The sequence below is a fragment of the Oryza glaberrima genome, chromosome 6 (assembly GCF_000147395.1).
Source record: "Oryza glaberrima chromosome 6, OglaRS2, whole genome shotgun sequence".
In the NCBI taxonomy this organism is placed as follows: domain Eukaryota; kingdom Viridiplantae; phylum Streptophyta; class Magnoliopsida; order Poales; family Poaceae; genus Oryza; species Oryza glaberrima.
Genome location: NC_068331.1, coordinates 23,520,251 through 23,662,287, shown reverse-complemented (window position 1 = coordinate 23,662,287; position 142,037 = coordinate 23,520,251). Strand labels below are relative to the sequence as shown.

Here is a 142,037-nt window from a genome sequence, read left to right as displayed (position 1 = left end):
GAAGGTACATCTCACCACTCCAGTTGTCTATTGAAAATGTTAAATGTTAGACGTGTTACTATTTTGAGTACAATTCTAGGCTACCTGTTGATCATCATGTGTCTAAGCCTTTTTTTTTTTTAATCAACTGTGTCCAGTGGTATCAATAATCGTGTTCTCAGTGTTACATTGAAGGAGGTATTTCACTTGCCGTTTATCCGTACCTAGGGCTAGATGCCATATTTTGGTTGAAGATTTGGTCAGCGTGATAAAAATTTTGCTTTGGTGGTAGTGCAGAAACATTTTTGACCTGCTGTTGTTTCAATTGACACTGGATTTGCCATTATTTCAGTAGACTATGGATATGCAAATCCACGTTGGTTCTCCAAAAGCATTTGCTAGTTTTGTTTTATTTTATGGCAATGGCACTTGGTGAAGGTTATAGTACTATGCTAATTTCCCCTTATTCAAGTATATGTTTATGATACATCTTCTCCTCAGCATATCATGCTCAGTTGGTAGCTTGAATATGTCTATCTAATGGATAGGACATTAGTAATTGGTTCCTCAGCATGTTATTTTCCGTTTGTTTCTGAGAGCCACCGTAGGGGATATTTGTTAAGGTTGTAGACATAAGACGTTTGAGCTGACCTGAACATTGATGCATTATTTTTTGAGTCTTTTTTTAGTTCGTTTTTGTTTATGCAGTTAGCATGGCAGCGATGAACAATGATCTGGGAGGACTGGGAGGCAGACCTGCTACTTCACAAGCTAATCCTTTTGAAAGTGCTTTATATGGAGCTGGACCTGGACTCATCCGAAGTGGGTTAGGAGCATACGGCGAGAAGTTTTTAGGTTCAAGCTCTGAGTTTATGCAAAGCAATGTAAGTCATTGGTAAAATTTCATCAAGGCAAATGTATGCTTTCTATATTTTGTGTACCACGTTGTCATCAACACACGTGTTTTCCCCGGAGACATTGAATCTTAACTTTGCTTCATCACATGGACAGATCACTCAGTATCTGTCCAATCCTCAGTACTACTTTCAAGTCAACAGTCAGTATGTGAGAAACAAGTTGAAGGTGATCTTGTTCCCTTTCCTGCACCGGGTAAGATTTATCCACCTTTTTGTAGGTATTATATGCTTATTGTGAAATTTCTTACAAGCCATTTACCAATTTACTTCCTTCAGGGGCACTGGACAAGGATAACTGAACCGGTGGGAGGAAGGTTGTCATACAAACCTCCAATTCAAGATATCAATGCTCCAGATCTTTACATTCCTCTGATGGCTTTTGGGACGTATGTTGTAATTGCTGGATATGCTTTGGGTGTTCTTGGGAGGTAACGACATATTTAGTCTCATTCAAATTTGTAGTGCTGACTTGCTGCTTCTTTAGTAGTAAAGAAAGAACGCTATGCATAGTGTGTTGAGTGACGGTAAGAACAGTAGTTATGTTGAGAATTTGAGAAGAGAAGGATGTGTGGAGAATGGACAAATGCTAAAGCGTAGGAGTATCTAGAAATTAACTTCTGTGGTGCACTGTTTTTCTTGAATGATGAATTCTTGAAACATATTTCTAGTTCAACCAAGTGCCCAAGTGTTAAATAATATTCATTTACTCATGATATTCTTGATTCAGTGATGCATGCCTGAAACACATTTTTGCTGATTGCAGGTTTACCCCAGAGGCACTCACTCTACAGTTCACAAAAGGATTACTTGGCTGGTTTCTGCAAGTAATCCTGATCAGAGTTCTACTGTACACGCTGGGAAGTGGTGAAGCACCATTGCTGGACATTGTGGCCTATGCTGGGTACGGATTTGCTGGTACATCACTTGCAATGCTTGTCCGCGTCTTCTGGAGCCCGTCATATTATTTTGTACTGCCATGGTTCTCAATCTGCACCGGAGTTTTCCTTGTCAAGACGATGAAGAGGGTTCTTCTGGGCGCACCAAGGAGCTATGAGAGACACCCCAGCCGGAATCACTACTTTCTTCTTTTCCTCGCGGTTGTGCAATTTCCCATGCTCTTCTGGCTAGGCAACATCAGCGGGTGATATTTCAGCCTTATTTTAGAACTACATAACTCGATTTATTCGGTATTACTGGAATAGGTTTGAGATTTAGGCATATATGTCGTTCATATTCTTGTGGAAGTGGTAAATTGCTGGACAAGAAGTTGCATACCAAATGTCTGTCCTTCGCCCTTGTCTGTCCGGCATTAACTGAAGACCAATGGATACACGAATGTTCTTATCGTACATCATCGCTATTTTGCCTTCTGTATCTCATTTTTGTTACTTAGTCACCGCGATCGCCTTCAAGCTGTCTTACGACCTGAGACATGTCTGTATAAAATCAGATGATAATGTTCCTTGTCGTGCACTTCAATTGCTTCTGAAATGTGATTCTTCAGTGGACTGGGGATATGGGAGTACATAGGACCAAGAGAGTGATGTGTAATTCCTTACAAACTCCGTCTGAAATTTTCCTACTTACAAGTCAATACATAATCTATAACTAGCAAATCTAACTTTTTGTTCGCTTTTGTTTATGCTTTCATGGGTTCGTCCAAATGGGGTTTTATGCTTCTCCAGGCTGTATCTCTATTCATATTGGTGGAGGTTTTAAATATTTCTAGACATGTATTTGAGTTGAAACATATTTGTCTCACATTAAGAACAAAAACTGAAAATGCACGATGATATATGGATTGAAAAATGTGATTGATACAAAAGAAATTAAACAAAAACAATCACTTGATGTATGGTGGTCTGAAACTCTGAATAACAATCAAACCCTGTTATTTCCCGCCACCACTCATCTTCCCCACCCGTGGACCTATCCTCCTCGATCGCCGGCGACGACGGGGCAGCCAATCACGAGCACCGCGGCGTCGCCTGCGCGGCGGCGAACTCCAGCGGCTGCTTCCACGCGTAGACGAACGTCACCGGCGAGCCCTTCGCCACCGGCATCCCGTCGTTGACGAGGCAGAGCCCGACTTCGTCGGCGCGGATCTTGCTCTCGTCCACCGGCTCGACGCTCGGCACGCCGCCGCCGCCGCCGCCGGGGCAGCTCACCCTGACGCCGTTCTGCGGGCACGCGCACCCGTTGGCCACGGCCACCTCGTACTCCGGCTGCCCCTCCACCACCTTCCCCGTCCTCGCCGCCGTGACGGTGATGTCCGACAGCTTGCAGTCGCCGGCGGCGGCGGCGGTGGCGGTGGAGTTGCCCGCGCGTGCTGCGTGACAGCTAATGACGGCGGCGGCGGCGAGGAAGAAGAAGACGACGGTGGCGTTGGCCATGCATGCCATTTCTGTTTTGCTGATTCTGTGCTGTGATTATATTCTGATTTGATTTTCGTTTGATTTGGAGTGGAAGAAGGGGATTATATGTACAGCGGATTGATCATTGATGTGGTAAAGAGTCAAATTTGGTGTGTGATGATCCGGAGGAGAAATGTATCAGAATGCACTGATTTTCTGCCGATCGCTACTGCTGCTAGTTTTCTCGAATTATTGCCTTCCTAAAGTGAAAAAGTTCCTGTATTACTTGAAAACTTGAAACCAGATTCATTCGTCTTAATTTTAGAGGAGAGCTGAACCTATTCCAAAATATAAATCGAACTTAATTCAGCAGTAAACTGGGAGCAGCTGCAAGCAAGCGATACCGACTTACAAAAATCGCTATCGCCAGGCTGCAATATGATGATGTGGAATAGTTTTGCAGCTCGCCAAGTCAAGTTATTGTACCTGCTCCTTAGGGCACTCACAATGCGTCCTGAAAATTACTACGCCTGGACTACCAACTGGACTAAGGAACACCAAAAGACACTTGAACCACAATACATGGGACTTAAATTCGCACCTACAAAGTCTGAAGACACAGATGGAGGCTACTCGGCCCACAGTGGGCATGGCACAGCGCACGTTGCCCAAATAGCCAGGAGGGTGTGAAATTTCAGTTTTACCCCCCCCCCCCCCACCACCGGATGCGAGCCCACGACTCATCTGCTCTGCCTCGCCTCCATCGCGTGCCGTCTCGCCTCCATCCCTCCTCTCGCGTCTCCTCTGCTTTCCATCCTTCGCTCGCTCTCCTCCGTGTGACGGCGAGGATGAAGCTCCGCAGTGGCTTTCAGTACCCTTGCCCTAGCCCATGGCCATGGGCAACCATATCGGCGGCGGCACAAAACATCACTTCAAAAAAAAGATCTTTCCCAAGAAAACATATAGGAGTTAGATCTATATTCATCACATTATACATATGTACATCACTCATAAGTACTATATTTGAGCATACCAATATGCACTCAACTCCTAAAACACAAAATTCACTTAATACATTGAATAATTATCGCTTATACACCATTTATGTAAGAATAACACCTATACATCACATATACACACAAAATTCATTCAATTCCAAGAGTAATCATTATTTATAATGTTGTAATCATTAAGGACAAAAATTGAACATCACTTCAAAAAATTTGATCTTTCCCAAATAACATATAGGGATTAGAAGTTTGTAAATTAAAATATATTGTCCAGCAGCTCCAGTCAATTCCATCGACAACGAACGACATCGATCTGACTCGTGCCTATAACAATATAGAACTTGTAGATTGTACGCCGTTGTTGTAGCCATCCATCGTGCACCACCTTGTCGTCAACACATCTCCATCAGTACCAAGGATCCGCCCGCTCCGACTTCCGATTGAACGCCATCAATCTTGTCGAGAGCCGAAGCCGACAAGTCGCATGCCGTCTTCCCAGCCGCCGAACGACCCGAGCGTCACGTCTAGCCATCTCCCCATCGAACGCAGCTCATTGAAAGGCCTGGGCCACCCCGCCTAGAGTATTCGAATCCATCGACCGAGAACACCGATCGCCTCCAGCTTCAATCAATCCCGAGCGTGAGGCCTCATGTCTCCCTGTTGAAAGTGGCTCACCGGGAAGTTCAAGACACCCGCCCGAAGTGTCCGACCTACCGATTGGATCGCCAATCGCTTCCGCCGCCATCAACCTGAGCACCACGTCTGGTCATCTCTCTGTTGAAAGCAGCAATCGAACGGTTCAGACCGCTGCCTGAAGTGTCTGATTCCACCGATCAAATTCCCTTGACCGCTGTCATGCTCTACCTTGCGTCCTTGTCCATCCCTGGACATCCTGTGTAGTTTTCGTGGCGTGGAGCACCTCCCTCGCACCTCTACCATGGATCTCCCGCAAGCTCTGATACCACTTGTTAAAAAACTAGTCTTGAAATCACATTGGAAACCAAACTCGGAAGAAAACGTCATAAGAGATTCAAACACGGTGACGACACCGAGGCATGATATTTGATAATGGAGTTCAACCGAGGCCTACATCTCCGGGGGACTGATTACGGGTGCTCCTCCCCGATCCAGCATATTACAGCGTATCAGAGTTACAATGACTCACGGCTGGTCGCCGCTGGCAGCCGCTCCCTCTCGCTATGCTAAGTCGCAATACGGTTACAACAGGTACACCCCTCTATTTATGAGAGATTCTAGGATAGAGTCTGACTCTTACTCTAATCCTATACCTAGTACAACTCCAAGTCCTAAACTGTAACCGACTACGTTTACATATTCAACACAAACTCTATCAGCATCATCCTGTGCTGCCACTTTTCTATGAAACCCAAAATAACCTTGCTTGGCGTGAGGGTCTTCACTCACAAGGAACTCTCCAAAGCAACAAACGGGTTTAGAGAGCTGCTGGGGCATGGTGGTTTTGGCAAAGTGTTCAAAGGGATTGTGCATTCACTGGGACCTCCTGAAATTGCAGTGAAGGTACTCGACCAGTGACCACCCTGGTGAGTTTAAGGAAGAGGAGTTCATAAACGAACTACAATCCATCGGTCCAATCCACCACCGAAACCTAGTTCGAATGATTGGGTACTGCAAGGAGGGAAATCATAGAATATTGGTGTTTGAGTTCATCCCAGGAGGCTCCCTTGGCAGCTTCATATTCGACCAGCCGGAGATGCCTCCATGGAGGTGGCGAGCGGAGACAGCAATAGGAATTGCCAAGGGGCTAGAGTACCTACACTATGGGTGCACCTTCCCGATCATCCACTGTGACATCAAGCCCGACAACATACTCATGGATCACATGGAGAATCCGAAGATCACTGACTTTGGGAATCGCCAAGCTCCTTAACAACCAGCAGGTGCACTACACCATCACCAAGATCATGGGCACCAAGGGCTACGCAGCGCCTGAGTGGTTCGTGGAGATAATATGCTGCGGCAGGCTTCCTCCCGATAATCAAAGGATCGGCACAATGGTGCCGCTGCTAAACTGGGTTGAGAGCCTTATCGAGGACGGGAGAATGTCTGAAGTCTCAACTCGTGGGGGAAGAAGAGAGAGGGCCGGGGCACCCATGGTGTTAGGGTCGAGCATGGCTGATAGCGCGGAGAGGTACGCACGTGTGGCGTATATGGTGCATACAGGTGGACCCATCTATGAGGCCAACAATACGCGAGGTGGTGCACATGCTCATGGATGTTGCCCCTCTGCCAGCCTTATCTAGGCCTCCTGACTTTTCGGCATTACTCCACCTCCACGGCGGTAGCGGAACCTATCACAAGTTCACAACAACACCACGGGTCTTGGTCTCCAGATCGAGTGAGTGAATGAGTCTGAAGTTTACTATAGTCTGTTGTATTTCTTGTTTGCTACTATGTTTATGTTCCTTATAAGATGTGGAGAACAGACCTTATAGGGTTCTTTGTGTCAACTGTTAGGAAGTTTCCATTGCTACAATTATTACTTCCATGTTCCATTCTGTTTAGATGCCTGTGTATGTTTATATATGAGACAACTGTCCTAGTTAGCATTAATTACGTTGTGTTTGTGTCTAATGACCCAGAAGTTTTCTTTAGCCTACGCAAGTATAACAATGGAAGCAAGGCGTCCCTTTCCAGGTTCAGAGTTAGTTGGAGCATCAACAATATCTTAAATCATCCTGATAAGGCTACTATTATACTCCCTCCATCCCAAAATAAGCGCAACCATGAGTTTCCTTATTCAACTTTAATTGTCCGTCTTATTTAAAATTATTTTGAAAAACTAAAAAGACATTAGTCACGCATAAAGTACTATTCATGTTTTGTAATCTAATAACAATAAAAACACTAATCATAAATCAAATAAGATAGACGATCAAAGTTGGACACGGAAACTCATGGATACGCTTATTTTTGGGACTGAGGGACTACTTTTACTATATGCTCCCGCGAAATTAAAAGTACTACCTACTATATACGATTGCCAGTAGACCACATATTAGAAGTCCCGTGACCCCCGCGTCGCCCACGCGCAGGCGACACAGGGGGCGAAACCTAGCGCCGCCCCCCTCCTCCCCCCTTCCCCCACCAGCCGCCACCGGAGCTCACCGCCGGAAAGCCTGCCGGCGAGCTAGGAGGGCGGCGGCGGGGCCTTCTCCTGCGGTGGCATCTCCTCTTGGCGCGGGGGAGGCGGTGAACACCGGCGGCGGGGAGTGGTGGCGGCGAGCTCTCCGAGCAAAACGGCAACGGATCCACAGCTGCCGTCGCCGGATCTGGCCTGGTCCAGGCCGGATCTGGCTGAAGCGGCAGCGCGATTGGAGGCGGCATGGTTGGCGGCGGAGACGGCTCACGAGGCCGATGCGCGCACCGGCGCACGCAAGCGGCGCGCGAGGCGTCGCCCGACATGTAGCCGTGCTGTCGTTGGCGGGGGGCGTCGGCGACTCTACAGTGCAACGGTGGATAGGGCGACACTGTCCTGGCCGCAGTGCCGTCCGCCCCCTCCGTCCTGCCCCCCCTACTTGAGTTGGCAGCAGGGTCGGCTGGTCGGGCGGATCTGTGGGCGGTGGCCTAGGGCTGATTGATGAAGGGTTGATGTGGCTTGCGACGTTCCTTCTTGTGCGGGTTGTGTGGATTTGAATGGGGAATCACTGGCGAAAGCTTTGCCGGGCCGTTGGCCGGCTTGACGACGGCGGCGCCTTTCAGCGTCGTTCCTCTCCTTGGAAACGTTGTTATAGCGTTGACCCTGTGTTAATATATCTTCTCATTTTTTTCATAACCACTTGAGTGACATGATGTAAACAATGAGGGAACATCCTCTCAAGTCATCAGAGTAATCAAAATAGTTTCCTACAAAGGGAGTCGAGGAGTGCACAGTAAAATTGCATTGCAAGTTTGCATTATACCATCATCTCTATTTTTTAATATATGATATCATTAACTTTTTAACGTACATTTAATCATTGTGTAAACAGTATTTAGTGATAAATCAAGTTACAACAAAATAAATAATAATTACATAATTTACTTTAAATGAGACGAATAGCTAAACATATGTTAAAAAATGAACGACATCCTGTATTAGAAAACAGAGGAAATAGCAATAGCCAATTAAGCCTATATTTATGTCTATACTTTGGCTCTCTTTATTTACGCTTAGATTTATTGGCTTAGCATTTTAAATTAGCTTGTTGGCTTATATGATTTATAAGCCGGTGGATTTAATGTCGTAAGTTTAATGGTAGAGTCATGCATATATCTCACATAAGTCAAAAAAAAAAGCTTCTCAACCTAGCTTTTGGCTTAATAGTGTTAGAGTGGCTTATAGCTTCAAAATAGCCAAACAAAAAAGTCGCTTGTTTGTTTAGACTTAGATTTTTCAACTTATAAGTTGGCTTATAAGTCTAAACAAAGAGGGCCTTTATACCACCTCTATTTTTAATAGGTGACACTGTTGACTTCTAGACACATATTTGATCATTTTATCTTATAAAAAAATTTATGTAATTATCTTCTATTTTATTGTGAGTTGTTTTTTACTAAATATAATTTAGGCATGATTTATATTTGATGCATTTGTATAAAATTTTTGAATATGACGAATAGTTAAACGTGCGATCAAATTAAAAAGTAATTATTTTAAAAAACAGAGGGAGTCCAAGGGTGTGAATTGTGATGCTTGACCTTGACAACCACATGAGACCACGTATACAAACGACGAAACCGCCGTCCGATGCAAATTTTTTTTATCAGCAAACGTATATATTGAACAAATGAACTATCACGCGCATCCGATTTTATTGAAACATTATTTTATAATAAAACTATCTAGATTAATAATCTTAGAATATGTCACTTCCATTCAAAATTCTTTATATTTTGAGATAGAGAGTACGTACTACTCCCTCCATCCACAAAAGTTACACCTATTTCACATTTGAGTTTTTCTAAATAAGTCGTTTCTTTTTTTAGTCTTTATGCATTCAAGACTTAAATGAAGAGATAAATTAAATATTTTATTAGAACTGAAGGAGTCATCTAAATACTTATTGGTTGCATGCTTGCATTCGTTCTTTAATTTTGTAACATCTAAGGTGATTTAATTCCTCTCTTGTCTTGGTGTTAAAAGTAATATGTGTAACTTTTGTGAATGAAGGAAGTAACATTTTTTTTTTAAGTACGATGAAACAGGACGTCCGGAGATGTAAAATTCGGCCAATCAATGCAAGTTTCTACTACATGACTATGAAGAAAGCTGGCACTGGCACCACTATAATCACAATCACAAAATTGGTGTGACCAGCTGCAATAGCAGCTTATTGAGCAGAAATGAAGTCATTCTCGTTCGTCCCGCTGCTTCTGATCGCACTGCTGCTGCATCAATCATCCTGTCTGCTTCAAGTTGAAGCAGAAAATCTGACGGCAGGATCGACTCTGAGGCCTCCTCACTACATCACCAGCCCGTCCGGCGACTTCGCCTTCGGCTTCCGCGCCCTCGGCTCCGGCCGCCCGGATGGCCGGTTTCTCCTCGCCGTTTGGTTCAACGACGCCGTACAGGAGAAGGCGGTGGTATGGTACGCGAGGGACCCGGGCTCCGGGTCGGCGGTGACGGCCACGGCGCAGTCTGTGTTCAGCGTCACCCTCGCCGGCCAGCTGTCGCTCGCCGGCACCGCCGGCAGCAACGTCTGGACGAACGCGAACCCGGGCCAGCAGTAGGGCTCCGTGCTCGTGCTGCTCGACTCTGGCAACCTCCAGTTCCTCGCCGCCGGTGGCCGCGCCGTGGTGTGGGAGAGCTTCAGGGACCCAGCCGACACGCTCCTCCCTGGCCAGTCCATGGCCACCGGAGCCGGAGCTACGCGTGTGTCCAAGCGCTCCGATGCCGACTTCTCGGCTGGCCGCTTCAGCCTGTACGTGCAGGCCGACGGCAACGTCGTCCTGTACCTCAACCTCGCCGCCGGCAACGTCGACCCGTACAACGCGTACTGGGCGACCGGCACCAACCAGCCCGGCAACACCCAGGACGGCAACACCACTCTCTTCTTCGCCTCGCCGGGACGCGTCTATTACCAGGTCAAGGACGGGACGGTGCACGACCTGACAACTCCCATGGCGAAGGCGAACTACTACCAGCGCGCGACGCTCGACCCGGACGGCGTCGTCCGCGTGTACGTCCGGCGAAGGAGCCCGACGAGCTCCACTTCCACCACCACCGCCAACGCGTCGTGGGCCGTCGCCGGCATGTTCCCCGGCGACGGCTGTAGCATGGGGACCCGTGGCCTGGACGGTTTCTGCGGCCCCAACTCGTACTGCGTCGTGTCCGACGACGGCCGGCTCGACTGTGCATGCCCGAGCGGATACTCCTTCGTCGACGCGCAGCTACGGTACCGCGGCTGCTCGCCGGCGTTCGCGCCGCCGAGGTGCGACTTCGTCGGGGACGATGTCGCCAACCGCTCCGGCGAATTCGTGATCGCCAAGCTGCCCAACACCACCTGGACGGCCTCGCCGTACAAGGTATACTCCTACACGGCGGAGGAGCAGTGCGGCGACTTGTGCCTGAACGACTGCTTCTGTGTGGCGGCGCTGTTCGACGGAACCCGCTGCACCAAGATGGCGTCCCTCACGGGCGCCGGACGGCAGGGGAGTAACGTCACGGCGAAGGCGCTGATCAAGGTTCGGACGCGCAGTACCCCTCCGGCGGCGGCGGTGGCGCGGAGGAGGGTGCCACCGCTGCGGTACATACTCCTCCTCGGTTTCTCGGCGTTTCTCCTGCTCGCCGCTACGACCAGCCTCGTGCTCCTGCACCGCCGCATTAGAAGAAGAAGCTCCAGCGACCATGACATGGTGATGAGACTCTTCACCAGGAAGGAGCTTTACGATGCCACCAATGGTTTCCAGAGGTTGCTAGGAAGAGGTGGCTTCGGCGAGGTCTACCATGGCGTGGCGAATTCGCTGCATCTGCTGCACTCACCTGACACTGACATCGCGGTGAAGAAGCTCATCGTCTCCAACGAGTACACCGAGAGGGAGTTCGCGAACGAGGTGCAGTCCATCGGGAGGATCCACCACCGGAGCCTTGTCCGCATGATCGGCTACTGCAAGGAGCGGGAGCAGCGGATGCTCGTCTTCGAGTTCATGCCGGGGGGCTCGCTCCGGAGCTTCCTCTTCCACCAGCAGCCTCGACGACGGCCGCCGCCGCCGCCATGGACCTGGCGCGCCGAGGCGGCGCTCGCCATAGCTAAGGGCATCGAGTACCTGCACGAAGGGTGCGCTTCGCCGATCATCCACTGCGACATCAAGCCGGACAACATACTTCTGGATGACAAGAACAACCCAAAGATAGCCGACTTCGGGATCTCCAGGCTCCTCGGCGATGAGCAGCTGCACACCACGGTGACCAACGTGAGGGGAACCAGAGGGTACATCGCGCCCGAGTGGCTGCACGGGGACAGGCGCATCGACACCAAGGTGGACGTGTACAGCTTCGGCGTCGTGCTGCTGGAGATGATTTGCTGCAGGAGATGCCAGGACCCGATCACCAGCCAGCTTCATCAGGATGACAATGGCGATTGCGATGATGACACCGTCACTCTGTTCGGGTGGGCAGCCGGGCTGGTCAGCCATGGTAGGGTGGAGGTCCTCCTGCGCAGCGACGATGATGCGGCGGAGGATCTGGAGAGAGTGGAGCGGTTCGCTCGTGTGGCTTTCTGGTGTATCGTGCACAATCCGTCGCTCCGGCCGACGATCCATCAAGTGGTGCAGATGCTGGAGGGTGTGGTCGAGGTCCACGCGCCGCCTCATCTTCTGAGCTATACGGATTCATCGTCGTCTTCGTTCATCCATACGGATTCACCTGCTCTCAGGCCAAGAGGCTCTTCTTGTCCAGTCGAACTCAATTTGATTTGAGGGCGTAAACTAAGCTAGTACTGGGAGGAAAATGTGGTAACTCTCGAATATCTTCTCAGACTATAAATTTCGTAACATAGGCTGTGTTTAGATCCATGGTCTAAAGTTTTGGCGTGTCACACCGAATATATAGCCATACATTTGAAGTATTAAATGTAGACTAATAACAAAATAAATTACAAAATCCAATTGTAAACCGAGAGACAAATTTATTAAGTCTAATTAATCCGTCATTAGTAAATGTTTACTGTAGCACCACATTGTCAAATCATAGAGCAATTATGCTTAAAATATTCGTCTCGCAATTTTACGTGTAATCTGTGTAATTAGTTATTTCGATGCGATAGGGTAAAAAATTTTGCCAATAGATCTAAACAGGGCCATACTAACATGCATATTGGATTCAACACATCATTAAATAACGTTGATGGGGGGGACTCCTAATACGCGCAATGGCGCAATTGCATTAGTTCGCTTAGAGCAGGTACAATAATAGACGGTGGTAGTTCCACGTAGGATTTTGTGATGATTTGGAGGAGAGAGGGGAAGAGAGAGAGAGTGTGAGCCGGTGACTAATTTGTCACCGGGCTGCACGCTCCGCTCGAGATTGTGGGGCCCACCTTGCGCTGCCTCTTCTCGCAGCAAGGTGCAAGGCATGGAGAAGCATCGGCCATGCCTAAAGCTGCATGCCTCCGTCACCAACTCCCACGGCCACCGGACCGCCGCCCACAGCCTCGCCGGCGCCGACGCACGACCTCTGCTGTCTCCCACATCCGGCGCACGGCCTCCGTCGCCCCCGCCTGCACGATCGCCGCCATCTTCCGCCTCTGCTGCGCGGCCCACCACCGTCTTCCGCCTTAGCTGAGCGGCCCGGCCACTGCTGCCTTCGCCGCTCGGCACGGCCGCCGCCGTCTTCCACCTCAGCTGAGCAGGCTGGCCGCCGCGGTCCCCGTCGTCCACTGCACGGCCATCGCCGTCTTCCGCTTCCGCCGCGTGGCCTGGCCATCGCCGTCTTCCGACGTATGCCGCACGGTCGCCGCCGTCTTCCGCCTCAGCCGCGCAACCCGGCCATCGCTGCCCCTGTCACCCGCCGCACAGTCGCCGCCGACTTCGCCTCCGCCGTGTGGCCTGGCCGCCGCTGCCCCCGTCACTCGCTACACGGCCGTCGTCGTCTTTCGCCTCCGCCGCGGCCCGGCTGTCGCTATCTCCGACGTCTGCCGCACGGCCACCGCCGTATTTCGTCGTCAGTGACAGATTATCGAGGGGATAGGAGAAGAAGACGAACTGTGAGGAGATAGGAGGGAGAAAGAGGATGTGAGGTAGGAGAAGATGGTGGGTCCCACGAATCAATAAAATATGCGTGTTACAGTATTTCTATCGTAGACATTAGCTACACTGCTTGCTATAAATGATATGGCTAGTTTTTGGAGCCAACAGCGGGCTAAATTATTGACCTTGCTCTTAGTGCACCGGCTGCACGCTATCACCCCGTTAACCCCCCTATTTCTATCTCCAATTAGACCTCTTTAATTTCTTTCAGCAATAAAATAATAATATAAAGTTGAATCGGAAGTTTTATTATCTAAACACATATTAATACAAAGTTGAAAGTTTCAAAAATTTTGAATTTTCAGAAGAAAATTTTAAAAATTCAGTTAAACGTTTGAAATTGAGTTCAAACTTTAAAATTCTAGTTGAAAGGTTTTTATAAAAAATTGAGTTGAAAGTTTAAATTTTGGTTAACATTTTGAATTTTGAGGTGAAAGTTCTAAAATTTTGTTGAAATTTTAAAAATAATTGTTCAGAAATTTTCAGTATAAAGTTTTAAATATTCAGTTGAAAGTTTTAAAACTTGGTTGGAAGTTTTTGAAATTTAAACTGAATGTTAACTCACTTTTTCAAGTTTCAATTCACATTTTTTCATTGGAAAAATAAAATGAGAGCGAAGGATCAGGCGCGGCTACACGGACACCGCATCCGCCTCTACTCCGTATGACCATATCAATAGACAGATATGCCATGAGCCTGTTGGGCTCAAAATGTTGGCACGTAGCGTGGACCCCCGTTTCTATAACAGGAATCATTCGTGTAAACAGTACCATTTCCCTGGATCAAGTAGTCTGGTACACACGAGTTCATAGCTGAAATACCAAAAGCACATACACGAGAGTCTAGTGCTAATTATTACATCATAAGCCCGCAGGCATTCTCTTAAATCATCGAACCGAGCAGTCCGGAATACATCCAAAAGCAGAAATAGATGAGGCAGCGGAATTCAGGCAGCGGCATGCCATTGCCACAGGCAACGACCGTAACTAAGACCTACTGAGCGCCATCGTCTTCTTCTCCCTCCTGGTAGTAGGCATAGGGATCCTCCGAAGCTTCATCTCCCGCTTCTGATTAATTTTATATTTGCAAGGGTGAGTACCAACCGTACTCAGCAAGCCACCACAGCAAGAAATGCACATGATAGGGGTATTCAAAGGATAGCTATGGTTCCTTTGCGCAAAGCCAGTTTTGTAATTATTTTCGCAAGCCTAAGACCTAGCACAGACTAATCAAATTTTAGTACCAGTGTTCATATTAAACAATGACGGTTCTGTCCACCATCCATTGTGATCCCAAGGATAGCTTCCCGCCATCGAGTCGTTATGGTTTTCTGAGGACGTCCACATTCCCACCTCTCAGGAAGTGGCTCCATCAGCATAAAAATCATCATGCAATATCCCATCCCATACAAGTTAAGAATTTAGAGTCTAGCCAAGTGTAATACATGTCCCGGTGCTCAATAACCGCGAGCACGGCTATTCGAATAGATTTGGTTTACTCACACTGCAGTGGATGTACACTTTACCCGCACTCCGCAACTGCCCAACACATGAGCCTCGTCCCAACACATGAGACGCGTCACGGCAAAGCTTTTCGATAACCTCGCATTGGCAGTACCCGCTCCATGAACTTAAATCCTCATGCACTCTAGGTGTCCATGTTTCTAGCAGTGAGAGGAGTTCTGGCGCTCCCGGGAAAGAGAAGTCTCACACACATATTAAATTATAGTTCAAATTAAGTTCTCTCTCTCACACACTCTTGGCAGTCCTACCAATGGCGACACCGATGTAGGGCACGCCTCTCGGCCCTACCTCAACGGCTGTCCCATCGTAGCGCACCTGCCTCACTCAGGGGTGAACCATCTATGCAGGGATACTGCCTCCGCTCGGCTATCTAATCCGCTAGGTCTATACCCATTCGAGAAGTACGGTTGTACGGGGGTCGTTTCATGCTTAACTTCATGGCTCGGTCCTTAATTGACCGGGGACGGTACTAGCCTTTTCCAGATACCACCCAAATCCTCCGTCCGCCCCAGTCGAAAATAGTTGTTTAGTTTTATTTTTTTTTCCTTTCACAAATCATGTTATCAATATCATGGCAATGTGGCGCTCATGTCTCCACATGCCGCATCTCAATTACCTTCTCAAAGGTAATTGCCCAAGCATATAGCATTTGATAAATATGAGTATGCATAATTCTAGAATAGCATTTCTAAGCAATTGTCATAATTGACTAGGGACTCATACGTAAACATGGTTACGAAGGAATAAGGGGTAAACAATAATCAAGGCATGGCATAATCACAAGTAGGATGTTCATCATTGCATGCAATTTTATTTGTAAACAAAATAATTTCGCAATTGGGATCAACATGTTCAAAGAATAGTGATGACTTGCCTTGCTCAAAGTCTTGCGGGTCTTGGCCTTCACTTGGATCCGCAGCTCCCTCGGGCTCTATAGTTACGTGCGAAAATTGATTTGAATTCGGTTAGAATTCAAATAAAAATCCCAAATAAATCCAAATGGAAGTCGAACGCGAAAGTCGATTCTTTTATATTAACTTTACTATTCGCGGACTAGGGCAAACCCAATTTCGATTTATATATCCTAAGCTATTTTGCGGGTGTAAATATTTGGTTAGCATAAGTTTTTGATTGAATCTACCCGAGTATTATATTCATATATTTGGTTAGAAATTTCTATTGCGAGCTAAACATCGGACGGAATCCTAAAATTATCTTATAATATTATACGATTTAATTTAGTCTATGACTAAATGATTAAATATACGTCTAAAATTCCTAGTGATTAAATCCGAATTTCTATCGTGAATCGATTTCTTATAGAGATTACCCAAATATAATTTATAATAGCCTATAAGAATTCATCTAATTAATTATATCTAAATTACTACCGCGAATTGATCATTTGTAGAGATCATTAAAAACAATCTACAATAATCTATATAATTCACCTAATTGTTTAGTTTTTAAATACATCTATGATTATAGCATTATTTTGCAAATACTATATTTTCGTTAATCCTATACTTAAATTCTAATATTTTTAAGTGTCCTAAATTTCTCCTAATTTTTCCTACTTATTTCCTTCTCTTTTCCCCCTTTTTTTCTTTTCCTTTTCTTTTCTTTTCTTTTTCTCTTCCTTCTTTTCTTTTCTTCTTCCTCCTCCCGGCTCCTCCCTGCCCCTCTCTCTCTCTCGACTCCCTGCTACCCTGGGCGGCGACAGCGACCGAGCAAGGGGAGGAGGCGGCGGCTTACCGACGGCGGTAGCGGCGACAGCGGCGCGACGACGGCACACGGCGTGGCGGCACGAAGGCGACGGTGCGGCGGCGCGAGGGCGGCGCGTCGGCGACGGCGGCGCAAGGCGGCGACGCACGGCGCGGCTGCTCCGGGGCGATGGCGCGGCGGCTGCGAAGGTGGCGGCGCGGCGGCACGACAACGGCGGCGTGTGGAGAAGGGGAAAAGGGAGAGGAAGGGGGAGATGGAGTGGGAAAAATGGGGAGAGGGTGGAGTTTTATAGGGGAGAGGAGGGGAAAGAAAGAGAAGGGAAGGGGCGACGCGACGGTGGCGCGGCGGCGCGGGGTGCGAGGCGGCGACGGAACGCGCGGCGACGGGACGTCGACGGCGGCGGCGACAGCGGCGGCGCGCGGCTCGGGGCGGGACGCGACGGGCGGCGACACGACGGCAGCGCGGCGCGACGGCGACGGGGCGAGACGACGGGCGAGCGGCGATGGAACGGGCGGGCGGCTCGGGGCGCGAGGCAGCACGGCATGTGGCAGCGGCGCGGGGCGCGGGGCGGCGGGCGCGCGGCGCGAGGCGACGGGACGGCGCGGCAGGGGTGGCGTGCGGTGCGAGGCGGCGATGGGACGCACGCGCGGCGCGAGGCGGGACGCGACGGCGACGGCGCGGCAACGGCGATGGGATGGCGACGGCAATATGCGGTGATGGTGACGGCGCGCGGCGGCAGGCGACGATGGCGACGGCGGCGCGGCGGGCGAGTAGCGCGCGGGCGAGCAGCGCGAGCGGCAGGGGAGGGGTTAGGGCTAGGGACGCGATCGAACACCTAGGGGGCAATGAATAGTGACTTTTCCTATTTATCCCGATTTTAGTGTATTTCCCATATAAATTTGATTCCACAATTCCTAATTTTTGCATATAGGAAGTTTAATCAATATTTGTGTTATTTTAACTAATGAATCCACCCTAGATTAATATTACTCATATTTTATTTTTATATAATTTATTTGAATTTTTAATTAGGGTTAATTCTTATTCCATCGTATTTAAATTTAATTGATCCAAATATGGTCGCGATAATATTTTATTTATTCCTATCCACACCTAATCTTTATTTTAATTTATATTTATTTTACCAATTTGTTTTTTTAAGGTTTATTCCTAATTAACTATTCTTTACTCACGATTAATAAACTTCGAGATCAAATCCAAATAAAATAGGCGAATAAGATCGGCATGATGCAATTAATTTAAAAAGTTTTTGAAAATCCGTATTTTTAGAGTTTAGATTTTTGTCGGTCGAATTTTCAGGGTGTTACACGTAGCGAAGCTGCACAAATTAGATTTCTCGTATAACGTGTACAGCTGCACTAAATGTCTCTATCTTCAATCGGTGAAATTTGACTCGTCAAAGGTAGCAAATTTTTAAGGGCCAGTTCCCTACATGCGCATGTAATTTCACCCAATCCCTTCTATGTCCCTGAAATTTATTTAATCTTTTATATACCCTTGAGTTTTTATTTGGATCCCTTACATACCTATTCCGTTAGTTGACCATTAGTTTGACCGTTAGTTATTGTAGAAATTACTTTATTGTCCTTGGTATATTGTTAAAAGCTAGAAATGTTTTATGTGTAAATTATTTGAGTTGTGAAAACCAATAAGGAATAAATTACTAAATATTTGTTATGAATTTTTAAAAATAAAACATTATTTCATTAAAATAAAAAAAGATTTATTGTAAAAAAAGTTCTGCATAAGATTTGAAAATTACTTTTCAACAAATATTTAGTGAAAAAAGATTCGTTGTGAAAAAACAAAGGGGATGTAATTAGTTTAACACAAATTAGAAAACAAATTTAAAATTTTTAAATAAATTTCAGATCAAATTTGATGAATTTCGTATATCTTCCCAAAAATTTAAACCTAAATAACATTTAGTTTTTGCTCTTAATTTTCTGGTGAAACTAATGTATGGATTTAATCATAATTTCTAAAAAATAAAAAATAATAAGTTTTATTTTTTAAGTTGGGCATTAAATGATTATATTGCTTGTATTTTGTATAAGTTTATTTTTCATATGAAAATTTATTGGGTAGGTACCGCATATGTATAGGATGGGTAATATAGTCATTTTAAAATATTTAACGGCCAACTAATGGTCAACTAACGGAGATGGGTATAGAGGAGATCAAAATGAAAACTCAGGGGTATATAAGGGATAATGTCAAATTCAGGGGTATTGAAGAGATTGAGTAAATTTTCAGGGGTATATAGGGAATTTTCTCAATTTTTAAGGTAGGTCGATCAGTAGTGTACTACTCCCTCTGTCCCATACTCCCATTAGAGCAAGTTTAATAGTATAATCAACTACGGGCTCCAAATGATCTATAAGCTAATCTAATAACCCATTCATACAATAATTAACTACAAAAATATAATACATATTAATATCTGGTCCCACCTCTCATACACACATAATGTCTGGAGTCCGTGTTGCAGCCGGCTACAAATATGTAGCATGCTTTCTTCTCTCTCTTCTCTCTTCACGTCGATATGTGGTTATAGCTGGCTTATAGTCAGCTATTGTACCTGCTCTTATAATTATAAGTGCAGTCATAAGTTTTCGTGTCCAACATATGATGTTTAAAGTTTCACCGTGGCCGAGTTTAGTTACAAACTTTTTCTTCAAACTTCCAACTTTTCCATCAAATCAAAATTTTCCTACACACACAAACTTCCAACTTTTGCATCACATCGTTCCAATTTCAATCAAACTTTTAATTTTAGCATGAACTAAACACACCCCGTGTTTAGTTTCCTACACACATAAACTTCCAACTTTTCCGTTACATCGTTCCAATTTCAACCAAACTTTCAATTTTGATATGAACTAAACACAGCCTTTCTATGATGTTTTTTTAATAAAATCTAGCAAAGCATGACACCTAAAAAGAGTTCAAGGAGTTCAAGGGTCTGTAGCAAGTTTTCAAGCTAGCAAGTTTAATAGTATAGCCAACTACTGGCTCCAAATCATCTATAGTTAACTTAATAGCCAATTCATACAATAGTTACATATAAACATATAGTACTACACAATCAATATCTGATCCTACCTGTTATACACACATATGTTTTGAAGTCCGTGTTGCAGCCGGCTATAAATTTATAGCCCGCTGCTCTTATCTTTTTTTCTTTTATCTTTTAAAAATATGTTTGTAGTTGACTTATCTATCTATCTATGTAGAGCTGGCGGGTCTTCCCGCTAGCTGATTGGTGGAGATGACGGCTTGTATTTTCAGACACGTGGCGTGAACCAACAACGTATAGATGATTCTCTCCAGCGCGGCTGCTGTTATTCTCGATCCATCGCGTACGTACGCGTGCATCTGGGTCTAAAGCACCTCCTGCAGAAGAAGCCCATTATCTAGCCGCCCTGCGGTATGGAAAAGGAATAAGTTCATATGAGTTCCCTTTAACATCTTAACAAATCCGATTTTCGTTCTTCAACCAAAAAAACCAGTGCAGATGAGATCCCTCGGCGGTTTTAAAAGTGGTTGTAGCTGACGTGACGTCTACGTGGCTAATTTAACTTAGTCTTCATCTGATGTGGTATTGACGTGACGCTTACGTGGCAATTCAATCCTGAAAAAAAATAAACCTTATGAGACCCACATGACAGTTTCACATAGAAATTAATAAAAAATGGTACATGAACCCCACATGTCATTCTCAGCCCTCCTCTCCTTCCTCCTCTCTCTCTCTCCCCATCTCCCTCTCTTCAACTCTCTCCCCCCTCTCCTCTCTAGCGACGGTGGCACGGCTCCGGCGGCTGTGGCCCTGGCTGCGGCACCCGGCGGAGAGGAGCTGGGCGTCGGTGCCCATGCCACCGCCTCCTCCATTGACCTCGCCGTCGCCGACGACCTCCCGCCCAAATCCGCCGACCTGCTGCTCCCGAATGGACGCGAAGTTCTGCAGCGTGAGGCCATGCTCCCGGAGCGCGTCGACAAGTTGCAGACTTGCAGCAATTTGCACCAATCAGATTAGTGCAATATGATCCATAGTTATCTAAGAAAGAGAGGAGTATGTTGTAATCATGGCCTCCAGATAATGTTTTATACACCAAGATGGTAAAAGCAAGTTTAATAGTATAGCCAGCTACTAGCTCCAATTCATCTATAGCCAATCTTATAGTTCATTCATACAATAGTTACATACCACACTATTAATACCTGGTTCCATCTGCCATACACACACCGCGTCTTAGAGTCTGTGCTACAGCTGGCTATAAATCTATAGCCCGCTGTCCTTCTCTCTTCTTATTTATCTACTTGAAATATGTTTGTAGCTGACTTATAGCCTGCTACTGTACTTGCTCTAATATAATGCATTTGGAACGAGGCATCAGAAAATGCGCTTTAGGAATCAGGTCAAGAATATCCTTGATCCTTAATTACTCTTTCATTTGCAGAACTTTTCGAGTATACTCAACTGCATCAAGAGGTATATACTCTTTCTAAGAAAAGAATGGCAAGATAAAGAGCTGACATTGCAGAGTAACAACACTGCTACTCCAGTAAACACTGAGAGGCAGAGTGTACATATGTAAACCCAACTCATTTTCCCATTCAACTGCTAATTGCCATGCTAATTACTAAATTGAGCATCGAAAGGATCAAAGAATTAATTAACCCGTCGCCGCCGCGGCTCCTGCAACCAACCTGCACCTTCGCGCTGGCGCCGGCGATCAAGAAGCACCCAGGCTTGCTCCCGAGCTCGAGCGAGACGGAGCCGGGCTTCCCGTCGAGCCCCGGCACGACGTTGAACATGGGCCTGAGCTTGCGGCGCTCCTTGTGGGCGGTGGCGAGCGCGTGGTGAAGGGCGGGGAGTGAGTCGGGCCAGCGGCCTCCCGCCCAAATCCGCCATCTCCGCCCACCCCCGCGGCGGCGCCGACCACCACGCTGTCGGTCTCCTCCACCCCGCCACCCCGGCCCCCACCGCGGCGCCCACCACCCCAGGTCCGGCCACCGCGCCACCCACCAAATCCACCAAGGCACCCGGCCAAGGCCACCCCGCCGCCGCCGGAGCTCGCCCACCCGCCTCGCTCGCCTGCTCCGCCGCCCGGGAAGACGAAGAGAGAGAGAGGGGGAAGAAGAGAGAAGTGAGGATGAAGAAGAGAGAAGGGAGAGGGAAGGCAGGACTGAGGCTGACTCCATCTGAAAAAATCCTTCCGAATCCGCTTAGGCCGATGCATGATTTACCAAATTTGGTTGTTAATAGATGGAGACCTAGTTAAACTAGTCACGTGGACATCACGTCCATCAAAACCACCTTCCAAACCACTGAGGGACCTTGTTTGTACTGGTTTTGACAGTTGAAGAACCGGTTGTATCTGGTTTTAGGGATCAAAGATAAAAATTGGATTCGATGTAAAATTAAGGGACCTCGGATGAACTTATTCCTATGGAAAATTAGGGGAAGGAGCAAATGCCTATGTCAGTCCACTTGCTCTACATATACACGTTCAATAGTCATTACTATTCTATAGTACATTTACAAAAAAAAAATAAAATGTTGAATGCATATATATACAACTACTCATATTCATACATATCTCTATGAGTATTTTTAAAATATTAAACTGCATATCTTATCTTAAAATAAAAAACATATTTTATTTCTTCGTACTAATTCAATAGACACTATTAAAAAAAATCTAATATTTGGCTCGGTTCACTTTACTCCATAATAGCACGTCTCAATTTTATTACTCTTTGTATTAGTTGTCTTTTAAACTGAACCATACATGGGATCATTATTAAAGTTCATTTTTTTTAAAAAAAATGTTATGGATGTTTGCTTGAACTTTAAATTGTGATGTTTAAATTAGTCTTAAGTGCTTTCAACCTACATAAACAATGAGAAAAAAAATAAAAAAAAAGTTGAGATGTATGTTTGTAAATGCATGCAAAATATGACTTATCTACCCTATAATTCACCAACTTCACCAACTGATGTACTCATTCATCATTCATCATTGTCCGAATCTAACGGACGGTATTATCTGTATTCGATCGAACGACCGAGATTGCTTGGACGTCCCCTTGCAGATCGCTCCCACCCACGCGCGTTTCTCCGCCTCCCTCACAGATCTCGCTTCGCTCCCACACGCCACGCGATTTTCTCCGCCTTCCTCGCCGCCTCTTTCCCACAACCGCTCCACGCGCTTATCAATCGCACCCGCCCGCCCTCTCCTGTCGCCGCCTCTCCCTCCACCGCTCCGCCCCCGATCCGTGAAAAAGGAAGAACGCCGCCAGCCGCTCTGCCTCCCTGCAGTCCTGCACCCACCATTCCACCAATCTGTGCGGCCACGAGTACCACCGCCGGCACAAGGTCTTCTCCAAGACCCGTCGTCACCGTCGCCAGCCAGCAGCAATGCTTCGATCTGTCAACAGTGCAGCAGCCAGCAGGTGCCTACGGTAACTGAGGCTACCCGGGCCATGCATTTCTTCATCATATCTTCTGTTCCTTTCTTCAAAGCTGAAGTCAAAAACTGATTTTGGACCTACTAATTGGACCATCCGTTATATTAACTCATTACTTTTTCATTCTTCATAAATAAAAATTTTAATTTCTGGTAATGGAGATTGGATTGCTGGCTGTCCTCCATGGCATCTCTACTGCTCACTGAGCCCACTGGATCATCCAGTTTGCCACCAGGTACATTGCTTTGTGTATATGCTTCCCTACTGCTCGATAATATGATTCAATGGTTTAATTAATCTCCTGTATATACGGAGTTCATGGTGTTTTCAACAGCTCAGATTTATTTGGTGTATAGTGTGATTCAGTATCTGAAACAACAAACTTTCTCTCCTCAGTCCTCTCATATCTTGATGGAGGACACAAATGGTACCGTAATCCATGGCATCACGGTGTATTGTGTCCAAGTTGGGAAAAAAATATACATATAGTTCTGGGTTTTTTTCTGGGTGGCAACTAGCTTGCACATGGTAATAGTAGCTCCAAGGTATTATTTCATATCACTCTTGAGTACATGAAGAGTTTTTCTTTAAAAAAAATATAGATGTAGTTGTCGATCTGTTTACCTCTGTACAATATTCAAGCGTCATTCAGTGTCTGAGGCATTCAGTGCTGATTTATCCTAGATTTAGATTTGGCTGTATGTAAATACTTAACAAAATTGATGTGATTTTCCATTGGAGAAAATTGAATCTACGGTGACATCTGACCTGCTAGGCGGTGATGCTGCCCACTGGTGTTGCTGAATGTTTTGTCGCAGTGAGGATGGAGACATCTTTAACCAGAATAATGACTTTGCAATCAGCCAGATGACAAACTATCAGCTCCGAGATATCCCATGAAGTAAAGCTTGCCTTACCTATCCCCTAAATTGTTTGCAACAAGCATAAACTGAACAAAATTCAGATAGCAAATCTAACTAGATTGCTCCTTTTTCTACACCTACTCATGTTACATATTGTTTTCTAGCTTTGTTTCTGTTTTAGTGCTTACATTATACATCAACCTTTTTATGCTTTTGTTTGGCGGATGAGGAGCAGTGTGTTGACCTGAAATTTTACGCAATCCTGATGGAAAATCTCCAATGGCTACCAAGGACCACGAGTTCTTGGTATGCAAATAATGCTGCAATCTATTACTATTAAATCCAATGATTTTCTGCTATACTATCTAATGATTTCCCTTTGATCCGGCAAAATCTTGTGAAATTATTTCGTGTCCAATATTTTCTTATATCATGCCCTTTATAGTTACTTGACGAGTGGACCAAACAGTTTAATATAGCTTTTAGCAGTTCATTGTTGTGATATTTATCCCCTATGCATAGAGCTTTCTGTTTGTTTTGAATCCAATCGCAGATTACTCTTCAGATTTGGAGGTAAGTAGTCCACTAATTTATTACTCACATGTTCTTCTAAAGCAGATTTGAAAACATATGTTTCCTTGATATGGATGGCAAGATGGGCACGATATGTTTTCTGGATTTATCAGTTGGCCCTAATCCGATAAATCCTCATTCAATGTTCAGGTGTTGTGGGGTTACTAATTAATGTGTTCAACTTAATGCAGCCTAAGTAATTTGTTAACAAATCCAAATTATAGCAAACTGATGGATGAACTTTGATAGGTTGCTCGATAAAATTTGATAAACAGTCCTGTACAAATTTGAATGCTTACAACTCTATGAGATGATCTGATAAATGAATATAGCAGTTCAAAGCTCAGATTATCTACATATAGCAAGATTTTAATATATAATTGCGAGAAAGTAATGGTCGGTCGCCTCCACCCCCACCCCCAACCAGATTCTTTTTTTTTGGGTGTCACACAAATTTTATTTTCCTTTCTTTTTTTTAACTTTATATGCCCCATTTGGATTCAAATATTTTTTATATAGAATATTTTCTGGGTATGGGGTCGGTTCATTAGTTGCAAATATTTTTGTATTTTATAGAATACGTATATTTGGACCTGTTTATGCACACTGTAGGTTGATAAATGGTTGAGCAATATAATTATCTCACTTGTTCCTTTTCTTTTCCAATCTATAAACTATCTGGAGCATCGTAGTTTTGATTGCCAAAACCTATATTATACTTTGGATGTTTGAATTACAATATCAAATATCACCGTAACGTTACCCATGCGGAGAAACATGCGATCTCCGCCCCCTTTCCCTTGGACATCAATATCTACCACATCTTCAGCAAGAATTGCGTAGCTTCAGATGATGTTGTAGCTTGTGCTGGTGCCCTCAGAGAGGGCATGCAACATTATTCCAACAGTTCTATATCAAGATACTGCTCTTTCATGTGATGCTTGTAGTGACAAACGACATTGTTTCGATCGGATTGCTTAAGGTGATCCTCTTTGTGATTGTTAAATATGGGGTGTCACGCAACAAAAATAAATGGATTGTATCAAGGAGATGAACAATTTTCATTCTGTATATAGCAATTACAAAGTATGGCTGATTTGACAATTTGGATTGACACTAATGCTATACAGATCTTTAGTTGACATTTCTTAGTTCTTAAAACTTATCTCATTTTATATTTGATTGGCAAAAGATACATTATCTTTTGGTTAATTAATATAATATCGCCGTAGCGTTAGCACAGGCATGCTACTAGTATAGAGAAATTAAAAAAGAGAGAGAAATACCATTAAGGGAGTAAAGTGAACCGTTTTCAATAATTCAGGATGTAAAATGAGTAAAAAAAAGTTTAGGAGGTTAAGTGCTCTGGCGAAATAGTTTAGAGAGTAAAATAGACTTTCTCTTCGAATAGATTAAATCACCATATATAACTCATGGTCAACCTATATATCACCTACCACTAATTAGCCATCAATACAAAACATTGTGACTCCTAACAAAACGAAATTCTAGAACACTTTGTTTTTTTAAAATAAAAGAAATACCGACACCTATTTTATCATTAGCAAACAATTTAATTATAAATTTAGACAAATAAAAGAAGAATTAATAGCAATTTAATTATAATTTTAGATAAACAAAAGAAGAATTAATAGTATGGTTGGAAAAAAGAGAGAAAGTTTGACAAATTTCTCTACAATATGATTGATTATGTTAAATAGGAACTCTAAAAATTCCGTTCAACTATGATTTTTGCATGAGTTTCAAGGAAACTAAACTGATTTCTGTAACTTTTTTTTATGAAAAATGCGTTAATTAATAACACAAAAATAACATACATAGGCTATAAATCGAGCGCGCCAACTGACGCGCTTATTTTCTAGTAGTCTACTATTGTAACCCAGCGAGCTGCAAAACTATACCACATCGTCGTATTGCAGCCTGGCGTAGCCATTTTTTTAGTCGGCCGGTATTCAGCTCTTCTCTAAAATTAAGACGGATGAATCTGGTTTCAAATTTAACTAATACAGGAACTTTTACACTTTAGGAAGGCAATAATTCGAGAAAACTAGCAGCGGTAGCGATCGGCAGAAAATCAGTGCATTCTGACACATTTCTCCTCCGAATCATCACACACCAAATTTTACTGGCTGTGTTTTTCCTGGGTGATTTTGAGTGAGTTTGTTTCGTTTTTTGTGTGCACGTTTCCCGAACTATTAAAATATGTGTTTTTTACAAAAATTTTTTATAGAAAGTTGATTTAAAAAATCATATTAATCTATTTTTAAAGTTTAAAATAGTTAATACTTCCTCTGTTTTTGACTTTTTGCTGGTACTGTTTGACCACTTGTCTTATTCACAAACTTTATGCAAATATAAAAAACGAAAAGTTATGTTTAAAGTACTTTTGATAATAAAGTAAGTCACAAATAAAATAAATAATTATTCCAAATTTTTTTAATAAGACGAATGATCAAACAAAACAATAAAAAAATAAAATCTTTTATATTATGGGACGGCAATACTCAATTAATCATACGCTAATGGCTCGTCTCGTTTTGTGTATCTTTCCAATCTCCTCTATCTTCTTCTCCTCAGACACATCAATGATCAATCCTCTCACCCACATATAATCCCCTTCTTCCACTCCAAATCAAACGAAAATCAAATCAGAAGCAAAACAGAAATGGCATGCATGGCAAATGCCACCGTCTTCTTCTTAGTTCTTCCTCGCCGCCGCTGCCATCGTCATTAGCTGTCACGCAGCACGCTCGGGCAACGCCGCCACCGCCGCCGGCGACGGCAAGCTGTCGGGCATCACCGTCACGGCGGCGAGGACAGGGAAGGTGGTGGAGGGGCTGCCGGAGTACGAGGTGACCGTGGCCAACGGGTGCGGCGCCTGCCCGCAGAACGGCGTCAGGGTGAGCTGCCCGGCCGGCGGCGTGCAGAGCGTCGAGCCGGCGGACGAGAGCAAGATCCGCGCGGACGAAGCCGGGCTCGGCCTCGTCAACGACGCCATGCCGGTGGCGAAGGGCTCGCCGGTGACCATCGGTTTTCAAGTTTTCACCTTAAGTAAAAAATTGCAGCATGGTCACCTATCAGCGACATTTCATGAGCCAGTGGACACATCAATTGCATTGGACCGAAGAAGCCGAGAGACATTTTCCTCTTTTTTTTTTTGTATTGTGGGCCTGGGCCCATTAACTATGCTGAGTCTGAGTGATCTGATCATGCTGCTTAACAAGAACGATAAAAAAAAAGTACCCATCGATCGATCAACTGCGGCAGCTCGTACCCATCGATCGATCGATCGATCCCCCATGGCGCTGCCGGTGCCGGACGACGCCCTCGCCGACATCCTCCGCCGCCTGCCGCCACGCAGCCTCGCCGCGGCGCGTTGCGTCTGCAAGCCGTGGCGCGACCTCGTCGACGGCCGCGCGCTGCTCCTCCCGCGCCTCCTGCCCCACTCGGTGCACGGCGTCCTCATCAACTACATCGACCACGACCGCCCCCACCTCTTCTCCCGCCGCCGATCCCGGTCCCGATCCCGGTCCTCCTCCTCGCCGGCGGCGTCGAGCGGCGGGGGGGATATCGACGGCAACCTCTCCTCGGTGCCGCCCAAGGGCGACATGGACTGGTGGCACGTCATGGACCACTGCGACGGCCTCCTCCTCTGCGCCGTCGAGTGGGGGAATCGTCTCTGCGTCTGCAACCCGGCGACGCGGCGGTGGGCGACGCTGCCCCGATGCCCGGAGTCGCCGAAGCCGATCCGCTACGGCACCGGCGGCGCGTACCTCGCGTTCGATCCGGCGGCCGCGTCGCCGCCGCACTACGAGGTGTTCTTGATCCCCGGCTTGCCAGAGAAGCCCCCGCCGCCACCACCAAAGCAGAAGGCGAAAGCAATCACCGCGCCGCCGTTCTGCCTGGATTCGCTGCTCGCATCGCTGGACGGCGCCTGCTGGACTATGGAGGAGGTGGAGCCGCCGCCGCCACCATCGCCACCGGCGTCCTCCATGGGTGATGCTGACCTGTACCGTTTGATGGAATGGCCGCCGTCGCCGTACAAGGTGTACGTGTTCTCGTCGAGGAGCGGGCGGTGGGAGGAGAGGGCCTTCGTCAGGGAAGGCGGTGAGACGGCGGCGACGACGACGACGGTGGATGACATGGAACCATGGGAATGTCCTCTTGAAGGCCCTCGCCAAGGGTACACCGGTACAGCGTGTCCTGGCAGGGAGCACTGTATGTGCATTCTCGTGGTACTTCTGTTACCAGGTAAGTTCATCGCCAGCAGATCACGCCTTGGGCCCTCGTTTCATATTTCACATTTGGTTCATTTACTGATCCTAAAATATATAGCAACTTAGGATGTCCACCTGAGAGATTCTAATCCATCTTCAGCAACTTAGGACCGGATTAGATGTATCAGAGCCTGTCTAGATTCGTAGGATCCCATATAAGCTCTAGCATGTTATATTTTGGGACGGTGAGAGTATATATTTTGGTACGAGAAAAAAATCCGAAATTTCGGTTATTTCGCTCCCCTCCGGCAGAAACCCTTCTTTCAAAATTTGAAACCCTGCTAGCACTCTTACAGAAGTTATTTCAGTTGCAACCAAAATCAGGTAGTGTTCATAATTTTCAGTAAAGGACACAAATGCTATGCTATGGAAGCTTAATGATTAGCAAATTTAGCTTCAGTACTGCTACTACTGCACATACAAGTTGGATGTGTTTATTATCCTTGTTTATGCTCACGTTATTCTATACGCTGAATATTTTAATAACTTGTAAGATATCATATGAATTACTTATATGTTGTAAATTGACTCATCTTTTCTTTTTCAGATTTTCACTGTCAAATGACAAGTACCAAGTAATCAGTACACCAAAAATCATTGGGAGCAGCAATTTTGAAAAACCATATCTAGGCAAATCAAAGATGGGTGTGTCCTTTGGATTTATTCAGGATTTGCAGCTATCAATTTGGATTATCAAAGAATCAGCTGGACAAATGGAGTGGATCTTAAATTATCAACATGACCTTCGGGCCGTTGCCAGTCAAGTACATTCAATCGATTTTTGGGGTGATCAGATTAATGGACCATGGATCCTAGAAGAGGATAACGCTGATATGCATGTAAACACAGAGACTCTCTCGGACAAAGATCTTGAGTGGGATTCTGATAATGATGATTTTCTTGCTACTGAAGTCTGTGATGAGGGACACGATTATGCACACTTAGATATGCCCACTACTAGCTCTAATTCATCTATAGCCAATCTAATAGCTAATTCATACAATAGTTGCTTATTATACTATTAATATATGGTCCTATCTGTCATATACACATTGCGTCTTGTAGTTAGTGCTGTAGCTGGCTATAGATCTATAGCCCGCTGCTCTTCTCTCTCATGATTTATCTCATTAAAATATGTTTATAGCTGGCTAATAGTCTGCTATTGTATCTACAATAAGCTGACTCAGCAGGCTTCAAAATATTTTATATTAGTATCTTTCTGCATGGAGGAGAGATAATCGGAGAGAGAGAATTAAGACGGGCGACAATTCTATCGCCAAGCTTGGCGATAGCACTGATACACACGCGCATGGCAATAGAAAATTTATTTTGTGGGCCCCGCAACTACCCCGTCGGATCCCATCGTTAGCGGAGCGAGATTTCCACCATGGCTCCACGCGGGATGAGTTGGGACTCATATGTTCTCCAGTCTCATGATTCTTCTCTTCTGCTTTCGCGCATCGTGAAAACTCTGCAGCCTGCCAAATCATTGGCCCTCCGGCCTCCGCTCCAGATTCATCCGGACTCCAGGCGTTGTTTCTGATCGATCTGACACCTCTCAACCGAGAGTAGGTGAAGCCGGTAGTCAAGGAGCAATCGGTTTCGATCTGAACTTTTTTAGAACCGATGTGAACTCATTCGCTGCCTTTTTTTCTTGTCTTCTCCAGTGATTGATTCGTTGTGTTTGGGGTTTGATTCCGGCAATTCCTCTCTACTGATACATATGCATTAGTTTTTCTGGACAGAGTCCCTCTTCCAATTGGTTTATGGCTAATTGTCATTTGTTGTTTTGGCAATGCTATGTTAAGATTCTAAGTCGATTCTTGGTTTGCTTTAGTTAATTTTTGTTCGATGAGATGGATTTTCAGGTCATTAAGCATGGCGTGGATATTTTGGGCATGAGGGCTAAGATAAAGTGAAGTTTTTATGATTTTTGTGGTGTTCGAACATCTGAACAGCATGTACATCTCCGCCTCTCCGGACTGTGCTCGTTGGTGCAAAATTCAGACGAGGAGAAGACAGACTTTTTATACGGACTATGTGGACAAACTACTCATATTCATATCACACCACAAATGGCCACAAGAATAGAGGTCACTTTTGATCATACGTATTGAGATGTGCATGGAGAATTAATTATTTGGTTGACAAGATGCAGCCAACATAGGAGCCTATCTATTGTGCTAATTGGCTTTAGTATTAGCTATAAAATAAAATATTGATGATTATAGCTGGCAGCTGGCTGCACTATTAGAGCAGGTACAATAGCAGGCTATAAGCCAGCTGCAAACATATTTTAAGAAGATAAATCAGGAGAGAGAAGAGCAGCGGGCTACAGATTTGTAGCCAGCTGTAGCACGGACTCCAAGACGCAGTATGTCTATGACAGGTGGGACTAGGTATTAATAGTGTAGTATGTAACTATTGTATGAATGAGCTATTAGATTGGCTATAGATGAATTGGAGGCTAGTAGTTGGCTATACTATTGAACTTGCTCTTAACCTTGCTCTAAGGAAGCTATTTTCTTGGAGGAAACATTCAGAACAGTAGCCTATCATTTGGATAGCTCGAAGGTCCAATATCTGGGCTACTCACGCCCAAAGTGTTACTACCAAAACTATACAAATGGTATATATGAGTCATTTGTTTATACTCCTTGCATGATCGGAGAGCTTCATGGAGATTACAGTGGGCAGAGCTCATATTTTAAATAGAACCACCTATGTACAACTCAGGCAGTTGAAGAACATACCAGGCTGATCACTAGGCTGTTATTTGGTTTATTATTTCCATATTTTCTCCAAACTTAGTAGTTGTTCCTCGGTTTATGCACTGTCTTTTTTTTTTCATTGAACCTGATCATACATTTTATTAGTTTTCCAATTTTTGTTTTCCCCCTTTGACTATTTGAGTTTCTACCTCTTCAAATTATATCTCCACATCTTTGGTGTCAGATTCTACAGTTAAATGTGCTTTCACCTTGTTCTATTGTGTCACTTGTGTGACTATGGCAACTCAGTCAACAACGCATTCAGGCCCAACAATAGGGTTTTCAATTTCGAAATTGCATTTTTTTGCCGGGGGTGACCGAAATTTCAGTAATTTCAGAAATTTTTCGGCTGAAATTATTTAAAATTTTGACTGATTTTAAATGAATTTGAATAAAATTTGACAAAATTCACAAAAAATTGCAAAAAACGAAATATCGGGTGAGATTTGAGCATGCTGGTGGGGGGCGAAATTACCAAAATTTGAAACCCTGGCCTAAATCTCACAAACTCGTACTAGAAGAGGTGCTATAAGTACGATTTTTCATGTATGACACCTGTACGATGTAACGTTTCCAAGTACAAGCCTGTAGTGTTTTTCAGTCGTTTCCTAGCGATGCATCACATGACATTCACTATCCGTTAGCAATTGTACATAGAAATCGGCCTTGTTTAGCTGGGGAAAAAAATTTAGGTTTAGTTATCACATCGGATATACGGACACATTTAAAGTATTAAACATAGTCTAATAACAAAACAAATTACAGGTTTGGTTGTCCAGTTTCATATTATAAGACTTTTTATCATTACCCACATTCATATATATGTTAATGAATCTAGATATATATGTATACCTAGATTCATTAACATTTATATGAATATGGACAATGCTAGAAAGTCTTATAACCTGAAACGGAGGAAGTAGTTATTTGGTTGAAGTAAATGTAGTAGAGTGGTTCAGGAAGGCATACCCACACGTCCAAAAATGACAACACTCGTCAGAAAGAACTGGATGGAAACAGTGTCAACAAATCAATTAGCTCTACCTGCAAGAGCCAAGAGGTTAAGCATTAGTATTAGTACAAGACTGAGTTCTGTCAACTGTCCAGAAACTATATGCTAAGACAGTTAGGCGTGCCATTATGAAACTTCATGATATTTTTGCCAAAAATATCTCCAGAAGAATTTGCAAATCAAATAGCAAAGATACTTGACACTTATTTGTAGATCATGATTCATAACACTGAATCACTGATAATAATGCAGCTTGAGCAACAACCACACATATGATTTACATGAGACAACACTACATACAGTAAGGCTCTATGAACAACGAACCCCCACCAGAATACGATGGAAATAAATAATAAGCAGTGCATACCTCTAGTTTCTTTTCAGGAACATGAGCAATCTTGTCCCATTCAGTACCTTCCCTCCTTTGAAGCTGTCTGTCTAACTCTGGATGCAACAGTGACAGCAAAATTAACTGTAGAGAAGCTGGCACGCCATTCTGGGGGAGAAATTTCATCTTAGGGCACCCATATATGGCTAATGTTTTGAGAGATATTAATGCATTCAGATCAGCTGGCAAGAAACAGAAATTTTTACAATCTGCTACCACTAACTTTCTCAGAGCAATCAGATTTTCAAATCCATCCAATGAGGATAGGAAAATACAGTCTTTAATGATTATGGCTTCTAGAGAAGTAAGGTGATGGGGTCCATAGGCAAAAGATAGCAAATCCATAGAATCACAGCTATTAATCATCAGGGTGGAGAGGTTAGTTAGGCCTTGCAAGTATCTTGGTAGCAAACTGGACTGAATATTGCAATCAACTATTTCAAGTTCACTTAGTGACTGAGGGAAAAAACATGTGTCAAGTTCTTCACCTGCTTCCACACAAACTGACGATAGTAACGCTGAACAGTTGCTGATTCTGAGCACCTTAAGGGAGCTAAGTCCGATAAATCCACAAGCTGGCATTTGATCTGTGCAGCTCTTCACGTTCAACTCCTCGACATGACTAAGTTGGTCAGTATTCAGGCTACTCAAGAAGCTGCAGCAGTTGACAAGTAAGATCAGATAAGATGCCGATGCCATTAGGGAGTCAAATAGACACGAACTTGGTAGGGAATCAGATGTTATCGCCACTTCAACTTTTGGTCTTGCATTTAAGGGTGGTGCTTCTTGAAGCTTAGGGCACTTAGCTATGTAAAGTCTTGTGAGACATGGAAGCAATGAACCATCTTCAATTCCAGACCATTTCTCCCAGTTGGGCATGCCATCAAATACTATTTCTTCCAACTTTGGAAAGCCCTTTGTGTCACCATTCCCATAGAATTCTTGACCTATCTGCTTAACAGCATGCATGTTTCTCAGTACCAGATCCTCCAGTAGAGGAAGCTGTCCAAGAGGGGGCAATTGCACCCAACCCATGCAGTTCTGAAGGACTATAGAAGTCAGTGCTTTCATCCAATTTGTCTCAAACCAAGAAGGTGACCTCTCTCCCTTGTAACCTGTGATATTCAGCCGCTCAAGATCAGGGTGAGGTCTAAGGGCCTCAAGCACATAAGGATCCAACTCAGAAGTAATAGGCCTTGGAAGGTCACTCCACTCTAGCTGCAAGTGTTTGATGTGCTCTTTACAATCTAGGTGGGCATCAACAGCCTGTTGCTGATGTTCCACGTTCTCAAGAAACCTAACACTTAATCTTCCTCGGATATTGTTCATCTCCTTTAACTCTCCAAGTCTGTGCCCACTCTCCTTCTTGACATGGAATTCCCCTGGGCCATGCAGAAGAGTTTGTCCACCAAAACCAGATATTGTGGCACCCCCTACATTGAAAAGGTAAGCTTTTCTCAATTTGAGTAGGTTCTTCTTCATGTTTGTTGGAAGTTGGAAACATTCACTTCCCCGACAAGAGTGACCTCTTGTGACTAGAACCTCTAGGTGATAAAGTTGGACCAATGCTGTGGGCAATGGTTTTTCAGGAACCCTAAAAGCAAGATAGCGCAAATGCTTCAAATTTTTCACTGATGTTGGCAACCTCTCCAGGCAACAACCAGTCAAATCTAGCACTCGGATGTATTTGGATTTCTTGAACACACCATTTGGAAGGGACAATTTCCAGCAAGGCCATGATTTGCTCCAAACAAGTAACGTGCGCAGGTTTTTCATCTCTGTTTTCTTCATACCGGCCCACAAATGTGCAGATATAGATAAATGGCGAATGTTTGGTGGGATCTCCTTTTGCTTCTCACTCTCAATTCTGGTATACTCGTCCTTTGAAACATTCCTGGCAAGGTCATTGATCAAGTCATGCATGACATACTCTATTGGAAGGTCTAACAAAGATCTCTCGAAGAATGATCTTTGTACAAGATCATTAAAGTAGCCCTTCGCAACATCTTCAACATTCATGTCATTGTCAGACTCATCCTCCTTCTGAACAAAACCCTGTGAAATCCACATGTCTGTAAGCCTCCTGGGATCAAAACGCCAGCTCTTCGGGAATAAGCTGCAGAAGCTGAAGCATAGTTGCAAGTGGATGGGCAAGTGTTGGTAACTCAACCTGAGAACCTTCATAACATCACCTGATATGTCACTCTCTAGCACTTTCTTCCAATGACTTGAATCTAAATCAACATTCAATAGGCGACCGATTACCTTCGCTGCTAAGGGCAAACCATTCAATCTTTCAGCAATCTGCATTCCTATTTCCTTAAGTTCTTGAAACAGTCCTGGATGTTTCTCACCAAAGGCACAGCTTTTGAATAACATCCAGTAATCATCTCTATTCAATCCCCCTAATTGTAAACAGGCTCCAGCACGTAGGAGTTCACTGGCTTTGTTGGTTCGAGTCGTCACCAGAATTTTGGATCCTCCCAGTCCAGTATCCAATGTTGATAAAACTCCATCCCATACTAATTCATTCTCCCAATTTGTCCTGTTCTCATCATACCATACATCATCCAATACAAGAAAAAAGTTCTTTTGACTTATCTTTTCTTGAAGAACATTCTTCAATTCATCCAATTTAGTAACACTGCGATAATTTTCACCTGTTACAGATTCTAAAATATCCCTTGCCAATGTTGTCTCATCATAAATATCGGATACACAAACCCAGATCCTGAGACCAAAGCTCGCACGTATCCTTTCATCTCTGAAAGCTAATTGTGCTAGGCTTGTCTTCCCAATCCCACCAACACCAATGATGGATATGACAGGAACACATGAGTTACTAGGTCCAGGTGCACTACTATCACTTTGCATAAGCAACAAATCTCTCAGCCTATCAAGATCATCTTTTCTACCATATATGTGGTTCTCTTCCTTCAAAGGAGACGTTACACGTGCCTGTGTGACTGGGAGCAGCTTTGCAGTAGCACTATCAAAACTAACCAATTTGAACAAGGTATCCGCAGTTGTTTTAACCTCATCCAATTTTTTCAACATATCGGTTAGCTTCCTCCGGAACTTATCAGTACCTACTACACGCTTACCCAAGTAAACACAGGATGAGGTAACACGACTCACCATAGCTTGGCTGTCGACTTTAGACTTGAGGGCCATGTACTGGAAGCTGTCAAGCACATCAACGGCGCTGTAAATGGCATCCTTGAGCTTCCGGAGCAGCTTCCTCTGATTCCCATCCTTGATCTCCCGCTTCTCGATGGCGTCCACGATGGCCAAGATCTCTGTAAGGATAGTATCAAGACGCTCAAGGTCCTTTTCTTGATCCTTCTCCCAACTGAATTGCCCCCTTATGTAGGACAGTGCAGTATCTTGCATTTCCCGTATAATAGGTGACAAGAACCATCCTGTAACAGTTAATTCAGTGCCCATTTTGGAGAGAGAGAGAGAGAGAGAGAGAGAGAGAGAGAGAGAGAGTTCCTGCTGATAGCAAGAAATCCAAATACAAAGAAGAATCAAGAAGAATTGATAGTGCAACTGAAATCAAGGTATCAAAGAAAGAAGCAAATGTTATGGGATCAAGGAAGGTGTTGGAAAGCAGAGGAAGTAATCTTGTAGGTGTGCCTGACAGTGACACAACAAGTGTGAATCTGAGCCCCAAAAGTCAATTGTGTTTGTCTATATTCTCAATTTCTTTTCATGCAACAGCCCTCAAGTTGATAAATAGACAGAGTAACAGACACAGACCCACCAGGTTGACTTGACCGACCAATTAGTAGACATACCTACTGATTATCTAAAATTGTTTGGTTATTTGACACAGGCAAAAAATAAGCGAAAAAGAGAGAGAATTCAAAATAGAATCATAAGATAGCAGAACCTAATAATGCAACTCAGGGTTTCTAAGTCACAAGAAAACCACAAGTTAGTTCTTAGTTTTAAATGCCCATATGTAGTTTCGAATGCTCATACATCATCATATGTACCGTATATGCTATCAACTAAGGAGAACAAGTTGCTGAAAATTAATATTTTCAGAAAAGAATCAACAAAAAATGACTGAGATTTCAGAACCGCACCTAAAATATATCTAAAGAAGATTGGAAAATATAGCAAATCAGTTGCACTTTTAATTTAGCAAAGGGTGCTTATGAATATAAAAGACTAGCTGCATGAACTCTTTCAAACACTCAAAAGCAAGGGCAACGACGGTCAGGGAGGGAATCAATAGTTCAACCTAGAGATGATAATATTATGCCCAAGAAGCATTAGAAAAGAAAAATAAAAACTACTACTGTCATAGCATGCAGCTCTGCAATTCGTGTGAAGTCTAAATTAAATATTCAAGGTTTACAAATTTTCCACAGGATATTGAATGCAGGACCGATTTGCTAGAAACCATCAGCCATAGGACTGATAAATTGATTCTTTAGATCTGTAGCTACCTTTCCACCATTTTCAGCATTACATATCCCCAATTCCCATTAATACATTTCGATCCTGTTAGATTTCACATACTACTATAGATAAAGAAGGAGAACAAGAAACCTAGTAAGACATGAACCAAAACTAAAAGAAATTGCATCCAGAGTTACTGAAGAAGCACTGCAAAGCCCAACCAACTTCTTAGACACAAAACGTCGAACACTTGGTGCGCAACTTATTGATCCAAGTAGAACTTCCTTTCCTTCTCCCAACTAAATTTCCCCCTCGATGTAGGAGTCAGAGAACACACGGTTCATGGATCTATCAGAGCGTACTGTTTATGGAACGCACCAAAAGTCAATCCAAAAGCAAAAACCCAACAAAAGTAAGGGCAGAATTCACGTAAAACGACGGGAGAAAAAAAAAGGATAGAATTTCAAATTCGGGAAAAAATATAGAAGATGCTATAGGAACAAAAGCGATCTGGATTGTCAAGTTCCCACGACCAAAAATCTGAAAGCGACGATCAAACGCGCTTCGCCTTATCCGCAGAAAGACCTCCGCGAGAAAGAAGTCCAAAAAAAAGAGAGGAGAAATAAGAGGAAAATTGTTTTTTGAGAAGAGGAGTTAAAATTGTATGGGCCGCCATCCTTAATAGCCCAGTAAAACACTAGGCCTTGTGACCCCTCTAGAGGCCCTTTTGGGTTGTGCGAAAACGAGCAACTTTTCTTGGCCTAGTCCAACTCTAATTGGGCTGAAATCAATCACAGCTTCGAAAATTCAGATGGCAAGGCAGCTGCTTTTTAAAAAAAAAAATCGCTCGAAAGTTGAAATTTCCATTTGATCTTTTTTGCATTATGATTATTGTTATTATTGTTTATTATTATTACTACTACTATTAGTATTAGAATACATTAGAAATGCAGGCACTCGCAACACTCGTACATGTACGTTCTCTCCTATGAGTACCTTGAAAAGCCAACACATTTTCAAATTGATGAAGTTATCATGAGCTTCTCGATAACATCTTCTTGAGAAAGGCCTAGGGTCTTCCCGGCTAGCCGGTCCGGGTTCGAGCCTCACCCCCTCCTTAATTCAAAATCAATTAGTCCTTTCTAGATTGGTCCCATTTTATTTTATAACAACAGGTATATCGTCAATCACTGGAAAATAACGATCCCTTAATACAAGGACCCATGTCTAGTTGTTGCATTATTATAGCCTCATCACTTTTACTGCTTATAGCTAGAATAAGGGCATATTTGGCACAACTCTAGCTCCTGGAGTTGGAGCTCAGCCAAAAAGTTTCAGCTCCATTAAAAATGAGAGTGGAGTTGGTGGAGCTCTCTCACAAAATGAACTAGAGTTGTGGAGCTGGGTTTAGGCAGCTCCACAACTCCACTCCAAACCTAACTCCTGAAGCTAAATTTAGAGGTTGGAGCTGTACCAAACATGCCCTAAGTTAACACGACACGTACTAATAAGATATAAACATTGTCAATTTCAAAATGGTAATCTTAGCGAAATAATATTCTCAGGCACGCAATTGGTATATATATATATGTTTATGCTCTGAATGCAGTGTGCTCGCCGACTAATCTTTCATCTTCTCATAATCAGAAAACAAATATATTGATTTTGGCATCTTCCTCATGTCGATCCCATATCCCAATTCCAATTAATCTTGGCGTCACCTTTTCCAATAACTCGTGAGGCGATGAAGGGACAAGAAAGAACGAACTGAGTCCTAAACAATAATCACATTATGTAACCCCCCTCAACACAAGTGGCTTGATAAAGAAATAACTGCGGATTAAGCTGCCACCAATCAGGCAAGCATGTCGCATTCCTAATGTCAACCTCGGTATATATATCTCTTTAAATTTCAGTACTTGTCCCAATTATCTCCCTTTAAACTGGGATTAATTTGTGTAGTTCGAGCGCTTAATTTAGGTTCATTTAATGCGCCGGTGTGGTCAAAATATCAATGGTCGAGAACTGAGCATAGCTCTCAGGTCCAGACCACCTAAATTTGAATCTGAAACTGGCGTCTATTTTTATGGAGTTCTTGTGCCCCCATTCTATCTTAATTCAAGGAGCTTTTTGCATAAAATATCAATGGTCACTAGGTGATCAAATTATTATTATTATTGTTGTTCATAGGCGTATGTATATTGTTGATACTGATCAGTTATTCTACATGATTGATATCTCTAGTATTTTAGGACAGGGCAAAGATGTTGCCAAAGCTACATACACCGATAGCCAAAGTTACTTTGCACGGCGCCATGATTTAGAAAAGGGGTAGTTCCTTACTATCAAAAGATTTATGCCATCTGGGACACCGGTGTCTTACTGACATGACCTGCTCCCTTTGTCAAAAAAATCTAAATCTAGAACTGGATGTGACATATTCCAGTACAACGAATCTGGACAGAGATATGCTTAGAGGTATGTTTAGATTGTAGTACTCGGATATGTCACATCCAATACTAAGTTAGTTTTTTATCGGACGGAGGAAGTATTTGTCATCGATTTTCATTGATATGTTCCCTCCAGGCTGTATCTGTTAGTGTATGAAAGTAAAGTAATTCTATAGTACTTAAGAGGTATCGGAAGGTAAATATTCTTAATTTAAATTTTAATATCTTTTAGTACCAAAGATATCAAGATATATTAATTTTTATAATAGAAAATAGATTACCTCCTAAAAAATGTAAAATCATTCATCAAAATAAGAGCTTGGATACAATTAATTTTGGTGGTAGATGGAGAAATTCATCCTTAACTGAAACTTGGGAGCAAGAGGTACTGAGCATATATGTACACAATAAAATAGGCCAGGTTCTACAATTCCAAATGCAAATAAAATTGGGGGTGGCCGGAAATTTCAGAATTCAAAAGATCTTGGTAACTTTATTGCAAAATTCTGAACAGAGGCTGAGATTAATCGCAAGAATTAAAGAGAGAGAGAGAGAGAGAGAGAGAGAGAGACAGACAGATTAACCCACAACCCGATGGAAAGCGAAGTTGTGCAACATGCAACATACGAGAAAACATCCTGCAACCAAACACGGCCAAGATTTCAATAATTTCAGTCTCAAACTTAACAGCAAGTCCATCCACAAACAACCAGCAAACAGGTCAAGTACAACCACAGATCATAAATCTCTGGAAAATGACAGACAATTTAAAAATCGATTACTAGTTTGCGTCGTTTCTGCAGGGGTTGACACGACCAGATCGAAACAGTGTCTCTCTCTCTCTCCCTCTCGTATGCATCTACAGTACATGATCACTGCAGCCGCCACTGAATTCGTCCATACGACACAACTCTACTGGTCAGTGTTCAACTGTTCACCAGTACACCCCAGGAAAAAATGATAGATGTACAATGTATTCTGTATTGACGCCAATTTGGCAAATGGAAAAAAGATTCGTACTCGTACTGCCTGTACTGCAAATTAAACTAACCGCCGTTAATGCTTGTGCATGCATCTGAATTTGGCAAGCTTGTTTAACTAACTGTCCAGTTTAGGGATTGGGATCCTTCTACATTATTGACGAAGAAAATTCAGAGGTGCTAAAGTACCTTGCATTGGATCATGTTTTAATGCGTTGGATCTTCATTGAATGGTACAAATCACAGTGCTATGTAAAGAATTAAAGAAGTGCTCGGCGGTAAAATTGATTGTTGTTAGAACACTATTGTTACAGAGCTAATGTGCTAATTTAAATAGTTGTAGCGCAAGAGTTAGATCATTGTGTAAATAGAGTTGTTTGCAATCACTGTAGAGGAGCTGCATCCCTAGTTTAGAGGCCAATCTTATGGTTTAAAAAAACCGCACGCTTACGGTTTTGAAAACTATGCAATCACCGAATACCACTCTTAAGGGTGTGTTTAGATAATGGGAAATAGGGGTTGGATTGGGATTAGAAAATAAATAAAGGGTTAGGATTAAATGAAAGAAGGAAAATAAATGGTTAGGATTTAAAGATGGATGAAAAATCATTTGCCTTTCTCATTTGACAAACACTGCCTAAGCGATTTTGTGTAGAAGCATATGTATGTACCCAAAAAACAGGTGAAACTCATATACTTTTTAGTAAAAAAGATTTTGATTTGCCGAGTAGTTTCTTGATTCGTACCGGCTCGACAAGACAGATAAAACCGCGACAACCAAATGGCCGAAGAAATAGATTTAAGTAATCAAAGGTCATCACAAATGTTTGGATGATGCCTAACCTTACCATAACTAAGTTTAGGCTAGTTATGGCATGATGGCACAAATGTGGCTTAGAAATAGTTGGCCACAAGTGTGGCATGCTTAGCTCTAAATTTAAGAGCATGACATGTGGGTCCCAAAGTTAAGAAAGTGTGGCATAACATAATTACGGCAGCGAACTAAACACATGCCTAAAAAACTGTAGCATGACTAAAGTGTAACGTGGCAAAGTGTGGCAACCAATCAAACAGCCCCTTAAGCTCCTACGGAATGGCGAGTGGGATTAGAATAGTAATAAATCCCAGCAAATGTTAGCCGACAGTGTTTCCTTTTCTGGATGTTGACCCTGATCCTGATCGATGATGCAATTAACAGAGAAGATTAAGCCCAACTTGCTCGGAACGCCTCCCTGCTGGCTACTGGCCCATCGATCGATCCGGCCATCTCGTCACGTCAAGAGAGGATGGGCGGCTCCTTCATGTCAGCTTCGTCTCATGCTTCGTCCGTCACATAAAAAACGAATCTAAAATCGGATGTAACATATTCTAGTACGATAAATCTGAACATATATATATCTAAATTCGTAGTACTAGGAAATATTATATCTGGTAATAGATAGGTTTTTTATGGGACGAAGAGAGTGATTGATAGAGTAGCTTTCATGTACAATTATGTTACTAGTAATTTCGCTGTTATTATAAGACGAGACGAGACGACTTGGAAAAGAGGAGCCAGCATGACGAATGGATTTTACTATTATATCACTTCTCTTTCCCGGTGATCAAGGACGAGATGGTGGAGTACGTGCAAGCGCACGTATCCAAGAGCACACGCGATAGGCAAGTGAGACCAATTGACATTTGTTAAAAGGTGTACTTATTTTATTCTTTTATTTTGTTGGCAATTATAAAATGAATCATGTAACTTCTTTCTTTTAGAAACAAAGCACAAGCGCAGAAGTTCACAATACGCGCACACTCATCCATATAAATATATACAGGAACATCATACTCCTATGAGCATCTCCAGAACACTACCGTTATATCTTGAGATTGACGAAGTAAGTACGGACGTCTCACTGTCGACGGATACATCACCTACCACAGAAAGTAATATGAGCACACATGTCAAGTCGACGGATACATCATCTACTACTGAAAGTAATATAAGCACACATGTCAAGTTTAGGATTTGAATTTGGATGGGCTGATTCCACCATAAGAAACCTGACCAGTTAAGCTATGTTCACTTCGCATGAATCATGTCATTGTCACTGAAGCAATGAAAATAAGGCTTTCATCTCATTTAAAAAAAATAGAGAGAGAAATTAGACTTTTAGCATGTTCAATAATCAGTTGATAACTAATACTACCTCCGTCCCATAATAGGTGACGTTTTTGACTTTTTATTTGTAACGTTTGACCATTCGTTTTATTTGAAAAATTAGTGCAAATATAAAAAAAGATAAGTCATATGTAAAGTACTTTTGATAATAAAGCAATTGACAAATAAAATGAATAATAATTCCAAAAATTTTTTTAATAAGACGAATGATCAAACATTGATAAATAAAAACTCAAAAAGACAAGTAATATGGGACGGAGGTAGTAGTAGGCTCTTAATTAGTCTTAATAATTACAACCTCTATTTTTTCTTTACTTATGATGCCTTTGACTTTTTCGCATAATATCTGATCATTCGTTTTTATGTAAAATTTTAGCATAAATATGTAAAAGTATAAGTTAGAATTATAGTTTTTTTTCACCTAACTAAGACGTGTGCTACTGGCGCCGAAAAATGTAAGTCTTCTTTTTTTTATATATTTATATAATGTGTACTTTTCACTCAGCTATATTTCTACTCAGGTTCAGTTTTTCAACCAAACAACAAAATCAGGCATGCAAGACCAAACAAAAATCATCACAAATTTTCTACCGCACAGGCACGTATTTTCCTTGTTATGATCCATCGGGATCTTGGTGATGAAAGGAAAAACTTTAGCTAGGGTTTACTGTGCGCTATGGTGGATTGAGGGCGGAAAGGGAGAAGAACGACATTGCCAAATTAACGGAACTCAAATAAATCTCGTAAATAGGTCTTATAAACCACGAAGTGATGGTTCGTATTTCGAGATAGCTTGAGAAATTTTCTACTCCATCCATCTACTTTTGATAATCGTATTTCATCTTGGCACAATGACTAAGGATAAATAATTCTATTTATCATCCATTTAATCATGCTACTAGTTATTCTCGTAAACAAACGATTCATTAATATTTACATTTCTCAATACCTATGTATTCAATCTTATGTGGAAGAATGGAGAGTCACGCATTAAATCCGAGAAAGTCATTAAGGGATAGGTGGTTGGATTGAAATATGCCTATCAAAAGTAAATTTTTCAGATTTGGAAATATATCTATCAAAAGTATATGGGGGGAGTACATAAATTTAGCGGTTTCCTATCTATGATGGCTGTTCTTTTTTTTTTTTTACCTCAATCCAAATTCAAAACTTGCCAACGTTACGGCCTATGGCCGAGGAGAACTTGTTCAAGGATTACAAGCCTTCTCGGATTCTCGAGTGATCAAATATCCCAACAAAGTTAACTTTCTCGAATTATATAGCTGGGAACGTTGTTTCCATCATTTACATTGAGATCGGGGACTACTATCAATGTTTCGGATTAGGTATATTTTTTATACTTGGGTTCGTAATCTCCTAAAATACCGTATACCTGGTGTTCAAATATCGGTATGTAGCGATAGTAATAAAAACTCCTTCCGGATCGTAGATCCATTAGAAGAAAGTCAATAGCTAGTTGTCGGATGGTTCTCGGCGAGTACTAGTTGGAAGGCCAGATTAGCTTGTCTTGCTCCACCACTGTAATCCGTGAGACATTTCAAACCTATATATATAAACTATATTATTTACTTTGTTGGTCTAAATTGGTAAAGAAATCCCTTATTTCCGCTTACTTTATCCCAATCTCGTGTATACTTTTATACCAGCATTTCTCATACTATACAAATAATGTAGCCGGGTATATCCCATCAACAATATATATACGTTATATCAAAATCAAAAATCAACAGTCATCTATTGGTAAAATGGAGCAAGTATACTCGAGCAACGCACGAGGGCGAAGAATCCTCTACCAAAATTATTAGTGCAAGTAAAACTTAAAAAAATTGCATGCCAACGGCTAAAGCCGAAACAGAAACGTGCAACAGCCAGGCTGTCCGGAGACAGACGGTGAGAAATCCATCCCAAGTTCCCAACCGCCCGCCGCTAGCGCCGCACGATGCCTCGTCCGCGGCTCTCGCTCGCGCGCAACGCTCGGATCAGCAGTGTAATCAAGGGCAGAGGATCACCAATCGTCCTCCTATATATTTCATCCCAAAATCAATTTTGAAGAATTTTAGTAGAAAAAACACTCCAACAAATCCTTAGGCCCTGTTTCTTTCAGCTTGGGATTATTATAATCTAGATTATTGAGTCAGATTACTATAAGCTAGATTGTTATAATCTGTAGTAGAATAAGTGGTTAGTTGTTTCATTCCTAGATTATTAGAGCCTAAATTATTGGGTTTGCAAGTCTAAAGAGGGAATGGGGTGGCATGATGGGTAATTTTTCACCCAATAATCTAGAATAAGCTCACCTAAATGAGCTTATCAGATTATAATAAGCTGGTCTCCAGATTATAATAAGCTACTTCAATAAGTTGTCTGTTTCTTTCAGCTTATTCCCAATAATCTGGATTATAATAATCTAAGCTGAAAGAAACAGGGCCTTAATTACTCTCTTGCATGATTTTAGGCTGCGTTCGTTTGTGTGAGATAGGGTGAGAAAGCACCTCGTTTTTCGTGTGCACGCTTCTCAAACTACTAAACGGTACGTTTTTTGCAAAAATTTTCTATAGAAAAGTTACTTAAAAAATCATATTAATCTATTTTTGAAATTTAAAATAGTTAATACTCAATTAATCATACGTTAACGGCTCACATCATTTTGCGTATCTTCCCAATCTCCTACTCCTCAAACACACCCTTAGAGTTCCCTTCCCCGAATTATTCGCGTGTTGACAGAGGAGAACGGAAATTTTGTTGGTGGTTTAACAGACGAATTCACTTTATAGTTTTTTGGATAAAATTTGAGATTTGCTTCGATCCAATAGAAAATATCTTCAGGTATCGAGACCTCACAGTCCCAAATCATTTCTAATCATTGAATGGACATTGTTATATTTAATGATTGAAAACGATCATGCCTAGCTAGATCCAACGATCAAAAATGATTGTACCGTGAGATAACATACCTCGAGATACTTTATGTTAGACCGGAACAAATCTTATAAAATTTGGACTTACTTTTAGAGAGATAAGTTATTTTTCTTCCTATTTTTAGTGTAGAAAACCGAAAATTTAAGATTATATTATACGATGATATCGGCTATGATGCAGGCGAGCGCTGCACCGATATCCCTGGCCCGTACCAAACGCTCCATACCTCGGACCGCGCGCGGGCGCGGTAGCGGCGACTCCACGAGGGGGTGTCACTGAGAGCGTGTACTATAGCGTTTAATAACGGGCTCTCTTCATTGTCATGCAAGTAAATTTAGCGATGTGGAAGAAAGAGAGGGAAGAAAGGAGAGAAACATCGTTGCTGCGCATGACAACGGCTCAGAGTCTACTCTTAGCATTTATTAATAAAACTGTTGCACGGGGATGGAGAAAAGGAAAGAAGTATAAAAAATTATTTAGTGCATTAATGGTTCAGAAATCTTATTGTCTCTACTATTATATAGAAGGATAGTCTCTAATAATATTAATTAATATAGAGAGCTCATATTAGACTCTATCTTTGTACATGCCCTGACCATCTCGCACACCGCAGGCCGCGGCCGGTTACAATGGTGGAAATGATCCGTCGTCGTATAATTCATTCCGCCCGCCAACTCCACGCTTTTATCTCGGTTAATTCATTCCGCTAGTTTCGCACGCGCATGCGACGTCGACGCGTCCACGGACAATCGCAAAATATGCAGGGGCTATGCTATTTCGCTATATACTATCCCCAACCCTATAATTTTGGATTTCTGGGGGCAAAAAAAATGGCTCCATTCCCGACTCGCTCCGAATCCACGGATCCACTCTCCACAAGTCGGGAATTCCACGGATATATTTGAGGGTGAGCACGGAGGCGTTTGGAAGGATTGAAAAATCATATTTAGCCCACACATTTCAAGAGGGTAAATATGAATTGCAAATCATATATATATTGTGAAAACCTAAAAATTTATTGTTGGATCTTAAAAATAGACATGTAGGATTTGTTCACGTCACTTAGAGTAAAAATTTTACTCTTTACTCTAATGACATAGACAAATCACATACATTTATTTATAGATCCAACAATAGTTTTCATATTTTCACTATATATGTGGTTTGCAATATATGTTCCCCTTATAAGAAATCAGTTTTAGACATATGTTGGAAAGACAAATATTTTCACACTTCAAATTTTGCTTATGATTTTTGAAAACAAAATTGTGGAGATTGATTTTAGGATATCTCTCGGTGATGCCCTATCCGGTTTAGAGGAGCTTAAAATTTTCTACTGAAAAGTAGGTTGCGTAGCTAGCTTTGGAAATCTGAAAAAACCAATCCCTCAGTTTAGTACTTCTAGTTTTATTTTTTGGCTTCTGTCATCTGGATTCTACACTTACATTTTTTTAAAAGTTTATGTGAAAATTTGTCATGTTTAGAGAAGGTACAACTGGCTAAAAGTTTTATTAAATATGGCCTTAGTTACACGGCTCCAAAGCAGTGGTTCAATCTTCAACTTGAGAATATTTTTTTTCTCTCCACGATCAACTTGTTGCGTCATAGTTCATATGTGCACATATATACGCTGTGAGCCTATCGATGTATGTATTTACTTGTAGTAATAATAATCAACAACAAAGTCCAAAGGGCATGTGTGTGATAAATGTATGCTCTAGGGATAAAATATGAGCATGCTAGTTATGTTAGCATGTGTCACAACTTGATTATATGTTAATTAATTAATCACCTGAAGAGGCAACTATATGATCCATACCCACATGGCAATCAAGGTGCTAGCTACCTAGCTATCAGCTAAGTACATGATAGTAGTGCAAAGCAACACCAAACATCTCTCTTGCTAAACTACTCTCAACTTACATAATACTATAAGAGAAAAAATTAATTAATTAACCATATACCACCCTTACTGTCGACATGCACCTAATTCAGGATACTGCCCTGGCCTAGCTAAAGGTCGACATGTATCTAATTCTAAAACCTTGGCATCCTTGTCGACGCTGGAGTTATGAACAGTTTTAAATTTTGAGAAGGGTATCTGCCTTTTTTTGTACGTATCCTCTTGGTGCTATACACATTTCATTGTCATTGTCATTGTCATTGTCATTGTCATGTTCATCTCTCCTCTCTCGCCCAAAAAAACCTTTAAAACACTAATAGTTTTCTTCACCCTATCATACTCAATTTGCCACTTGCAAGTTGCTCAACTCCTTGAAATTTAATCTCCTTTCTTTTTCCTTTGCTTCTCCAACCATATATACCCCCCCCTAAAGTCCAAACACCCCAATCCTCATCTCCTCTCTTAGCTAAGATTGTTTGACAAAATAATCTCTAGCTTCTACATCACATCATATCACTTCCCTCTCTCAATCTTTTTCTCTCCTATCCTCTCCTCACACTAGCTTAGCTTAGCTTAGCTAGCTACCATCGTCTTCTTCGTCTTCGGCGAGATATGGGTGAGTGCAGCTACAACAGCATGAGCCCATCGACGCCGCTGCCGCCGCCGCCATCGGCTGCGGCGGCGAAGAAGGGCTCGCCGGAGGCGGCGGCGGCGCACAAGGAGAGGCCCAAGATAAGGATCATCCACATCATTGCGCCAGAGATCATCAAGACCGACGTCGCCAACTTCCGGGACCTCGTGCAGCGCCTCACCGGCAAGCAGCAGCAGCAGCAGCAAGAATCGGCAGAAACGACGTTGCTGCCGCCATCGCCGGTGGCGGTGCTCGACGAAAAGAAGGAGAAGGTCACCACCAAGAAGAGGCCGGCGCCGGCGGAGGACGAGAGCATGATGAGGAAGAAGAAGAAGAAGATCAAGTGCGAGGTGAAGGTGGAGGAAGGCCATGGATTTGGCTACGATCATCTCGATCACACCGACCTGTGGATGGATCTGAATCCGGGAGGGTTCTTGAGCTTCTTGGAGGAGGAGGACGTGTTCCAAGGCATGGCTGCCGACCTGTTCCAATCGCCTCTTGGTTCATCGAGGATGGATTTCGTTGGTGAAATGTACGCATCTTAATTAGTATTTGGGATTAGAGGTTCAATTTCCTTTTGGTTTACTTTGTGAGAATTTTTGCATTTTGGTTGAGAGGTTTGGATGGTCTTCAAAAAAGAAAAAGAGAGAGAGAGAGAGAGAGAGAAGGGGAAAACACAATGGTGATGATGGTTAAGTAAGTATTGCACCCATGGTTGCAATAATTGGTGATGTGTATGCAAGGGTTATTGGTGGGATATTTATAGAAGGAATGATCAAATTTGGGTGCTTAAATCTGTCTGCAGGTCTCTCAAATGTAAATATGTAATTGTTCTTTCGCATATGGAGCTCTCCCTCTTGATCACCATTTTTAAGCTTGTTTTCAGAATGGAAATTGTACTCATCCCTTCCATGGCTGGCAGTTGAAAATATTGTCTCTGTTGCACAACATGGATCTCCATGATCTTCCATTTGTTCGATCTTGCACAAGAAATGTGCAGAGAAATGTAGTTTGTTTGAAGCCACCAATTATTTTTGTCTCGCTTTCAGAGTTTCACTGAACACGGAAAAAGGATGGTATGATTAAGTGTTTGTTTAAGTTTACTAATTGCAAAGGGATGTGAACAACAGGTGTCTATGACCATGAACAGCTGGAAATTAATTACCTTCATGAGACTAACACTAGATTTTTTATAGTACTCTTGTATGTGAAGTTTTTTCTTTTTTATGGATGAGTGTTGGCCTTCACATTTGCAGAGGTGTGTAAGTAAGCTGGCAGAAAACGACACTTACATAGGTTATTAATCTTGCTTGGTTATATAATAAGCATTCTATGTCCTGTAATCTTAAACAAGATCTAGTTGTTCTTTTGATATTCATCACTCAATTTGGAAGATCTATATAGTATTGATACAAGATTTATATATACTTTTTTCAGATGAAAAAGACAAATGGCAGTGCTAAAGGCTATATATAAACTCAGTAATCAAAGGTTTTGGATGGAGAAATTGGCTTTATCTCAAACAATAGCTACAAGCTAACAAAATTCTTCCTTTTCCACATGATTGACTTTCTGTTAATTATCACCAGAAGAAAAAAAATCCTAGGTTGTTGTCAATAACAGTGACCTACCTTTGGTATCATTTTCTTCCTTTAATTGCTTGGAAGAAATTGCTCTCTGCATTTACTAAATTGGTGCCCACCTTACACTTCTCTGAAAGAATTGAACTCATCATCATGCACCACTGTCTGCATAATATGGTATCTCTCTATCTCTCATCTACCAGCCTTTTTCATGGCTTTAATTCTTCAATCAGTTGTGGTGCTAGATTCATGCATCCCCTGCAAGAGGCTAAGAACAGCACATGTATTTCTTCAGATTTTTTTTTAATTATAATTGGTGAGGTATACTTCTGCATCCACTCCATTATCCATGTCCCTCCAAGATGTTGGATATCCATCTCCATCCTGCCTCTCATAAAGTCCAAATGTACATTGCAACTATTGTAGCCAAAAAAGAACTTTTGGGTGGGAGGTGTTTCTTCGTTTTCTTAGTACAGTTGTCACCTCACAACTAACAAACAAAAAGGTTGGCCTTAAAAATTTGCAAGTGGATATTTTCTTTGGCAAGTTTCTAAGTCAGATACTTCTTTTATATAATAAAGTCAGATACATAGGATCCTAAAGTAAGTTGCTCCCATTCGTAAAGTAGGATTTTCTGAACATTTTTAGAGCAACTACTTCTTCTTTTCTTTTGCGAAAAAGGAGCAATTACTTCCTTACAATTGGATGACCTTGTTGCCTTACCATTCAGCAATTGCACATCAAATGGACTATCATGTTCTTATCCATTCTTCTTCTTGTTTTGATGATATTTTGTTTTGCTTGCTTTCTGGATATGAGATCATGTGAGCTATATATGGGACAGAAAATGATTGTCGAAACTACCAAGTATTGATTAAAACTACTCATTTAAGGAAGATGGAAGATTAACAAAGAAAACTATATGATAAATAAACTAAACCAACGGTATTTTAAATTACCTAATTAGTAATTGGTTGAAAACTAGTCTTGATTGGAGCACCCCAAGTTGGTGTCCTTTGAGGCTGTACCAACGGCCAACCACTGCATCCTGTCCTGATCTGCTGTGCTAATTGCTATCGAAAGAGATGCTAACTTTGTTTTTTTATTGCTAATGCTTCTCTTACATTGGTTGGGTCCATGCCCATCAATGCGAAGTTTTAGAAAAATAACAACAATTATTCAAACCCTCGTGCTCTCAAACTGTGACGTCATGCAGTCGACATCAGCAAAGGACAATACCCTTGACATCCAGTGGACATGAACACAACGATACGCACAGTGCACTAGAAATAAAATAAGCACTACATTATCAATTATTGTATACTATCGTTTGTTTCTTAGCAACGAGAGGTGTGACTTGTGAATAGCAATCCCTCCGTTTCATACTACATAAGTCGTTTGACTTTTTTTAATCAAACTTCTTTTAGTTTGACAAGTTTGTAGAAATATTTAGTAACGTTTTCAATACAAAACAAACATATTATCAAAATATACTCAATGTTAAATCTAATGAAACTAATTTGATGTTATAAATATTGCTAATTTTTTTTATAAATTTGATCATGCCTAGATAACTTTGACTAAGAAAAAACTCGAACGACTTCTAATATGAAAAGTATAGAGTAGAGAACAAGTAGCAACAAGAAATTACGAAAAGGAAAGTTAAAATTACCACATATGGTAGAAAACCTCGTGCACTTGTGAATGCTTCATCTCATTGTTTTTGTCTTGAAAATATCTTCTTTTAAAAAAGTCTTATTGCGTTAGTCTTCAAAACTAAAAACTCATCGTTTTACTTTTAGAGAACTCTGAAAAGGATAGAGGGAGAGAAAACCAGAGACCAAGGGAAGACGACTAGCAACGAAAACAGGACAAAATACCGGGATCAAAGAAGCCTGTTTCTTTTCTCTCAGCTCATTGACCAGCATTGTCAACCACTAATTAATCATGCAAATGTGTGTGCACTATTTAGTACTGCTAATTAAATTACTACCCAAGTTGGTTGCCACTGGGACAGTGACAACCCCTTTCTCTGAATTTCTTTATTTCTTTCTCTGATCCTTCCTCCTGGATTCCTTCCATCCAACTAGATGCAGGCCACCACACCACACACCCAAACCGCCTTCCAGTCGGCTTCGATCCCGGTCAGGTAAGCTTTCCGGTTTCCGGTAGCTTCCGGCGGCGGCGGCGGCGGCGGCCGGACGACGGCGACCGTCTTCAATGTCTCCGGTCACCATCGGTGATTGAGGCAGCAACTTGTGCAAGAAAACGAGAGAGAAAGTCTGGCATTGGAGAGTGAGGCCGTGGGGCGTTTGCAAGGTGGTGATAGATTGACAGGGCACCTAACTGGGGTTAATAAACTGATAAGTGTGGCTAATTGCAGAGAAAAGAAACATTGGTTGTTGGTTGCAAGTGCACGTGGTGTGGTTGTGGCTTTTGTGTGCACATTCCTCTGCTCTTGCGTGTGTGGTGCCTGGAAGGATACTTATATAATTACTATGAAATTGAAGGCTATGGATTGGAGTACTATGGTGGATTGATTATTAATCAAATCTGTGATGGAAGATGATCGTAAGTTGTATTTTACATGGATGCTTGTTGGTATATGTTTAGTTGATGGAGGAAACATGGTGTGCTTGTGCTGTTGTATGTGAAGCATTTCGGAAGATGGATTTTTGTTGTTTCGATTACTTAGAAGACACGCTTATACGAATGTGTTCTTTTATCACATGCTAAAGAGACAAAGGCCAACACAACAAACCCCCTAACCTCTACGATGATATTCCGATGAGAACAAAACGGTGTTTGTTGTCACAAGAGTCGGAGACCAAAAACTGATGGCTCGGAAGCAACACGACGGCAAGAAACAATGTAATCAAACTAGTTGTCACACACACGAACGGAAGCACGCAAAGCTATTATTTTCCAAATGGAGACATGATTGAGCAGCATGGTATATGCATGTTAATGAAACAGTAGCTTGTACGCTTGCAGAGCCTTGAATTTGATTGTGTGCACATCTAGCTAATGGCAAACAAAATGGACCATGGAAGATTTACTGAAACTCTGCAGCAAGAATAGTCTCAGAAACAGGACGTGTGTAATCTGGATTCTGGACAACCAGCGTACTGCTATATGTTTGGTTTCCACAAAAGAATTGAATTACAAGGCAGATGTCTCACGTATACACATACCGAATGAAAAGGGGTATAACAGCTAATCAAGCACCCCAAAAGTTTTGTCCCTCTATCAAAGGAATGCCTATCGTACATCAAGGTAATCAAGCAGTGACGATGTTACATCAAGGCACAGCTGCCTGTTCTCAGGTGACGAACTCTGTGATTTGCACGCTTGATCTAACACAAGTTTGTTCTCGCTTTATGTGTTCCGGATCTCCCATGTATTTTAGAGGTATGGAACTGGCCAGCTGTGCAAAGTGAACTACAGAGAATACTTGTCGAAGCTCATCGGAAGCAAAACTGGTAGGGGTTTTGAAAAGAACAGCAGAACCTTGTATGCACATCTGAGGTTGAAGGCAACAGGGTAAGATATTCAGATCCCCAATGTTCATCAACTAAAGAAATAAAACTACCATAGCAGTTGGTTGAATATTGGTACAAAAACAGATGAATAAGCAAAATAAATAGTTTGATTGAATTATAGATAGGTGCCAAGAGGAAAGAAATTCAGCCTATCAAATTTATACTACTCCATCCTATAACAGCTTATAGTGAGATTACTTTTGCCTTCATTGAAACAATAAAAATTACTTCTGTATTCTTATTTAAAAGAAACTTAGTTTTCCCTTTCCAGCTTCAGGAAACGCCAATTTTGTCCAAAGAAAAGGCATGGCCAGCTGAAAAGGTCTCAGCCAGCAACCAGATTTCTCAGTGATTTCAGTTCAAATTTGGATTCTTTTTGCTAAAATAGGTTTTGTTTATAGATTATATGGAATCTACATTTTAACCTTTAAATCAAATGTATCGCAAAAATATTATTCATGTCACAAAAAGTTCAAAGTTTATTTGAGTGTTTTGGGTGATTATCGATCAGAGACTTCTGCTACCACGGAAACCAGAAATCTCAGTCTCTATTGTGTTCTCTTTCATAACCGAGATGTAAATCCCTAGCAGAACAGGTGAAAAGACAGGCATATGCAAGAAGGCTGCATACCTTCAAGAGTTGAAAAGGTTCCCAACTAAGACAGATCTATCATTTCTTCCATGAATTGCTTGCCTACGCAATGGAGGTGCATAAACAGTTATTGGAAGCACCCAGTCACCCTTCTCTCTTTTCTCGACGAGAAGTGGATGTTCATACCTGCCAAAAGAGAGAAACCAGAATTGCTGATTCAAAACTAACAGCAGCAGACTAGAAAAGATCACCCTTTCCCAGTATGGCAGTACCAGATAATGGTTGAAACAAATTGCTTAACACCAATAATTAGCATAGTTCTGAAGAAACTAATTGTAGCTGTGGTGATTATAGCTTGTGTATTGCTATGCACATCTAAGGACGATGAGCATAAAACATATCTCCTATTTCTATGAAGGAATCATTCTACTATTGATGTAAATAATGGAAACAGCACAGAAGGTACGAAACAACTCGTGGCCTACTTAGCAATCCAACCCTTCGCTGTTAAGAGACACGGTGTCCAAGATAATGCTATCAGGCTACAGAACATAAAATTGTTAATACTGTTACATACCTAGATGAATCAATTCCTTCGGGAGTTGTGAAGAACTCAAATCGAAGAGACCATTGCACAGAAACTTTTGAAGTGGAAAATGACATTGGTCCATCAATTGGAACTGAAAAGAGAAAGCTTGTCTGGTGAAGATCCGCAACAACTTCATAGTGCTCACTGTGTACCTTTGCAGAGAGTCCAGAGAAAAATGAGTGAATCATTAAAATCAATTTGCTGATTTTACAGTGTAAATGACTAAATGTTTTTTAGACCAAAAGGCAAGCAAAGTAACCCTGCTTCCCGTCGAAAGCAAACAGTGTAAGTACATAAAGACAAAAGGTGGTCTTTTTGGTGAAAAAGAAGCTAGCAGAATACACAACATTTGATATTGGCATGTTACTAGAATGCACTAGATTTATCAATAGCAGGTAAAAGTCTAAGACTCAGAGGTGTTTATAGATTCTTGATGGCCATGACTAATATTTTGTGTTTGAGGGCAATTAGCACATGCCCTTTCCTCGACAAATAAAAGTGTTAAGCACATCCCTACTGTTCGAATGGCATTGTTCATCATGCTTATTGTTCCATAGTTACTGTTAGCTGCAATTGCTGTTCATGCACAGGTAGTTTGTTTTTCCAAAGGTTAGGTTTTTTTTTCTTTTGGAAGCTTTACTACTAATGTACTCCATGTGTTTTCTAAAGACTATTTCTACATTTCCTAGGTAGAGTCATCACCACAGAAGGGCATTGCACCTTCTTTAGTCGAGCAAAGATGAGTAAACAAGTTCCTAATCCCTAAAGTCCCATTGTGGTCTCCCTTGGCCAGTGATTGTACTCCCGACACTCCTTCCCCACGGTAAAAAGAAAAAAAGAAAAGAAAAGGTAGGGGTCCTTCATTAGAGTAGCTTATCAGCTCTCCCACCTCCTTCCAACAGATGCTTACCCCATATGTTTACACGGGGAAAAAGGATGGAAGCAGTGTCATGAACTAACAACAAAAATTGTGCAGATGTTATTGTTATCTGATTCATGGTCATCCTTGTAGCTAACCAACATAAGATTGATTTTATGAGGTTGTGAACACTAGTGTGTATGTCAGATCGCATCAGTATATTGTAATTGTATATAAATGGCTGAGGCTTGAGGAAAATAACTACATCATTGGAATCAAAGTAAATACTTTATGTAGGTAAGAACAGAAGTTCAAACTGATTCCGTACAAACTATTAATCGGACTAAAGAATTGCTCAAGCTACACAAATAAACCATTGACCAGATGTTGGTACATAATATCAAAGTGGTCCAAAACACTAGTGCAGAAAATATACCTTGGTTATTGAGGGTGAGCTCCTTCTCGAAGGATGTATTACACGAGGATTAACCGTTTCTGATGTTTCCAAGGTAACAGATACCTGCAAGTACCAAAACATTCCCAATATGAAATCCCACTCCAATACACATTTTACTCAACTCAACCTTTTACCTCTAGGCATCTTCGTGTTCCAGATCCATGAAAGAAGGTGAGTGCTCCACCAATCTGCAATTAGAAGAACTGAGATAATCAGTTATAAGTTTCTAACATTGATAATGCGGTTACACATGTAATCAAATCAGACAATACCATATCACCAAAGTAATAAGTTGAGTCAGAATTCTTTGGTGAGAAGCGAAGCAACACTTGGTCATCTATTCTTATGTTGTACGATCTTCCTCTCATAAAGCCTTCTGCTGCAAAAAATTGTAATGGCAACTTAGTACTGCAAATCAATATTGACTACATGTTATGTAAACCTATAATAAAGAGAATAGCGAGATATAGTAACTCCAGATCTGAAACAGTATGTGAGGATGGCTTACATCCAGCTGGTTCAACATATTTTGGTGTGAGAGGTGGTCCAGCATCATCATTTGAGCGGTCAGGATCTAGAGAAAACATCTGTCCATTTGATGGATGATGATCTGACAGCAAATGATTTAGCTTCCTTTGAGGTGACAACACACCTGCTTGTGCCATTGATCGATTAAATTAAACGACCATCATGAACTAGTATAAGGATATCTTATACAAATGCTCTATCAGAATTTTGTATTTGCAAATGGCATAATCACGTCAAAGCTGTGGTTTTAGGAATAGCAAAATAAATGCTATGAGATGCACCACAAATATGATCAATTTGCAAAAGGAAAATCCACCGGACATAAATATTGCAATCACGAACATTACTAAAAGTATGACAAGAGCTGAAGGGCAGATTAATCAATAGGAAGAGACTGATAAAGAATCACATAGGGAAAAAAAACTTGAGACTATATTTAATATTTCCTTAAGAATATTGTTGATTTGTACCTCTTGAACAATTCAAAAATTCACGTCAAAAAAATAAATACTCCACCTTACCTCCACCATGATCATCTGAAATCTCTGATACTGATAGTCGAGGAATTGGACTATAAGATGGGAAACTGGGGCGTTCTCTAGAATACAATGGTTCACTAGTGGAAAGACGTGATGACAGGGAGTGCATCGACACTGAGCTCCTGAGGGAGCTTTCTGGATTTGCTTTGTTGTAGGAGGAAACAGATGAAACTTCATCCTTTGAACTATCATATCCTTCTTCTAAATCAGTATTATCATTTGCTTTGCTCTGCAAAAACAATTCGATGTGTCAACATAAGTGCAAAGAGCGATAAATCAAGTGCATGTATACTGATGCACGTTAATCGTTAGACTCAATGGTTCAGATGAGGATTACTAGAATTACTTTGTATGCATAGATGCAAAATATCATCTGTTGGAAAATAGTTCAAGATTTATGGATGCTTTCATCTTTTATGCTTAACAAACTATGATGCATTTCTTTGCAAAATGCTGCTGTACTTCATCAAAGTAACGAAAATATTTGCCAACTCATGTAAGAAAATGTGTAAGAAAAGGATCAAGAAATAATTTAGTATTGTGAAATATGGGAGGTGCAAAACAGCTTATATAAGGACCCACCCATTCTGAATCTTCGTCCTTTTCCCTCCAAAATATATCCGGTTGCTCAATTGGGAGTGGAAAGTTCACTGGGACAGGCACAACATGGTCAGCTATGTATCCCAACAGAATAGCAAGCTCAATGAGCATACACACAAAAATGGAGTGGAGTAAGCATCATTAGAAATAAGAACATATGAAATATTATTGTATCATGATTTTTCAGTCAGTACACATTCACAAACAGTTAGTGAAGTTTCAGCACCTCAAGTTGGTAAATACACACCACTGACCTTCTTCATTTAGTAGGTTGCTACCTTTCTGTGAAACACATATCTGCAATGGGACTCGAGCTTCCTGCAATAACCATGTTGATTTTAGTCTTACTCCAAGGTAGAGTATTTACACAATTGCACTTATATGAAATGCCAGAAACACGGATAGGCAAATTCAGATTGAGTTCATGATTATAAAAATAAAATGAAGAGGTGGCATCAGGTGGTTTCCAATACAATAGTAAATTGTAATCATACACAAGCACTGATAACCTCAAATGTAGCTTAAAAAAACACTGACGCAAAACTTTAAGAGGTGGTTGCAAAGAGCTAGAAGAACCAACTCTAAACGTGTGTATTTTATCATGCTCTAAGCCTCTAAACTTGTCTGATAAGAAAACTTAACAAGAACAAGAATGAAGACTGAACGCATGAAACTGAAACAAATGTCTTAAGCACAGACAACACAAAAATCATATTGATTCTTGGTAGTCCACATAAATACTAACGTAATGACATTACTACCAAGATATGGGTTTGATACTGAGCTAAAATCGAGCATTTAGGGCCTGCAAAGCCAACACAAACAATCGCACCAACCAAAACCTACTCAAAAGAAATTTAATGCAAGCATTGAGCACATGCATCTATTTTTAACATATCAAATGAGGGCTGCAGGCACAATTTGATGACAACCCACGTATTCAGCGCTTAGGCTGATACGAGAAATACATAGAATTGTAATCTCATTCTAGATTGAGAAAGAACAAGGCACTAAAAGAGACAAATGATATCCTAGCAGTTTTGAATGGTATTTATACCAAACAAGGTACTGCTAATTCTCTACCTAGAATACTTAGATTGCGGATCCAACTTGATGTCTAACTAGCACATCTACTAAGTATGTCCTCAGACAAGTTCTTCAACACAAGTCACAGCTTCAATAGTTGATAGTAACTTCGGCAAAGAACACACAAATTGATCACTAGATCAAAATTTCCACAATTAAGCAGAGATAATGAAAGCCTAAGGAGAACAATTTTAAGGCTGGAATGGACGTACAGAAAACGAGCATGGAACTCACCAATTGAACTGCGGTATTTACAGGGGCAATATTTTGATCTCCATTACCCAATACAATCGATCTTCCAAACAATATACTTTTAACATAATAAATATAGCGGACACTTATACCCCTATATGATGGTGGTAAAATCTTCGGGAGCTCCACACGTACAATGTCTGCAGATAACTTTTAGCTTAGTTAAAATCCTTGATATGGTTCAGATAATTAAATTCCAGATATTACACAGAAATTCTATAAGCATTTCCTTGGAATGAAGCTACAAGAATAAAACTGATGCTTGCCAACAATCCATTACTAATGGAAGAATATAGCAGGTTCATAGAGGAACTAGAACGACTGGTTAGAAAAACTTAAGGAGAATACTGCTTTTAATATTCACTACTCCTTCCATTAACAAAAGGCATGGTATGATTTGGCATGGCCTCCAACATTAAATTTTGAATGTTAGTTTCTTTTAGAATGCATCAGCAAAATTACCAAATTAGCATAATGTGAAAGTATTTGTTAACATGAAGCTTAACGGTATCCCTGGTATGCTACCTACAGATATGTGTTGTTGGACTAATTGTTAGTCAAAAGTTACAAAGTTTGAACCTTCAAATCAATGTGGGCTCTATATTTATCGACAAAGGGAGTATTAACTATGCCAAGAGTGCATATTAGTCACTTCATATATCTGTCTCTTACGGGCTTGTTCGGTTAATCCACATGAGGAATGGATTGGATGGGATTAAAGGGGATTAATTCCACACCTCAATAGGTTTGGAATTATTCCCCTCCAAATCCCCTTGGGGGAGGGATTAACCGAACAAGACCATAATTAGTTCGAGACTGTGAGGTATGTCTAAAATGAAGAATTTTAATCATTCATATTTCCAGAACTATCATGCAATACTAGGAAAAACTGAACTGAAACACACAAATGAAAACCAATTCATTTTTTATGACATTAAACTAGATCAGTCCTTCAAAACAAGAGATGACTTACATGTTTTTGTTTGCCCCGAAGCAATTATAACTTTAGGGATTAGCGAGGGTGCCGAACAATCCAGAAACAAATGTTCACCTACGTATGTAATGACAATATAAAAGAAGATTATCAGGAAGAAATAAAAACAGCAATTAACTGTTTCCAGAGATGATAAAAGAAACTTAAAGGGATGCATAGAGAATTGTACAAGCATGGCGCAAACTTATGAAAGGGACAAAACTACAATTTCTTAACTTAGTTTCTAAAAACCCCATGCATAATGTTCTACTACTATCCAATGAATAGAACATAAACAGAAATGCTAGCTACAACAAATTTGTAGGTTAATTAAACTGACAGCAAATGCAAAATGGCAAATGGATATAAAATCAACAGAGGTGAAGTACATATGATAGATGAAACGTAGTAGCACTGGTACAGTGGCACTGAAGTCAAAGATGGTTACAATCATGTTTGAAGTCGATTGCAAGAGCGTACCTCTCCTTTGCTTAGACCCTGGTAAGGGCTTTGAAACAGAGAACCACTGGCTATCCAACTTCTCAATCCCTTTGATCTCGAACGAGAGCCCATCCACCAAGAGCGAGGGGGCATCCTCACCGGTCTCTGCCGACGCCGCGTCATCCTTCAACCCAGCTGGGGTGCAGATCTCTATAGTCGCGGTGACCGAATCACCGGGTCTGTACACCTCCCTGTCCGTCTGGAGCTTCAATCTCGGGGAGTGCCGCTGCCTGGCCGCCGCAGCATCGGCCTTCCTCTCCTCGAACCACCCGACGCTTCTCAGGAAGGAGAGCCCTTGCGGGATCGGGAGCTTCAGTGACATTTCATCAAACAGGTTGCCTCCGATTCAACGTATATCCCCACCGCCGCATCAACCTCAAAACGAGAACAACAACCCAATCCAATTATCCAAATCCCCCCAAGCTAACAAACCGAACGGATTCCCAATCTGTATACACCACGCACGCAGGGCGGCTCATCAATCGAAGTGGCGCGTACGAGCGAGCGCTACAAGAAGAGAATGGGGATTACCTTCGATTCGATTCGAAGTGGGAGGTCGTCGCCTCTCTCTCCGAGCCTGCTCGCCGGCCGGCCGTGCGCGCGAGGGGCCGGGGAGAGGCTCGGGCGGCCGCGGCGAGGAGGAGGCGGGGCCGCGGGGGCTCGTCGGCGGCCGCGCGCGAGACGCACCGCAGATCGGATCGGAAACAGAAGAGGGGAGAGAGAAGAGTAATGGAGTCGAGAGATGCGGGAATGAGAAGGACGACATTTGGTCACCGGCCGTTTTCCTAAAGTTCGTTTTGTTTGAAAAAAAAAAAAAAGAGAATTCTAACATTGTTTAAACCATTGAAATCGATGTGAATTACTCCATCCGTTTCATAATGAATATTTTCCACATTCATATTGATGTTAATGAATCTAGCCATATATATCTATCTAGATTCGTTAACATCAGTATGAATGTGGGAAATATTAGAATGATTTGCATCGTGAAATGGAGGAAGTAGAAGGCAAAATGATTTGACATTAGGTTAGCAACAATATAATGCTTAGTGTGGCCAATTTTAAAACAAAGATTGATGATTTGCTACATTGAAGATTGTTCGTTTGATTATGATACCACTTCACGATCATAGCATATGGGACTATCTGATCATGAAGCAAGATGGAAAATAGTTGAACACTATTTTGTGGAGTGGGAAAATAGCAATCTCCATGTCTTTGGTAAGGCTTGGCTACAAAATGGTAAGACAATTACACAATTGCAATCAAGAGATCCAAAACATTCTTATTAACATATATGTTGAGCAAATCTCTATTATGCACTAGCTCTTAGATGTGATAAATCAGTGACGTCACTTGCAAATCCAAGAGACATTAAACGATTACGTAGTTTAGTAGCTTCTTTTAGATATGTGTAGGGAATGCATATCCTCTACATTACTACATGTCTTTAAAAACAAAACATTAGTACATTACTATAGAGACACTCTACAATAATAGATTTTTTTGGGCTATCACAAAACTATCAAAAAAAATGTAGCGTTTTCTCCTAGTGGTGAATGCCACGCTATTGATTATGTAATTGTTGAGTAGGAATCCGTCAAATTTGTTTTGCACCCTTCATGGTTCTCTAAATTAATCTCAAGCGTGCCTATAAACGGATTGGGATTCTCCACCATAGAGGTCCTAATATAGTGGATGAACAATCCTAGCTGCTTATCTAATCAAAATCCGTTAGCTAAGATCGTACTACGTAATTAAGGTGCTACAATATGAACTTGTGAATTAGCCCTTGTAGTATAATTATAATGCCCTTATAATTGCTACAAGCAAAATGGAACCGCTATAGAGTCATATTATTAATTATGCAAATGCAAAACCTATTGTAAGAGTTGTCTATATATCAATCTATATAGGACATGGAAAGATCATATAGAAACGAAACCAAAATTGAGAGTTTTTTGTCAAAAAAAAATGAAGATCTTGATCACACAAAACTAAATTATTCATAGGCTTATAAAATTTACTATTATGTACAAAATTACTGGCTGTGAAGTGGATGCAAATATTTCCGAGGGCATGGTAGAAATAGGAAATGTAGCGTTCTGGAGAGGCAAACAAACCATTGGCAACCTTTTTAGTGATATTTCGAATTTACGGTTATTCGCAGGGTAATAGACACCGAAGCATACAGTTACAAATGTCACTTTCCACCTTCTTATAGATGTTCATCTGAACCTACAACTTGCTGTTATACAGTTACAATAAGCCTAAAAAAGGAGCTTTTTTTTTTCTTTTCACATTCTTCAAACAAAACACTTGCCGCGTTCAAATAATGCCAGGAATGCCGAATTGTTATTTCTCAAGTACATGCTGGTTGTTATTTCTCATCTACTTCTGAAGAAAGGATCTGGGACTGTTCTGAGCCGCTAGGTATTATTCTGCAAATATATGTGAATAATAACAGTCAGATCAAATTCAGCTTAAGAAATTACAATTCCTGTTTATCTTCAGGATGTCATGAGAATCGGCTATTACAGAAAATCTGAGATAAATCGGGGAAACAGAACTTTAGTACCACATGTCCACAATCCCTTATCTAAAACTTCAACGCACCGGTCTTTTGTCTTTCTTGAGTCTTTTCCTGATAACTTTGACATCCAAAGTAATGTGAAGTGCACAGTTGCAGGTATATTTTAGTCTTTGCTAGCACAAACTTTTTGGTTCCACCTACACTACTGGTGCGTGTTGAAACCATAACATTTACAGCTGGTAAATAATTACCTAATATTTTACAGCATTTGTCAAACCATGGAAGTTGTGGATAGTCAGTATAATTTGTTAGGTAATAATATGATTTTTTTTCAATCTCAAACAAATTATGGTTAGTGTTTTACATGCCTAATGTACAGAATAAATACCGCTATTAGTCATATAAATTATAAAGGGCAGAGGTGCATCCTCTCTGATAGTTAAATCTCCCATATTTGAATCAAGCATCATGACTACAAAGCTACTCATCATTCTAATTTGTTAAACCCAATCTAACCTTTCTATGACATATTGCCTTCTAATCCAATCTCCAGGGTTTGATCATATTTTGTGCTCTTCAGCAGTATAACTCCAATCTCAAATATTGTGAAGATGCCAAAGAACTAAAGTCAACATTATTTTGGGAAACTCAACACAATTGGCACTGCCACTCAATGTTTATGGCCAAATCTTGGAGCTGGAAGCCTGACACCCACCTTTTAACAACTCCATTATTGATTATATCAGTACTCAATACCTAAATTTGTTAATTTGAACTTCTTCCCTTCTAACTTAATGATCCTGATACTCTCACGATATGACCTAAAAAAAAGTCTGTTGTTCTGGTAATGCTAAGTCTGGCGTATTACCAGGATTAACCAAATTTGCTGATTTGCTACGCTTGTCCTTTGTCATTATGGGACAAACCAAAGTGTATTGAGTAGCCTCGATTATATCCCCCCCCCCCCCCCTCCCCCCCTCCAATAGAACAACAAACTACCAGGATAGTTAGAAGCTATTTCCTTTGTTTCACATTACAAAACATTTTGGGTTTTGAATAGATGCATGCATGGATCTATGTATGTGCTTCATATATCTATACGAGGGATGGAGAGGCTAAAATTTCTTATAATGTGGAACGAGAACAAAGGAATAGCAACTAGCACGGCATCAGCACACTAAAATTTTGATGTTAGGCTAAATCATATTAAAAAAAAAATTGAACCTGCCATACCAGATCCCAATCAAACGAGGCTTAGACCAGGGAAATCTAAGATAAAAGGTCCATCAAAAGGACCAATTTGAGCATCACATTGCAGCATTCACCTTAAACAATAGGCAAGCTAGCTTGTAGTAGAAATCAAGTATGTAAATTATTAGTACCTAAATGAAGATCATGAGTCCGGCAAGAGCCGGGCCTGGTCCTTGTGCTGCGGCGCCGCCTCGTCCTGCAGCCGCTGCTGCGCCTCCTCCTCCTCCTTCCCCTTGGCGGCCATGCTCATGCGCGCCTCATACCTGCGCAGCCTCTCCTCCATCTTCGCCTGCACATAGCACCAAAAAAAAAAAAAAGCAGCAGCGAGGTGAGCTTCCCCCTGGGAGAGAAACGCGGCGGGGAGGAAAGCAACGCAGCGAGCGTACCTTGTGAGAGGTCTCGAGGCGGTGCATGACGTAGAAGCCGAGCGCGCCGCCGAGGATGGTCCCGGCCATCACCCGCACGCACGCCCACCGCCGCGACCCCGGTGGCGCCATCTCTCCCACCAACCTTCCGCCGCCGCCGCCGCCGAGGAGAGAATACGAAGGGGAGATCGGGGAGAAGTTGCCGCAGCGGTAGTGGCGCGTGATTGGGCCAGATGAGCCGGGCCCAAATCTAAGGTGGTTTGATCCGTAGTAGTACTATGAACCCAACAAACCCGAAACGATACCGTCTGATACCGAATCCTGATCCGTATTATAGTTATCTTATGGTACTACTACTATGAACTCGACAAAACCCAAACGATATCGATTCGATTTATAGTTTCCAAAATTTCATAGTACGTTGATTTTACTATTTATTTTCAAACAATCCTACAAAATGTAAGATAGTATCCCGGTTATTTCCTATTTATTTTTAAACAATCCTACGAAATCTAAGATAGTATTCCGGTTATACGATCCTTAAGGTATTATAAAATATTGTTTAAAATAAGATGAATTAAAAATAATGTGAACAAGTATGCTCAAATTTACATAAAAACTAATTAAATTTATCAAAATCAATATTAGTACATGTTTTAACTTTTACAACATACTAGTCATGCGTTGCAATAGAAAGAAAATGCGTGATCCAATGATCTATACATGACATCATGAGAATGAAAACGGTCAGAAACGACAACATTTATTCGGATTTTTTTCAATTTATAGAATTGAACTATTTAGTGATGACTTCAATTCAACACTAACAAAAATTAGAAAAAATAATTTTTATATAGCTATAAACAGGGATGTTTGAAAACAATATCACTTTAACAGAAGCGGTCTCGGTACTGTCCCGTTTATCCAAATTGCCCTCCCCGATTGATGGGAGAACCCGGGCACCTCAGTAAAGAGGAAGAACTACCGCAAGGGCAAGGGGAGGGGCTGGGAGGTGTCGGCACTAGCGCATCACCGCGGTGATGGCATCTATCAGGCCGTGGAAGCCATTGAGCACCTGGCAGAGCAAGCCGACAAGGCTCATGTCGGCGGCCATGTCTGTTGTGCCTGGATCTCTGCCGCAGCTTGGATGCAGATAGGCATAGAAAAGACGACCGAGGGTGCGGAGGTAACCCACCAGGGCCACCACACGCTCAACGTAAATCCACGCCCCTTACCTATGAATCGTCACCGGTGAGCTCCTCCTTCTCCGACGTCTCCATCTTCGCTTCGGTGTCTCGAAACTCCTCAGGTTTGTCATGAATCATCTAGCGGGGGCTTGCTGAATGGGGAGTCAATATTGGCAAGGAGGCATCGGATTTGGCCAACGAGTACTAATGGCGTCGGACCTTGCTAGCAAGCACTGATGGCGAGGAGGGAGGAAGAAGAGGAGTGGAGGGAAATTTGGTTCCGGATAGTATTCTAGCGTATAGCCATGAGATGAGTGGCATTTTATTGGATCACTTTTGCGGGGTGACATTTGGACAAAACCCACCTTTCACAAAGGCATAATCTAAAATTTCTCCATACATTCCTATCTAGAGATATAATACTCATTTCTTTCCCTACCGAGCTTCTCTAGTCTCTACCAGTAAACCGATCCTCTCTTTTCTTCTATTGATCGTGTGTTCTTCCCCTGACCCACAACCAAGGCCCTGTTTAGAAGATTAGCCTAGAGCTAATTTTGAGGGCTAATATTTAGTTATGAATTGGTAGGCTAAACATTAGCCTAGGGTGATATGTTTGGATCCATGGACTAATTCAAGGCTAAAAGGTGGAGAGAGATTAGAAAGAGAGGAGAGAGAAGGAGAGAGAGAGCTGCTTTTTTATGGTCCCCACACAAAATTAGCCCCATTAGCATCTCTTGGAGGGGCTAATGTTTTGAGGGAGGCTAACTCACATTAGCTCAAAATTAGCCCACCTGTTTGGATCCTTGAGGGCTAATTTGAGGCTAAAAGGTGAGAGCTAAATATTAGCCCATGGAACCAAACAGGGCCCAAATCCGTGTACCACAACCATAGACATTATCATTATTAATCCCCACCAACTAACCCAAAAAATTAGGAAGAAACAAACCTTGTTGCATGAGACGCGGGCTGGGGTCGCGTGGCACACAGGGTCACGTAGATGCACCGAACCGAGACTTACGCAAGAGCGAGAACGGATGAAAACACCATTCGAGCTGGGACGGACAAAAGACACGAGGCGCAGTCTCGAACTCGAAATGACGAACTAAAATCCGGAAAAAACAACTTGAATTTTTATAATAGTGGAGATTATATATTTTATATAAGAGTTTGTAGTTTCTAATAATATCTCGATCTGGTATTTGATAGGTACAAATAATAGCCGATTATCTCAATACGAGGTGGGCTCACACATGATGCGTCCTCCAGGGGATCCGCTCCTTTGCCTTTAGGCGCAAAAGGCAGAAGCGCACACCAAAATGTGTCTGGCGCTATAGTGGAAAGCAGTAATTTGCAATTACTATTCACTGATTTACTGTAGCAATCGATCTCGTTTTATTCGTTGTGAATCGGACGGCTAACCAATGGCACAGGTGATAGCCGGTCCTTCATTTGGAACAATCCTAGAAATTCTTTCCAGAAATTTTATGGACTTAATTTCATGGTAAATTTTGCTATAGGACATCGTGACTTCATAGTTTTAGCTTTAGGACATCGCATGGAGTCACTTTTGGGGAAACACACCCTATAAATGTGGTTATTTGCCATGGGATACTCCATCCATTAAATTAATGTTTTCGTGCTGACTAGACGAGAAGAGGCCCACTTTTTTACACTGCTTGACCAAATTACCCCTCCTTTCTCCTTCTCTTTCTCTTTTCTTCCTTATCTCTTCCCCTCTCTCTCCTTCCTTTATCTCTTCTCCCTGTGGGCAGCGTGTGGGCAGCGTCGACCGATGCCTGTGCCCGGAGCGTGCGCGGCTTGGCGGCAGTGGCGGCGGCGCCCGGAGCGTGTGCGGCCTGCTCGACGATGGCGGCAGCGCCCGGATGCGCACGGCCTGCTTGGCGGCGGCGGTGGCGAAGCTCCTGCAGGGCCGGCAATGGAGGCGTGGCTCTCCTCCATGCCGCTGGGCAGGGCCGAGCTGGTCACGTGCAGCCTGCTAGCAGCTTGCTGTAGTGGACGCCAGTTACAAATTGGCTCCAAATCCAAAAGGCCCACGGCGTCCCATTCTGAGCACGCGGAGAGCGGCTTGCAACGGATAATCAATCCTAAATTTCTAATCCCAAGTTGATCTGTTCTTTTTACTATTTAGATGCATGTTTGAATATCAAAGACGTTTGTCTAGCCTGCATGTACAAAGTCCTAATCATGCCGCCGAGCAGGCCGCGCGTGCTCCGGGCGCCACCACCGCCGCCGAACTTGTCTTCTGCCGTGACCACTTGTCCGCAGAGGCCATGCGCCTACAAAAGATTCGACACCATTGCTAGCCACGCCGTGATGCCTCAACAGCCAACCCCGCCGCGTTCTTGCCGCTTCTGGGAGCATCTCAACAACCACAGCACTCACCGGTCAGCCACATGCCGACAACCTCACCAGAGAAGAGAGAAAAGAGGGAGAGAGAGGATGAGAAAGAGAAAGGAGGGGCAATTTGGTCAAATCATGTAAAAAAGTGGATCCCCTCTCATCTAGTCAGCATGAAAATATTAATTTAATAGATGAAGTGTTCCCTAGCAAATAACCACATCTACACAGTATGTTTCCCCAAAAGTCACTTCGTGCAGTACCCTACAGCTAAACCACGAAGTCGTGATGTCATGTAGCAAAATTTGCCTAATTTCATTGGGCCCACGAAGTCGTGATGTCTTGTAGCAAAATTTGCCTAATTTTATTGGGCTTTCTCCTCTAAGGTTGTTTGCCTGGATTTGGAAGATGAAATGTGTGAATAAAATCAAGGTGTTCATGTGACTTCTCTTTTGTGATAGACTCAATACAAGGGACATGCTTGACTGAAGAAATTGTGCTCGAGAAGATGTTGATTTAACTTGTGCTATATGCTCTTTAGGAGTAAGAGAAACCAGAGAACATTTGTTCTTCTCTTGTTCTTTCAATGTTGCTCGCTAGAGGAAGATAGGCCTCTCTTGGAGTTCTAATATGGAATTCTTTCATATGATTGTTTTGGAGAAAATACGTTTTAGAAGAAAGGGTTTTATGGAGATTTTCTCCATTGCATGTTGGCATATATGGAAACAACGCAATGCCCTCACCTTTCAGAATGTTGCTCCTCATCCAAACATTTGGTTTGTTTAGGCAAGAAATTCTCATGCATATTTGTAGGATGAATGAACCACTTCTCTCTTCATTTTCTAATTGGTTACAAACTTTGTAAATCCAGACTGGATTTTATTGCTTTGTTGTAATTTAATATAATCCAAATTACGGGTGTGACCCGGTAGTCTTTTCTTAAAAAAAATCGGACGGCTAAAAATAGAGAAAATTTGATGCATAGCACAGGAAAGAAAGCGGTACCAAAAAATAGCACAAAAAATTTCCACTTTCGATCCATAGCACAGACCACCCGTTTTTCTTAGCCCCGTAGCACTTCTGTCAAGTTCAGAGTTGTGATGGAATGTTTAGCCGTGACTAAAGAGTTCAAAAATACTAATTTGCCCTTAGCGCCCACGAGGATGCAGCCATCCATCCACCCAGCCCACACTCCTCGGCGTGCGTCTGTCCTCGCGCGCTTGTCGACGAGCTAACCGGTCGGGGAAACCCAAGTCCTCTCCTCCTTAAGCGCTGGTGAGGCCTGCAGAACTGGGAGCCCGCTATCTTCTGCTCCGGGGAGTCTGACCGTGTCACCGAGCTAGCGCTCTTCTTCCTCGCCGATGTTGTCGCGCCCGTGCCACCGGCGCTCGGTGAGCTGATGGAGCCGCGCTTCCCGCCTGCCCGCTCGCTTAGCCGCTCCAGATCGGCGCCCGCCACCATGCCTCCTACCGTTGCCCGCGGCAAATCCGCCGCGCCGCCGTCGGATCCGCGCGCGTGGGGTAGAGCACCGGCCAGATCTGCATGGGAGAAAGGCGGTGGAGGAGGAGGTGGAGACGTCGCACCTATGGCCCGCCGGCTCCCGGCCACCTACTCATCGGCGGCGGTGCCGCCCGAGGTCGCCGAGCCGACAAAGCCCCCCGCCGCCGCTTGCTCGCGAACCATCCCAACCTCCGGTACGTCGACCTCAGCGGGAACTTCCTCACTGGCGCCATCCCGCCGGGGCTGCTCCACGGCTGTGCGCCACAGCCCGCCTGCAGAAGCGGTAGGTCATCGTTCCCGTCGCCGTCATCGTCATCGTCGTCATCATGTGTCAGCAGCGTCGAGCGCCAAACGTGGTCCTTCTCACCGTTGGCAGCGACGGCGAGCCACGTGTCCATATCGTTGAAGAGCGTGCGCCGCAGCTCGCTCGGCGGTGGTGGGGAGATGAGGCGGTCGCCCAGCACGCCGATGGTTGCTGCGCCGCGTCGTCCACAAGGGAGAGGGGACCTGGTGAGGAACGAAGGGCAAATAAGTCCGACGAAAATTTTCTCCACTCCGATCTAACGCTGTTACTTCAAAATGCGACGGAAGTGCTATGGGGCGAAGAAAAATCGGTGGCCTATACTATGGATCGAAAGCGAAAACTTTTTATGCTATTTTTTAACCGCTTTCTTTTCTATGCTACGAATCGAATTTTTCTTCTAAAAATACTTTCGAAATCATAGCACTGTAGCTCTATGACTTTATACACATGTAAAGTCAGATGATCCAAATCCTCCTCCAGGATGAAACAAGTGATTAGGCCGCTTAATCAAATCGATTAAGCAAACCACTTCCCTTCCGCGACGCGGCGGCGACTCCGGCGACGCGACATCGGCGATGCTCCTCGTCGACGGCGAGCCCGTCTCCGCCTCCGCCTCCCCCACCTCCGGCTCCTCCCGCGGGGTGCGCCTACTTGGTTGTTGCAGGGATTTCTTCCCACCCCGTCTCTCAGACTCTCACCCTCCCGGTTCTTGCAGGGGAGCGGCGGGAGGGAGCTGGTGGCGGCGCTCATGGGGAACCCCGGGCTCCGCGCCGCGTCGGAGAGGCTCACGGCGGAGCCGGAGAGGCGGATCTCGTCGGTTGAGGCGGAGGCGGCGGCGGCGCCGAGGCACGTGTACGTGTTCCAGCGGGAGTTCGCCACGGTTGATCCGGCGCGCGTCGAGGTGCGTGCGTGATGCGCGGGATTTCACCTCGCTGTAGGTTCAGCCCTCGCGGTTTGATTGGGTAGTGTCGTAGAGATGCGGGGGCACTCAGCGATTAATTCCGGCGTTTTGATGATGAATTGTTTGAGTTAGTTGTTGCTTAGCAGTAGCGCCAAGAAAATGCTTGCTGTCAATATGGGTTTTGTTTCACTAGAGGGGATCATGGGTTGCTTTCAATATAAATGCTGGGCATTTGACATGAAGGTGTGAAGCTCTCATTAGTTTTCGCATGATTTAGCTTGGAAGCAAAGATGAGGCCTTCACGGGACGAAGGATAAGGGCATAAGGCCCTTCTGGACTGTGGGAATTTTTCCCGATTCTCGTACGAAATTAACTGATTCCTGTGAAATTCCTGCGACAAACCTTGAAACTACTGCATTCTAACCGAAGCTTAAAGTTGCGGTCCTTATGTTTGGAGGTTTGTTTGGGGACATTGTAGGCAGTAGCTGTAGGTGGTAAACTTAGTACTAGGCTACCAGCAGAAGTTTCTTTATGCGATTTCTATGTAGCTAACGAACTACCAAGTCCGTTGTGCTGTTTAAGTGTTTATTAGTTGACTTTGTTAGTGACCATAAAAGGACTGTTGACATCTTTGAGTTGAAAATGTTCTGAATAAGGATATAAGTTGTCTTCGACTGGAAATGCCGATTTGTGATAACTCCAATCCATATTAAAGTTCCATTTGGCTTAGAGTCTGTTCATCGACTGTTGCTGTTACAGTCCCTTGAACATTTTGATGGAATTTTTTCCTTATTTCACTTGGGTCTTTTGCATGTCTGTTGCTAAAAGTTAAATTATTATTCCTGGACCATTCGATGTCAGTATATTGCACTTTATATGTTAATCCATTCTTTTGCATCTGTAGTTAGTGGGCACAGATGAGGTGACTACATGCGTGGGTGTAGTAATTCGCAACAACAAGACTGGAATGTAAGTGAAAAAGGAAGTGAGCATTTAAGCTGAACCTGTAAGGCTTTTGGTTTCTTGTGTAATTTAGTACTCTTATTTATCTTTTCCATCACTTGATGTTACCTCTTTCTGGTATTCTTAACTAATTTCAGGACCTCCATTAGCCACATGGACTTCCCAAAAATTGTGGAGGGAGGGCTCAAACAGATGTTAGAATTACTTGGTGATGACAATGCACCGTTTGATGTTTGTATCTTTACCCCCTTTGCCCTCCAAACATAGAATACGCACCCTTGGTGAATGGTGATATTCTTACTACCATTTGACTACAGGTTCACCTGATTGGTGGCTTTGATGATGTTTCTACAAAGGTTGAATTTCAGAGCGTACTGTGTGGTTAAACTTCCTTTAATTTTTGTTAGCATGATACCTATAGGATCATGTAATTTACTATATTTTGCACCGCAGGTTGTACATTCTGCTGGAAGGAAGCACATCAAACAGGAAGGGTATTCCTATCCACTATGTTGCAGGATACTTGAGGTGTTGCATAAGTCCCGGCAGCAATTCCATCTTCGTACATTTTGTGTCCTTGGGAGCAATACCACAACTGATTCATACGGGAATACACGGCCAATAATCGGTGGATTTGTGGTTAGTGTTTTCTCTGCATCTACTACAGCATTTATTCGTAGTTTTGCTTCCAGTTGACTCCACATCCATAAGAAAAGAAGAGCATAAAAAAAATGTCTTTGTCCACAAGGAACGAACCTTAAATGTTAATCCAAACTGATATGCTATTACTTATTATATGTGCATAATGTTTTAATACTGAAACTCTTGTGCAACATTGCATGGATCAGGTGCAGAGTGAAATTATTCATACATTTAACTGCTTTTACACTATTTATTTGAAAATATTTCTCACATACATACCCACATATTGTCTTCAGGTGGAGACCTCATCTGGGGCTGTTAATCCAGCAAGCTTTGAAATGAATTCAAGGTGTCCAGATGAAATAGTTAGGAGAATTCGTGTGAGCGTTTCTTCTTATGATCCAAATTGGCAAGGAAGGCTACTAGAGACTTATGATACTCACAGTGATGCTTTTGAAATTGCACCTGCCTGCTGGTGTGTATCTTAAAACATTTCCATCCAATTTACGAAGGAAAGAGTTTATTCCACAACCTCAATTCTTCTGAAAGTCTAGAAATCAACTCCCTCAAATTCTTAACACCATCACTTTACCCGCAGTAGTTTGGGTAACTGAAAATATGTGATCAATTTGTTGTTATAATGGGAATTTTGATAGCTCTAATTATTGCTTAAAATAACGGTAATCATGTGTCATATTTTCTGTTCATTAGCGAATCAAACCCTGTACAGGACTACAAGAAAATTCCTTCCTTTCAGCTGTGTTAAAAAATGGTACCTCCCAATCATGCAATAGTTTTTTTTTTAAAGTCCGTCAACCATGCAATAGTAACTCAGAAATATTGTGATACATCACATGTGCATAGGAACACACACTATTACAATTCAAAATACTAGCACATGCATACTTTTCTGGGTAATCACTTAATTGATGATCCTATATGCTCTATCGATATCTTGTTCTGCTCGTATAGGATGCCGGATTGGGCTGAAATGGCATCATCACTTAACCAGCTATCGGACTCTGAGGTCTTGTTGCAGTGCTCCACCTCTCCAGCTGCCGAGCCACCACATTTTGTGGAAAATGAGAGAAGGTTTGTGCCCATATTTTTCTACAAATTAAACCTGTCATCCTGACAGATGAGAGACTGATGTGGTTTAAGCTTTTCTTTATACCATCTTGATGTAGGATATGGAGATACTTGATTGAAAATCCATATTGGCAAGACACATTTCCGAAATACAAGCCTCGGGTCTTCCATAGGACCAGTGATGGAAGGTGGTCACGTTACTCAATAGTATCATCCAGCTAACATTGGTGCTCTCTCTACATGCGGAACAAGGGGATATATACTTCATATATAATCTCTCCATAATTTGTTAGAACCTGTGATAGATTGTGGTGTGGCAACACAGGATTTCTTCTGAACAGCGGGCATCAATCCCAGTCGATTCTAGATTTCTTTCTCCTGTGAGTTGTCCCATGTAATCATCCTTGGAAGGTGAATGAGGAATTATTCAGATTTTCCCCGTAGACGCACAGAAGTCTCAAGTTGATGTATTAGCACAGAACCTGTGTTAGGATTGTTGATTGATAGGCAACATGGATGATGGCATTCCGTTCTCATCTCATATGCTCCGACTATTGTTACTTGGTATTTTCTGAAGGGAACATTTTTCATTTTGGCAGTTGTGCATCCTTTCCTTCTTCTGTACGGTGCAAATAGTAGGTGATTCATGCGATACCTGGCGTGTTCGTTCCCGCAAGTATTTACGTTGCCTCTTTTTTACCAGGTGTCTCTGTGCTGTGGGCCAATGTCGTTTTCACTGCACGCTGCTCCAGCCTGTGAAAATCGGCCGGATGTTGCGGCCAAGAGATTTTCCCTCTCCAAATGAGAGAGATTTCTTCCCCGCAACACCTTGGTGCGCATGGTCTATGGTGGACCCTGTGGTTAAGCGCTTCTTGTCCTTTTGGTCCGGCGTGCACCGAGACCACCGTTACAAGGGTTTCAAACATATCTTCTTGGGATTCATATATGGTTATGTGGACATGTTCCATTGTATGGTTATATCTTCTTGGGATTCATATGGTTATGTGGACATGTTCCATTGTATGGTTATATGGTAGATGGATGAAAAACAATAGGTTCTTGGTGCACTAGGATCGTGCGTGGGTATAGCTAGCCTACTGCTCAGCAAATTAGCGCTTAACAACAACCCCTCTTTTTCAGCGTATGCTATGATTTATCTCCCTACTTTTCCCTTTCTTCAGTTTCTTAAGTATGATGCCTCGCAAAAATAATTGGAGAGGAAAATATAAAAGAAAGAGCAAAGCAGCAAACAGCAACCTAGTGCTGCGTTGTAGTTCGTGGCACTTTAGCTGCCAAACAACAGAGAAAATCACTTGCTTATAAGGGCTTATAAGGATTTGAGGCTAGCCAAGAGAGTTTGGACTTTTTGCGCGAAGCGAGAATGGAAGTGCAGTGCGTTGAGTGTAGGTGTGGTCTAAGTAGATGAGTTAGGCCCGATAATGTTTTCGGGTCCTGTGTATTACATTTGGCTTATGAGACAACCAACGACCATGAAGATACCTCGGTAGGTGTGGTCCAATTAGATGAGTTGGCCCAATATCGTTTTTGAGCCTTGGGCATTACATTTCGTGTGTGAGACAACCAACAACCATGGAAATACCCAAGTAGCTCTGCCTCTATGCATGCTACCTTGTATCTTTGTTTGCCAATTCTAAGTTACCCCATGCGTCTTACAAAGATGCTGCCTCTGGATGTGCGGTTGCCTCCGCCTAGGAATCAAGCTTGACGCAACAAGTTTTAACGATTTTTCTTGGTGCTTGTCGCCGACGAGATTCGTTCGTCAGTTTATTGTTCTTTGTTAAGGTAGCAGGTCGTCTTGACTTAGCTGGCACCCATCTATGTTCCCTTTGGTCCGTGGTCTCTGTGATCCCCTTTCGACAAATGGTCTTGATGTGCTGCTCTCCTCCGCTATCTTCCACGTCAGCTCTCCCTAGCCCCAAACCCGCTCCCGACAAGATAGTACTATTTAGTTTTTGGTTTTAAGTTGCTTTCTATGTGCCTTTTTATTGCTATTTTTATTGTATTTGGTTTGCTTGGAAATTGGGAGTTGGTATGTGAGCAGCCATATATGGACAAAGCCCATGTTTTTCCTCTGAGAAAATCAAACAGTGATGCCTTCTTGCTGGAGAGATTTGTTAACTCTGATTAAATAAACCGGAACTTTGCCTAAAACTATCACCTTTGCTACTAATCACAGAGTTGATCTATACACCGCTCATTTTGTATAGCCATTGATTCACCTTGATTTCTTCTTCGCTTTGTCTCCTGTTTCTTCAGTAGAAGCAGCAACTAGGGGCGGAGCTACGGTGAGCAAGGGGCAGGCACCCGGTTCCAAAGATCATTTTATCTATAGTAATTCTATATTTATCAATTGTGCATCCTCCCTCAGTTCAGTTAAGTGTACTGTAGGAATTGTTACCTCTTTATAAGTTAGAAATCTTTTTCCTTTTTTTTTAAAGAAGTTACCCTGTCACTCAGAGCAAGAGAACACCCAAAAGATGGGAAAGGCTGGGTCGAGCACGAATCTCGAGGCGGTCCCAACGGCTCCTCGTACCGTCCCGACCCAATTTAACCTAACCCACCACCACTCGCCCTCCGGTTCGCTCGTCGCCTCGCGTCTCGTCTCGTCTCGTCTCCTGCTCGGCTCGACTCCACCCGCCGCGAGAGAGAGAGAGGGAGCAAACCCTATCTAGGGTTTTGCCCGCCCGCCGCCGTCGCCGTCGACGCCATGGAAGCCGGAGGAGGCAAGCGGGCCGCCCCGGAGGGCACCAACGGCGCCGCCAAGCGCGCGAGAGGTGAGCCTCTTCGTGGTTTCCTTCTTCTTGTTTTTTTTTCCCTTTTCTTGGTTGCTGGCTCTTCCATTGGAAGGATGGCTGGTTCCTAGGGTTTCTCCAGCCGGCTACCTTGTTGGGGGGCTCGGATTCTCGGCGGCGCTCCGGCTTGGTTTTGAGCTGGGTGGTGATTGGTGAAGACGGGAGACGAAGATTTGGGGGGTGTTGGGATTGGGGAGCTTGTGGCCGCCTTAAGCCTTTCATGTTTTTTTTTCTTGTTTTGTTCGTTCGGAGATGATGACGGAAGGCTCGCCACTATTTTTTTAAAATTTATTTTTGGCAATATTTCGCAAAGAGATCTAGAAACGCGATTGGTGACCTAGTGGACCTGCTAAATATGTGAACGGATCTAGCTGCTCGTCGAATTTTCTTGAGTGAATTGAAAGAGATGTCCGATTTCTCAAGGCGTTAATTTGAAAGTGAAACTCATTAAGCTCTGGATACTGGACATTATTGTATTGTACCATTTACCTTTTTTTTTTCTTTCTGAGAAGGTAATGCTCAGTGGATTTTGAAATGATTAATGTGTACATGTTGTTTATATACATGCCATGTTTTAGTAAAAATCAACGCTATTAACCGGCGGAAATAATAAATTTGGTGTAACAGCATCGGAGTCGTCTCAAGTGGGTGTAGGAAGCAAATTGAAGCCATGCACCAAATTTTTCAGGTTCTAATCTAACTTAAAATGAACTATCACCTGTTTACACATGCTATTCTGCACTTTGCTGTGGTTTTGCCTTAAATAATTATAATTTGTTATTTTGCTAAGAAATTGTTGTTGAGGGGTAACAAATGGGTTAAGTAAGATTTTTCTACAGGTTTCCATTGTGTATAATGGATAACATAGCAGCTATATGTAAAACTCCATTTCTGATGAACAATCAAATCTATCTGTTACACTGTGGTACCATATCACCTGCAGCAATCAAGATAATAGTATTAAACGTTCCATATGGAATTGCAATTGACTTGCCATTATGGAATTATACTACTTACTAAATGATAACATTCAGTGTAGCAGCTTATTTTCAGTACACGCACAGTGTGTTTACCTTGAATTTGAACTTGGAGAGATGTTTTTCTTTTTATATTCTACTATTGATTGATCATGTGTTTTAGTTATCACATCGATATAAGCTACTCCTTCTGCTACACTCCTGAGTTGCAAAAGATGTTCTTATTATATACAATTGTGAATGAATCATGCAGTAAAGTGATAATGTGTTGTCATGTTCATATAAGTAAAGTAGCTATAAGACAATAGGGAAATAACTTCTTTGACAAACTAAAATTCTATTATTTTTTTTTTAAAAAAATGGTGACACACTGATAGGCAAATTATTCTGTGTTGCTGTATGCCTTTATTAATATGTATGCTATATTTACCGTTTACCACAGTATATGTTTGCTTCTGTATTAATATGTTCAGTTTCATGTGATGCTACAAGTGCTTCTTAATAATTAGATAGTATTCACCATCAAGCTTTGACCACTGGTAAATCTAGATTGATCCCATTGAAAATAACTTTGTAGATTTACTTAACCTGTGAAAATAATTTTACAGATAAGATATCCACATAATGATTATAGATGTGTTTTGTACGTCAATTATTAATGTTTAATGTCATTTATATGAATCAAAAGAGAGAGGTGGTTTCATCTATTTTGTGTTGTTTACTCGTATCTGTTAGCAGTGACCTAATAAGGTTCCATCGTCAGCTAAATATAACATAACTTGTTTCATCCATATTGGGTCACTGTAATTTTCCTTTCGTACACATTTGGTCGCTGTAATTTTATTCCTTAAATGATGTTTTCTTTGTGCAGTACTTCTGGCTGTCCTTTTGGTTCAAGTTGTCATTTTCTCCATAACTTCCCTGGTGGCTACCAGGCTGCTGCAAAGATGACCAGCCATGGTGGGACAGCTGTTGCAGCTCCTCCTGGAAGAATGCCTTTAGGACCTGGTGCTCCTAATGGGCCACCTACATCCAGCGTGAAAACTCGCATGTGTAACAAGTACAACACTGCAGAAGGATGTAAATGGGGTAGCAAGTGTCATTTTGCTCATGGAGAGAGGGAGCTTGGAAAGCCGATGCTGCTGGACAACTCAATGCCACATCCAATGGGATCAATGCCGTTTGAGGCTCCACCAATGCCTGGCCCGGACATCGTTCCTCCCTCAACCTTTGGTGCCTCAGCCACAGCAAAGATCAGTGTTGATGCATCCCTGGCTGGCGGTATCATTGGGAAGGGTGGAACCAACACAAAGCATATATCCCGGATGACTGGGGCCAAGCTAGCCATCCGGGATAACGAGTCCAACCCCAACCTCAAGAATATCGAGCTTGAGGGTACATTTGACCAGATCAAACATGCTAGTGCTATGGTCACGGAGCTAATCGTCCGCATCAGTGGTAATGCCCCTCCAGCCAAGAACCCGGGCAGGGGGTCGCATGCTGGGGGGCCTGGAAGCAACTTCAAGACCAAGCTGTGTGAGAACTTCAACAAAGGCTCCTGCACGTTTGGAGACAGGTGTCATTTCGCCCATGGTGAAAGTGAGCTGCGCAAGCCGCCGGCTGCTGCTTGAGACATGCGTGTCGTGGCTTGGACTAGACGGCCAGCATACCTGAGCTCCAAATATGAAAACGATTGCACACAAGGTGAAAATGATATGTGCATTGTTGCTGCTTCTGCAGCATGAGATATTTTGTCATGGGAGGAAACTGGATGTAATCTGGGAGGAAATAGATAACAGGGAATTTCGGTGTCTTAGATTTGTAGAATTACCTTGGAGTTTTTCCCTCGGCGCTTCAGTCAAATTTTGTAATGCTTCGAATGCACTATATAACCTAGCAAAACTACAATGATTCCATTTACTTGGGTGCTTTCTGATGCTTCCACCGGTTTGTTGATCTTGTTTTGCCCATTGGCATTATATTTCATAATGAACCAGAATTTGAGTGGCACCAAGTCAGTACAGGTTTAGAGCTGATATGAATCAGTTTTCCATGGAGTAAAGTACTACAACTTGGTACCACTGATTCCGCTCCTCCGGAGCCAAGATGTAACAACACCTAGACCAAGAACACTACTTATCAGAACGCTATTCCTATATAAAAAAAAACAAATATCTACTGCCAAACACTACCTTTATAACTTGACTTCAATTTATATGTAAAATAGCGTCGTCCAGTTCATACACACTGGCCTAAATAACCAAAAGACCTTAAAACATTCAGCGCCACACGCCCAACGATCCAAAAACTGACACGGGCCGTGCAATGCCGCTAAGCCGTTTCATCATTTCCTAACAAGACATCCCAATGCTAAGCTAAGTTAAGCTGATTGGCTTCTCTACCTACATAAAAGGCTTTCCCTCCTCTACCCCCCCCCCCCCCCCCCCCTCCTACCACTACCACTACCACCATGGCCACTGCCCTCTACTCCAAGTCGCCGTCGTCATCGTCGTCGTCCTGGAAGAGGTGCCTGCGCTTCGACGCCAGCTGAGACACCTGCGCGTCCATGGCCGACCTCTTCTCCTCCATGGTCCTGCCGCCCGTGGTGGTGGTGGCCGCCTCCTCCTGCATGTCGTGCATGACCAGGCCTCGGTTCCTGCAGAGCTTCCTGATCGCCGTGCTGTGTGCAGGGGCTGCAGGCGTCTCGGTCTCAGGGCCTTCATTCGCTCCTCCGGTGGTGGTGGTGCTGGAGCCGTGCGTGCCGACTTGTGGAGCCGGAGGCCTGTGCTGCATCAGCTCCTCGCCGTCGACGACCATGTCTTTCATGAGCTGGGAACAAACGTGAAACAGGAAGGTTAGAATAGATTGTGTTACAAGTATTAACAGTTATGCTGCTGATATATCAAACGTAGATGTCAGATTGGGTTACATTTCTAGTAGACATGCTAGTTCAAAGTCACTAAGGAGTAAGGATAAAGAAGAGTAATTGAAGTTGTATATTATAGTTGGCTAGTTACCACTGTAGATTTTGCTTACATCACCGCTGTACTAGTTTAGCATGTTTGATCATCTAACAAAGGTTTTTTTTAATACTTTTTAGCAAACTTGTCAGTTTGTCATACAACAAAAGTAATCGATATTGCACATACTCTGCAAAACAGGATGTACAGTAGCAAATGTTAATTAGCTAAGTATTCCAGGTTATGATTGTTGAGATGGTACCTTCCAATCCTTGAAATCGAATCTGAATACAAAATGATTGTATACTACTTTTCCTGAGGTTATGGCACTAGCAGCAGGGGCATTTCTTGGATCTGCAGTAAACATAATAACATCAGTTGCGCTATGTAAAAAACATATTTGCAGCAACAAAAAGAGTGACCAAGTAATGGAAGCCCTTACAGACAAGATGATGGCCCTCATCATTGACACTGATTTCCACCCTGCCATCTTTCACTAGGAATGACAAGGCAAAGATATTCTCCACCGTTTGGGCAAAAGACTTCCTGTTTAAAACAAGGTTTTCCAGCCTAGCATTTTTCTTCTTTCTCAGGACATCAAATATGACAGACATGTTCCTGTCAGTATCCGTCTTTGCTGCATTTGATGAATCTGGGAGCTGCACATTAAGGGGGGAACAAATCAACACATTGCTAGAAGTTGACAAGCTAATTGCCTTCATGTGAAGTCATTCCTAGAACCGAAAATCATCTAATTGCAAATCAAAATTGATCTTACAACAAGAAAATGCAGATTACAAAAAAATTGCGCGTCCATTGTGCAAATCATCGTACAAGAGTTCTATAATAAGGCAATTTACTAGTCCTACTGACACATTACATGCAAGCATATAGCAAAAGTATTGAGGAACATTATTTAGTATGTAGTAACTGTTGTTAGTATAAATATGATGTATCAAGCACAACTCTGTTCAGTAAAGTATGAACAAGATATGGCAACCTGTTCAGGGCATTCACTTCCACGAGGCTTAGCCGTCCTCTTTCTACACACATGAACCCTCCGTGGCAACACTTCTGTATTCATTGGACCAACCCTATCATGATAAGATTATAATAATCACGAAATCAGACTACTTCAGGTCTTCAGCAATGCAACTCTAAATCAGCAAACATACGAGAAGCTAAAAAAAGCAGTTGATCTGCATTTACATTGTGGAGCATCCAGGCACGGCCATGAAAATCCGAGAAGTGTAGAGGCCTACATCGAGCCAGCGCAACGAGGCAGCCTCATCATCATCCCTCCTCTTCTCTCCAAACTTCTTCAGCATTCCGGAAACGAAATCAGAGGGCGTGATCCCCAGAGCTGAATGCGTCCTTACTGATGCCACCAGACTGGTGGCGATGTCAAGCAAGGCTTCCGCATCGGCGATCTGCTCCCTAGGCCTCTGAACTGCAGCACGAGAGACACCATCGATCAGTTTGCGATTTTGCCAATAGCATCAGTAATCAGTACATTTCAAAAAAAATGCGAAAAAATGGACACAGTTTTCGTTCACTATAACTGAACATTAATATTACCAAAGAGCAAGTTTCCTTTGTATCTAGTAATACATTTTCAAATTTTAGCCGAATGCTTTCTTAACAAAAAGTGTGGAAAACAAATTGCACGAACAACATTGAAATTCAAACTCGTTTGCGCCATCCTAACTAGATTACACGCCGTCCAATCACACCAGATTTACCGATTAAAGAAAAACTGAAATCTCCAAACTTCTTGGGTGCGCGAGTGAGTGATCATTCATACCAAGCCTGTGGAGATCCTCCACCTGCGTGAAGACTGCACGGAACTTCACCGAATCCGCCCTCGCCATGTCATCCTTGTCATCTGCACGCACAAACACAAAAATAAAATCCCCAACACCGAACTCCAAAATCAAAATGCCATCCGAAACACAATTCCCTCCAAGCCGAGAACGAACCCCATCCAAAACCGACGCGATCGCCGACACAGAAACACCACACCCACCCCACCCCCACCCCCTTACCGCTGATGCGGCTCTTCACGGCGAGGTACCGCGACCGCAGCAGCCGCCGGTCGTCCGTCGCCTGGCTCAGGTCCGGCGCCGGCGTCCCCGGCGTCACAGGCTCGCCCCCGCGCCCCTCCGCCTCCGCCTCCACCGCCGCGGCCATCCGCTGCGTGCCCTAGGTTTTCTCGAACCTTCCAGAAGACGAAGCAGCGGGCGAGTTGGAGAGGAGAGGAGAGATTTTGGTGTGCGATGGAAGGAACCGAGGGAAGAGGAGGGGGTTGGGTATTTGAAGCCGAACCACCCGCTCCGCCAAAAAACCACACCCGGTCTCACCGACGCGTGGGCCCCACACCGGGTGGGCCCACGTGTCAGTGAGGCGTATGTGGGGCGGGGGAGGCCTCTCTCGCATCGGTTTTGAAAAGGGTGGGAACCGAAGAATGAATTTTCGCCCGGGGGGGGGTGTGGATTTTACGATTCGATGGTGGGTGGACGCGGTGCACGTGAGCCTCTCTCGCGTCGCGTGCGATGTGGGGCCATGGTGTCAGTGGGAGAACGGGCCGTGGACTTGGTCTATTCGGAAAATTGCCGCGCGCTTCTCGCGAGAGGGATGGTGGATTGGGGGGGTTCCCGCTCGGCTCCGCGACCGATAGTGTTTGTACGCTTAGCAGCGTTTGAGAGGATCGTAGAGTGAGTTTGTTTGTTTCGTTTTTCGCGCGTACGTTTTCTAAACTGGTGTATTTTGTAAAAATTTTCTATAGGAAAGTTGCTTTAAAAAATTATATTAATTTATTTTTAAAATTTAAAATAGTTAATACTCAATTAATCATGAGCTAATAGCTCACCTTGTTTTGCGTATCTTCCCAATTTTCTCAATCCCCTCTCCTCCAACACACCCTTTGTATTGGTTGAGTTTTACCGCTGGTTGCTTTGGGCGCCCGCGGTAAAATTTTCGGCCGAAGCAAAATTTTCGACGAGTTTTTGCCGCCTATTGTCTATTGAAAGGGTGAAAAACAGCGTGAATTGAGGTGAATCCTACTAATTCCTTTCACAGATAACGTGGGAACTTTCTATAGGTGTTGGTGGCCTTGTGGGCCTAAAGGCGCTACGAGCCCAATTACAATGGCGCATATGTTTTCGGAGGAATAAGTCTACTTTGCCTCCTCCCTATCTTGTGCCTGGTTAAATCATTTCCCTCAACCGTAAAATTAGGCATGCATCTTGTTTTTTAAAACCAATAAAAATCAACTCTCCCGATGATTTGGAAAGTGGGAAAATAAACTTATTCCTTTTTCTTGATTTTGTGAGTTAGTGAGGATTGCCTCTGCAACGGCCTTTGGTAATCGAAGATTGTTCGGTGGGGTTAACTTTATCGACAAAAACCAATGGAAAACATGGGATTTCGAGGTTTCAATGCAAGACGGTACTCCCTCCATCTATTTTTGATAGGCATATTTTCAAATCTGAAAAAATTATTTTTGATAGGCATATTTCAATCCAACAACTTATCATCTTAATGACTTTCTCGGATTTAATGCGTGACTCTCCATTCTTCCACACAAGATCAGCTACATAAGCATCGAAAAATGTAAATATTAATGAATCGCTTGTTTAAGAGGAATGACTATTAGCATGTTTAAATAGATGATAAGTAGAATTATTTATTCTTGGTCTGTGTGCCAAGATAAAATATGACTATCAAAAGTAGATGGGGGGGAGTAACACTTGATATATTTCAAGTAAAATTTTAAATGGCTTTCAAGAATTCAAGTTTGAAATAGTAGATTTGATTGGAATCAAACCAGGAGAAGGATGATAATCTTTGATACAAGTAAGTAGGAGAAACAGATACCCTTGATGATGTGGTCTTCATGTATTTAAGATAGAATTTCAGTAAAATTTGCAGTTGCGTGCTTGGTTTTCGTCTCATTAGCGTGGGTTGCATGGTTCAAAAATATTCACCGCTTAAGGTCTATACGGCCCTGTTTAGATCGCACCTACTCCACATCAAACGTTTGAACACCTATCACATCAAACGTTTCAACACTTGCATGAAATATTAAATATAGGCTAAAAAAATAACTAATTGTACATACTGCGACTAATTTGCGAGACAAATCTTTTAAGTCTAATTGCTCCATGATTTGATAATATGGTGCTACAATAAACATTTGCTAATGACGGATTAATTAGGCTTAATAAATTCGTATCGCGGTTTACTGACGGATTCTGTAATTTTTTTATTAGTACCCGAACACCACATGCAACACTCTATATAATACCCGATGTGGCACGTCAAAACTTTACACCCTTAAATTTAAACACCCCTACGTGAAACAACATATGAAAAGAAAGTGTGCACTACTCTCTCCGTCCCAAAGTCCTGAAATATAAAGAGTTTTAGTTGAACGAGACACATTCTAGTACTATGATGTGTTCCATTCAACTAAAAATCTTTATATTTTAGGATGGAGTAGGATGAAGAGGGTACTTTATATGAAAAGAAAACAAAAATAAACGGTATAAGAATCTATCGAAATAGCATGGATTACAAAATCTTAGTCATAATCCTCAAATTTTCCAAGACTTTACCATAAAAGCGTGGTGGAGTATCAATCACATCAATACAAGCTACTACTATAATGATTTGTAATAATTATTAAAGAGTACAAACAAGCATATCAACTATTAGAAAACAGATTTTAAAAAATTATAAGAAACTCACTTGTAAAAAGGTTTTTACAAGAGTCACTAACATTTAGAAGTTCAGAAAAACTTGTGTATTAATCTGTTTCATCAGAAATGGAAGGGCGCACCTAAGATTATCGAACCAGATTTTCTTGACTTCTTGCTTAATACTCAAAAGTTAATTTACATTTTTATTTCTAACATAATGATCCACCAAACGAGCTATTCCCTCCACCCAAAATATAATAAGTTTTAGCTATGAATCTGATTGTCTAAATTCATAACTAAACATCATTATATTTTAAAACGGAGATAGTACTGTATTACGTGGACACTATTAAATCATAGTATATCAGTTATATATTAGATACACGTACATATCCATAGTTAAATATTATTTTAGATAATGGATAAAATTTGATCTCTATATCACATATGGATATAGATAGCTAAAATATATGCATCCAGCCAACAACTCCATCGCCAAAAACTCCGTGGCATTTGTCATTGCTGATGCATGGTGTCGTTAAGTTGCCATAATGCATCCGCCAACTCCCTTGGCCGTGTTTAGTTGTTTTGGTAAAAAAAAATTAACGTATATAGACATATATTTAAAATATTAAACGTAGACTAATAACAAGACAAATTATAGATTCCGCTTGTAAACTGCGAGACGAATCTATTAAGCCTAATTAATCTATCATTAGTAGATGTTTACTGTAGCACCACATTATCAAATCATGACGTAATTACGCTAAAAAGATTCGTCTCGCAATTTACATACAAACTATGCAATTGGTTTTTTTTCCACATATAATACTCCATGTATGTGTTCAAATATTTGATGTGACGAAAAGATGGGAGGTTCGAGGAAACTAATCACAGCCAAGTTGTTGAAAACTGCTAGGGAGGCCAGATCTGGTCATAGGCCCATCGCCATCGCAGTCAACCATGCGTCCATGCCTACAAATCCAACGTTGTCATCGGAGTCCTCGCGGCTCTTTCCCTATCCATAGTCAAATATAGAAATTTCTGATATAGGATAAAGCAAATCGACGAATAATTTGAGACGGCCAGGGAGAGTAATTTTCACAGCATTGTAACACGCGCTCGCCCACCGATCGGTTTCTCCCCTTCCTCCTTCCCTTCTTTTCCTATTACAGTACACCAAAAAAAAAATTTTAAAAAAAAGTTAGAAAAATTTATGTATAAAAAATTTGAATTCAAATTTAAATTTATATCAGGTATGTAAACTTTTGACTTATAAACTTTGGATCTATAAACTTTAGGTGTATAAACTTTAGATGTATAGAAATACTATATATAAAAAATATTTGAATTCAAATTCAAATTTGAATCGGATATATAAACTTTTGACTTATAAACTTTTGGTCTCTAAACTTTAGATGTGTAAACGTGAGGTGTATAAACTTTAAATGTATAAATTTACTAAAATAGAAAAGTAACGTGGTGTAAAAAAAAAAGAAAATCAGGTGGAGGGAGGGGTTGCACCCGATCGCTCTGGGCGATCCCTCGCTCTTCCGTTGTAACACGGTCAAATTCAAAGTTTCCATCTAGCTCGTGCTGCCTGTAGCTGCTGCGTGCTTTTCATTAGTGATGAGGAGATTCGGGATTTTCCATTTCGTATCAAAAGAAAGAGATCTTTTGCCGGACCAATATCTCCAGCGAGATTCGACGGGCCCGCTGCCGTGGAACATATTTCTACTCGTAATTTTAAACTTCGTTTCGTTGCTGGTCAGTCGGTCAGCCAAACTCGAAGTGACAAAATCAGGAGGTAAACGCAACCAACGTGACACCTTCCCCCGCGCGCGCGCGCCGTTTCGTCACGATCAACCGCCCCCTGAAAAAAGAACACATGAATGACAAAATATCCATCTTTATATGCTATTATCCGAAGAAAAACTTTGTCTATTATTAATATCATAGGATCTATTTTTTTTAATGTTGTCAGGGTTATGGATACCACATACCTAATAGTAGTTGACTAAATCTCAGCAGGACCCACCATATACCATGTCCTATACGGAAACAACCTGCGGATATAGGAGGAGTTCCGGATAAAAAAAGACAACCAGAGTTCTACATGAGAACAACAAGGACTACTCGGATTGTATCCATATTGGTTTCCTTAGTTCTACTTGAACAAGGAGACACTTATGTGTATAAATACAAGACCCCCTAGGAGGAGAGGGAACAATCAACGCCCACTATGGGAGACACCCACAATCGACAGAACCACCACAATCTACGGAACAACAGAAGCCACAACATACAAGCCAACATACGCCAATACAAGACGCCGGATATCGACTTCAGGGATAAGCACGGCTAGTCCCTACGGTGTCTCCGGATACTGTCAGAAGAGACGAAAGCGTTATCTCTGATCTCGCCGGGCACGAACTCGAGGAGGAAGACTACCCTGTTGTCGACTACGAGTCAGACTTTCAGACCGCCATGTCGACAACAGTTAGATAGGTGTTGACGAAAAAACGAACACCGGCCTGGGAGATCAGCTTAGCTCCAGTGCAGGTCCAAATATGATGAGATGCGGGCGTGCCAGTCAGTTTGATCCTGCAACTGACAAGATATGCAAATAGTAGATCAAAACAGCCAATCGACTGACAAGCCGATGGAGTAGTTCCAGCCGATAGCCGATAATAGCCGATGCCGATACCGGCTGATAGCGATAGGGTTTAAGCAATCGGCTATATGTCTAATGTAGATAATGATATAAAGGCAATCGGCTGATGATGATGTAATAAAATAACAATATAATCCATATAAACCAATCGGCTAGCAATGATATGATAAATAAGCATCGATCCGAAGGTTAAAGCACACATCGGCTGGAGGTCCGATGTCATGAAATCCACAAGATTAGATTAAACAATGAAACCTGTTGTCATCGGCTAAATCCAACTTATATGTATATGCAATCCTCATGAGCCGATGCAACGTCCAGATAACTCACCGGCTGAAACTCCGATGAAACCCTTATTGGCAATCAAGAAGCAGGCTAGAGATTATGGTTCTAAGCACGACATAGTAGATCAAACTTAACTGATGCAGCACTAAGTATGAAAAGAAACATAATATCTAGACAATCAAGCCGTTGACTGATTTTTAGGGTGGTAGATATCTGAGCTAATCTAATCTAGCAACGCGATTTAGCCGATATTGGCAGAAACCCTAAAACGAGAAGCAGCCGATAGAGCTAAATTGATGTTCTAAGACTAGATTAATAGAGACATATGATAAATAGGTAGGCAAATATATCATCCAAACCAGAGCAATCCAAGAGGTCGAATGTATTGATGCAGCCTTGAACGACGTCGATGTAGATGAGACAATTGCCTGGGCCGATGGAACATTGGACTTATCCCTTCGCCGGAGATCGAAGACGATGCAGCCCCGCGTCGGGTGCCAAGTTCCGCCGGACGTAAAAGACAAAAGTAGAAGTAAAAAAGGGTGGCGATGCGCCGAATTGTACTGATCGTAGAGATTGATTACATAGACCCCGGGTGTACATATTTATACTGTCACACCCTAAAAATTTCAAATATATAAATTGTTGTTTAATTGGAATTATTAGAATTGATTTTAAAAGCCTAGAAGAGAAGATCTAATTTTAAATAATAAATTCCAATATAAAATGGGGCTAGATAAAATTTTATTAAATACTTTGCTTAATTCTATAATTCCTAGATTTTTCTGGGATTTATTTGAGCTAAGGAAGTATTTTTAATAAATGGAATTGCATTTCATGAATAATTTAAATGGAAAAAGGTTTTTAAAAGTCTCTTTTGGCTTTGGGCCGAAAGTCGGCCCAAAACCTTCTCTCTCTCCTCCTCGGCCCAAGTCGGCCCAGTCCGCAGCCGCCGTTCGCGCGCGTCCGCCCGCTGACAGGTGGGGCCCGCCTGTCAGGGTCGTCGTCTTCCTCGCGCCGCCGCCGCCCGAAACCCTAGCGCCGCGCCGCCGCCGTCTCTTTCCAAATCCGGCCGATCCTTTCCGTTTCCGGTGAAATCAATAGAGGGGAAATGATCTTCTCGATCTCCTCTACCTTTTCCCTTTTGGAACTTCGGCTAAAATCGTTTGGAAAGCGGAGGATTCGATCTCGAATCGGATCGGTCTCTCTCCTCCGAACCCTAGACTTTCCTTCTCGTCGCCGGCCGCCGTGGGCCTTCGCCGCCGTGTTCTTGCCCCTATAAAAGGATCCCCGGTGTCTCCGCTACCCGTCGCCACCCTCGCCTTCGCCTCTCGTCGTCCGTAGAGCCCTAGCGCCGTGAGTCCTCGCGCCGCCGTCGTCGCCGCCGCTCCAGCCGTGCGCCGCCGTCGCTCCAGTCGTCGCCGTCGCTCGGGAAGGCCGCCGTTGTGGTCGCCGTCGCGTCGTCGTCCTCGTCAGCCCCTTCGCCGTCGCTGTCGACCGCCGGAACATCGTCGCCGTCGTCAAGCCGGAGGTCGCCGCCGTTTCTTCCTCGTCGCCGACGTCGTCCGGTCATCGTCCGCCGTCGCTTTGGTCGTCGGTGAGTTCGCCGTGCCGTCCGCTACCCGTAGGTGCTCTCCGTTCGCGCCGCCACGCCGTCGTTCGCCGGCGAGCTCGCGCGGTTCGGTCGCCGCCGGAGATGACGTCATCGCCGACGTCATCGATGCCGTCCGCCGTGGTCCGGCCGTGGACCGGTCGATCTCGGCCGTTCGTTTTGGATGGATCGATCTCGGTCGTCCAATCTTGTGAACCGTCGCCGTGCACCCGGTCCACCGCAAGCCCTAGCCGCTGACGCAATAAATCCTCTTTTCCTTTTCAAAAATAATTCATTATTGCGTCATAATTCAATTAAAATCCATATAAGTGTTTTAATCCGTTTTAATCTTTAAAAATTCATAACTAATTCATCTTAGCTCGGATTTAGTTGGTTCAAGTCTCTAAATTTTTCTAAAATTGAGATCTACATGTTAAAAATATCCACATGTACTGTTCATGCTTGTTTATGTGCTGTTTTGGTGTTTTGCTCTTTTCTGTTTAGATTCCGACGTTTCCGGAGAGTCCGTTTTCGCAGGAGAAGAATTTGAAGAGTTCCAAGGCCAGCAAGGCAAGTCACACAGATCCCAAATAACCCTTTGAACATGTTGATCCCGTTTAAAGCTATTGTTTCTATTCAACTATTGCATTTATTTTCGAATGTCATTGGGTGGAATTAACCTATTGTTTGTTATAGCCCTTTTGTTCTTGATTACTTTATTCCTTGATACCTTGGGTTCTTATAAATTGACTAGTTGAGCTTTATATTGGTTCAGCTAGATATTAGATGTGATTGCTTAGCCATGCTTAGAAACTTTAGCACACTATTGGGATAACTTATGACTCACTATTATTTAATGATGGCTTAATGATAACTCATGATGGTTAATCATGATTGGTTAATTAATTAATTTGCCAACTAAAACCTGTTAATGGTGGGTTGTGAGCACATGGTTTTGATGGTCGTGCTCATGACAATTAAGGACCGGTTCACGAGTTTCGGTTGTGAAACATTAACCGTGCCAACCACAAGCCAGCGTGGGCAACGGCTTTACCTTTTGTATAGCATAGTTCATTGCGGGGCACCAGACTGAGAAGTGGCGGAGATAAGCCCACGGGGGTCGCTGGGGAGTCCATGCCTTGTTTATAAGGGGGTGATTATGATCCAGGAACGGTGCGCTGTGGTGGATTGTGTTGTGCGAGGGGTACTGTCACAGCTCCTTTCTGAGGTACCGTGGTGGTATCAAGGCGCATGGTGACATGTCGTGGGGCTGTGTCTTGTGGGTACAGTGGTACACCTCTGGCCAGAGTAAAGCTATTCGAATAGCCGTGCCCGCGGTTATGGGCGGGTTTAACAATGTCTTTCGTGATTAGTCTCATACCTCTCATCATAATAAAAGATACTATGACTGGTAATAATTTGATTAGCTCCTGGTTTGGAATGGTATATTCCTGGTTTGGAGATAGAACTGTGCAGCCGGGATTGGTTGTTCAGAATGGTTGGGCCTATGCAACAGGGTATGTTGTATAGCGTTGGAATAATATTGTTTAATTATTACTCAACTGTTTTACTAAATTCTGAAATGTTTATTAAATGCTGTTTATGCAAATGAAACCCTATTATGCCATCCTTTGTTATCCTGTGCACTTGCATATTTGCTGCGTGGCTTGCTGAGTATGTCATATACTCACCTTGCAATCATTCATCAGAGGAGGAGTTCTACAGTGATGCTGATGGTGTGGAGGATTAGGTGTAGCCCTGGTCAAGCTGCCTGTGGAGTGGAATCGTCTGCGCCGTTTATCTTATTTTCCGCTGCTTAGATCTTTATTGATTGAGAGGGACTATCTACCTCTGTAATGACATTTTATTCGCTTATTAATTAGAGTAATAATTGTACTCTATTATCAATTTGTTATTGTGTGCCTCGGCTGATTCCTGGACGAGGGTTCGCGCACATGTAAGCGTTTGGAATTTTGGATAGAAATTCCGGGCGTGACATATACCCATGGGTTGATACAAGTCCTTGTCGGACAAGAAAGAAACTAACATAAAGATAAAAGGAAAATATAAAGTCCTTATCGGACACTAAACACACTTTCCTAAAGATAAAAGGAAACTAACAAACTATTCCTAATTAATAGATAAACTGCTATGCCGCATGCTCTTTAAACTCGGTCACTTAGGGATAAGCTTCCTTTAGTAGATTGATTTCCTTAACCGAATATAGCAGGAATCCGACTATTGGCGACTTGATAACTCCCAACGGCTGATTCCGAGATGTTGTAGCCGATAATGATTCTAAGCCGATGACGTCTTTGCCAATTACCAAATTTCACTGCTAACAATAGGCTACTCCAAATATTGTATTGGTATGATTATGGTGAATAAGAGCAATACCGGCTTCGGCAAACAGGATATAGGGTTATTACCTGATAATTCCGGGGCCCGAACCTGTATAAAAATCCCTGTCTCCGTCTCTTTTATCTCAGTCTCGCGTATATCCTAGCATCGACGATCTCCATACCATGCAAATACCGGAATCGCGACATCAAACGTCGACAGTGGCGCGCCAGGTAGAGGGATTTTGGTGCTTCAGGATTTCGACGAGATGGGTTTAAGAGATGGATTATCCAACAACAAGCTACTCGACAACTTCAGCTGTGGAGAGATCTAACCCGATGTCTTCCGACGAGATCGAAACCATCGTCGCCAACAATACCATCTATCGAGATCAACTAAGTTTTCGAGATGTCGCCGCCATCGACTCTCTGTTGTGTGGTTTCCAAACCATCTTCTCGTCGACTACAAGGGAAAGTGCTCCTCGCGTCGGCCCTACGCTGGTTCTCGAGATACAGACATACGGCTGGAGGACAGCGCGCCAGCCGCCCTTGTATCTGCCAGCGTTCAGGAGGACATCAGCACGCCAAAGAAAGAAGTCGGCATCGAGCACCATGCAGATCACCGTGCGCCCAGATGTCTCTATACGGCACTTGTTGGCAAAAACCAGGATAAACACCCGTGTACGTGACCAGGGGCACGTGAAGGAACGATATATGCACGTGGCTTCTTATCTACATGTTGGTTTTGATGCTCAGACTTCAAAAAAAAGAGGTAATCAGTAGATTGGTTATTAAAAATTGATCTACTAATTTTTAGATATATCTAGTATATGTTTACAAAGGTATGCAATATTTTATCTGCAATTTATCGTACCTATTTTCAGATCATACAATATTGTCAAATCGATAATGTGTTATGTTTACATAGAGCATGTTTTTTTATACAATATCTGTTGCGCGTGTGTCTCCGATGTTAAATCGACTATGGTTTAACGCTGGGGGCTCGTTCTATTTTCTTCCGTATAAATCATGCTTGTTTACAGTCTACATAATACCTGATATTTACATCTGCTCGTTATATCCTGATAATGCTAGAAGATCCATGCAGTTTTTTGAGTACATACTCGATATTCTCTGCTATATATCTTGTCTTCTAGAAAATATTTTTCAGGAACAATTGAGCACTCGAGTAGGTTGTGGTCAAGTACACCGCGTTATCGAGAATGATCTCGACAAATGCAGAGTCGTCGCGCCCAACCTACCAACGAAGACCGACGACCTATCTCATAGCACTGGCCATGGCTGGACTATTTGAGAAAAGGTTGTTAACGGATAATTCCTCGTGAACGTTGTCGGCTTGATCACCCGACGTGATTGCGAACGGACATCCGGATATGCTACAAGTTGGGTGTGTGAGTCATTCGAACCAGTACGTAGCAATCTCCCGCACCGCAACTTCCATTGGTGTTCGAGAGATGATTCTACTCGCTCGCTGGTCCTCGAACCAATACGTAGCAGTCTCCCGCACCGCAACCTTCATTGGTGTTCGAGAGATGATTCTACATGTTCGCTGGTCCTCGAACCAGTACGTAGCAATCCCTCGCACCGTAACCTCAGATGGTCGAGGTACGACTACAGCAATAACGCAGCAGTCCTCACACCACGACTTCAAATGATCGAGAGACACCTACTCACTGGTTCTCAACCAGTCACTCGTAGCGATCTCTCGTACATTTACTTCTAGTGGTTGAGTTATGACTACTACCTGGTTCTTGATCAGAGGTGTAGTGATTCTCCTATTACCTCTACTTCAACAAAGTTGATATCAGGAATACAATATCGCCAAGTGTTTTACCCAGAGATCCCTTACCACAAAAGACACCTAGCGTTGAAACCTATCCTAATGTCCTTTTACGCCGTCTTGACAAAGCCTCTGAGGAACCTAAGGGAACTTCGGCTAGGGACGCCCAGAGCAGATAAGGCTTTGTCGGATCCTTCAGAGACGAAAGACCATGTAAGATCTGGTCGTGTAAGAGTTCTCGCCGTGCGTATTAACCAATCCGTGTAATCGGAAATTGGGTTTTCCAACTGAAAGAGCATCTATGCCCCTAGTGGGTTTTGGTTTATTGATGACAAACGATTAAGGGACTAATGCACTTATTGAATGTATAAGCAAGTGATTACTCCGATGAAGAAGCTAGGAAATAGACTTATCGATGGATGTGAATTAAAGAGAAGATATTGAAGATGCGGGTATGAAGTGACTACCTATAGCAAGACGGTGAAGCGCAAGCGATGCTTAGTTGTGATGGACCATGCGGTGGTGAAGGGCGAGTGAAGACCGTGTCGTGATGAACCATGCGAGGCCATTTGAAGCCATGGATTATTCACATCAATCATTTGAGAAATGGAAGATGAAATGTCAAAGATCAAGAAGATGAGATCTTCCCGATGATCAAATGACCTTGACGTTGGTAACCCTCCAAATGAAAATACAATATGGTGTGAAGGTACTCCTATTGGTATAACTTTGCCTTTCAAATTTGAGTTTAGGAGGCCATACTATTAAGAGGGATACCGCATGCATATAATTGGTTGAATACTAGTGCTCAAAATGCTTCATCTTTGTGTGAGTTGAAAAACATAAGCCAAAATTTCAATCCCGAGTTGTTTCACTTGTCACAACACTTACACCGGGTTTCTATGCAAGTTTTTCAACATCTCTTGAAGGTTTTGGACCATGTTTTATGTTGGGTTTGATAGCCCACGAAACTAGCTTTCCATAGAGTCCAAGATCTTCGAAATCAGTGTTCGAAGTAAAAAGTTATTGCATTTTTACTTGAGCAACATCAGACTATCCGATTTGAAATCAGACTATCCGATGTATCGGACTATCCGATTTTTCACAGAACTTCACTCTCTGTCTTGATTTGAAAAATCCTATCGAGTGAGTTTTTCTAAGTATCGGAGTATCCGATGTCGGATCAGATAGTCCGATGACACAGAGACTTCGAAATTTCATGGAACTTGAGACTCTGTTTGAGGACGAAGTTTTTGCTTCTAAAATATCAGATACTCCGATTTAACATCAGATAGTCCGATGTCTCGGAAAGTCCAAAATTTCATGGAACTTCGTTATCTATTTCTCGTTGCCTTGGAGGTTTAAAATATCGACTATCCGATGTGGGCTGAAAGATTCCCCTCCAACAGTCACATTTTGGAGGGATCTATATAAAGCCCCCACCAACCCTTTTCTAGGGTTGCCCAAACTCATTTCATTCAAATCTTGTTTTGGGTTGAGCTTTGTGCTAAGTGCTTTGGATCTTTGAGCTCTCTCCCTTTCTATCTCAAATCCCCCTTGTTCTTTGTGACTTGGATCTTTGTGTGTGGATTTGGAGTTTGGGAGTCTAGTGTGTGTTTCTTTTGATCTTGAGCACTAGGATTTGTCCAAGAGTTGTGTGGTGTTTATTACTGTTGGAGGTTGAGGACTCTTAGACGGCTAGGTGTCGTTCTTGTGCCACCGATCTACGTGTGGTTGGCCAAGAGAAGTTTGTGAAGGCCCGATCTCGCCTCCGCAAGGAAAGAGATACCCTTAGTGGAAGGAGGAGTGCATTTATGCAACCTCACGAGGATAGGGTTGAAAAAGACCCGGCTCTTTGCGAGCCCCTCAACGGAGACTAGAATCCCCTCAAGGATTTGAACTCCGGGAAATACATCGGCGCATAAACCTCGGTGATATCCTCACTCTCTTTACCTTCTTGTTCCATTGCTTTGTGCTATGCTAATATTGTTATTGGTCGAGCTCACCTCTTTGCTTGTGGATTGAATCTAGATCTCTTAGGTTGTTCTCTTGTTTGTATTGTTGTTGTGCAGGTCAGATAGTCTGATCTCAGTTCAGACTATCTGATCACATAGGACTATCCGACCTGATATCAGACAATCCGACCTTCTTTTGTTTTAGCTTCCGCATTTATTTTTAAAACCGCCTATTCACCCCCTCTAGGCGACATCAAGGTCCTTTCAATTGGTATCAGAGCCAAGTCTCTCTATTTAGGGCTTTACCGCTTAGAGAGTAAAGATGTCGACTAGTGGTTTGGTGGATATGGTTCCTTTACTCCTTTTAGATGGTTCAAATTATGATTCTTGGAGTACTCGCATGCTTGACATATTTAGGACCATGGGTCATCAAATAGAGCGAGTTGTAGATGTGGGCATTTCTCCTCCTAATGATAAAGAGCTATCATTTGAAGAGGAAGAGAAATGCATACATCTCAATGCTCAAGTTACTAATGTTTTATTTAGTGTTTTGAGTGAAGATGTATTTAAAACCATTATGCCGCTTGAAGATGCTCATCTCATTTGGACCACACTCAAAGAGAGATACGACAAGTCTAAATGTGATGATGTACTCTTTTTGGAAGAACCACTTGAGGAGCATTCAACTTCATCACCAAATTGCGAAGAACCTCAAGTGACTACCTTCGATAATCAAGATAATCATCCCACATCCACCTTATCATCAACACATGACTACGTTGAAGGTAATGAATTGGTGAGTAAGGTTAACGATCGTCCAATTCTCCCATTGGATTCCAACAACACCGATAATGAAATTGTCATATTACATTGTGTTGTTGACTCATGCATCTCACCTAGCACCAAGTATGTGTGTGAGGATGATATGGATAAATGCTCTACTTCCTATAGTACTTGTGGAACTAACCTTTTAAAGGAAGAAGTAAATGAGCGCCAATGGACAAGTGAAGAATCCACCTCACCAAGATGTTCATCTTCTATTTCCGAAGATTATGCTTGCTTTATGGGTGAAGATGGTGACTCCGAGTTTGATCACTTGAGCAAGAAGGATATAACAATGGTGATCAAGCTCATGGAAGCCATTGAGAAGCAACAAGCATGCACTATCAAGAAGAATGAAGAAATCATGAGTCTAACCGAAGAACATAAGAAACTTAAGGATTTTCATTCTTCATTGACTATGAGGTATGAAAAATTGGAAAATGAATTTGCTTGTGCCACTAATTCTATTGCTTGTGTAGCATCTTTGGAGAAGAAAAATCAAGATCTTAAATCTCAACTTGATGAGATCACTAACAAGTATGTGGATTTACAAGAAAGACATGATGAACTTTTGTGTTCCCATGAGAATCTTATGGATTCTCATGCTATGCTAGAGGTATCTCATGAGGTGATAATTGCAACGGTAAAATCCTATGAGCCTCATGTTCAAGTTGATCTCACTTGTACTAACCCTTGTTGCTCCCAAGCAAATATTTCCCTGAGCACTATATGTGACTTGGATTGTGTAGGCAAAAGGGAGAAGCAAATAGATCATGGACTTGTGTGCATTGCTCAACCTTCTCAAGATAACCGTGAAGGCATGGTGAAGAATCTTGAGGAGGGATCAACCGTGGCTTGCACCAAGATCCATCAAAGGGATAGCAAGTCCATCAATGCTTATACCAAGGGACGAAATCAAAAGATGATCAAGAGTTCCATTACTTGCTTCAAGTGAAAGAAAGTGGGACATCATGTTAGAGATTGCCCTTGGGAGAAAGGAAATAAGTTGAGCAAGAAGAAGGACATTCCTCACATCAAGTGCTTCAAGTGCACCGAAGTGGGACACTTTGACTCAAGGTCTACTTGCACATTGGATGAACAATGCAAAACATCAAGTGAGAGGCAAACTGGCAACAAGCAAACTGAAAAGCAATATAGAAGCAAAAGTCGACTTTGCTATAATTGCCGGGCAAAGGGACATATTGGTAAAAATTGTCCCATGGGTAACATTCCTAAGCCAAGTCTCTCATTTGATCATAATGTGCTTAGGAATGCCAAAAATGATATTTGTGCTACTAGGGTGATTTGTTCGCCACACACTAGCACAAAGGCCATTTGGGTGTCTAAGTCTCTTGTGACTAACCTTTATGGACCCAATGTTGTTGGGGACCAAAATGTGCTAAAGTGAGAAATAGGTACTTGGAGATGCATTGGAGGTTTGACTCATTTGTGGAAAATCAAGTTCACACAATACGCAAAATTGGAGTCAAATACGAGGATAGTTGTTCTATATCAAGAACCAATGTCATCTCGGTAACAAGTATTTACATTTAAATACTTATGTCCTAACCTTGTGTAGGTTATGCTTGTGCATAATGCTTTTCTTGAACATTTCTTGGTTGATGCATAAGTTGAATTTGAGTAATTGGTTATCACATTTAGGGGGAGTGCTATAACCTCTCATCATTCGCATCCTCTAAATGTGTTTGGCTCAAATTGATGCTATGATTGTCTTTAAAATGCTATTTGGTCCTATTGTAGCATCAAGTGAGTTTTGTCACTAGAACCATATATCTTGATATATATTGGTTCATGGAGGTATGTCAAGCTCATACATATGTATTGCAATCCAAAATCTTCTCATTTGCTATTTCTTGAATTTTGGATGAAGGTTTTTGAATAGTGAGTTTTTATGTATCTTTTTGCTCAATCTTATGAGTTAACCCAAATGTTCAAATTTTTGATTTCAAGTGAGAGATACTTTAGGGTGAAATTGTGCAAACCATATTCATGTATGTCTTGCTCTCAAATCTTGAGAAATCTCAAAAGTTGCATTCATTGTTTTCAAAAGGGCATATTTGGTCAAAAGTCAAAAATCCTATGTAAAAGGCCAAAATTTGTGAAAATATTTTCAAAAAGTATTTCAACATGTGTTTGAAATGTTTTCCAAAGCTTTTGGAGTCAAAATTTCTTATTTCCAAAAGAAAACCATTCTTTTGGAAGCTCAATAGAATCTACTGCAATCTTGTTTTTGCTAAAAGTGAGATTTTACCTCAAATCAAAATCTGTTGAGTTTTTGAAAAAGTTGCGTATTTAAAACTTTTAGGGTTGGTCATTTCAAACATATCTTTAGTTTAAAGCTTTTGCAAAAGACCAACCATTCAAATGTTGCAGCCTTACGAAGTTCATCAAAAATCTTGATTTGACCATATTTGGCCAAAACTTGCATATGGTGGGTTGAACAATTTGAGCCAAAATTCTTTGTGAATAATGGCATGAATTAGTATCTCTAACCCATCTAAGGCTTTCCAAATGTCAAACTTCATAAAAATCTTATTTGGATGTGATTTGACACTTTGGTAGAGATTTATTGACTTGAATGGCCCACAAAACTCTCTTTGACATTTCTCTTGATAGAAAAATCTTTTTTCAGAAATTCTTTTTGGAAAAGTTTCTATTAAGTGAAAAGATCATTTCTGCAAGGTTTCGCATCATTCCGATTTAAATTGGAAAGAATTTGACGTTTTCTCACCTTGCTCAAGTTGCTGAAATTTTCAGAAAATTCATGGTTTTTGACTGATTTGTGATTTTTATATCTCAAAATGGGTTGCAAACTGTAATGAGTTTATCTAATGACTTTTGTTCCTCTATGGTTGGACTTCACATCTAAATTTACTTGGATTTTTCTATAGTCATTTGAATATTGTTATGATGCCCTTTCCAAGCTCTTTTTGAGTTCCAAATTCTGAAAATCTTGAAACTTTTAGTTTTCTAATTTTTTGTGTTTTTTGTGTGGCTTCTATTTGTTTCAGAATTGGGTAAAACTCCCAAAATGAAAAATATGCAATGTTCTATGACCTATCTACAAGATTTATTGCAGATTTTATAGTGGAATCAAAGGCTTCGGTAAGACCGATCGATTTGCAATTAAGCTCATTTATCACCATGCATTCGAGCCCGGAGGCTCTGGGTAGATACCCCGGAGACTCCGAGAAGATTCCTAGGTCACCCGAAGGATCTAGGCCAGAGGCTCCAAGTTCACAAGAACATGCATACTTAAATGTTATCCATCCGTGCAAGAATCACGGGTAACCCAAATAGTCTTTCATATGGTAGATTGTCATGCGTTTATTCAATATGTTCCGATAATCTACATGCTCATTTTATGATGTGTGTTATTTTTTGGCACAAGTGTTTTCTTGAGAATCCTTTATGTGCCTTTCTCCAAAATATAGGCTACACTCCCCATTTGTTTTTCATTAAACACGTGCATTTCTACAAGTAATTCAAATACTTTGAAGCACACATTTAGGGGGAGTATATCCTATGTTTTGTGTTTTTGAGACTAACTTGTTATCAAGTGTATTTTTGTGATTAGTCTCATAGGACATCAAAAACATCTTCGAAGATAGTTTGGAAGGTGAGACCACAAGAAGTCCATGATGACCAAGGTGGACTACTTGATCAACCTCAATAAACTCAAGTCAACCTACCACAATTGTCTATGAAGAACATGAAGACATGCTTCTGGCACAAGTGGATGAGATTGATGCCAAGGGCAACTAAGAGCGAGGTTACACCATGCAAGTTCAAGTCCCATCGGTGTACCATCCAAGAATTCACCACATCATTCAACGAGATCATCTCCACAATATCCTCGATGACATACAAAAAGGGAGTAGCTATTCATTCTCAATCTGCAAATTTGTGAATGTTACTCTCTCTTGTTGTATTTGGACTATTAGAAGGAAGATGGTGCAAATGCTAAACCGGATCGGGTCATGGCCTTACAAGAAGAGCACAAGCACTATTAGGACGTAGACTGTGATCAAAGAGTTAAACATGTTCATGATGGGAAAGCTTAAGTTCTTTCTCGGGATTGGAATCAAGCAAATCAAGGAAGAGATTTCATCAAGCCCATCAAGGTGCCAAATTCAAATTGGGTTCAAGATATCAATTTTATTGAATGGGCATCTCAAAAATCGACAAGGAAGGTAACTCAATGATCCATAGCTTGTTATTTAAATTGGTATGATTGGATCACTTGCCTTGTCTATGCATCTAGGCCAAGTTTCATTCCTTGCTAATTAGCCTAATTTGCAAAATGTTGTGACAACATGCTTGTTTAGTCAATAAGCGAGTATTAGTCACAAAGTTGTTCTAAGTGAATCAATGTGCTCGGAGACCTCATTATATGTGAATTTTTGGTCTTAGCACAAACTATGAGATTCATACATGCGAAACTCATTTGTGAAATGTTCTGTGAAAATCTTGGGTGAGATTTTTTTTTTCTTCTATGCTTTAAACCCTTTGCATGTGAGCTTTCTATGCGCAAAATTTGTATCTCAATGCTTATTGATTTACTTGTGATCTTTATGTGAAATTTATCTTCATTTCCTAATCATAAGTGATGAAATATAAAATTGAGAGGTAAGTACTCAATGATCCCTCATCAAGGATCCCTTTGCTTTTCTTTCTCTACTTATGCCCCTTTTGGTGTTTGATGTCAAAAGGGGAGAAGTATTCTAAAGGGGATAAAGAAAAGATTGATCAAAGGGTGAGATATTTGTGAGAAATTATCGAAATGCATGCTTTAAAGATGCCAAAGAGTAAATGAGAAAGGGAGAGAGAATATTTGAAAGTGTTTATCAATTGGCGTGAATGCTTATTATTTGATCACCATGCCACATGCAATTGAGATTTTCTTTTGATACTTGAACTTGATTACTCATGATTTCTCAATTGGAACCGGAATCAATTGGCATAGAATCAAGTTTTTGCAATTGGCATCGAGAATTTCATTTGATACATTTTGAATCGGTGCCAAGATTTGAGTTGTGTGTGTTGTTTTAATTTTGGTATCTCCTTCACACATAATACACCCCACGGATGCAAAGAGTTAGGGGGAGCTCTCACATTTTCAAAAATATGTGCATATGTGTTCACTTCATAAACTTGTATACACACATTTAGGGGAGCTCAAACTAATCTTTGGATTCAAAATCATTTTTTATCAATCTTTTGTAAGCTTTAATCGTGTTGTCATCAATCACCAAAAAGGGGGAGATTGAAAGAACATCTATGCCCCTAGTGGGTTTTGGTTTATTGATGACAAACAATTAAGGGACTAATGCACTTATTGAGTGTATAAGCAAGTGATTAGTCCGATGAAGAAGCTAGGAAATGGACTTATCGATGGATGAGAATTAAAGAGAAGATATTGAAGATGCGGGTATGAAGTGAGTACCTATGGCAAGACGGTGAAGCGCAAGTGACGCTCAGTTGTGATGGACCATGTGGTGGTGAAGGGCAAGCAAGGGGCTTGGCACCGACGAACCGAAACTGGTGGTGAAGGGCGAGTGAAGACTGTGTCGTGATGGACCGTGCGAGGCCATTTGAAACCATGGATTATTCACATCAATCATTTGAGAAATGGAAGATGAAATGTCAAAGATCAAGAAGATGAGATCTTCCCGATGATCAAATGACCTTGACGTTGGTAACCCTCCAAATGAAAATACAATATGGTGTGAAGGTACTCCTATTGGTATAACTTTGCCTTTCAAATTTGAGTTTAGGAGGCCATACTATTAAGAGGGATACCGCATGCATATAATTGGTTGAATACTAGTGCTCAAAATGCTTCATCTTTGTGTGAGTTGAAAAACCTAAGCCAAAATTTCAATCCCGAGTTGTTTCACTTGTCACAACACTTACACCGGGTTTCTATGAAAGTTTTTCAACATCTCTTGAAGGTTTTGGACCATGTTTTATGTTGGGTTTGATAGCCCACGAAACTAGCTTTCCATAGAGTCCAAGATCTTCGAAATCGGAGTTCGAAGTAAAAAGTTATTGCATTTTTACTTGAGCAACATCAGACTATCCGATTTGAAATCAGACTATCCGATGTATCGGACTATCCGATTTTTCACAGAACTTCACTCTCTGTCTTGATTTGAAAAATCCTATCGAGTGAGTTTTTCTAAGTATCGGAGTATCCGATGTCGGATCAGATAGTCCGATGACACAGAGACTTCGAAATTTCATGGAACTTGAGTCTCTGTTTGAGGACGAAGTTTTTGCTTCTAAAATATCAGATACTCCGATTTAACATCAGATAGTCCGATGTCTCGGAAAGTCCAAAATTTCATGGAACTTTGTTATCTGTTTCTCATTGCCTTGGAGGTTTAAAATATCGGACTATCCGATCTTGTATCGGACTATCCGATGTGGGCTGAAAGATTCCCCTCCAACGGTCACATTTTGGGGGGGGGGGGGGGGTCTATATAAAGCCCTCACCAACCCTTTTCTAGGGTTGCCCAAACTCATTTCATTCAAATCTTGTTTTGGGTTGAGCTTTGTGCTAAGTGCTTTGGATCTTTGAGCTCTCTCCCTTTCTATCTCAAATCCCCCTTGTTCTTTGTGACTTGGATCTTTGTGTGTGGATTTGGAGTTTGGGAGTCTAGTGTGTGTTTCTTTTGATCTTGAGCACTAGGATTTGTCCAAGAGTTGTGTGGTGTTTATTACTGTTGGAGGTTGAGGACTCTTAGACGGCTAGGTGTCGTTCTTGTGCCACCGATCTACGTGTGGTTGGCCAAGAGAAGTTTGTGAAGGCCCGATCTCGCCTCCGCAAGGAAAGAGATACCCTTAGTGGAAGGAGGAGTGCATTTATGCAACCTCACGAGGATAGGGTTGAAAAAGACCCGGCTCTTTGCGAGCCCCTCAACGGAGACTAGAATCCCCTCAAGGATTTGAACTCCGGGAAATACATCGGCGCATAAACCTCGGTGATATCCTCACTCTCTTTACCTTCTTGTTCCATTGCTTTGTGCTATGCTAATATTGTTATTGGTCGAGCTCACCTCTTTGCTTGTGGATTGAATCTAGATCTCTTAGGTTGTTCTCTTGTTTGTATTGTTGTTGTGCAGGTCAGATAGTCTGATCTCAGTTCAGACTATCTGATCACATAGGACTATCCGACCTGATATCAGACTATCCGACCTTGTTTTGTTTTAGCTTCCGCATTTATTTTTAAAACCGCCTATTCACCCCCTCTAGGAGACATCAAGGTCCTTTCACCAACTTCACGGCTGGGGGCTAGGATCAGTGCTTGTTCAACCGAGGCAGGTCAAAGGTCCAAGAGCCTTATCTTCCGAGAACGATTCTCCGACGACAAGGCTGGGGGCTAGGGAGAGTGTATAACTCAACAAACTGACTGATCGAAGTCGGTAAAAGAGTAGACGCTCATATACAAAACATTGGTTTGTAAGTTTAATTCATCTTCAGTTTTCCATACATATTATAACATGTCACCCAGTGAGAACCCTTTCGCTCGGGGGCTATTTCTATCTAATATTCTTTTCTGAGTATTGATTTCAGGAAAATTCTATTCGACATTATTGAAGACCGCATGTCTCTTTGGTTCTACACCAAGATCGACTAAGGCGAGTACGACAAATGTTGACAAGGCTCCGTCGCAGACTCTGCGCCTTCTCGATCACTCGAGAACGGTTGGTGGATATCGACAAGGAATACGAAATGAAGAAATGGTGTACCCGCCGAGATAAATTTCTTGACTTCAATCCAAATTCTCGATTACAGCAAGACGGGAGACTTAGTCGTATGCTCTGTACTTTCTTGGTTGACGTCGGAGACCGACTTAGACAAACCCTTTTAGGTGCCCGCACGAGACTGATAAAGGAAGTCTAACGTTATCTCTGAACTCACCGAGAACGGTCACATGAGCTCGATAACAGTTCCTCCAAGGTCTGCGCGCAGTTGAGAATATGAATTCGTTCATTTGCATTGAAGTCGGGGGCTACTGTCAGGGTTATGGATACCACATACCTAATAGTAGTTGACTAAATCTCGGCAAGACCCACCACATACCATGTCCTATACAGAAACAACCTACGGATATAGGAGGAGTTCCGAATAAGGAAAGACAACGAGAGTTCTACATGGGAACGACAATGACTACTCGGATTGTATCCATATTGGTTTCCCTAGTTCTACTTGGACAAGGGGACACTTATGGGTATAAATACAAGATCCCCTAGGAGGAGAGGGGACAATCAACACCCACCATGGGAGACACCCACGATCGACAGAACCACCACAATCTACGGAACAACAAAATTCACAACATACAAGCCAACATACGCCAAGACAAGACGCCGGATATCGACTTCAGGGATAAGCACGGCTAGTCCCTACGGTGTCTCCGGATACTGTCAGGAGAGACGAAAGCGTTATCTTTGATCTCGCCGGGCACGAACTCGAGGAGGAAGACTACCCTGTTGTCGACTACGAGTCAGACCTTCAGACCGCCATGTCGATAACAGTTAGATAGGCTACCCCAAATATTGTATTGGTGTGATCATGGTGAATAAGAGCAATATCGACTTCAGCCAACAGGATATAGGGTTATTACCTGATAATTCAGGGGCCCGAACCTGTATAAAAATCCCTCTTCGTCTCTTTTACCTCAGTCTCACGTATATCCTAGCACCGACGATCCCCATACCATGCAAATACCGGAATCGCGACATCAAACGTCGACAAATGTGTCTTTTAGGAGAGCTTTAGTTAGATAAAATCTTGTTTATTGGCATGATTTGTGTGCTTCTATTGTACATATTCAGTTGAATCTTTCCTCTGATTGCTTTAGATGGAATTATCATCAGAATGACATGTTTTCGGTTAGGTCAATGTATCTAGCTCTAATTAATAATGGTTATGTTGAGAGGAATAAAAGTATTTGAAAGCTTACAATGGCACTTAAGATTAAGATATTTATATGGTACTTGCTTAAAGGTTGTGTTAACCAAGGGCAATTTGGCGAGACGGAATTGGAATGGTAGTTTAAAATGTTGTTTCTGTATGAAGAATGAGACTATTCAACACATCTTCATGGATTGTCATTATGCAATGTTCATATGGAGAGCAGTTCACCTCTCTTTTGGTCTTAATCTTCCTGTTAGCATATCTCATATTTTTTATGGTTGGCTTTTGGGGTTGACAAGAGAAAGAGTAAACTGATTCTTGTAGGAGCCTCTGCCATTTGTTGGGCTCTGTGGTTGAGTATGAATGATATGATTTTTGACAAATCACCATCTATTTCATATATGCAAGTAATTTTCAGAACAACATATTGGCTCCAGTTTTGGGCACAGTTACAAAGGTGTGATGAATATGGAGAGTTTTTAAAAGTTGCATGTCGTAAGCTGGAGACGATGGTTATGCAACTTTTTGCCAACTATGGATGGAGATTCACAAATAGTCTTAAATAAATGTGTTCTCCTTATCATGGTTTGCTTTGGTTTTTTTTTTATCTATTTTGGTTGGTGTGTTCTATTTAATTGGGACTACACTTTTTCTAGAGTGCTAGATTGTAATAATTAGCTGTAACTCTTTTGAGCAAAGGCCGGGACGTTTCATTCCATTATCTTAAAAAATGAATGACAAAATAAATAAATAAATAAAACACGTAAAATAGAGAATTTGTACCCTCGAAACAATGTAGGAAAAACAAAACACAGGATATTGGAACAAATAAATTGGCTAAATGTTGAAATCTTATTAAACAAACAGTAGGAATATAAACTATAATTTTGATCGATATATGGCGCAATTTCTGATCGTTTGGACTTACTGAAGGAAAGAAAACAAAATTTAGATGGTTTCGAAACAGAAATAGGAGTAAACAAATTTCTATTATGTGTTTGGCGATGAGCCCAGGCGTGTGCCCGGGTTTGCTGGGTGGTGTTTCCACTCTAACTCCATTCATATTCATGGTCGACTCTATTGAATTTATTTTTATGGATGTGTATTTTTTTCATTAGATATTGCAATAAACTGAAAAAGGTACCAGTAATTTAGAAGAAAGGATGTTTTCTTACCATATGGTCCCAACGCTATTTTTAAATATAATAATTAAATTGGGATAGAGAGAGTATTTGCTAATACGCGCCACAATTATTAAGTACTACATCCGTCCTAACACTTTTATCTCTGAATCTGAACATAAAACATGAGAGAAATGATTATTTTTGGGACGGAGCGGCATCTAATAATTACTGTAGATGATATGCACAATTGAATGAGTTAATTGCGATTCTAGCGATTCTCACGCCGACCACGGAAACAAAGCGAGGCAAAAAAGAGAGGTTTCAAACTAAGACACGTAACAATGTGTCAATGTCTGCTGCTAAAAGAAAAAAAAAAGGTTAACGAAGTGGAAGAGAAGAAAAAAAAGCAGACGGGATAAACAAAAAAAAAAAAGTGGGTCATTAGCATTTAGCAGGAGAACGTTCCGTCCTTCTCTTCCATTTTCGTGCTGCATTGCTCGATCTTTTAATATTCTTTCCTTTTCTTTTTTTTTTTTTGGCTCGTGCGGTTTTCCCCTTTCCTTGGGCACGTGTGAGTCGCGAGACGGACGCAGGCGGCGCTGGCGTTTCATCGGTTCATCCAAGCCGCCTAGAAAGCTGGAAGCTGGAAGGCCCGTACTGTACGGCCGTCACGAGGGCTGCCACGTGGGCCCCACACGTGGCGGGGGGTGTGGGTCCACGTGCTATAGCGACAACGGTGGCTTTCGGCGGTGGTGGAGGTGGACGCGGTGGACCGCAGGCGTTGCAATGCAAAGCAGCCGCGAAAAGTCAGCACTACGCGTATTATGCAGTTACCCACCTGAGTTTGTCGTGTTTTTCTGAATATAGACAGCTTCTCGTTGGGTGATCGTATGGTAGACAGCCTTGCACGAACCACGTGCACAGTATAACCTACTCCTTCCATCCTATAAAAAAACCAACCTAGTACTCAGCTTTATATTTTTTTTACAGAGAGAGTACCACTATTCCTCTAACACATGTTTAGAATTTAGGTTTAATTAAGTTCCCAACTTTTTCTTCAAATTTCTAACTTTTCCATCACATCCAAATTTTTCTACACACATAAATTTTTAACTTTTCCGTCACATCGTTTCAATTTCAATCAAACTTTCAATTTTGGTATGAAGTAAACACACCCTTATTGTACGTGGTAGAGAAGGAGTTTTTAAAAGTTGGTGTTTTTGGAAGGAGGGAGTAAAAAAGAAAATGATATGGCAAGCTTGAACAGTTAAGAAAAATCCCGCAAACTCAAGGACACAAGTGAAAAAAGCGAGCGATAAGAAAAGGCAGAAATTCTATATATCTGCAAGGAATTAATGCTACCCAAAAAATTCCCTATGTTTTCTGCCTTCCTATCTTTCATTCAATCCTGTGTTTAGGCTGGAGCTATCTCATTCCCACCACGGCACCACCTCTCCAACAACTCATCTGCGTTTCATCCCATTTTCGAGAAGTTATTTTGCGTTCATTTCCATGTTCGACACAATTTTATACGCTTATATTTAACACCCAAATTCCCAAATCTCGTCCTTTTTCATTTTCGACACAATTTTACGTTTATATTTGACACCCAAAATTCCAAATCGTGCATTTGTTCATTTTCAAACAGTGCCAAAATTAGAGCAGACAAATCACGGCCGCCCCCAACCTCAGTACAGTACATAACCTCAGAAAAGGGAATCAATCAACCACCCATCGATAAAAGCCGCCCCAAAACGGGCAACACACCTCGACGGCGCCATCGCCACCATCACCCACCTCCTCTCCTCCCCTTCCCTTCCCCGCGAGCTCCAACGCCCACAAACCCTCACCCTCCCGCAAAAACCCTAATCCCACCTCCTCCTCCTCCCCCCATGGCGGCCAAGGCGGCGGCGCCCTCCTCCTCCCCGTTCGTCTCCTCCCGCCGCCTCTCCTCCCCCGCGGCGTCTCTCCGCGTCCGCACGCCGGTGAGTGAGCGGGGTGATTCGATGTCGATTGGCGCGCGAGGGCGCGGTTTGTGATTTTTGGTTTTTGTTTTTGTGTGTGCGTAGAGGTGCGTGATGGGGAGCGAGCAGGTGAGGGTGGTGGTGGAGGAGGAAGGGAAGACGAAGAAGAGGATGGGGGTGGCGGAGCCGAGGAGCGCGCCCCCGGCGGTGTGGACGCCGCGGGCGCCCGCGCAGGAGGCGAGGCTCGCCGCGCTGCGCACCGATGGGCGGGATTCCAGGTTGAAGATCTTCTCCGGCACGGCCAATCGCCCCCTCGCGCAGGTTGCTTTTTGCCCCTGTTACTGTTACATACTCCTAGTAAAATTCATGAACCAGAGTTTTTTTTTGTTTCATCTCCAATTTTATAAGAGAGTACAGCTTTGTACGGTCTCTTGTTTTGTATGCGATTGGCTGGGATAATTTGATAATTGCATAATTGTATTTGAGTTTGGCTCGGCTGCACCTTTTGTGCTATGGATTGGTATGTGTGTTATCCACGATGGATATGAAGGCGACCTTTTTGGACCTTAGTTCTGAAAATTTTGTTTTTGTTTTTTTGTTTTGTTTTGCAGGAAATTGCTTCTTACTTGGGTGTAGACCTGGGTAAGGTCCTCATCAAGCGTTTTGCCGATGGGGAAATCTACGTGCAGCTGCAGGAGAGTGTGAGGGGTTGCGATGTGTTCTTGGTGCAGCCCACCTGCTCCCCTGTTAATGAAAACCTTATGGAGCTTTTTGTCATGATCGACGCATGTCGGCGGGCGTCGGCGAGGTCTATTACTGTTGTCATTCCATACTTTGGGTATGCCAGAGCTGACAGAAAGGTATGTATAAACTCTCAACTGATGGCTGTTGCGGTATGCCAAGTGTGTTTGTACCGATCATCATGCAATTTCATTTTTACTGGATATCTTCTTCCCTTATCGTGGTAGCTAATTTGTTACTGTCCCATTTCTAGTGGATGTAACCCTTTTCCTTGTCTAAGATTTTTGCTATTGTGGTGTACTTAAATTTATTACACACTGACACTGCTGGTACTAAAGGGGGTCAAAATTAACGTTCAGATGATACTACAGAAGCCATTAAGCACGCAGATTGGTGGTGATAGTGTTTATTATGCTTTTTACAAATCCTGACAAGAAAAGCATAATTACAGAAATCAGAATATGACCATATCTTCTACCTGTTTACTTGCTACAAGCACATGTTCTCTGCCATTTTCTGTTATCTCTGCTTCAGCAATATGCTCGCTGGACCCCTTATGGATTTTCCCTTCCAAACATTAGCAATTCCTTTTGCTTTATTATGTTGGCTGAATCTGTTGAACACTATTTGCAATGTTTCATGACCACTGTTTCTCCCTCATGTGAATGCACTTTTGTTTTCATGAACTAAGTTGATTCTTTTGTAGTGTAGGCTCAAGGACGTGAGGCCATTACTGCCAAACTTTCTGCTAATTTACTTACAGAAGCTGGGAGTGATCGTGTAATTGTATGTGATATTCATTCCACTCAAGCATTGGGATACTTTGATATTCCTGTGGATCATATACATGGACAGGTACTCTTAACAGACCAAGATATGTTCCTTTTATTACCTAAATGCTGTTTTCAGTTGTACGCAATTTTCTTAGCTGGATCTGAGTTGGCAGCAAAGTAACGATTGAATCTTTGTTATATGTAGCCTGTGATTCTGGATTACCTTGCCAGTAAGACAATATCTAAGGATCTTGTGGTGGTTTCTCCTGATGTGGGTGGTGTTGTCAGAGCACGTGCATTTGCTAAGAAATTATCTGATGCCCCTTTAGCTATCGTTGATAAGAGAAGACAGGGTCACAACATGTCAGAGGTTGGAACAAGTTTCCTTGAATTTGATCTACTCCAATTTTGAAGTTACACCTACACATTTCATCTCTGCTGCATAGGCTGAAAGTAGGATAAAAAGCAACTTTTCTGATTACCCGACAATTAATTAATACAGTTAGATGCTTTACTGAACCCAGCCATCCTCTTATTGATTTTGCCATGATTTTTGGGCAACTACTTGCAATTCATGGTTCACAACTTAGATGTATGAGGCTGCTAAATAGTAATCTGGAATTTCCTATTGCTGGCCATCTGCAGGTCATGCACTTAATTGGTGATGTGAAGGGTAAGGTCGCCATCATGGTTGATGATATGATAGACACAGCAGGTTAGCATCTTTTCATAATGGTAAGATTCTGCATATTTTGTAGTGCGCTCGTTCAATTATTAATCTCATTTTTTTCTTTTAATACATCCCAGGAACAATTACTAGTGCAGCTGCTTTGTTAAAACAGGAGGGAGCAGAGGCTGTCTATGCTTGTAGCACACATGCTGTCTTCAGGTTTGGCAGTTGGTTTATTGTAACATCCATGATCCATGTAATAGTATTGATTCATTGGCTTGTTGCGAAGGAACCACGCTATGGCATGATTAGGCAGATTGGCTTTATGTTTGATCAATATAAAAATGACAGGGTAGAGCAATATTTTACTAGATTCCACTTGAGCACACCAATCACTTAGTGCTAGTAAGTGGGAGTCTGGAAAAGAGGTTGGCTTTAATCTAGTTGAGTGCGGATCTGGTTCTTGTTGACTCTATTTCATTAGTAGTCATGAATCTGTGCCACACATATCAGCATATGTTTTTCTGGCTATTTTGATTTAGGAAGGGACCTCAAGTCCTCAATTGAAGTCTTGAATTTTATTAGCATCAACATGCATGATGTCTTTTTACATGGTACCGCACAGTAATTTGACTTCAAAATAATAGCAGGATGTGTTGCCACTTACTTCATTTGCAAAAATTGTTGTCCTTTTGTATTCCTGCACTATTTTGTAGGCATAAAATTAAGTCCTTTACCACACCTACTTTTTCCCACTAACACTGTCTTTGCAGCCCTCCTGCGATTGAAAGGCTCTCTGGAGGCATCTTTGAGGAAGTTATTGTGACAAACTCCATTCTGCTGCCAGAGCACAAATGCTTCCCCCAGTTGACAGTGCTCTCAATGGCGAACCTTGTGGCAGAAACAATCTGGCATGTTCATCGCGATGGCTCTGTGAGCAGCATATTTCAATAGCGGCGGATGCTATGGCTACCGCGATGCCACATTTGTGTGGTGTAGAGAAGGCACCTGATGGTTGTGCCCATCTGCGTAGGAATCAATTTTGGTGACAAGACTAAATAAGGTTGTAGTGCCGTGTAGGCATCACACATGTATCGTGTGATCAATTTTGTTCTTGCACCCACTAAATAGTGTTTTCCTGTTAACTCGATGCAGGATATCCATTGTATCAAGTATAAGAGAATCAGTCTCGTGCAGTTCTTTCATCCTTTAGCAACTGTTGAGGGACAAGGAAAAGATTTGTGCTGTTCACTGATATATTGGAAGTAATGCAAATGATGCTTAGCTCTGACGAAGAAGTGTTGCCAGTTTTATGTTGAAACTGCTTTTTGTGACTCCAAACTTGTATTTGCTTCTGGTAATTATGAATTTTACAATTACTCATGAGGCAATTTTACTATGCTAAAACTTTTAGTATAGTAAGAATCCCGTTTGTTCTAGAGTTCCATATCTACATCTGAGACACATTCTCCCCTTAACCAAGGAGGCATCTGACGCTCTTCCTGGCTACAATCAACCAAGGGGACATATGACGCTCTTACCTACAACCAAGGAGGCATCTGATGCTCCTACCTATGGAGGCGTCGTCATCCTTGCCTCAGAAGCTCAACTATAAGTTGGTGTTCCGGAAGCCACCACCCTTAGCTATAAGTTAAAACGCCTCTCCTTCATATAATACTTTGTACCTCTGCTTTCTGGATGATGATCAACCTGAATTCTGGAAACAATTGCCCTCAGCTACAAGTTGAATTCTTCGTGCCTCTCTTTCCTACTGAACCTTGCTACTCTTCAGCCGATGATTAATTTCCTTGATTACTAGATCTTACTTTCATTTCTTTCGTCTCCTAGAGTTTTATGAATCATCTCCCTTCCTTGACATGGCATAGATGATCCCTGCTATTTATCGGCAAAGTAGTAGAGTGGTGGTACAATGCCATTAACTCACAACAGACTGGTAGTACTGGTATGGATGCTTTGGCCTCTTGAGTAAAGAAATTAAGCCGGTGAGCGTGCAATTTCATCGAGTTGCTTGTACGTTTGCAAGTTTGCAATTCCCTTTTTCATTTTTTTATAAATAAATTAGATGAAAATTGTTTTTGTTTCCTTTCTTTCTTTTCCCGAGTACAAGTCAAACACACGCTACAGCCATACCCGTGCACCTACGTGTCCACTGCCACTAGGGAGGTTTGCAATTCCACACTTTAATTTCTACGTAGGCCCTGTTTGGATCCGGAGAGCTATTAAATAGTCCTCCGAAATCTTATTATTTAAGAGTATTAAACGTAAATTATTGACAAAACCCATTCCATAACCCCTAGGCTATTTTGCGAGACGAATCTAACGAGGTATATTAATCCATGATTTGCTACAGTGATGCTACAATAATTAGCTACTAATCATGGATTAATATACATAATTAGATTCGTCTAGCAAAATAGTCTAGGGGTTATAGAATCGATTTTGTCGTTAATCTACGTTTAATACTTCTAAATAGCAAGATTCCAGAGGGATATTTAATAACCTAGAGGATCCAAACAAGGCCATAGAATGGGTATGATCCTATGGGTATGGCCAGATAGCAAAGGGACCCCATAATCCAAGACCCGATAGGTTTTTATCTTATTATTAGTCACATACGGTCTAATTCTTGTACCTATGAGTTCATTATTGGACAAAAATCCTTATCCGTCGAGTAGGTGGGTATGGGTTTATTCTTTAACCACCTATACCCATTAATCCATGGGTAAAAAGAGCCCGTATGCGTAACATGATGTTTACTTCATTTTAAATGTTAACGTATGGTTTAATTCTAGCACGATTTGTTTACTAGTCATATATGGTCTAATTTTGGTATGGTTTGTTTACTTGCTTTCGAATGTTAATGTTAAAATCAAGGTTACATAATATAATATTGATTGTTTCCATCGTAATCGTTTGATTATTGTGCAAAATTACAAGTGCTCTAAGTTAGTGTAGTGGGTATGAGTACCTAATGGGTATCCATTACCTGCACGGGTGTGGGTATGGGGAGAATTTTGCACCTGCGAGCAGATCATGGGTGTGGGTATGGGGTAAGAAAATCCGGTGGTATAGATCTGTTGCCATCTAATTTAGTGGATAAGAAAAATGATACATGTTGGTCCGACATGCATAAATGACTTATAAATTGCACATAGTTGCTCTTCTTTATAATAAATCATCTCCAATCTAAAAAAATCTAGTTGAATTTGACAACTTTTCTCAATGTGAAGATGGGTTAAAAAATGTTGGGTATGATGTTTTATTGTTTTATACCCATCTAATTGGTATGGATGAAATGAGTAAAAATGTATTACCCTCTCAACACCAAAAGTCAAATGAATAATTCATCTTTATCCACAACCCTCCTAAATAGTACGAGTATGGGTAATTGATACCCAGTGGCCGGCCTACCCACATAGGTGCATCTTGGATTCCTGGCAGGTTGGGACATCTCTTCTTGAGTAACAAGTTAGAAAAAAGACTAAGTTCTGGGTGATTTGGTCACCCAAGCTTTGTTAAAACGGGAAGGGGGCAGAGGCTATCTATGCCCTGTAGCTAGGGTTCACAATCCGAATACTAGATTAAAAACCGCTCATGAGCGATATCTTCGGATTTTGCATAAGCCGTTGATATACCAATAAAAATCGATTAAACCTAGACAAATCTTGTAATAAATCAAAATTCACTTTGACTTTTTGAACTTAACAAAAAGACAAACAATTTGTGTTTTTGACCTGGTCTGGACTATACAGTTTTGTGAAATCCAGGCCGGTTTTTACTTGGATTGTAGCACTCATGCTGCCTTCAGGTTTGGCAGTAAATTTATTGTAACATCTATGTGAAAATATTGGCGCAGTTGACTTGTTGGAAGGAACCATATAGTATGATGTGCCATTCTTGCAAGACCATCTAGCAAACTAAAGATTCTTTGATTTGAAGGAAAAAAATAGGAATTTGTTTAGGATTTCCTGTATGGTTCTTTGAAAAAAAAAAGATTGAATAAGAAACTCGTAAGGAATGCCTTGACCTCTGAAAGCTTTGGAGAAATTTTATCATGAGGTCCAACACTCCAACTTCATGGAAAATTTTCTATGAATATTTATTTCTCCTCAAATTCTAGCGTTTTTCTAGTAGTCTTAACAAATGTCTATTCATGTATTTTTCCTATGTTTTGCAATCTTTTGTTTTGCCTGTCAAAATTCTATGTTTTCCTATTCCTCCTTTTTTTGAATCCCACGATTCATCAAAGGAGCCCCAAGGCATGTTTGGCTATACGTTTGATCAAGATAAGGGCTTCTTTGGAACTCAGAATTGAAAATTTTTTTAGAGAAATAGAAAAAACACATGATTTGGATGGGTATGGAATACATGATTGCAAATAAGAGGATTTTGAAAGGATAGGATTCAACCATTTTTTCAAAGGTCTTCCTATGAATTTTTCACATAAGATTAAAATTCTCCAAGATTCCTAGGATTTTCCTACAAATCAAAGTGACCCTAAAAATAACATGGTAGAGTAATAATTATACTATATTCCACTTGAGCACATCAACACAACTACTTAGTGCTAGTAAGTGGGAGAGATGGTGTTTGCTTTTGATCTAGTTGAGTGTGGATCTAGTTCTTGCGTTCTTGGTGAGTTCATTTAGTTATTAGCTTTGTTTTAATTCAGGAACGCACATGTTCAAACGCACATGCACAATATCTTTTTATTTGGTACTGCACAGTAATTTGACTTCAAAAAGATAGCAGGATGTGTTGCTACTTACATCACTTTCAACAGTTATAGTCCATTCGAATTCTTGTGTCTCAAACAACCCAATCTGAAATTCGCTCATATGAAGATTTAAACTCACAACATTAGGGTGCTATTCAGATCACTATAATCACTAGGCTATATGCCTTTCGCTTGAGGAAATTATTGTGATAAACTCCATTCTGCTACTAGAGCACAAATGCTTTCCTCTACACACAGTTCTCTCATCAATGCCGAACCTTGTAGCAGAAATAATCTGGCATGCTCATCGCGATGACTCTGTGAGCAGCATATTTCAATAGCAGTACGTCATGCCATGGCTACGCGGAGCCACGTTTGTGTGGTAGATAGAGAAGGCACCAAATAAGGTTTCGATAGGCAACACAGTATATCCATTGTATCAAGTATAGGAAAACGACTGTATGCAACTGTGGAGGGCCAATAATGGATTACCTCATCAGAAGATGTGTGTTGTTCTCTTGTACGTCCAAACAAATAGCATGGAGCTTAGCTCTAACGAAAAGGTGTTGCAAGATACTACTCCATCTGTTTCATATTATAAGGTGCTTTGATTTTTTATATAAAAATATAAAAATCTTTATAGAACCAAATTAATTTTATTAAGTCTAACGTTGGTTATATTTTCACAGTTTCTTCGTTTTATGTTGAGAATATTGCCTTATTTTTCTATAAACTTAATCAAAGCTATAGAAGTTTAACTTAGAAAAAAAATCAAAACGACTAATAATATGAAATGAAACGAAGGTAGTACTGAGCCTGTATTTGCTTTGGTAATTATGAATTTTATAGTGCTGCAGGAGATAGTTTAAGTATGGTAAGAACCATGAAAAATGATTGTTCTATAGGCCCATAGCCTCCGAACTCACCGCACTTCAATACCATTTTTCTTGGACTGCTATGAAGGAATATGTGTCGCACTGGCACCATCCTCCTCGATCAGTGAGATCTTATGTTTAAAAACTAAACTTAAAATTTGCTTTCATCTGGTTCTCCTGCCTGTTCTATACCGAGGTGTCATACTAAATTCTGGAAACAATTAACCTTAGCTATAGGTTGAATTCCTAGTGCCCCTCTTTCCTACATAACTTTACTATTTGGATGATAATTATTTCGACAATCACTCGATCTTCCCATCACTCCATCTCCTACAATATACAATAGTATGAGGTATCTTTCTTCCTTCCTTGACATGAATGTATGATTCTTGCTATTTATAGGCAATGTAATAGAGTGGTGGCACAATGCCATTAACTCACACCATATGTGAGACACCAACTCGGGATGGATGTCTTAGACTACTTGAGTAACAATTGTTAGACCATTTATATAATATATACTAACCTAGGTAATTAAGGTAACTCATTAAGGTAATTGAGTGATTGACGGTATGTTAACTCATTATATAATACTACCTCCATATTTTAATGTATGACGCCGTTGACTTTTCGTCCAACGCTTGACCATTCGTCTTATTAAAAAAATTATGTAATTATCATTTATTTTATTGTGACTTGATTCATCATTAAATGTTCTTTAAGTATGACATAAATATTTTCATATTTGCACAAAAAAAGGAATAAAATGAATAGTCAAACATTAGTTAAAAAGTCAACGACGTCATACATTAAAATACAATACAGAGGGAGTATATGACAACATGGGCAATTAAGGTAACAAAGTTTTCCCGAGAAATATTCATAAGAGACTTTGAACATGTATTTGCATTTGTCAATATTATGTTCAAAACAGTCCTGGATCTTGACATATGAGTAGGATGATGCTCATTTGCTCACATTTTGTAGATGGCAGACAATACTAGATTTTACGATTACGGAATGGAAAGAACAATTGTAGACATGAGAAAACACAAGGTTTATGTTTTCTGAACAAACAATAATAAAAAAACGGTTGGTTCCTTTTGACATTCCCAACCTTTCGAAGTGTATCTGCAAATGATGGGACCCTTTTGCAAGGTAATCAGTAATCACTAAGGATACGATATAGTAGAAGCTGATTCTACTATTGATGACAGGTGGTATTTTGCAAAATTCAACATATATCCTTTGGCAGCAATTTTGCGGTTAAAGATTGACGGATGCATAAATATCATCTTAGATGCTGAAGAAACCAGAGTTAGGAGAACAAGAAAGGTGATCAGGTTAGTACATTGGACAGGGAGTAGATTACTTGTACCAAGAAGGAGGTTGGATTTACATACTAAGGCCCCCTTTGAATCACAGGAATGAAAAAACGGGGGAATAGGAAAAACATAGGATTCTGATAGGAATACAAGTATAAAACAGAGGATTGCAAAACACAGGAAAAACATAAGAATGACCGTTTGATTGAGCCGCAGGAAAAACACAGGAATTTGAGGAGAGAGAAAGACTCAAAGGATTCTTAACATGAGGTAGAACCTCATGTTAAATTTCCTTCAAAATTTGCATGGGAAGAGGCATTCCATAGGAATTTTATAGGATTCCATAAGATTCATTCCTTTGATTCAAAGGGCTATATAGGAAAAATTCCTATAGGAATTAAATCCTTTAAAATTCCTATGAATTTCCTTTGAATTAAAGGGGGCCTAAAGGAGTTGCAGTCGAGACCTAGTGGCCGCTGGCTTTGTATGCAGATGCAGATGTATCTATTGATGCTCAAGTGCCAATCAATTCAACACTTCTCACCTTTCAAGCCTTCTCAAGCTACCTTGAGTTGCTCTTTCCTATTGTATGGCAAAAGGAGTATAGTCCACTTCCACCTAGTAGTGAATCTATAGGTTAGACATGAACTCCTGATGCCTCCTTTTCCTATTATATGGATTACTATCTAGAGAAAAATGGAAATCAAACTAAGGGCATAAAGAATTATGCATATGGATCCTGGCCAATGTTGCTGGGGCACCAGGTTTGAGAACAATTTATATGAATATCTGTATATTAAAGTTGGTTCCCACAGAGTAAAAACCTGTACTTTGATTAATTTTGTTTCAACAAAAAAAAAAAGCTAGGTCTATTGATATTTGGTTTAGAAGGAAAAAAATGAATTATGTTTACACTGGGAAGTTTGTTTGACATTTTTTTTGAGATAATTGGAAGAATTTTATTAACACTAAAATTACACCCCATCTACTAAGTATACACAACCAAGAAAGAAAGAGAAAAGAAAAGAAAAAAAAAACCCTAAAACAGACACAGACATATCATTTTGTCTCTTGCAGCAGCAGCAGCTGACTCATGAACAAGAGACAAAAGAACACAAAGAGCTAGACACCTACTCTGTAACAATGCCTTCAGGAAAAACCCGCTGCGCTGCTTGTCTGCCACTGTCATCTCAAAACAGATAAAGATTTTCATCTGAAGTCTGGAAGGACACCTTCAACAAGAAAATGATTGAGAACTCACCGAGAGCAACACATGTCTATGATGACTGCCACCCACCAAAAACAAGTGTGTGAGCCGCACACGAACATTCGAAACCGTGGAACCTCCTTCAGCAATCTGCAACCGATCATCCTGATGATCACAATGGGAGTTGCTTCCCGTGTAGACTAGCCAACACCCAAGTGATCAGCAGCCACCAAGACTCGTGGTAAAATCAGAAAACTAATTAGTAGCGGCTGTGCCATGATTAATCAAGGACCTTATCTAGCAAGAATGGTCAACCGATGATGAAGCAGGAGAGTAGGGTACTGAAATTTCGGTCCCCACTGGCAAACACAAATCTCCCTGAATTTTTGGTTTTTTTGTCAAATATTTGTAAATTTGGTCAAAATTTGTTCAAACTCAGTCAAAATATGTTAAAATGGTCCGAAAAACCCGAAAATCACGACATTTTCAAATTTTCGGTGAAATTTCGGTGGCAACCGAAATCGTAATCCCTGGGCACCACCAACAGGCCAGTCTACAGAATCGAGCTAATTGGCAAAATCAGGATCTCCATCCTTGGCCAAATCAAAACCAGCGTTCGACGGCCAAAACCGCTATCGGTGGTAGTTGCCCCTCCTCAATGGCGACATGAAAAAATCATGGACGTTGGGAAACTGGAAACCATGCCCAATATATTTCCTAAAAAGCATCCAAAAAAAAGCCGACTCGTACAAACACCTAGAGATTTGATAATTTAACACTCTTTTAGATGGGTTTCGATTATTTGACATCCTGACCCACTTTCAATCAACATTCCTGATGAGCTGATGGATGGTTCCGAACATCGATCAGAAGCACCTCACTATGTGCTTACTCGTTGTATTGCAACAAGAATGAACAGCTCTGCATCACCACCTTCTCCTGTGGAAGCACCCATTCTGCATAGAACAAGCAGAGGAAAGCCCATGACGAGCCTCCGTTGTAAACAGCGAAATCGGGGATAGCGGGATACAATCAACAAAGCAGACTTGTATTTGCATATGTCAATATTCTGTTATACTGTTCAATTATATTGCCCGTAGGGCGATGCTCCTCTTCTCCCGTATTGCAGATGGGAGAAAACACAAGATTTACGATTTCTGAATGAAAAAATAAAAAAAAATGCGGACAGGAGAAAACACAGGGTTTGTGTATTCATGGTCAATTTTGCCATAATAAAAGATACTTGGATCTAGGGGTGAAAACGGATCCGATAATATCCGATCCGATATGCTCCGAATCCGTTCAAAATGAGGATATGGTACGTGTTTTTAGAAATCAGGCGGAAATGAATGCGGATGCGGATAGTATATATATGATGCAGATATGGTATCTCTAAAATTCGATGGATGCGGATTATCCGACATTTCTTTCAAATTATCTGATAGGCCGTTTGCTAGATAATCCAAAATAATCAACACATGTAACCACTCTATCTATTGCATATAACATGAGCTAGCCTATTTAATAGCCTAATTCATCAATTAACCTAAATTTCTTAGTCTGAGGCTTTCATCATCTCATGTCACACTTGCGTGGCTGTATTTTTATATTATGAATATCATGTATTCATGTTGTTTAGCACTTAATCATATAATTATTACGACGGGTTGTTCATTGATTATTTTATTATTGCTCCTTGCATTGCTAACTCGATGCTGTATTGATTGCATACACATGTAATATCCGATAAATTTAATCCATTTCCAAACTGATTCTGCACCATATCTGACATCCGATACAATCCGCTCCGCATCCGTATATTATCCGCACTCGCTCCAAATCCACTTAAAAAATATGGTTTAGGATATGGTATGATCACTATCTGTCCGAATCTGTTATGTTTTCACCGCTACTTGGATCCTTTTGAGATCACCAACTAACTAAAGTTATCTGCAAAATGATAGTACGAGTTTTGATAAAAAAAGAATAGAAAGGATGAGGATGGTTTGAGGATAAGACACAGGGAAGGCTTAACCTCAGATGACACTTCCAAATTTCAACGAATATGATTTAACTTGCTGGTTTGGCGATTATTCTAGTGTGGCCACCTGATTTATTACTGCTGTAACAAAAATAAATATAATGCATCAACCAAACCACAACGCGTTTCTCTGTGAGCGCTAGGGAGGCATCTCGTGTGGCTTAATCTCTTGCGCTCATCACACATCTTCCCTGTCAAATAGACCACACGCTTGAAAATTCAAATGTAGATCCCTGGAATCATATCTAACACTGTAAACCTTTTAACTCTTTTATTGCATTACCATGCTGGCTATTCCTCCTCCTACAATTAATGGCAGTATACCCCTTTGCAAATTTTCACACATATGTTTGTGGCCTGCTGGAGTGGCAATTGTTCTGGTTTTAAGTTGAATTATAGAGCGGTGAGTGATTACTGCCACAATAAAGAGAATATTGGTGGCAAACTACATCACCTCCGCTCTGTTGTGCAATTGAGATATGACGTGTCGCTTAATTGGCTATCCTCGGTTGTCTTCTCATCAATTGAGGAGACCTCACAGTTGACAATTCACCTGAAAATGTGGGTTCAATTGGTGCTCCTTCATGTTTTATGTAGAATCCTACCTATATCGTGTTAACAATTTCCATCTGCAAGAAGTTGAATTCCCAATGCCTTTCTTTCGTACCAGGCCATGTTATCTGGAGCACAATTAACTTTTGAGTTTTAATATGTTCTAACTATCAGGCAAAGCCATGGTAATAAATTTCTCTAAAAAAAAATCCATTGTCACTGGATCTTCTTCTTGTGCCATCCTTAAGAGTTCTATGAAATGTCACCAACTAGTTACATAGAATGGAAGGTTACTGCTGTTTGTGAGGAATGTGGTGGTAGAGTGGTGGATACGATGGAATTAACTCAACTTACATTTATGAAACGATTGCCCACGGCAAAAAGTTGAATTCCTAGTGCCTCTCTTTCCTACTGGGCCTTGTTGTCTGGAGCACGATTAACTTTGAGTTTTAATATATTTTGCCTGTCAGGCAAAGCCATGCCAGTAATTTCTTCAAAATAAAATCTGTAGTCTCCAGGTCTTCTATTCGTCTCGTCCATAGAGTTCTATGAATTATCTCCCTTCGGATATACTGAACGCAGCATTCTTGCTATTTATCAGCAACGTGGTAGCAGAGTGGTGGATACACCGGAATCAACACATGTGAAACACCAATTAATTTGAACTACGGAAGGTTTGAATTTGTTTGGTGTACGAAAGAATTTCTGCAAACCTAAAGTCTTCTCCCACTGTTTATAAACATGTAAGTATATAGGGCCTGTTCGGCTACACTTTGCAGCCGCTGCGCTGCTGCAGCTGTACATATAAATGACTGTTGGTATAGGCTGCAACACAGTGCAAATAAGAGCAGCCGAACAGGCCCATAAAGGAGAGAGAGAGGGAAACCACCACATTAAAATTAGCATGTACAATATTGTCTGACAATATATTTTTTTTTTTCTGAACTTCCATAAAGAAATGCCATAACTCTTTATTATAAAGCTGAACCTACGTGGTTTCAATACACATAGTACAGTATATATTTCTGCCTTTAGAAGAAGCACCATGTGCCTTGCGTATACTATAATGAACAATCTTCATGCTGTAAAATCACAGTATATGCCGATATGATCCATAAAAACTGATTACTATTATGCGAGCACAAATTCTTTACAACAATAGAAATACCATAGTAATAAAAAAAAGCTTGAAGGCCTTGCCTCATGAATAAGTGGTGGTGTGAATACAACAAAATTTTAGAAAATAATCTGCAACTCGACAAGGATTGATGATACACGTTTTAATACTTGATCAATAAAACGATATTCTCATGTATACACATGGGAAGCAATAGTGATGTGATAGTGTAGTCATGATCTCTCGTTCCCACCAGGATTCAAATCTTGGTATATATTGAGATTAAACACATGTGGGTGGCACTTCCAACACGAATTTAGTAGTTAGTAAGGTCAAGGATTTGTCACTGGTTTTCATCTCTTGGAGTGTTCGATAATTAAAGGAGTGGTTTGTGTGTATTCAACGTAATTGGAAAAAAAATATTCACACTTGTGTGCTTTCAATAGAAATTTGGTGAGGTCAGTATTTGTCGCTGCATCTATAGATGGCCAAAGGGCCCACCCGGCTCGGCCCGGCCCAGGTACGGCTAGGCACGGCCCAACAGCCATCAGGCCGGCACGGCCCGATAGGCACTTCGTGCCGGGCCGTGCCGACCCATGGGCTGCACCTCCCGCCCAGGCACGACCCACCAGCTGTCGGGCCGTGCCGTGCTGGCCCGAAGGCATGGGTGGCCCATCGGGCCTTTTTAAAATAAGTCTATTTTTCATCCCTCCTCTTTGGGCTATTTCATATGTATAGCTAAAATAAGTCTATTTTTTGTCCCTCCTCTTTGGGCTGACATATGTATAGCTAAAATAAGTCTATTTTCTGTCCCTCCTCTTAGGCTGACATATGTATAGATAAAAAAAAGTCTATCTTAGGTCCCTATTCTTTCGTCCATGGCATATAATATGTCTATTTTTACTCCCCTATTTTTTTTGTGTATCGGGCCTAGCTGCCGGCCCATCATGCCGGGCCTGCTTGGTCGGGCTGGGCCGGCCCAACGTGCCGGTGGAGGGGCCAGGCACGGCTCGGTGGTCGGGCCGGGCCGACACGGGCCCGACCTCCGTCGGGCTGTGCCGTGCTTGGGCCGAGCCAAAATGCCGTGCCATGGGCCAAGCCGTCGGGCCTCGGGCCTTTTGGCCATCTATACCTCCATCTCTATTACCTGTTACAGTGTGATAAGGCTATGTTTGTTGCATCTTAAATGCAATCGAAAGAAAAAAATATTCACGCTAACTTGCAAAGCCAATTAAGGTGTTCAATTTGATTAGGAAATAGGATTGCATCTAATCCCTCAATCCCACTACAGTTTGTTTGGTTTAATGGAACGTGTTGGTCCTTTACCTTTCCGTAGATAGAACATGGCATTGGATCAAGACAAACACTCTCCATATGATATAAGTAATTTTGGGTAACTTTTGTTTCTTTGATTAAAGATTCATGGATACTTAAACCTCATTGTTGGCGCTGAAGAAACCAGAGTTCGGAGAATGAAGAAGTCCAAGCTCAATTTTCGTCTTCGTGGGGAATTGAACATGCGACACCCTCAATTAAGGCCAAATAAGAATCAGGAGAATACACTTGAACTCCTAAATGGCTCTGTTTTTAGGAGTTCAAACAGAGAAAATGCAGCGGAACATTCAGCTGCCTAGCTATAGGTGAAGGCTGTTGCCTCACTCATAAGAGGCAAGAGGTAGATAGCCTGAAGTGCTCCACTGAATGTTCCGTTCCTTTCGCTCTGTTATGTTTGACGAATCCACCAAACAATATTTTCAGCATTTGATAAAAAAAAGCATAATTACATTATGTTTCCGTCAGCTTTATTAATACTAGTACATTACTTAATATCAACTCATTAGTACCAATTGAATTTTTCATTTGCAACGGAGCTGGGCACACTGTTCTCAATCGCTGTTGATGCTTTGCCTCTTGGCTGTTAAACAGCCCTCTTGCACCTTTCAGTTCATTCGAGCTTAGAGTTGAACTCCGGATGCCTCCTTTTCCTACTTGAGGATTACCATCAATAGAAAATAAAATCCAAGTTGGAGTCAAAAGAACTATACATAGGCTGCGTTCATTCCCCCAGCTTTGGGATGAACTAATATCTTTAGCACGTAAAATGGAGCAACTCATTAGCACATAATAATTAAGTATTAGTTTTTTTTAAATGAATTAATATAACTTTTAAAGTACACATATATCTTTTTAAAAAAATACACACTATTTAGTAATTTGGAAAACACGCGCACGAAAAAAAGAGGAGGGTGAATTGGGAAAACAAACAAAGGGAACACAGTCGTAGGGTTGCTGTGAGCGCATCCCTAGTATTATGTAGTGGGATGTAGTTGCATTTCCATTACTATTCATGGACCTTGGCCTGTGTTGCCCGTGGTATGTTTTGGTTGTTATTTCTACAACAGGTTGGTTTGTGAATTATGTTCACGTGTATCTAAAAGAGTAAATTTCACAAAACTACAGATACTATGATCAAATTATCACAAAACTACATATTTAACTTGGTGTATCACAAAACTACACATTTAACACCAAATTTATCATAAAACTACACATTTAAGATGAAGTGTCACAAAACTACATATTTAGTAACTAAATTATCACAAAACTATAGGTTTAGAATCAATTTAATCACAAAGTATTGATGTTTATGGCTCCACCATAACAATGGTGTTAGGGATTTAAACTCCAAAAGTTGTAGTTTTATGATAAGTTCAATATTAAATATGCATTTTTACGATACTTAATCTAAAATCTATAGTTTTGTGATAAATTTGGTGCTAAATATGTAGTTTTGTGATTCAACTCCTTAAATATGTAGTTTTGTGATAATTTGGTTAAAATACCTGTAGTTTTGTGAAATTTACTCATTTATAAATGAAAGCTATCAAGTTGGTTTATACTTTTAATAAATGCAGTTTCTTTAACTGTATAAAAAAAATTTATACCAAACGTCCAGTCTTAGAACCACCCCACAAACAACAAGAACATTTTTCTTGAGCTCAAGGATTACACTCTAAGAGTGAAACATACTTTCACTGGGTGGGTAATATAATGTAAAATTTGCTTTGAAAATACCTCACAATGTGCTACAGGCAGTGCTGATCAGACGAGAACGGACTACTGCTGCATCAATTTCTTATCCTGTGCAAGCACAGGTGCTGAATGTCTTATATGACAAGGGGAGGCATGCGACCATGATCAGCCTCTGCTGTCAGCTGGATTTCATCGAATAACATTACACCATCAATCCTTGCCACCCTCTCGTTATCTGCTGATCCTACAATTACTCCATGATGGACGCCTGTTCTTGTAGTGGGACGCATCGCAAGAACCTTGTGGTGCCAAGCCTGTATTCTCGGTGTCTCCTCTTCCTACTAAACTACTCTACTGTCTAACAATGATTGTGAAACTGTTTAATTACCCTTCTCATCGGTCTGCTTCTTGTGGTTCAGTTGGCAGCCTCAGTTCTGATGGCACAAAAGGAGAATTTTGTTTTTGGCTATAAGCCCTCCGTATCATACACCATACAAAAGCAGAGACCTTTGTTGTTGATCATTGAGTTATGAGAACTTTTATAATACATATATAATGCATTAACTGTAGGATCGTAAAGATCCTTTCCCATTCCAAAAGCTAGCCATTGAGGTGAGAGGCTCCCCCACTTATATCTTAGATCCTTTCCCCTTCCACAACCAATGTGGGACTGTTCAACATTAACTGCTTGTGGTGGGCAGAATTATTATGTAAATGTTCTAACCTATACTTTCTATAAAGTTACAACCTATCAAGTTTAAGACTCAACATACAAACAAACCACACCATCACTCACTAGCACTAATTACATTTTTAACCTTATTCAAGCATCGATATCATCTATAATCTATTTAATTATATAAATCAACATGCAAGCATATCCAATCATCACCCCTCATATTATTTTCATAATATTGTAACAAATCCATATATTATTTTTGTAATATTTAACATTACCCCTAAAAAATTTGTTTCATATTAAAGCACGGTATCATTTGTTTATTTCATATGATAAGTACTGATAAACTATACTATGATGTTTTATTTTTTTCCTCGTAGCTATATATATATATATATATATATATATATATATATATATATATGTATATATATGTATATATGTATATATATGTATATATATGTATATATATATATATATTGAAAATTGGGAATCACCTAGTACTATACTCCATACATTTATGCTCATTAACCACCTAGCAACATAGCAACCCCTGGCAATGTTGTTTGCAATTAACCCATTGTCTCTGTCTCTGTGATGCCTATTTCCAATAAATGTAAATGAATATTCACTTTTAAAAGAAACAATCCAATGTGTTCATCTGTTTTCACGCTTGATGACGACCAACAGATAGTTCGAAGTATTGCATTCTCTCCCAATTGCTATTGATGCTTGGGTTCTTAGCAATTCAACTAGTATCACCAGAAAAGGTAAGCTGCCACCCATGAGGTGCTCTAGCTACCATATTTTATGACCAAAAGGAACGCACTCTTCCACCGGAAATGAATCTTCAGGTTAGACATGAGCTCTCGACACCTCCATTTCCTATTAGACTGATTTCACGGCCCTAGAGAACTGAATTTTCTAGTGTTAAATTCAGTACTACTTCTCATTACCCATGTACCAAGAGGTAATAAATTAAATTTATACTTAAAATTTTGGTACCTCTTACGGACTAAAACAAATTTCTCTTCCTACTATAAGGGTGAGAAATGGAATCCAAGCTAAAATCCTCAAGAAGTAATGTGCTTGATTATAAATTAATTATTTCTATTCTCTCTTTCTTTTGTCTACTATAATTATCTCACGTTGTAAAATATATATCAAATTCCTTAAATAAAAAAGGAAAAGAAGTGATCGATGTGCTCTATATATGCTCTCCCACTAAAAAACTGTGCACGTCTTAAAGAACATGAGATGCCAAGATTAAGAAGTGCTTAAAAGTCCAAACACTATTAATGTAGTTTTATGTCCCTGGACATCTCGAGTTATCCTGTGTCTGCGATGCCAACTGCTACCGCCATCGGTGGTCAAAACGCTACTACTGCTACGGTTTGGGGACTATGTTCATATGCTCACCTTGATTTGAAGAGTTGGTTTCTCAGAGTTAAAATCATGCATACTTTGATCTGCTTTCAATAAAAACAAGTTGTTTGTCCGATCCCTTGGTCCAGAAAAAAAGAATAACACCTGGAGTGCTTATTTAATTATAGGCATGATGAACTTTGATGCAGATGCAATCTGAACTAAATACAAAAACTTCGCAAATAACACCTCACAAATGACAACAATACATTTTTTCATGATCTGATGGATAATGCATAACGATGAACATACATTGAGGGCGAGTTATATTAGAAACACTTCACATCGTCCATTGCTTGTGTGTATACGGGTCAAAAATGCCATATAACAGAAAGAATGACCTAATTTGCTGCATCGCCTTCTTCTCCTATGGATGAACATGTCCAGAATGTTGGATAGAACAAGCGGAAGGGCGTGCCAAATGATCAGCCTCTGCTGTCAGCTACATCCGGAAAAGCAGCAATGAATCAAGTTGTGCCACCCACAGCATCCAGCAAAACCGCGACCATTTCGACATCAAGCCTACATCAACTTTGCGTGTTGCAAGAACATCATGGTGACAGGCTTGCGTTCCTGATGCCTCCTCTTCCTACTAAACTACTTTACTGTCTACATCTATAGTGAAACCTAGCATTCTCGTTGGCCTCTCCCTTTTGTAGTTCACTTGGCAGTTTCAGTTGTGATCGATTGATGATATAAAGAGATTTTGTTTCTGGAAGAGGGCCCTATGTAGTATGTACACCATGCACAAGCAACCCAAGTGGCTAGTTGTGTATCATTGATGAGTTAGCGGTATATAAGTAGGCAAAATTTGTTATAGGACACTTAAATTTTGTGGCATTTTCTATGAGTCACCCAAAGAACGTGTGTCTTCTCGTGGACACTGTAAAAACTTGGTAATTAGATACTAGACACTGGACCTATTATTTTATTATATTTGATGCAAACGATGAGAGATAAACTGTGAAAAGTATGATACCGAGTAGCAAAGGGGATGGCTTTGGGGGCCGGCGCTCTAGCCAAACAGCGACAGTAGCGGCGACAACAGAGGAGAGTAGAAGACAGTGGGTGCGGGAGAGAGTGCCAACGGCGGAGAGGCTGGTGAGCCGGTGGTCGGCGACGGCAAGCCTCTCGGCCTCATTGTGGCTGGCACAACCCAGATCAGGTGCCGCCGCACGCTTGCGCTTGCTGCTATATGGATAGAGACGGCGAGCTCGGTGTGCCTCTCAGATTGCTTGCTTGAATATCATGGTGACAGGCTTGCATTCCTGATGCCTCCTCTTCCTACTAAACTACTTTACTGTCTACATCGACAGAACCTAGCATTCTAGTTGGCCTAGCTCCCTTTTGTAGTTCACTTGGCAGTTTCAGTTGTGATTGATGATACAAAGAGATTTTGTTTCTGACTGAGAGCCCTATGTACACCATGCACAAGCAGCCCTAGTTGTGTATCATTGATGAGTTAGTGGTATGTCTGCTACATGTTCTTGGTCTGATGACATAAGTATATATAACCTATTATGTGACGGGGCTGTCTATATATCTTGTGACGGAAAATCCCACCTTTTATCATTCGAATTTTGGACCATTAGATATGCTTTAAGATTCGTGCAAACACTTAACCCTACTCTTCTTCTCCCGTTCCCCTCACTGCCTCTTCTTATCCGTGCGATCCACCGCCGCCATCGCGCTACTGCCAGATCCACCGCCGCCACCGCCCCACCGCGCCGCCGCCCGCCTCGCCGGCTGGCCGGAAGGAGTCAACGGCATTGGTGAGGCTCCCGCCCCCGACAAGCCCCCTCCCCCCCTCTCCCCCTTCCCCCTCTCTTTCTTCTCAAGATGGTGACGGCGAGATGCCCCCGCCCCGCCGTCTTTCCCGTCTCCGGTGGCTCCCCGCCACCGGATTTGCCACCACCGGCCGCCGCCTCCTAATTGCATGCTTGCTTTGCCCCCGCCGCTGACGTCGGCCCACCGCCAGCCTCCATCCCTGCGGCTTCGGTGGTGCCGCCGCCGCCTCGCCGCCCACGGAAGTCCACCGCCCACGATCATCCCTCTAAGCCCCGAGAAAACCCCGCTCTTCCCCCTCCCCCAACCTCCCTCCTACCCAACCCCAACCCCAAACCCTAACCCATATGCTTCCTGCCGGAGTTGGGGGTGTCGCCGGCGCCGGAGAAGAAGGAGAGCCCACCGGAGTTGGAGGAGAGAAGCCGATGCGTGAATCTTGGCATGGATCCAATTGTTCAAAATCTGTAAGATTTTATCCCCATATTTCATTCAAATGACATGCATATAGCAATTCCGTTAAGGGATTTAAGTCTCGTGTGTAAGGTGGTTAAATTCATGTCCTTTGACCACAAGATGATATAGAGGCTTCTCGCAGTGGATATCTCCAGTCTGTGTGAATATTACATTTTTTTTAGATAATGGAATATAATATCCCGGTCTTTGCTCAAAAAGAACTACAACAAATTATTACAAAGATCCACTCCAGAAGAGAGTGTAGTTCAAGACAAGTTGAACACACCAAACAAGAGAAGAGAGGACCCAAACTGAGAAAAGTAAAACAAAATGTGGAGCTAGAAGGCCTCGTCAAGGCCTAGGACTGAAGTTCGAAGCTAATGCATAGACCAATGATAATATCCTTGCACGAAGAGGTTTCTCCAAAGCGGTGCCCCAAGGAGAATGCGACGTGGATCGCCGCCACCGCTCGTTTGGAACCGAAGCAAGGTTATCACCTAGAGAATATGGTAGGGAAAGGAAAGGGGTATGCTAAAACAACGCCTCCAAGGAGAGGAACGACGCCAAACGACGTCGCTGTTGTCAGCCGTGTGAATATTAGATATATTGTTGGTCGCGAGAACGTGTGATTAACATCATGGTGTTTGCAGTAAACCCATGCATGGTCTGCCTCTGTGGTGCCCATTTCCAACAAATTTAAACCTGAATGTGTTCACTTTAACAAAGAAACCATCCAATGCTTTACCGGTTTCTCGCTTGATGATTCGATTACCTCTAATAGCTACTCCCCCTTTTCATATTATAAGGTGATTTGATTTCTTTTAGTTATTTTTTTAAGTTTGATTCACTTTATAGAAAAACATAACTACTTAAAAAAGTTTGATTTAGAAAAAAAATCAAAACATCTTGTAATATAAAATAGAGGGAGTACTATGAATTAGGGAGAGACCACTTCAATTCTGCTTCAAGTGAATAATAAACAATGTAACATATACATGCACTACGACGACCACTACGTACGTAATATAATGGAGCTTTCACGCCGAGTAAAACGGAGCGGAGCTCAGTTCCAACAAACTGGTTTAGTTCTGAATTATTTTCACTAGCTCATATATAGTTCGATGAGTTGCTTCAATCACAAGAGGCAGATGGTTTGAAGTGTTGCACTCTCTCTCTATATATTTCTATATAACGAGTAATTTTGTGGTTAAAGATGCATGGATGCAAAAATGCCACCTTAAATGCTGAAGAAACATGGCTGTTCATATGCCCTTGTGGATATAGAGGTATGATTTCTATCTATTATAAAAATAAAATGCTGAAGAAAGCATATCTTTGGAGATTAAAGCTAGCTAAGCTTCGTATAGTGAACTGGAGTAGATTCCTGCAAAGTGCAAACAGGCATGAGGTTGAATTTCCTTCTGCAAGGAGCTGCACTCGCGACCTAATGGCGGCTAGCTTTGCATGCAGATTTAGGTGTATTGATGATTCTGTCAGAGTGCGCACCGGAGCCATAATTTTAGGTACTGGGCCTACACAACCCAAAAGACTATAGTCTGATGAGTGATGACCGCCTCCACCTTGTGGGACTAAACCCAACAATCTCCCCCGTCACATCAACCCATGTGTCCCCGAAGACTTGTTACCTGGCCTCTCCATCACGTGACCCATGGCCGTCACATCAACCCATGTGACCCCGAAGACTTGTTACCTGCCCTCTCCATCACGTGACCCATGGAAATTGTTCCGGGTTCCAAACCTCTGATACCACTTGTCAGAGTGCGCAGCCCGGCCACCAACCGTGGGCCACCCAGGTCATATTGGGCCTAATCCACCACAGGCCCAACCGGAGCCACAACTTTAGGTCCTGGGCCTATACAATCCAAAAGACTAGTCTGATGTATAAGGACCGCCCCCACCTTTTAAGTTGTGCTCCCCCATCATCAATTACCGATGTGAGACTAAACCCAACAGATTCTGTGTTATCAGCAGTTCAGCAGCATTCACTTGAATAGTTCAAGATGCCATGGGGTGCTCTTTCCTATTTTATGATGAGTGGAACATGCTTAATGGTGAAGAACGCAGAACAAAAAATTTTTGAAAAAGAATTAAATAGTACTAGTGAAATAACAATATTGAACAAGACTGTATACATTAAAAATACTTGGTCCACATATGTTTTGCCATGATGTCATTATGATCAAAACATATATGAGCTTGTTGGTTTATTCATATCGCCATTCAGTGGCGAAGCTAGGATTTAGGTATAGGGGGTGCTGGTCAGGAGACGTAAGAACTCACCAGCTTCTCGGTAGATAATATAGTGTGGATCTTAGAGTATAAAATTGAACTTATTTTAGAATGGAGGATGTATGTCCGAATGTATGTTAATATAGCATGAAAAGAACCATTTTTAAAGTCACTAAATAGCACCAACTTTACTCAATACAGAATGACACACGACATCATTTCTATTCATCCTTTTTAATTTTGGAGACTTGCAACCACATCGCTTAGTTACGTTAATAGACTTGCAACCACATCGCTTAGTTACGTTAATTAACTCAGGTAATCACGTAAAGCTAAAACCTATTGGACAGCTAGGTAGGTATAGGCTCAACTTGCAACAAATTAATGAGCTAATTTTATGGATTAGATGGCTAATCACCTGGGGTGGGGTTTGCAGCGCATGGGGATGGGGGTGCCAGGCCCACCCCGGCACCCCTGGTGGCTTCGCCACTTCCGCCATTAAATGCAACTTGTTTACATGGGAATATATTGTTGACAGTTGCGTTGTTCCTTGCAAATCAATGAGGAGAACGATTTTAGGAGCTATATTACAATTAATGGTGTTGAAATAAAAACTAATACCAAAACATTCTAAGTTGGTATGAAATTTGGCATACATGAGCTAAGTAGCGTGCCAACGGCATGTCCTAGCATCATAGGGTTGCCTATGTGGATTAAGCGCGTGCAGCCGAATGGTTGTCTCTGCAGTGATATGTGATCTCCAGGTTACACCTGAACTCCCTACACCTCCTTTTCCTACCAAGGATTACCACTGAAAGAAAATGGAAGCCAAGCTAAAATCAATAATAATTAAGCATGTGGATTTTGTTTGTGTGCATCTCTAATTGGTGCAAACTAATTAATCCGGGCCGGGAGCGAGTGCCATGATCAATTACCTTGATAATTATGCATGGACATTGGTCAATCTTGCTGCTGGGCACCAGGGTTTGGGAACTATATTTTATAAGAGTATTAGTAATTTTTTTAAAAAATGTCCCCAATGTAAAAACTTGTGTACTTTGATCTGGTCTGAACAAAAAGGCAAGGACTTATAATTTGATGTTTGGTCTAGAAGTACACATGGTACTTGGGCGGGGATTTTGTTTTAGATAATGTGCACTAGCTCGCACAAGCACCTCACAAATGGCAAGAGCAACTCTTTTGATAAGTTGATGAATATTAATAACACACATGGTGAACATATTTTTAATGGCTGGCTAATGTTACATTAGAAGCACCTCAGAATTTGATCGTTACTTTTAGTTGTTTTGTATTGGTCAAAAATGAACGAACTACCATGGCACTACCTTCTCCTATAGAAATACACAGGATGTGAATGCCAGATATATAGAGGGAAGCACTATACACTTATCATCAACACCTGCTATTGTCAACTATGTCTCAGACAAAAGCAGGACGCCATCAAGTTGTAACACCAATAGCATCACAACATCTATGCTCCTTGTTGCATGTAATCTCATGGACTGCAAGAAACTGGTCACGGCAGTCTTGAATTCCTGGGGCCTCTCCTTCTTACCGAAGGCCGTGTTTAGTTCACCCCCAACTATCCCAAACTTCTAACTTTCCATCACATCACATCACATCACATCCAAAACTTTTCTACACACATAAACTTCTAACTTTTTTTCCAAACTTCCAACTTTCCCCAAACTTCCAACTTTTTTCAGGAACTAAACACAGTTGAAGTAGTATTTCACTGTCTTGCATGGCCTGTCTCTTCTGGTTCACAGCTTCAGTAGTGATAATTCTAGGAGACTTTTGTTTCTAGCTTAGCTCTATGCCATGAACAACCATACCTTGTTATTTATCATTGAGTTACTGGTGTGTACCAGACATGCATGTTCTTGATCTGGTGGCATAAGTATATATAAATATAATCCATTAAATGCCTTGTAAGGTGGGTAGAGTTATTATGGAAATGCTATACTGTTATATATATTCATGTTCATGAACCACCATGATGTCATCAGCCCCTTACACAAGGTAGTACAACATTGGTGATGGGCTAGAGTATATGGTATGCCATGTGCAGGGAATAGCGCTCAAATTATACAAAAGAATATTGTAATCCAATACCAGTTTTTGAAGCACTTCTGTGGGAGCCAGCAATATATATTTTTTCCTTTCACAGTGTATCTCTAGTCCCGTGTTATAAAAGGATAATTTTAGCATCATTGATAATGTACTGTATTTTATATTGTAAATTTTGGTACCTTTATGTACTAAATAAGGTACCAAAATTTCTAATGTAAAATCTTGTCTTCAAGTATTTTCTCAAGTACTATAAAATTTCTCGTTATAAAAACATATGTATGTTATTAGTTGGGAAAATAATGAACAGTGGTGTTTGTAGTTGAGCTCCTTTAGATGCACCGTACTCATGTTCACGGCTGCTGTGCTATTCTATTTTTCAGAGTTATCATGTTAATTATTCTCCATTTTGTGTGATACTGTGGTGCTATCTCGTTTAGGATTAACTGAAGAAGAAAATCGTAGTAAGCAGAACCAACCTCCAAAATTGAATAATTAGACTATTTTTTGGATGGTAGGGCCGTAGGGGAGTATATCTGTTAACCTACAGTTTAAAGCCAGCATGTCTCTCGGTTAAATTCAGACTACTTTGCAAATAGAAAATCATGGTAGAATACATGAGTAAGTGAGTAATATACTTATCTCTCCATATATAAAATTTCTTAAAAAAATTGGGTATTCCTGGGAATTCTCATTCAGGACTTGTCATGTGGTGCCCGCCACCAATGTACACTGCATATCATGGCACATGAAGGAAGTCATTAGTTCTCATTCAACGACTGTGAGTGGCCGAGAAGCCAAAATCTGTGGATCCCACAACTCCCAATGGTAGAATCCTCACCGGATTTGCTATGATCATGCTCCAATTTTTTGGTTTTATACTCGAAGGCATCAGGCTCTCGAGTGCTTGTCCTGTTTGTTTCTTAGACTTGAGTTCCTGGTGCCTCCATTTCCTACACCGATTAGTACTAAAATACCCTCCATGTCTTTCTACTACCGTTATATATAGGGATAGAGTTCTTTTACGATACACCATACTAGTTTGTAAAGACCCACCATGCAGGGTCTTATGGCCATAAGGTACAGTAGTATATGGGAAATCTAGACGTTCATTTGTACAGGTAAACCCACCATGCCGTCCTTCCCTGCCGCACGTTGGTTTGCGAAGAACCCTTAAGAATTATGTAGGGATTACTGGTTGTATGTACATCCCTAGTTGGTAGATTACTCACTAAGAATTATGCATGGATGTATGGTGTGTTGCGTGAGTTGTGTTTTGGGTACTATTTCTGCACAAGGTTTGGGAACTACGTAGTTGGTGTCCCGTAGCATAATGTGTACTACCTCCGTTTCAGGTTATAAGATGTTTTGACTTTGGTCAAGTTTGACTAAGTTTGTAAAAAAATATATTTTCAATCCAAGATAAATTTATTATGAAAATATATTCAATTATTATTGATTTAATGAAACTAATTTGGTATTATAAATATTCTTATATTTTTTTATAAACTTAGTCAAACTTAAAGTGGTTTGACTTTAACCTAAGTCAAAACGTCTTATAACCTGAAACAGAGGGAGTACTTCTCAAGAGAAGCAATGTTCTCTTTCTGTATAGAAAAAAACAAAATAATACCTATTCAACATACAACAGTTTTGGGTGAAAAGCTTTTAAAAATAATTATAGTATAATTAAAGTGTAATCTGCATGCGACCCCGGCTAGCACAACATAGGTCAGGAGTTTGACCCTGCCTCGCGTGCGAGCTGTGTAAAACTTATTTTCCCTCTCGCATGAATCATGAGGTAATCCGACGGTCACTTATCAAAAAAAAAAAGGGAACATTTTTTAGCAATTCCCAAAAAAGCACACATAGAGTGTTTACAGTCTATTAGATTGACTATAGATGAATTGGAGCTAGTAGTTGGCTATACTATTAAACTTGCTCTAAGAATCTTGTGGTGGCAGGTATGCATTTCTAGTGCCTCGTCTTCCTACAAACCTACTACTTTATTGTCTAGCTTACATCGAGAGCCAAACCTACAACAAATTCTCATGCATTGGCCAGCCTCTTCTAGCAATTCAGCTGACAGCTTCAGTTCTCTAACGATACTAAAAGGAGCTTTTTGTTCCTATCTAATTAGGCCAACACCATGCACAAGCATGAAGACCTTGTTATATAGTATCACATTGAGTATTTAAGTTAGGGCCAGGTATGTGCACTACATACATGTTCTTGATCTGATGACATAAGTATGTATAATCAATACAGCCCAATGCATGTAAGAGCAAGGCTAATAATATAGCCGACCTGTTGGCTATAAGGTTCTTTGCAGCCTTCTCTTAGCCTATTCATATAATAGTTAGCTTTTTATAATTAATACAGGGCCTATTTGTCTCTTTCATAGATTTTCTTGGTTCTTGTGTCCAAGCCGGCTGTAAGTTTACAGCCCGTTTCTCCTCTCTTTTCTCCTCCACCTCAGCATTTAGCCGGCTTATAGCCTACTATTATACTTGCTCTAAGGTGGATAGAATTATTACATGGACATGCTGCTACCAATATCCACTCATCATTCATGTCTGTTAATTTACCACCTGATAGCATATACTATATAGCAACCCTTTTACATACGTAAAGTAGCACTACGTTGGAGACTAGACACTGGTGGAGAAAGGGGCTTTACTCCCGGTTCGTAACCCCCCTTAGTCCCGGTTTTCAAACCGGGACTACCAATCCGGGACTAAAGATAGAAAAGATCACTATCTTTAGTCCCGGGTGAAAAAACCGGGACTAAAGATAGAGATAAGGTCAGTGGAGGAAGAGGTGAAGAGATAAGGCTGCCCGTCTCCTCCTCCTCGATCTCGCAGATGGCAGATGCCTCGTACTCTCCGCCACGATCTTTTGTTCCGGTTGGTATTACCAACCGGGACTAAAGATATTTTTAGTCCCGGTTGGTAACACCAACTGGGACTAAAGATAGATCTTTTTTCCCGGTTGATGTTACCAACCGGGACTAAAAATAGATCACCAACCGGGACTAAAGATTAAAAAGCAGCTCTAAACTTTTGAACCGGGATTAAAGATTGGTTTTTATTGCAACCGGGACTATTGTGGATTTTGGCTAACCGAGCAAAGATGGTTTCTCCACCAGTGAGATAATGGCTTGAATCACTGAGTTAGGGTTGATGGCTTGATGAGTTTCTTATATTTGATAGATTTTGGTCGATATGTTCTGATGCTCAAAGGTGTTGGCTTGCGGAAAATGTGAGTACATTAACTAGCGTTTAACTGAACCAGCAAAGCCTGCTTCTGGCTCTTCTAACATTTTCTGGCACACTGTGATGTGAGTATATATATATTTGCACATCTGTATTTCTGGATATTTCGATAAAAAAAAAGACGAGATTTGGAGGGAGAGACGTCCCTCCAAATATTATTTAAGAAGAAATTATGAGCGTGTTGGGGATTGAACATTGGACCTTGAGATTGAAATCACCCACCCGTTGCCACTGCATTATCAATTACATCTCTTTATGTTTTGCTACTGAACATAGAACTGGTTTCTGTATAAATTTCAGATCCACGGCAGTATTTGTTTTCTGACATAGACGGTCTAGAGTTGAATTCAATTGGATCCATTTATTTGAAATCAGTCCTAAGTTCTCCTAGAAGTCTTAACAGCTTTAAAAGATCATGTCACCAATTTTTTTCCCCTACTATTCTTAACATTTCTTCATAGCGCCTTGGCGATACATAATTGTTATCAAATTCAGAGATACCATTAAATTTGATTCAGAGAAACTATTATATTTGCTGTAGATATGTCAAAGCGTGATGTGAGACATCACTCATCCAATTATAAGTCCTCCGACCAAGCACAATGGGAGATACCAAATAACATATGAAAATGCAGAAAACTAAACCACCTTGCCGCCTTGTTCATTCTCCTCTTTACCTTTTCTTTGCTCGTTTGCACTAAAATGTGTATTGTTGGGAAAAACGTATTTAAGCTCCCCTATTGCCTTCACTCGTTGTAAAACACCGGACATTTAGCTAGCATATAAAAGAATTGACATCCACTACTACGAAACAAACTTACGCTGGTAGTCAAAATTAATTTTTGCAGACGGCCAAACAATTGGCCAGAGAAAATATGCGATTTTCATAGGAGAAGATTTGACAAAAATAAAATTGATTTTCACATGCGGCTAGGTTGAGCTGAACTCCTATGCAAATCGATTTTCTTATGCGGCAAGGTTTAGCCAACCACTAAAAAAGATGATTTTTTGGCAAAAAAAAAAGAAAAGAAAAGAAGAAACAAATCGCCAAATCTTCTTTTTTGCCTGCAATTTTTCCAAAACCACAAATTTCTTAAACTCTGGACCAGGGAAATCGCCAACTAAATTTGAAAATGAACTTCCTTCAAAAAAAAATTGAAAATGAACATGAACATCATCAGTGGCAACAGAGCATCAACATCAGCAGATCACTCAGAACAAGACTGCAAACATCAACAGGGTCTCATCGTTATGGTAGCACTCATTGCTCCTGTTGTAGAGATATTTAATTATTTGCCACTCTTACAAGTGGTAGTTTAGAATTTATTAGACCTATATGCCATAGACATATGAAGTTCCACATATCGTACAATGCGAGTGACAAAATTTTGATTGTCACAAATTAAAAGTGATAAATAGTTAAATGCCCTGTTCTAATAAGTAGCCCTAGTCGCAGGAAGACGAATGAAGCTAGCACAATGCGGCTGCCAGGGGTGGAGACAACGTGGGGGCGGGGAGGTCTTTAGACCCCCTACCTCCTAATAGATCATTAGAGTCCCCATAATACCCCTTAGATTAATTCTAATCCATATATTTATAGATGAGAGACTAATATAGACTTTGTTTTAGATTGTTAGAAGGCTCAAAAGGCTAAGAAGTCCCAAAAATTCCTAACCCAACCCTAAATCTATCTTTGTTGCTTTTAGTCATTTTGGTTTAGCCCCTGCTATAATTTTAACCTGCCTTCGTCACTGGCGGCTGCTAGAGAAGGAATTAAATTTGAAAGTATACTATTTATTTATTTTTTCATAAATATCCAAGATGTAAAATTTTTAGCATAAATATATCGTCGTCGCTGATTGAAAGAGCGAAATCGAAACGATATCACTAAGCCGTTAAGCGAAAATGACGACAACGTGACACTTTGTCACGGTCTCGCAGAATCATGGCGCGATTCCGCCGGATCCGCCACGGTATCGCAACAGTAGGTCGCGAGACCCGCGGTCTCGCTTCATCACCTTGCGAGATGGCCTAATATGACTCATGATCAGTGGACGATTAACGATTAATTAATTACTAATAATGTTAGTTAGAGGAGTAATAGTAATTAATTAATTGCTAATTACACTAATTAATTTATTGATAGCGAGAGTACGTGGGTTAGGTAAGCGAAGTCGTGGTGCGAGACCGAGCGGTTTCGCGCACACCTCGCGCGACATCGTGCAGAGTAACGCACGATTTCTTGCTTTCATTTCGCGACAATGGTATATTTCTGTAAATATTTTTCTAAATAAGCGTATTTATACAAAATCAATGAAAAAGAGGTATATTTTCAAATTTAGCGAAAGGACAGATCTGTTAGAGGTTACATGGGATTGCTTTTACCACTATTCCACACAGTCACTGCAACTTGGGAACTAATGCTTCCAGTTAAGAGAAACATGGCAGGTGGCAATGTGGCATGCAGAAATCTGTGCAGTGGACAGTCCACCTCGATACCATGACTCCCCATGGTAGAATCCTCACCAGATTTGCTATAAGCACGCTCCAAATTTTTGGTTTTCTACTCGATGGCACTAGGATTTCGAGTGCGCAGCCTGATTGTTTCTTAGACTTGAGTTCCTGGTGCCTCCATTTCTTATAGGTACGCTGATTAGTGCTGAAATATATATCCTCCATGTCTTTCTAATACCGTTATATGATCGAGACCTTTTAAGATATTCCATTGTATCTCTGTAGTGGTAACACCTTTGATAAATCCTAGCCATTGATTATTTATGTGCTTTCTAATTAAAATACATGTGGCCCATTCAAATAATAAATGACAGCAAACACAAAAGGAACAGGAACAGTGGGCAACAGCATGCGGCCGGCAAGTTTGGTGTACAATCCATTTTCATGATGTGATGACATAAGTATATATATTAAGTTTTTTTTTTTTTACTGTGCAACAGCTTGGTTGGGTACTAAATCAGGTCCGTTCATAGGCCACGATCTAATGACAGCAATTGACCGGTACCACCAGATACCGTTAACTCTGTTATGCGGTACCAACCAAAGGAAAGAAGGTGGGAGGATAAAATCGTATTTTCGTGATGTAAATGAGCCATTGTCATCTTACTTACGCACTTTCTTTTCAGTCGAGGATTCGAAACTCAAACCCTAGTTTTGTAATGTCAAATCGCTGAGGTGCCCAAAGCCGGAGGTGAGCAATTGATGGCTGCATAGGGGTTTGTGCTCCTGGAGACCCTTATAGTGGCAGTGGCGGCGGCGATGGTGCTCTTGGAGCCCCTCGTTGCAGGAGGAGTGGTGCTCCAGGAGTTTTCCGTAGAGACGGCGACGGCACTCCCAGAGTTGTCCGCAACGATGGCGGTTACCCCATCGTCGACGTCCGTGGTGGTGGAGAATTTGGGTAGTAGTCAGCGAAGCGGTGAGCGCGTGAGGGGGAAAACGATTGTGGTGGTGTCAAACTTGGGGTGCGATGGAGGAATATCACGCGTTGGGGTAGAAGATTGCATGAGACTTACTTACTTCTCACTCGATTATACCCTCCCAGATTCCATGCCCATATTAAGTTCGGTATCTAGGGGTAAAGACTTCCTCAAATGTACAAAATTATTGCCCACTATTCTTGGGTTTCATCATTCTCGTCATCTTGTGGGAACCATGCGCACATGCATTAAATGGATAAACTTAAGAACAATTCTTTGAATGTTACTTATTTATAGTGGATCTAAAGTCTATGGGCAATAAAAAATACCTATGTTGTTTGTCACGAGAACTTAAAACAATGGCGTTTGCAATTAACCCATGATCTGTCGTGCCCGTTTATGACAACTGTAAATCTTACCTGAATATTCATTTATTAAAAAACTATCCGATGTGTTCATCTGTTTTTGTTGTTGGATGACCGAATTATAGTAACTATTTTTTTATGGAAATTACAGCGGGTGTTGACACCAGCCTAAACTTTTATTAATAATGGTAAAAGCATTTACATGAGAAGGGTTACATGGGAAAGGGGGGGGGGGGGTGCTGAAATTATGGGTTAATTACAGAGAGATTCAGCGACCAAGTATGGAGCTGTTGTTTGCAATCAAGAGACCACAATTCAATTTGGGGTTAATAACTAAACTGGACAACATGCTCGATTAGAAGTCATCTAGAGACCACAATTCAATTTGGGAGACCTCAGTTGGAGAG

The 142,037-nt window shown here is 41.6% G+C and overlaps 11 protein-coding genes and 3 pseudogenes across 16 annotated transcripts in view; 8 read left to right on the top strand and 6 right to left on the bottom strand.

Annotated features, from left to right (window-relative positions):
- The window catches only part of LOC127775357 (uncharacterized), a 2,946-nt gene extending 680 nt beyond the window's left edge, over positions 1–2,266 (top strand). Inside the window, exons 2-5 of one of the 2 annotated variants that reach the window (XM_052301582.1) lie at positions 688–863; positions 991–1,089; positions 1,173–1,324; positions 1,660–2,266. In XM_052301582.1, coding sequence (XP_052157542.1) covers positions 693–863; positions 991–1,089; positions 1,173–1,324; positions 1,660–2,041 — 804 coding nt within the window. In that variant the 5' untranslated portion in view covers positions 688–692 and the 3' untranslated portion in view covers positions 2,042–2,266. Of the gene's footprint in view, positions 1–668; positions 864–990; positions 1,090–1,172; positions 1,325–1,659 lie in introns of both variants that reach the window. The other variant, XM_052301583.1, reaches the window with a different exon arrangement.
- A 597-nt stretch (positions 2,267–2,863) lies between these two features.
- Positions 2,864–3,298, bottom strand: LOC127775640 (uncharacterized). Its single transcript, XM_052301921.1, has one exon. It carries the CDS (start codon positions 3,296–3,298, stop codon positions 2,864–2,866), a length of 435 nt encoding a protein of 144 aa, XP_052157881.1.
- A 6,326-nt stretch (positions 3,299–9,624) lies between these two features.
- Positions 9,625–12,198, top strand: LOC127777018 (G-type lectin S-receptor-like serine/threonine-protein kinase LECRK4; annotated as a pseudogene).
- Positions 12,199–20,517: 8,319 nt separating this feature from the next.
- Positions 20,518–22,068, bottom strand: LOC127777588 (uncharacterized; annotated as a pseudogene).
- A 691-nt stretch (positions 22,069–22,759) lies between these two features.
- On the top strand, positions 22,760–24,532 carry LOC127777017 (B3 domain-containing protein LFL1-like). The gene is made up of 3 exons (XM_052303536.1): positions 22,760–23,264; positions 23,432–23,505; positions 24,046–24,532. The coding sequence occupies exons 1-3, from the start codon at positions 22,760–22,762 to the stop codon at positions 24,139–24,141; spliced, it is 675 nt and encodes a 224-aa protein (XP_052159496.1). The 3' UTR covers positions 24,142–24,532.
- A 2,860-nt stretch (positions 24,533–27,392) lies between these two features.
- On the top strand, positions 27,393–29,646 carry LOC127777409 (uncharacterized; annotated as a pseudogene).
- A 2,575-nt stretch (positions 29,647–32,221) lies between these two features.
- LOC127778083 (putative disease resistance protein RGA3) lies at positions 32,222–38,209 on the bottom strand. 3 transcript variants are annotated; one of them, XM_052304734.1, is made up of 3 exons: positions 33,664–38,209; positions 33,155–33,283; positions 32,222–32,819 (listed from the first exon to the last, which is right to left on the bottom strand). In XM_052304734.1, the coding sequence occupies exons 1-2, from the start codon at positions 36,620–36,622 to the stop codon at positions 33,195–33,197; spliced, it is 3,048 nt and encodes a 1,015-aa protein (XP_052160694.1). In that variant the 5' UTR covers positions 36,623–38,209; the 3' UTR covers positions 32,222–32,819; positions 33,155–33,194. The 3 variants fall into 3 exon arrangements, with proteins under 3 accessions (XP_052160694.1, XP_052160693.1, XP_052160692.1); XM_052304733.1 differs by having other exon boundaries at positions 33,155–33,231; XM_052304732.1 differs by having other exon boundaries at positions 33,155–38,208.
- Positions 38,210–48,449: 10,240 nt separating this feature from the next.
- On the top strand, positions 48,450–49,526 carry LOC127775983 (VQ motif-containing protein 18-like). Its single transcript, XM_052302297.1, has one exon. The coding sequence runs from the start codon at positions 48,641–48,643 to the stop codon at positions 49,202–49,204; it is 564 nt and encodes a 187-aa protein (XP_052158257.1). The 5' UTR covers positions 48,450–48,640; the 3' UTR covers positions 49,205–49,526.
- A 3,815-nt stretch (positions 49,527–53,341) lies between these two features.
- On the bottom strand, positions 53,342–61,508 carry LOC127776756 (uncharacterized). Of its 2 annotated transcripts, none has more exons than XM_052303291.1 (14): positions 61,292–61,508; positions 60,740–61,135; positions 60,260–60,337; positions 59,269–59,426; positions 58,203–58,266; positions 57,931–57,998; positions 57,331–57,577; positions 56,790–56,933; positions 56,554–56,660; positions 56,416–56,469; positions 56,261–56,344; positions 54,954–55,117; positions 54,416–54,562; positions 53,342–53,765 (listed from the first exon to the last, which is right to left on the bottom strand). In XM_052303291.1, exons 2-13 carry the CDS (start codon positions 61,080–61,082, stop codon positions 54,418–54,420), a joined length of 1,656 nt encoding a protein of 551 aa, XP_052159251.1. In that variant the 5' UTR covers positions 61,083–61,135; positions 61,292–61,508; the 3' UTR covers positions 53,342–53,765; positions 54,416–54,417. The 2 variants fall into 2 exon arrangements, with proteins under 2 accessions (XP_052159251.1, XP_052159250.1); XM_052303290.1 differs by having other exon boundaries at positions 60,740–61,208; positions 61,292–61,507.
- A 1,377-nt stretch (positions 61,509–62,885) lies between these two features.
- On the bottom strand, positions 62,886–65,154 carry LOC127775948 (uncharacterized). The gene is made up of 3 exons (XM_052302267.1): positions 64,931–65,154; positions 64,676–64,833; positions 62,886–63,201 (listed from the first exon to the last, which is right to left on the bottom strand). The coding sequence occupies exons 1-2, from the start codon at positions 65,039–65,041 to the stop codon at positions 64,687–64,689; spliced, it is 258 nt and encodes an 85-aa protein (XP_052158227.1). The 5' UTR covers positions 65,042–65,154; the 3' UTR covers positions 62,886–63,201; positions 64,676–64,686.
- Positions 65,155–70,707: 5,553 nt separating this feature from the next.
- On the top strand, positions 70,708–74,461 carry LOC127776545 (protein N-terminal asparagine amidohydrolase). The gene is made up of 9 exons (XM_052302958.1): positions 70,708–70,899; positions 70,974–71,159; positions 72,064–72,128; positions 72,260–72,353; positions 72,440–72,478; positions 72,576–72,761; positions 73,061–73,239; positions 73,737–73,856; positions 73,952–74,461. Exons 1-9 carry the CDS (start codon positions 70,834–70,836, stop codon positions 74,073–74,075), a joined length of 1,059 nt encoding a protein of 352 aa, XP_052158918.1. The 5' UTR covers positions 70,708–70,833; the 3' UTR covers positions 74,076–74,461.
- A 2,001-nt stretch (positions 74,462–76,462) lies between these two features.
- On the top strand, positions 76,463–79,672 carry LOC127776547 (zinc finger CCCH domain-containing protein 44). The gene is made up of 3 exons (XM_052302959.1): positions 76,463–76,648; positions 77,294–77,354; positions 78,515–79,672. The coding sequence occupies exons 1-3, from the start codon at positions 76,582–76,584 to the stop codon at positions 79,272–79,274; spliced, it is 888 nt and encodes a 295-aa protein (XP_052158919.1). The 5' UTR covers positions 76,463–76,581; the 3' UTR covers positions 79,275–79,672.
- A 417-nt stretch (positions 79,673–80,089) lies between these two features.
- LOC127776544 (non-structural maintenance of chromosomes element 4 homolog A-like) lies at positions 80,090–82,866 on the bottom strand. Its single transcript, XM_052302957.1, has 7 exons — positions 82,649–82,866; positions 82,408–82,488; positions 81,813–82,053; positions 81,604–81,697; positions 81,046–81,262; positions 80,866–80,957; positions 80,090–80,472 (listed from the first exon to the last, which is right to left on the bottom strand). Exons 1-7 carry the CDS (start codon positions 82,791–82,793, stop codon positions 80,128–80,130), a joined length of 1,215 nt encoding a protein of 404 aa, XP_052158917.1. The 5' UTR covers positions 82,794–82,866; the 3' UTR covers positions 80,090–80,127.
- Positions 82,867–108,445: 25,579 nt separating this feature from the next.
- LOC127777539 (ribose-phosphate pyrophosphokinase 2, chloroplastic) lies at positions 108,446–112,279 on the top strand. 2 transcript variants are annotated; one of them, XR_008018342.1, is made up of 9 exons: positions 108,446–108,825; positions 108,910–109,125; positions 109,416–109,664; positions 110,257–110,400; positions 110,524–110,688; positions 110,964–111,033; positions 111,126–111,207; positions 111,762–112,051; positions 112,144–112,279. XR_008018342.1 is itself a non-coding variant. In XM_052304146.1 (8 exons), exons 1-8 carry the CDS (start codon positions 108,733–108,735, stop codon positions 111,940–111,942), a joined length of 1,200 nt encoding a protein of 399 aa, XP_052160106.1. In that variant the 5' UTR covers positions 108,446–108,732; the 3' UTR covers positions 111,943–112,279. The 2 variants fall into 2 exon arrangements, 1 of the variants encoding a protein (XP_052160106.1); XM_052304146.1 differs by having other exon boundaries at positions 111,762–112,279.
- The last annotated feature ends 29,758 nt before the right edge of the window (positions 112,280–142,037 follow it).

What these genes read in the sequence shown, in the direction of transcription:
- LOC127778083 (XM_052304732.1), bottom strand. Translation starts at nt 36,622, where the DNA reads ATGGGCACTGAATTAACTGTTACAGGATGGTTCTTGTCACCTATTATA. An exon ending in TTCCTGAAAAGAAACTAGAG is followed by an intron (nt 32,820 to 33,154) that starts GTATGCACTGCT and finishes TGGCTCTTGCAG; the next exon opens with GTAGAGCTAATTGATTTGTT.
- LOC127776545 (XM_052302958.1), top strand. Translation starts at nt 70,834, where the DNA reads ATGCTCCTCGTCGACGGCGAGCCCGTCTCCGCCTCCGCCTCCCCCACC. An exon ending in CCTCCGGCTCCTCCCGCGGG is followed by an intron (nt 70,900 to 70,973) that starts GTGCGCCTACTT and finishes CGGTTCTTGCAG; the next exon opens with GGGAGCGGCGGGAGGGAGCT. An exon ending in TTGATCCGGCGCGCGTCGAG is followed by an intron (nt 71,160 to 72,063) that starts GTGCGTGCGTGA and finishes TTGCATCTGTAG; the next exon opens with TTAGTGGGCACAGATGAGGT.
- LOC127776547 (XM_052302959.1), top strand. Translation starts at nt 76,582, where the DNA reads ATGGAAGCCGGAGGAGGCAAGCGGGCCGCCCCGGAGGGCACCAACGGC. An exon ending in CGCCGCCAAGCGCGCGAGAG is followed by an intron (nt 76,649 to 77,293) that starts GTGAGCCTCTTC and finishes TTGGTGTAACAG; the next exon opens with CATCGGAGTCGTCTCAAGTG. An exon ending in CCATGCACCAAATTTTTCAG is followed by an intron (nt 77,355 to 78,514) that starts GTTCTAATCTAA and finishes TTCTTTGTGCAG; the next exon opens with TACTTCTGGCTGTCCTTTTG.
- LOC127775983 (XM_052302297.1), top strand. Translation starts at nt 48,641, where the DNA reads ATGGGTGAGTGCAGCTACAACAGCATGAGCCCATCGACGCCGCTGCCG.
- LOC127777017 (XM_052303536.1), top strand. Translation starts at nt 22,760, where the DNA reads ATGACTTATCTACCCTATAATTCACCAACTTCACCAACTGATGTACTC. An exon ending in GCAGCCAGCAGGTGCCTACG is followed by an intron (nt 23,265 to 23,431) that starts GTAACTGAGGCT and finishes CTGGTAATGGAG; the next exon opens with ATTGGATTGCTGGCTGTCCT. An exon ending in ATCATCCAGTTTGCCACCAG is followed by an intron (nt 23,506 to 24,045) that starts GTACATTGCTTT and finishes CTGACCTGCTAG; the next exon opens with GCGGTGATGCTGCCCACTGG.
- LOC127776544 (XM_052302957.1), bottom strand. Translation starts at nt 82,793, where the DNA reads ATGGCCGCGGCGGTGGAGGCGGAGGCGGAGGGGCGCGGGGGCGAGCCT. An exon ending in CGTGAAGAGCCGCATCAGCG is followed by an intron (nt 82,489 to 82,648) that starts GTAAGGGGGTGG and finishes TTGTGCGTGCAG; the next exon opens with ATGACAAGGATGACATGGCG. An exon ending in GGAGGATCTCCACAGGCTTG is followed by an intron (nt 82,054 to 82,407) that starts GTATGAATGATC and finishes CTCGTGCTGCAG; the next exon opens with TTCAGAGGCCTAGGGAGCAG.
- LOC127776756 (XM_052303291.1), bottom strand. Translation starts at nt 61,082, where the DNA reads ATGTCACTGAAGCTCCCGATCCCGCAAGGGCTCTCCTTCCTGAGAAGC. An exon ending in AGGGTCTAAGCAAAGGAGAG is followed by an intron (nt 60,338 to 60,739) that starts GTACGCTCTTGC and finishes TTACATACGTAG; the next exon opens with GTGAACATTTGTTTCTGGAT. An exon ending in GAACACGAAGATGCCTAGAG is followed by an intron (nt 56,345 to 56,415) that starts GTAAAAGGTTGA and finishes TGGTACTTGCAG; the next exon opens with GTATCTGTTACCTTGGAAAC.
- LOC127775948 (XM_052302267.1), bottom strand. Translation starts at nt 65,041, where the DNA reads ATGGCGCCACCGGGGTCGCGGCGGTGGGCGTGCGTGCGGGTGATGGCC. An exon ending in GCCTCGAGACCTCTCACAAG is followed by an intron (nt 64,834 to 64,930) that starts GTACGCTCGCTG and finishes TGCTATGTGCAG; the next exon opens with GCGAAGATGGAGGAGAGGCT.
- LOC127775640 (XM_052301921.1), bottom strand. Translation starts at nt 3,298, where the DNA reads ATGGCATGCATGGCCAACGCCACCGTCGTCTTCTTCTTCCTCGCCGCC.
- LOC127777539 (XM_052304146.1), top strand. Translation starts at nt 108,733, where the DNA reads ATGGCGGCCAAGGCGGCGGCGCCCTCCTCCTCCCCGTTCGTCTCCTCC. An exon ending in CCAATCGCCCCCTCGCGCAG is followed by an intron (nt 109,126 to 109,415) that starts GTTGCTTTTTGC and finishes TTTGTTTTGCAG; the next exon opens with GAAATTGCTTCTTACTTGGG. An exon ending in ATGCCAGAGCTGACAGAAAG is followed by an intron (nt 109,665 to 110,256) that starts GTATGTATAAAC and finishes TTTGTAGTGTAG; the next exon opens with GCTCAAGGACGTGAGGCCAT.